The sequence below is a fragment of the Perna viridis genome, chromosome 1 (assembly GCF_037379345.1).
Source record: "Perna viridis isolate PV_CMFRI_1.1 ecotype Kerala chromosome 1, ASM3737934v1, whole genome shotgun sequence".
NCBI lineage: Eukaryota > Metazoa > Mollusca > Bivalvia > Mytilida > Mytilidae > Perna > Perna viridis.
In genome coordinates this window covers 62,489,389-62,611,284 of record NC_142445.1, presented here as the reverse complement: position 1 = coordinate 62,611,284, position 121,896 = coordinate 62,489,389, and the positions used below count along the sequence as shown (strand labels likewise).

At 32.9% G+C, this 121,896-nt stretch overlaps 7 protein-coding genes, 2 long non-coding RNA genes and 1 pseudogene across 12 annotated transcripts; 6 read left to right on the top strand and 4 right to left on the bottom strand.

Moving 5' to 3' along the window:
* Window positions 1-591: 591 nt before the first annotated feature.
* LOC148629769 (uncharacterized) lies at window positions 592-9,945 on the bottom strand. The gene is made up of 8 exons (XM_088556954.1): window positions 9,616-9,945; window positions 6,015-6,249; window positions 5,414-5,697; window positions 5,029-5,175; window positions 4,488-4,819; window positions 2,819-4,207; window positions 2,347-2,575; window positions 592-1,373 (listed from the first exon to the last, which is right to left on the bottom strand). Exons 1-8 carry the CDS (start codon window positions 9,796-9,798, stop codon window positions 900-902), a joined length of 3,273 nt encoding a protein of 1,090 aa, XP_088413080.1. The 5' UTR covers window positions 9,799-9,945; the 3' UTR covers window positions 592-899.
* A 66-nt stretch (window positions 9,946-10,011) lies between these two features.
* On the top strand, window positions 10,012-19,174 carry LOC148629768 (uncharacterized). The gene is made up of 10 exons (XM_088556957.1): window positions 10,012-10,317; window positions 11,169-11,376; window positions 12,070-12,350; window positions 12,784-12,921; window positions 13,284-13,481; window positions 13,770-13,885; window positions 14,359-14,807; window positions 15,298-15,991; window positions 16,250-16,544; window positions 18,649-19,174. The coding sequence occupies exons 1-10, from the start codon at window positions 10,132-10,134 to the stop codon at window positions 19,048-19,050; spliced, it is 2,967 nt and encodes a 988-aa protein (XP_088413083.1). The 5' UTR covers window positions 10,012-10,131; the 3' UTR covers window positions 19,051-19,174.
* Window positions 19,175-27,830: 8,656 nt separating this feature from the next.
* Window positions 27,831-38,550, top strand: LOC148629766 (uncharacterized). The gene is made up of 10 exons (XM_088556890.1): window positions 27,831-28,234; window positions 29,326-29,533; window positions 30,143-30,429; window positions 30,987-31,127; window positions 31,411-31,608; window positions 32,567-32,682; window positions 35,155-35,603; window positions 35,819-36,500; window positions 36,814-37,093; window positions 37,470-38,550. The coding sequence occupies exons 1-10, from the start codon at window positions 28,058-28,060 to the stop codon at window positions 37,875-37,877; spliced, it is 2,946 nt and encodes a 981-aa protein (XP_088413016.1). The 5' UTR covers window positions 27,831-28,057; the 3' UTR covers window positions 37,878-38,550.
* Window positions 28,900-33,452, bottom strand: LOC148629767 (uncharacterized). The gene is made up of 3 exons (XR_015917389.1): window positions 33,283-33,452; window positions 31,351-31,519; window positions 28,900-30,865 (listed from the first exon to the last, which is right to left on the bottom strand). It is a non-coding gene; the product is annotated as an uncharacterized LOC148629767 (long non-coding RNA).
* A 1,915-nt stretch (window positions 38,551-40,465) lies between the features above and the next one.
* On the top strand, window positions 40,466-49,117 carry LOC148629765 (uncharacterized). Its single transcript, XM_088556902.1, has 10 exons — window positions 40,466-41,211; window positions 43,101-43,308; window positions 43,643-43,923; window positions 44,434-44,574; window positions 45,113-45,310; window positions 45,725-45,837; window positions 46,086-46,537; window positions 46,984-47,653; window positions 47,860-48,151; window positions 48,516-49,117. Exons 1-10 carry the CDS (start codon window positions 41,023-41,025, stop codon window positions 48,906-48,908), a joined length of 2,937 nt encoding a protein of 978 aa, XP_088413028.1. The 5' UTR covers window positions 40,466-41,022; the 3' UTR covers window positions 48,909-49,117.
* Window positions 49,118-54,943: 5,826 nt separating this feature from the next.
* On the top strand, window positions 54,944-64,423 carry LOC148629763 (uncharacterized). 2 transcript variants are annotated; one of them, XM_088556867.1, is made up of 10 exons: window positions 54,949-55,433; window positions 57,461-57,668; window positions 58,054-58,340; window positions 58,594-58,734; window positions 59,128-59,322; window positions 59,733-59,845; window positions 60,879-61,330; window positions 61,861-62,563; window positions 62,974-63,274; window positions 63,876-64,423. In XM_088556867.1, exons 1-10 carry the CDS (start codon window positions 55,224-55,226, stop codon window positions 64,302-64,304), a joined length of 3,039 nt encoding a protein of 1,012 aa, XP_088412993.1. In that variant the 5' UTR covers window positions 54,949-55,223; the 3' UTR covers window positions 64,305-64,423. The 2 variants fall into 2 exon arrangements, with proteins under 2 accessions (XP_088413002.1, XP_088412993.1); XM_088556876.1 differs by lacking the exon at window positions 62,974-63,274 and having other exon boundaries at window positions 54,944-55,433; window positions 63,876-64,014.
* Window positions 55,550-63,220, bottom strand: LOC148629764 (uncharacterized). The gene is made up of 2 exons (XR_015917390.1): window positions 63,098-63,220; window positions 55,550-55,828 (listed from the first exon to the last, which is right to left on the bottom strand). It is a non-coding gene; the product is annotated as an uncharacterized LOC148629764 (long non-coding RNA).
* Window positions 64,424-73,702: 9,279 nt separating the features above from the next.
* Window positions 73,703-97,955, bottom strand: LOC148629761 (protein NEDD1-like). Its single transcript, XM_088556855.1, has 13 exons — window positions 97,574-97,955; window positions 88,835-88,929; window positions 88,254-88,370; window positions 85,390-85,530; window positions 84,041-84,270; window positions 83,477-83,669; window positions 83,046-83,142; window positions 82,392-82,469; window positions 80,543-80,641; window positions 79,170-79,318; window positions 76,892-77,111; window positions 76,008-76,444; window positions 73,703-74,534 (listed from the first exon to the last, which is right to left on the bottom strand). Exons 1-13 carry the CDS (start codon window positions 97,719-97,721, stop codon window positions 74,430-74,432), a joined length of 2,109 nt encoding a protein of 702 aa, XP_088412981.1. The 5' UTR covers window positions 97,722-97,955; the 3' UTR covers window positions 73,703-74,429.
* LOC148629762 (uncharacterized) lies at window positions 85,583-86,757 on the top strand (annotated as a pseudogene).
* A 3,212-nt stretch (window positions 97,956-101,167) lies between the features above and the next one.
* LOC148629760 (methyl-CpG-binding domain protein 4-like) lies at window positions 101,168-119,900 on the top strand. Of its 3 annotated transcripts, none has more exons than XM_088556839.1 (8): window positions 101,168-101,242; window positions 107,361-107,789; window positions 108,120-108,245; window positions 110,528-111,513; window positions 112,362-112,559; window positions 113,419-113,568; window positions 115,575-115,678; window positions 116,691-119,900. In XM_088556839.1, the coding sequence occupies exons 1-8, from the start codon at window positions 101,181-101,183 to the stop codon at window positions 116,766-116,768; spliced, it is 2,133 nt and encodes a 710-aa protein (XP_088412965.1). In that variant the 5' UTR covers window positions 101,168-101,180; the 3' UTR covers window positions 116,769-119,900. The 3 variants fall into 3 exon arrangements, with proteins under 3 accessions (XP_088412965.1, XP_088412942.1, XP_088412954.1); XM_088556816.1 differs by having other exon boundaries at window positions 110,528-111,762; XM_088556828.1 differs by lacking the exon at window positions 101,168-101,242 and adding an exon at window positions 101,303-101,499 and having other exon boundaries at window positions 110,528-111,762.
* The last annotated feature ends 1,996 nt before the right edge of the window (window positions 119,901-121,896 follow it).

Sequence of the window (121,896 nt, the reverse complement as noted above, 5' to 3'; positions counted from 1 at the left end):
CTTTACATTGCCATTTCTTACCGCTATTTTTAAGCCCTTCAATTTAATGTATTTGCTTTTAACAGTTTTATCTCGCAGAAATACACCATTGATTCCATTTCATTCTTCTTGTTTTAAATTATCTGATTTGTTCTCCCCGATTCCACTATCACAAGAGTGATCTGTGTATTATATAACACCACTATTACCATCAATATTGATATTTTAAAACATTCATTTTAAGTACTTTTGTTTCGAGGCTCAATAGGCAGCTCAATAAAAAAAAACAAAAAAAAAACGCTTAATTGTGTAGATTTTAGTTTTATGTTTTGTGAATAAAAGAGATATGCAAAATAGAAGGAAGACAATTAACAACCTCCATTGAATGACATTCTATGCCAAACTGTTATTTATATCGTTTTTGTTATTCTATATGAAATTAAATTTTATAAGCAGCCTGTATTCATTGTATTTAGTCGTCTTGTAGAAATAAAAAAAAACAACTTCAAACAACTTGTTTTTCCAACTAGGGCACTCCATACTAACAGAAAAATGAGCTAACAACCTTTATCACAAAAATGTGCTTCCCTTTGGCCAAAAGAAAAAAAGTAATTAAAAATGAACAGTGTACGTTTATTGAAAACATGATATCACAAAACTGAACACACTTTCGTGTTGATGAATTCATTTGTCACAAATATTACATCTATTCACATCTACGAAATCCTTAAGCTTCTAAAGACACCAAATTAGTCATTGATATATAATTAAAGCAAGTCTATAAAATAAAAAATTACAAAAATATAAAAAAAATAAAGAAAGACAAGTATTGCACAGTCTGAGGTAAAGGCATGATTCTATACAACAAATGTCATATAAATAGTTGGTCTTTAAGATACAGGCATGAAAGACATTGCAAATCAAACTCGACCATAATCGATTCTTTTAACGAACACAGGAGGATTATGTGAGGCTTCGATAAGATCAAAACAATGTTCCTCGTCCATTTGTGCAATCTTTTCGCGTACTTGAAACAAAGTAGGTCTTGATCCTTCCGACCGATCCAGACATGATGCAATCACTCTTTTCCCATTATCATCAAAGTTCAGTTGATCTATATCCGGTTTTATTCCTTTGTCTGAGTTGATGTTTTGAACGAACAGGTCAAGAGATGTTTGCCTCTGGCGGGCGAAGGCTGGAGCATTAGAAATCAAGTCGTAGAAGAGAAGCCCGAAAGCATAAACATCAGCACTTGCAGTGTACAGGTCTCCCTTCAATACCTCAGGGGATAGGTATACAAAATCCCCAATGATGTGCTGTTCAGGATTTTCTGGAAGGTCTGCTGTCCGAGGAAGACACCCGCCAGTAAGACTGATGCTCCCGGCTTTGTTTATCTAGTAAAAAAATAACAAGTATATTAAAGAAAAACATCACTCATGTTTCAGTTTCATATTCGGTTGCACTCGTAATTTCAGTACTTTATATTCGCATATGATGTGCATAATTATATATTACTACTTCACATTATGCTGCAGATCTGTGTTGTGTTTACCGCAATAGCGTCATAGTTCCAGCTTCATACGAGATACAAATGTACATCTTAAATATACACGCGTGTTCTACGTGTGTTTCTTGCTTGTATGTGAACGGAAAGTTTACATGAAATGATCGGTTATCACTGAACATTACCCAGTTTCCGATTCAGGCACAGGGGTTCGGTACAAGTCTATATAAGCTTTATACAGGGCCCCGATATCTATAAATAATCATTGCCAGTTGTTTAATCTGGTTCTTAATCTGGTTCCCTGGTCAAAACACTATCATAAGCGACCCAAAAAAAAATCGCTAAAATGTACCTCTTTTCAAAAATATACACATGTCTATGTGTGATTTTGCTTGTATGAGAACGGGAAGTTTACATTAAAAGATGAAATGATCGGTTAGCATTGAATGTATGTAATATTACCAAGTTTCCGATTCAAACACAGGGACTCGTTACTATTGACTCTATAGGTCATATACATTATCAGAGTCCCGATATCTATATATAGCCATTGCCACCTGTTTAATCTGGTTCCTGGTAACCAGTTATTTTGATTGAAAAAATTTGGGTCATCACGGTTACGAAAGAGTAATCATATCAAGGGAACCACGATTCTAGCGGAAGTCACCCGATTTTAGAGCATATCTCAATCGTGCCATTTCGGATGTTGAAAGTAAGCCAAAATCAGCGGCAGAGAACATTTGACGATTAGCGACTTTTAAGACTTCAGTCTTTGATTATTCCTAAGCATGGCACCTTTATATTGAATTGGACAATATTGTATTAAATCAAATGGTCGAAAAGAAAGTCAAGAGAATTCTTACCATAATTGTGTTTATATTTAATTCCATATGAACCAACCCATTACAATGAAGAAAATCGAGGGCTGAACCACATTCTTCTAGTAGACGAGGTGTGTCTATTTTCCCCGATCTCTTCAAAGAGTAAGTCCGAAGCGTGTTCAGGTGTTCCCTATATACAAGAGCTGGATAGTATGAATCGGAATTCTGGATCCCTAGAAAACTTGCGATGTTTTTGTGCTCACCAATCAACCTAAAATGTGAATAGACAGCTATTATTATACTTCTGTATTCAAAATTTACTTTATTATATCATGAAGAGTATGATGAAAACAATTGTTACATACAAGTGACAACTCTATAAAAATAAGCCATTTTTCATCCAGTAAATTGCTGCTATCACTGCTTTAAAAATTAAGATTAATATCCAAATAAGGAAAGTACGTTTACATCGTTTCAGGAAAATTTCACATAAATACCTCAATAGAATAGTTACCTCAGTTTAGCGATTTCTTTGACATGTTTTTCCATTTTACAAGATGGCAAATAGACTTTGATGGATACGGATTCATTTCTGTTTTCCCTCCGCAATAAGCCTTTCTGGTAAGCTGCCCATAGCCCTCTTGGACATGGTTGGGCTAATGAGGTTTGAGAGGATGACAGGTTAGAGAGGAAATTTGCTATTTTGAATGGCGCCGAAGAACGCCCGGCCTTGTCGGTCGGATCTAGTATGTGAAGCTCGTTTGGCTTGAAATCATCGATGAAGATGTACCCAGTACCATAGTAACCCAGAAGGCGTTTAAGCTCTTCTAAATCGTGCATTGTTCCTTCATATACGCGACGAGCTGAGATAGCATCTTTCTGAAAAGTGGAAACATGGTTGAGAACAGACATGTTCGCATCGATGGACCTGGGAATTTTCAAAATAAGTCTATCCAAAAACTCGTTTGCCCCTTCCATGAATGTTATAATAACATTCCTTAGTTGATCCTCTTCTCCTGGTTGTGGTTTTAAAAATTGTGTAAGAAGTTTGTCCGAGCGCTCTGTTGCATACTTAATTCCGTTCTCTTTATACATCTGTAACTTGTTTTTTCCAGGAAACATTTTTCTTAACTTGCGGAATGGCTTATTGATTTTGTTCTTAGCAACAACGCTTATGTGAATAGGCTGTTCATTCGTGCTACTAATCAAATTTCCGATACAAAACGATCCCCGTTTATATGCATTAGACATTTCTGGAACAATTGAAATTCTTCGACTGGTTCTGTCAGACATATTTAATTCCCCGACTGAGGTTCTGCGACTGGTTTTGTCGGACATATTTGATTCCTCAAGTGAAGTTCTATGACTGGTTTTGTCAGACATATTTGGTTCCCCGACTGAACTTCTTCGTCTGGTTTTGTCGGACATACTTGATTCAATTTCTTCGATTTCATTTTTTAAAGAACTGAGCTCTGCGTTTATTTCAGATTCTATCATGGCTTCTACATTGCTAATTCTACCAATGTCTTCTTCCCATTTATTCAATTCATCGGCAATTCTGTCATAAATCAAACCATCTAATTCGCATTTTATGGTTTCCCAATCTTTCAGTTGGCCATCTTCGTCTTTTTCTGAAGGAAGCTCAGCTGGTATCCATTGTCGTACTGTCATCTTTACCACTGGTCGGCTTAGATACTCATGGAATTCATTACATATTTCGCCTGTTTTTTCATTGATGAAGTTTCGCAGTTTTGAAATTACATCAGCGGATTTGTTTTTCAATTCGTTCAAGTTAGTATTTGCCTCGTTTAGATTTTTCCTCAATTTATATTGGTCAGTTGTCAGTTTATAAACAATTGTTCTGACGTGATGAGCTGATCGTGTAAGAATTGTTTTTATCCAACTACAATTAGAAAGTTGAAAAAAATGTTACTTCAGAATAAAATCTTTTAATGTACATGTACTAGTACTTGTTTTTTTTACCACGTCATGTTCGGAAGTTTCTATATGTTTCAAACTGTGACAAAAACCCTTAACGTGTCTGAACTGAATTAATCTTCCGTATAACGCTATCATGGTATAAATCATCGAACAGTTTTGAGCAGTTCTTTTATTATTTGTGATAGTAACAGAAGATATTTCCAATATGTAGTAACAAGACAAGGCCAGTACTAGCACCTTACCTATATGTGGTTTTGATCAGTGAGTCCAGAGCTAGGCTTTTGATGTCACGGAGATCCTTCAATACTTTCTTGTAATCTTCTATAATATAATCCGAATCTTCCTTTGTCTCCCTCAGTGCGCTTTGTGTTGAGAACGTGACAAGTTTTTCTTCATCAAACTGAGGCCAAATTTTACCAAGCCGTTTTACTATGTGATCGTAAACAATGTCTGGTTCTGTAACTTTGTCCCAAATGTTACATATAAACATTGCACATGAAGGATTGAATCTGTACGACCGTTTCTCTCCTTTGGATTTCTCCTTTTCGAGGATAATTTTCATCAATTTGATCAACTGAAATGATATGAAATACTATTGATACATGTAAGTGATGTAGCATTTAAGTAGCACAGAAAAAAAATTAAAAGTATCTTCATGGTTTATTTAACTTATTATGATTTTTTCTGTCAGGAAACATTAAAGTCTTACTTTAATTTGTTTAGATAAAGCTCATTTGAGAAATAGAGTTAGGAACTGCCAAATAAAATGATTGAATAAGTTACCCTGTCTTCATCTACACCACCGCCATTATCTGATTTTATTATATAGATAAATCCCATCACTTGATTTGTGTCTACAAATGTTTCGATCACTGTGTCCATTCCGTCATTTTCTCCAATACCAGGAGAATCTATTAAAACCAATCCATTCTGAAAGTTCAGTAAGAATGCGATAATGATAAAATGATACAAGATACAAATGCACTGTAATACACAAATTTTCGAATAACGTTTTCACTTTGGTATAGCAATTGAAATTAAATACTGACGCAGTTGTGTAAGTTTCGGCATTGAACATTATTCACTTTTGTATAATTAAGATTTATTCATTGCTGTCTTGAATGTTTCGTCTTCGTTTTAAAAACCAACAAATTTTCAAGTACTGTACCTCTAAGATCTTTGATGGAAGAAAAATTTGAACTTCTTTAATATCACTCGTCGATTCTCTCTTGCTTAAATCTTTCTCAAAGATAGATTGACGAATGTCGTCGGCGGTGACATCATTTAATATCAGTGGATCTCGTTCTGGTTCATGGTATACTATTCTGGCATGTCTTGTTTTGCCGTATTGCAGTCGTGTTATAACACTTGTGCATGGCAAGTGATGGGATGGCAATACTTCCTCACCCAAAAGTAAGTTCAGGAATAAAGATTTGCCAGCTGATGTCTCACCTAAATGCAAAGAGTGAAATTAAAGATATCGCAGCCAAATGAGCCTTTTTTTAAATTTTGGGTTAATGACTGAACTGGATTTTTACATTGACACAAAGTACCCGCATCCATTCTTCAAGTTTCTTATCACTTAAGTTGTGTACCAGGAAGCTTCTTATTGAAAGTAAAAAAAGGACTTAGTTTCTGTGGTTATCATAATACTGCGTATAATGTGAATACTCAGACACACTTGTATATATACTACATCATATCTATACAAACTGTATGTGTCGGTGTTTCTATCTTCAGTGAAACAAAATTTGGCGGGAATTACTTACCGGCAACAACAAAACAGCATTCATTCGATTGCAACCATTGTTGTCTCATGTTTATGTCTCTCAAAAGGTTTGCAACCACGTTTTCCTTTTGTAACGCCTCGTGGATAACAGCTATTTTTTCAAAGGCGTCCGGGTCTTCCTTTACAAGCTTTGATTGTGTTTTATTCAGCAGTTCAAGCAGTTTTTCTCCTTTGTTTTTATCGTCTCTTCTAATGTCTTTCATTTCACGACATATCTGTAAGAATACAGTCAAATTTCTGTGAGATTTGATACAAAGAGATTTATGTCGTCAATATTAAGATATTCACTAATCTGACATGGTTGCGTGTATATCAAGATAGAGAAGACTCTAGGAAAAATTCTTCAACGATTTCAAACTATAATTTTAAAAAGTATATCTTGGTGTTATGTGTCAATGAACATATTGTTTTTAAAATAATATAAAAAAGTTAATTGCTGAGGACTAAGGATGGCATGATTACATTGTCTATTTGGTTCTACTTCCTGGTTGAGAAATTGGACTACCGTCACAATAGCAAAGATTTTTTAAACTCTTACTTAAAAAAATGGCAAATCAAATGATTCAAGGTTTTTAAATTGGGGTTTAATTGTTTGACACGTTGGTTTAAAACCTTGCGTTCTATCTAATGCTGGAAATTTCCAAACCTTAGTAATTTCATTGGCATTTAAAAAACGATATAATTAAAACAAAATGTATGTATAATCATAGGCTTAGAAACAATTGGAAATCCCTTATTGTGAAATGGAGGAGAGTTAAGTGTCTTTCACAACATTTATAACCATTTTTATGCCACAAGTCATAACAATGTTATCGTTGCGTATTAAAAAGGACGCATTTCATCATGCTCCAAATAATTCTTGATACCAGCAGATCAAGTTTAAAGTAGCAATTAAGAGTTGAAGACAACAAATGACACTAGAACTTAATTATCAATATAAAGAAAGGATGTAGTTCTTCACTGATAGAAATGACATGGAATGAAATGAACAATGAAAATTTTGTTTTAAATATTTTTTCCGTAAGGTAAAAAAAATTAAATACATTGTATTTTAAGAAAAGTATTTCCACTGAATTTTAACAAACAAAACGAACATTACCAATTATGATCCATAAAGGGTTTTTGTAGTTATTTGGCAGGCGTGAAAATTCTTCGATGACCTGGTCATTTCAGTTTAAATCTTTAAGCTCGAGTTCTGAGAACAAGAATTTATCATGTTTAAGGTGTCCGTCAGCTGGCACACTGTTTGATATATCCTTTCTCGTTTTCTCTCGCTGACGTTCGTAAAGACGGGTATGAAATTGCCATCTATTAGAGTAATCGTATGTCTATTCAAGTCAAACCTACAAAACCCTTTTGATTTATTTTTTAGTTACGTTTTTGAGCGGATAAAAGATTCTGAAACGGAAGGGCACGTCTGGTGTTTTAGCTTGAAAATGAGAAATAAATATTGAAAAAAGGGACAGTGGACATATGTATGGCGCCCCTGCAAAAAAGTCCCTCTAGCTTTATTTGTGTTTTAAAACGATACAGAGATCTTACGAATATGCTTTTATTTAATGATATTTCGATTATTTTCCATCCAAAATGCTGTATTTTTTATATAAAAGTAAAGAAGCAAATGCTAGGGGGTGTTTACACTGTCTTAACGAGAGTCAGTGTGATAAAACGGGGAAATAATATATAAAAGTAATATACGAGCAAACTTTTACTCAGTCTTATTGTAGGTGTACAACATGCCACTAAATATATAAGTAGTAAAAGCTTCAACTTCTATGTATGCATATACAAATTATAAAATTAAAAAAAAAACTTTTGAAATGTGAAAAAAACATTGTTTACTTTCTAATTATATAAATTATGCATTCGAGAATATTTACACAAAATAAGTAAAGCTAGGCTGTCATATCCTTCATATTCGAAGTCGAAACTTTATAAGCATAAAATACATCTCATGCATTTGTTTGAGTTGTATTTCCAGATTTTAATGAGAAATGTTCTGTTTCTGACAAAAACATAATAGAAAATTAATTTCATTACATTCATCACAATATATTATGTACTGTTTGACTACTGATTTTGACACCTGTGCCCGGTGTCAACTTCGTGCTTTCTGTTTGAAACATTTAACCGTAATGGAAAGGGGGGGGGGGGTTAAGCGCGCCATAAAATTTTGCTTAATCCACCATTCCTATCGGGAATACCTGTACTTAATCGGGACACCATTCCCATCGGAAATACCTGTGCTAAATCAGGGCCATCAGGATTTTTTCCAACTTTCGGGTTTTGCCTTGATATTGCCATTTGTTATATGGATTTTCTATTATAGTATTCATATTGACGATAGCCTGACATTTTTGCCTATCAGTTCGGTAATTTCGGTATCAACAAATATTTAGACCAAGCCAAATTGCGTGTTTGTTTGTCACTCCGCCAAATGCCAACTAGACTAGAAATTAGAGAACACCATCCCGTTGACAACAATACAAAAAAAATTCCCCATTGGGTTTTGTTAGTAAATATTTCATGCTAGTGAGAAAATAAGGTGCAATATTATGTAAAAAGGGGTAATTTATGAGTCATATAACATTTATAGATACATCCTTTTATTTAAGGACAAATTGGATATAAAATAAGAAGCAATTTTTCAGCATATTTTGGCAAGACAAATCATTGTAAAAACTACACTGCACTGATCGATGATACAATATTTTCCAAAATATTATGGTGTATTTTTAAGTGTATAGATGATAAATAGCACGGTTTGTATTTGTAAAATCTGCCACAGGCATGAAATATCACCCTCCAATTGTTGCCGTTAAAATGCATGTTTCCAACGAACTACTACATAGTACAGTAAGACGTCGCCAGTACATAAAATAGTCAAGCTTTAAAATCCCTCGAATCTTTGAATAGTGGTTATATCGAATTGAATTCAATGTAATATGACTGAATTTATATTATTAAAACATTTTATTTTCACATCTTTATATAAAAAATGACCAGTGTGTACTAGCGTTATTTTGTGGACATTTATACACATCACATCGTTAAAAAAAGCCAATTGAGCTTAGTCCGTGCACCAAAAATTAACAAAGCATCGGGTTGAGCCAAAAAGCTTTATAACGGAGAAGGTTTGTGTTAATTCGCATTAAAAGTAAAGGTTTTTTTTTGTGGTGCGATAGACTCTTGTACATTTCCAACCTAAATAAGAATGGACGATGCGCATGTGGTCATACATGAAATTGTTTAATGCACAAAATGCATATTCTTATATTGGGAAATTCAAAATGTTTCAAAACACAGACCTATTCAAAATTGTTATATTTAAACAATATAAAAAATTCCATTATTAATAAATATTAATGCTTAGAGACTTTTGATTTAATCAAATGTAGCAAAAGCAGACTACTATTAGACTAGTAGTATAGGTGGAGAGTATAAACGATCGATGGTATTAGTGACACGAGATAAACAAAAAATAGGTTGAGGTAAGAATATGGTAAAGCACCAATACCAAAAACTGTATAAAGAAAGTGTAAAAGCGTGTGAAAAAAATCCGTGAACATCATCATACAGACCTTTTCTTTGTAATTTATAAAATTTGGTTGACACTTTTGGAAAGCCATAGTGAGTCGTTCTTTCATTTCTTCTACAGTATCTAATCCATCCATCCCAATCCCTAGTTTCTCTGCATAATCAAAACAATCGCTATAATCATCAATTGCCCGGATGTCATCCATTGTAATATCATCCTTTTCCATTTTATGTTCGGTTCGTTTTTTGTTGCTCCGTCCTCTATATTGAAATCATTATATTTTTTTTAAATATTTTTTGCAGTTATTTTAGATGTTAACTAAGAGGGAAGAAAGACATATTATACAGCACTGCTATCTGTAAACATGACCGGTTAAATGCCTCGAATTATATATATGACGAGATCATTAAATATGCTGAGCGACCTGCGCAAACAACAAAATAGTTAAAAATACACACTAAATACGGAACAGGGCTTTGCCTATACGTTACTTGGAAAGGGGATAATTAAAATCAGCTTTATACCTTAAACCAAACAGAAGAACTTCCTACGTTCGAATATGGCTGAAATACAAATTAATAGCACAGAAGATATTTTACAGCTAAAAGATATTCAGTCGCTAAATAAACTATTTAAACAATGGGGAATCAAAATGCCGAAGACAAAAGAAAAGAAAGTACTGCAAGAAGATCTCATTAAATTTTTCAGAGAGAACGGCGCAGTTACACCAAAGGATAGAAAAACTGTAAGTGTTTCTTATATCTAATTAAGGATGTCAAATTTACACTATTATATTACCAAGAAGATATTTCACATTGAAAGTTAACTCTTAAGGGGTGTAAATGGGACATGATTGTGAACGTTGTTAATATTATTTTTTAAACCTGTATCTGAGTCATTGACTGTGGTTGCACTGAAAGTTAAAACTTTCTGGGTTCTACTAACCTAACAGAATAAAGAAAAAAATCTTTAAACTTTGAAATATTCTGCAAAGTTTTAATTCGTCTTCATTTTAAATACAATATGTAAGGTATACGTGTAAAGTGGAAGAAATTATTTGGTTTATTCTAGAATTAAAGTTTAAAATCTAAATACTGTAAAGTCAACATGTTTAAAAGCCATTTAGTATGACCAGTGAATTGGAACCATTGTCTTCACGCATGTTTAAACGTCCTTCAGAATGTATTATTCAATGTAAGGGGAATCATTGGTATTCATTTCATCGCCACCAGTTGGGAATTCCCCGGCTATTTACACAACTATGCCTCGTCATACTAATATCAGGATCGGTTACTTCCTCCTCTGGAGTTACCTACCCTATGGAACATAAGTTCATCCATTAATGATTTGAAATTATCATTTACGCCTTTTAAATCTAATTTATAAAAAAAACAGAGGATGCCTGCCTATGTGTACCCTGCTAGCTCAAAAATTCTTTTCATTTTTGCGTTTTTATCTCCATTTTGTTGTTTGATTTTTGTCCTTTGACTTCAGATTTCTTTATTCTACTTTAAGCGAGACTGTCATCAGTTGTTTATTTTAAAGTTGGTAGAAGTAATGCTTGAAAAATTATATAAAGCGAATTCTACACTACAGGGAGGAACTGTTTTACAAGAAGCACTGCAATTTCACAGAGGCAATAGAGAAAAACTAGCTCTCATTTATGACAAAGTGTTGCGGTTTTACAAAGATTTACCGAGTAATTTTCGTCTGGACCTTAACAGTATATTTTGCGATTTAGAAACCACTGCAAAACAAAAGAGGTCGGAGCTAGCATCCCCAGAGTGTTATATACTGGTTGCAGGTAAACTTTATACGTATCCTCCATCATCCTTTAATATATGTATTCCAGTATTATATATACAAATACGACAAAAATGTTGCTTGATTAAGTCAGTCAAATTTAAAAAAAATGATAAAAATAGATTTGTTACATGATTCAAAGAATTGGCTAGCGAGTAAAAACTCTTAAGATACTAAGGTCAGTTTAACGTCTAAATTTTTTATTGAGTGTTTTGGACACCATTAGACGATTCATTTTTGAATATCGATTGTTAATGACAATTGTTTGTTCAGTGATATGATCTAAAACCAAAAATGAAAAGAAACAGTTTCTTTGCGATTAAAGACATATAATAATCAAACCCTACAAATTCGCATTAAATTGATCGAAGACAGCAAGTGAAACATGTCTCATAAATATTCATTAATTCTAGAGTTAAAATTGACTCATTATTTATACTTTAACATAACGCAACAGGTGGTCTTGCGTGTAAAAGACCAATGCACAGTCTGTGATAAAATAAACTGGTCTGTATTTATAATAACTATATAAAATTAGGTCGTAGGATAAGTAAAAAATGTGACATGTATTCTTATTTGTTAATTTACCCATGACTTACATAGCTACGTACAGATGTCTGTGTTATATAAAACTACAAAAAGTCTAACCCTTAATAAGGACCGTCATCTAACTTAAGAATAATTTTATTAAAAGGGGAAGCAACTTCCGGGAAAAGCAGCCTGATAAACCTCTTACTGGAAGCCGACATCCTACCAACAAGTAACATCAAATGTACACAGACTGTATGTGAGTTTAGAAAGAGCAGAGATGGGCGTAAAGAAGCAATTTGTTACTTGCAGGCCGGTAAAGAGAATATAGATATTGGTACAAAAGAAGGGTTAGACAAATTAGCAAGAAATATCACATTTGAAGATGATTACGGGGAAAATCCTTATGAAAAGATTGAAATTTACTGGCCTACTGATATACTAGAGGTAGGTATCGTTTACAGCGAATATCAAACACCAATTCTGTACCGACGAAGCGCACAGTTTCAAAAAATAATCTTGGAAAGTTATTTTATGACTTATTATAAAATAATATCTGGTTGCTGATGCATTAAAATGATTTTATTCGAAACACGAGAGCACAAACACAACTAAATAAGAAAGAAACGTTCAAGATGACCCTTAAAACCTGATAGTTTAATGCCCGTACCATTATTTTTGCTTATAATAGATGTTAGTGGGTAAGAATTCAATTATGAATACCCCCAAAACACTAGAATGTATAATTTGTTAAATACTTGAACATAGTTGTAAAGTTTATAGAATACCGTGCTGTAAAGCTTAAAATAGAAAAAAAAAAAAAAACTGCAATTCGAAAAGACCTATATTGTATATATATGAGTGTACATTCATATTTCAGGAAGGGTTGGTTATCATTGACACTCCAGGATTCGGTGAAAACCAGATCCACAAATCCTTAAAGAAATACCTTGCAAAGTCATGTGGTTTTATATATGTGGTCAATACTGCCAATGCAGGGGGTGTACAACGTGGAAGGGTATGTTACAGTGTTATGAAATACAAAACCTCGATCGTTAAAACTTGTTATAGATCATTAAACTAGATGCACGCCATTTAATATCTTTTAAGATATTACAGAAATTGCTTTATAATTTCAAAAAATGTCAACGTGTCAGTCCTTTTCTAATTCTCAGAGTACCGTCACTTGTGCTTCTTTATTATAAAAGTTACTATTGTAAACACAAACTTCATTAGAACATTAGTTGACATATTTACAAATTACTAAATATTTGAAATATTTCCTCATTTACAGAAGGTTACTAGTAATTAACGTATTTTGACTTAAGAGGCCTTTATATCAAGTCAAATATCATGTACGTATATATGTTTCTCGTATAGCTGAAAGACTTCCTCAGAAACATAGTTAATACACTTGACGAAGAATTCAGTCCCTCCTCTACGTTGTTTGTATGCAATAAATGGGACGTTGTACCTGAGAAAGACAGGGAAGAAATAAAAAGGGGGATCATGTACAGACTGGAACAAATTTACCAGGGTCTACGACAGGATCAAATATTCTACTTCTCTACTACAGAGGTATAGACAAATAAGACAACAAATCATGAAAATAAAAGAAAAAAACAATAACTACAAACTTAACAATCAAGATCGCAACAGAAATCAAACAAGAAAAATTAAGATAATTGAACAGTATTAATTAAGGCCCTCCGCCAATCAAAACCCACTGCAGAAGAAAAAAAGGCAATTTGTATAGTAAAAATATTTTAAATAATTTCTTCCATATCAGTAAAAAAAACTTTTAATGTCATCTCTTGACCGGTTCTAAAATGTTAATATACAATGTCATTGTGAATAATTGAGCAGGCAAGAACATCACGTGGTTTTGGAAGTATAAGTCGAGGTCATGAAGAATTAATATCCAATGGTTTACAACGGCTGTTTCCTGCCAGTTTACGCCAACAACTGAATTCTCATTATAGGTATTTTTTATAGTCAAAATTTATGAAAAGCTTTAAATATTACGAGTACACAAAATGTGACAGGGATACATTCTGTATATGACAAATTTTATAATGATAAATGAACACGAAATTGTACAAGTAATGAGAACCGCCCCATCCAGAGGCAATTTAAGTCATCACTCTCTCTAATATGACGTATACTTGGCGGAGAAGTCTTTGGTGTAACTCGGCCGGGATCTAATCCCTTAATCTCCCATGTTTTGGGCGAGCACGACAGAAAGGAAAGGGCTAAATCAAAATGCAATATAAATGCAAGGATAAAATTCATGATTTAGACGAGGGGTATACTTGAAATAGTCGATATTACATAGGCTTTTCATGTGTTTGATCGGCCAAAAGCGCCACCTCATCTAAAAGTATCCATGAGTTGCAAGACATACAAGAAATTAGAAACAAGCAAGAATTAATTTTCCTTTCATGTCCTTTTCTAGATGGCTATCCCAAGTAGTGAAACGAGCAAACTACACTTTAAAAGTATCTAAAACCATGGATGCAGTGGACAAAGATGAAATGGTGAAAAAGATGGAAGACATTAAAAGAAATATGCATGCATTGGAAGTCAAATCCAGGCAAACAATTGAAGATTTGAGGAAAGGGCTTCAGTTAGAAATAGGTGATATTCATAAAGCAACCGCGGACATCTTAAGGTCACAGAACATGCGTAATACCCTTACTACCTGGGACCAAGTTGAATGCCCCCCTCCTGACGACACTAAAAAGTTAGCAAAGGAGGCTGCAGAGAGAATTTCTAGTAAAGTGGCCGCCGAAATAAACAGATGGGAAAAAGAAAAGGGTATTATCCGAAACCTTAAAGATAAAATGATCAGAAAGTTTAAAAGAGATTGCGAGCTTCTGGAGGATCAAATTGCAGAAATCGAGGGTAAATTTTGCATTTTTTAAGTATAAATGACTCTTCTTTTCATGCTAAGACATATTTCAGATGATTGTACTTTATCAGAAAAATTCTGAAAATCGCTCTTTTAAATATAATTTATTTTAGAAACCTTTTCCCCAATTAAGAAAAAAAATTATCTTGGAATGAACCAAATTTTTTTTATAGTTTTGATTTTGGGTACTGCTGGTATACAATTCTTTTGGATTTAGATCTTCCTATATATATGATTCGAATGCTGCTAATGAGAGGTCACTTCTTGAAACACGTCTACAGCGTATCGAAATTTACAATATTGTGCTTTTTCATTTGTAAACAGTCGTCCCTTAAACACCTCTGCCATTGGTGTTTGTTCTCTTTCAATTTTAATGAATTTCCTAATTAAGTTATAAGACTTAATTGTTTAAAAGTAGGATTTCTATTTTTCAGACAGTAACTGATAAATGTGTTCTGCAGTTTTCGTTGTATTTTGTTTTAGGTACTCTGGTAGGAGAGCAGGATAAAAAGATTATTAATGATCTACATAAATCCATGAAAAAGCAAGCTCCAGTGAAAACGCTATGGAAAAAGGCAAATAAGGGTGCTGCGGATGATGACATCAGAGGTTTAGGCGGTGCAATAGGCTCTTTAGGTGCCGTTATTTCAAGCAATAAGAAGTTCAAGGACATATTCAGAGGTTATAAGAAGGATAGTAATGCCAAAAGAATGTCAGAAGCTACGGTGTTGTTTGTAGAATCATTGTTTCAAGGCAATGATATGTCGGATAAAATAGCATACTACCTTGGTAAGCTGGTTAAAGGAGTGGACGAAATAGCAAAGAAAATACCAGAATTCGTTAAAGCAGACAGCCAGCTGCTGGAACAAATGACTCACAGTGTGAAGGAAACAGATGAACATTTGAGAAAAATATACCCTCAATTGATTCACCAAGGCCACACTGTTCAAGGTGAATTGGACTTGTTTTATGTAAAGAATATTATGGATGTAGACTATAGGTTGAGTGACCTTGACTGGAATAGAGATAATTTACTCGGTACTGGAAGCTTTGCGGATGTGTATAAAGGGCATCTTAAAGTTGCAGGTAAAACACTAGAGGTTGCCTTAAAGCACTGCAAAGACCCATTGTCAGAAAAGGTGGTGTCTGACATCTTATTAGAGGACAGAACACTCAGGTATTTAAGATTTTAGCTTTAACACTAGGCAATGACTTCCTTGTTAATTTGGCTTCATTTAAAATAATTTTATTGGTGCATTGATTATGGAAAATAGATAGGCTGTGTCTGTTGTTCGAATACTTTTAATTACTAAATGTCGTATTCACTGAAAGTCACAAAACACTGTTTTAAATTTCAATAACAAGCTGGGTAATGAAGGTTATTTGTACTCAAACTCTGAAGTCTTCTCTAATAACCTTTCACTTTGCATCTCAGGGATATACAGCACAAAAATATTATCACATATTTTGGCTGTACACTGCAAGAAAGTGGACCTAAAGGCAAACGAAGAGTAAACTGGATCATGATAATGGAGTACTGCGATGCCACTCTAAAGGACAAGTTCATCAATGCTGACTACGATAACGCTGGTAAAACTGGCGATTTGTACTCTGTACAAATCGAGCAGATGGAAGAACTGGCCAGATACGCCATCCAGATCTGTGAAGGACTTGAATATCTTCACATGAAAAAGATGGTTCATCGTGATATGAAATTAGAAAACATACTGGTAACGCTATAACTAATAAGTTTGTTTTGAATAAAATGTTTCTACCTTTTGCCCACTTTTTGCAAGTCCCTTTTTTGTCATGGTATATTTAAAATTGAAAAAAAAATGTGTGTCTTGCACACCTAGGTTTTGGAATACAAGACATAAGAATATAAAATTACAGTAAAGTTATTTTATCCATGAACCATTGAAGAAAGCAATGATATTTCTAATACACCTTTTGACAGACGGACAAACGGACAGTATAACAATTTCTCTCAAGAAATGGAAACTCGAAAATGGTTGTTGCATTTGTACTAGGATATTCAGTGTATTGATTGTTTCACTAAATTGATGTTTGAAATTTACCAAGATTTTTAAACTATTATACATTTTCTAGAATCAATATTAGTTGCATAATTTAGCGGAATTGTGAAAACTTCTCGATAATCAGACCATTCACTTAACGGTTGACAAAGCGACAACATGTATTAAGACGTAACGTAAATCCGGTATATTATAACGTTGCGCACGCTATTGCGGCTGTGTTGAAAAACACACCTATCTAAATTATAAATGACTATTGTAAACAATCAAAACTGTAATTATGTGAAAGCTGTATAATGTTGGAATCAGGACAAATAACAAGTTTTGAATATTTGTCACTATTGGTACTTCTAATTCTTTATAATCCATTAAACTTCCCAAAAACCCATAAAAAACGTCAAAATTCCGCATGTTAGGTGTAACACAGTGTAGGTTCAAAAAAGCTAAAATAGTTAATTGCGCTATTGCAGAGGGTACGAAATTTGCCAAACTTTGCATGGAAGAATAATATCATATGTTCCTTTTGAGATAATTATCGAAATTGTGTTAATTTTAGGCAAAAAATATTCAATGCAAAAATAAAAGTGTTGGTAAATGGTCAGATTCCTAAAAGTGTTCAGTAATCAAATTTTGTTATTAAAGTAAGGACTTATTTACACAATATTTTTTTCCGATTAATATTTCTTAAAAATGTACATACTTTCAGCAATTCTACGTCGACATTTGATAATATTTTCATTACAAACAAAAAAGTTACGTCTTTTTGAAAGGTCTGGCGAAATGTCAGATGTCAATATTTTCCGGGTTCGTTGAGAATATGCCATGCTCCAACGCAATTCTACAATCAATTGGCAATCTATTCTATGAAATAATAATACTTTGTAATTGTACATACACTTAGGAATACAAATATTTCATTTTTATGGTTTAAACCGTTTAAAACGGATAAAATTCGAACAAAACAAATGTCTAGCGATTTGTCAAACTTTAACTTTTTGAACGTTTGGAGCGTTTTTCGTCGATCGGGAAATGGGGAAATGAAACGGAAATAATTTTCGTTTTAGATAACAAGAACTAGACACTTATACTTGTATCTGCAATTACAAGTATAGAAAATATGCAACTGAAAGAGACAAAAAAAATCGAAATCAAAGGGATATAAAAAGACCAAGAGTATCTGTATTTTGTGTTATTATCAAACGAAAGAATAAACCAAAAAGAGAATAGAATAAATTCTTATAGTTTATAGGAATTCGATCGGAGTAGAGTGACTGAAACGCAAAACAGTGTTGACAGAACTTTAAAAATGTATAGAAAAGCAGAATGCTAATAGATAAAATGAATGCAGAAAAGGGAGTCATATTTTCTTTTTTGGAAAACGCAAATGAGCAAATGAAAAGAAAATCAATCAACTATCTAATGGGTGTTGATGAAAGCCCGCTTTTCAGATGGATAGAAAGCTCTTTCAATGCTAAGTTGTGAAAGGTGCAAATTCTTCTATTGGTACTTGTAAGATAAAATCATACATGTATATCAAAATGCACATTTTAACTTATCGCAGGACAGGCATAGTGTGCATACATCTGGCGGTTGCATTCCACGCATTTGCAAATTTAATTTACCGGGAGTACTGATAATCAATCTTTTCGATTTTTTAAGAAATGTTCAAGATGTTTTAAATAATTGCTACCAATAAAAAATTATTGTATATTTTGCTTTACTGTACACGTGTTTCAATAAACAAGCAAGCAAGAAACGAAAAGTTATCATATTTCGTAAACTCTAATAAAAATTTCAGACCGTGAAGAAGGATGGGGAAGATATAGTAAAGCTAACAGACGTAGGACTTACCAAAAGAGAGGACCACATTGGTGGCTCCATATTAGGGTCGCCTGTGTACATGGCACCAGAAGTGCTGGTTCCTAAGGGAATCTATGACAGGAAAGCTGACATCTATGCTTTAGGGGTAATGATTTGGGAAATGTGGTACGGTATCGATGCAGCTGAACACATACAGCAACAGCTTTATACGTCTTTGGAAAAAGCTGTTTGTGACGAAGGGTTAAGGCCAGCACTCTCACTTAATTTCAAACCAGACGAAAATTGGCAGAAACTTATTACAGCATGCTGGGATAAAGACCCAGTTCGCCGTCCCGAGGCATCAGAAATAAAAACATTCTTTCAAAAGTTTCTAAGATAAGGAATGTCTGTATGTGTGTATTTGAATTTTATTTGTTTCGAGTAGAATATTGCCACACAGGGCATTATAAGAGATTGATGATGTAATTAATGTCATATATTTACCAATAAATAAAGTTTTTTTTTAATATAATTGAAATTGCATTTTTGAAAACACTACCCTCTTCAGAAAATGCACACAATTAATAGCTTATTTTAACTAGATTGATCTCCAGAAGAAAAAAGATGAGAAAAAACACCAGAACATATTTCTAAATTTCCTTGATTGTTAATTCATTGTTAGAACAAGCCATTTTAATGTTGAATTAATTCAAACAATTATTTAGGAACAAAATACAAGAAATAAACTGGACTGATCATGTCTACTGTTACATCATCTTGGGACAAAATAAATTTTAGGTATACATATAGTTGTAACAAGAATAACATGTAACTTAAGTAACTTGTACACAACATAGAATGTACATTCCTGTATCGATTTTAAAGCTTATCACATAGATGATTTATTCCAAAAGGCGAACAATAACATACAAAGAAAAAAACCTGAGGAACGAAATCAAAATAAACATAAAAATAAAACAAAAACAAAGGCCAAGCAAAACAAAATGATAATAATAACGAAGTAAACAACGATAAGTATTACCACGTCTAACAACAACTAAAGTGATCCTTTATTTGGAATTTTACAAAAAAGACTTCTTGTCATATCTGATATTTTTTAACATACCAATCATTGTTCATTCATCTGAGTAGAAGTTCACATATCTAATCTCCCCATACTTCTAAGCCTCTGATGGAATTCAGTCAGTATTTACTGCATGTTTTTTTTTTTTCATGTTTTAATGTTTTAATCTCCTATATGTTGATGTTGTATATCCCTTTGTTCAGTTTTGTTCCTGAATCTAAGTCAAAAATTAGTCCTTTAAAAAAACTGTTCGGGCGGAGCTACAAAGAGATATTATGACTCACAACGGTCCAAACATATTTTCTCCATTGCAATCGAATTGTTTTTAATCATTTGAATCTCAACCATCGCATTAAGGTGTTTTTATGCGACAGATTTTCAGTTCAGGTAAATTTTCGCACAATTTATCAACACGGAATTATCAAGTTCAAGATCAACAGCTAGCGCTCATAAGTTAAATTATCTTATATATAAGCTTTCTAAGTGATTTTTGATCTCAGCCATTTAATTATTATTCAAAGGGGATAAGAAGGATAGTAATGACAAAAGAATGTCAGAGGATACGGTGTTGTTTGTGGAATCATTGTTTCAAGGCAATGATATGTCGGATAAAATAGCATACTACCTTGATAAGATGGTTAAGGGAGTGGAGGAAATAGCAAAGAAAATACCAGAATTCGTTAAAGCAGACAGCCAGCTGCTGGAACAAATGACTCACAGTGTGAAGGAAACAGATGAACATTTGAGAAAAATATACCCACAATTGATTCGTCAATTTCATACTGTTCAAGGTGAACTTGGTAGACTTGTTTTGATTTAAAAGTGTTTCATATTAATCATAATAATAGCGGAGTCATTTTATTCATGAACCTTTGGTGAAAAAAAGTTTATTTCGAATACACCTTTTGACAGACGGACAGAATAACAATTTCTACCACGAAATGGAGGCGAAGAAATGGTTGTTACAGTAATACCAGCAGCTAATTTGGTGTATTAATTGTCCCTCTTAGTTGATGTGGTTGTAAATTTTCGAAGAAATTTAAACTATTATGCATTTTCTAGAATAAATATTGGTTACATAACTTAGAAATACTATGAGAACTTTCCTGAAATCAGACCGCTCACAAATAGGCTTCCGGAACAGGGTTATATTGCTACAAGATTGAAGTCATCACTACAGAAGTTTTATGGTCGTCATTATGAACTCGTGGATCGTTATGGTGTATCCATCTGCACCATGAAAACTGATTTATTCAACGGGTCACAGTTTTCCTTTCCTCGTTTGTTCTCCCACTACTTGACTTTTTATGAGCAACACGGCGGATGTTTCTAGAAAAGCAGAGGACGCTTACCCTACCGGTTCACCTGGTCCATGCTTCCAGTTTTTAGTGGAGTCCAAAATGCTCATTTGCTTTTGTGACTTTGTATGTATGATTTTAGTTACTTTATGTTCTTTGTTGTGTATGTCTGTTTTCCATGTCTGGTCTTTGTCCCTTGATTGCATTTTTTTGATTACCGCTATAACCTTGGTTCCCTTGATTATTCTTTCACACCACCGGGTCGATACCTCTGCTTGTGGATTTTGTCCACGGCGGTATCATCAACCCAGTGATACAATTTTTAAAAATTAATGGTATTAACAAGAGGAATGAAAGGAAAACTGGCCAGGACGTCGCCCAGTATAAAAAGGTCCAAACCTGACAGCAGACCGGACACTCTGTTGCCTTGTAAGAATGTGATGTCCCCGGATGGGAATCTTAACACACTCACATCTAGTATGGAAAGTGCCCCGACCAATTCAACAAAAAGTACCCAATCACACGTTCAGTGTGCAGACCATCTATTCTAGTACAAAAATTCTGACTATTTCAAGATTATCAAACCATGCTCCATCACTTTAAATGATATATTTGACTACAACGATAATGAACCACATTGTACCATATCAAAATGTGGTATTAAAAATTGCAAAACATGCAACATTCTTATAACCGACTCTTACTTCTCCAGTTCCTTTACAAACAAAACCTTCCATACAAGAAGTCACGATGACTTAAGTTGCAAAGTAACAAACTTAATATATGGATTAGAATGCAACTTATGTGGTTTAGTATATGTCGGAGAAACGCAAGAACAATTAAACAAAGGAATGTGTGGTCATCGTTCGGGAATTTACACCACCAAATTCCCGACAGTTTATCAACACTTTAATCAACAATATCATTCAATCCTCTCTATGAAAGTTCGTATTTTAGGAAAAAATTACCATCCTACGAACAGTCCTGTTCAAGTAAAAACTATCGTAGGGAAAGAGAGGAGTACTGGATACGCAGACTAGGTACTGCAATGCCTTAAGGATGCAATGACAACATCAAAAGTATAGGAAACCTTTCAAGCCAATATAACAATAGCATAAATGTGATGCATTTATTTGACAAAAATCCTAGACGGGAAAGAGTCATGGCCATCGACACTATACGTCACCTAAGTTACATGATGTCTCCATAGATTGTCTTCTTCCTTTAATCCAAATTCTTGGTCTTCATCACATTAGAACCAAACTTTATTCTATACCTCTCACTCTACTACACTCCCTTTACAAAACAAGTCTTGACACTCCTGTTTCTGACCCCACCTCATCATTATACCGACATGTTGCCATCATTTTGGATATTGGTTTCCACAGACTCTTTCAGCCAGTTTGTGTGAAAAGTCAAGATGAAGAAAAAAGATCATTTCTTCCACTGCCGTTTGTTAACAAAGGTATAGATGCAATTAATTTGGCTAACATGCTCCATCACAAAAACGTTACCAACAAAATTCCCCATATTTCAAAGACAAATCCATACCAATTATTGCATATTCCTATACTTCACCCATTGCATTCAAGATTTTCAATTATAAAATGCTATTGCAGAACCTCGAGATTCTTTACTTCAAGGCCAAACCACCTGACTGTTCTTGCAAAAAGTCTCCATTCAAATAAGGTCCTTGTGGTCACGTCGTTACGGGAGATTTAACCATTATCGAAAACGAATCTCTGCGTAATATCCTTTTTTAAAGGTCCCAAGTACCGTGAACCACGCTCCGTAAATTGGAATTATAACTTTAAAGTTCTTATGGATGCCGTCGAGGACTATGCAAGAAAATAGATAAAACGAGAACAAGAAGACATTGATTCTCTGTCAGAGTGGTTAAAGGCCCTGAGGTCTTTAATTTTGAAACGAATGAAAGTTTTAAGTAGGTCGATGAGTGCCAAGGCTACATCGGTTTTCAAAAATCATTGTCTACTATACATGACAAGTATGTTGTCGTACCAGCAGACAAAGCACAAAACAACACTGTTTTTGTCTGCAAAACGTTTTACATCCAATTTTTATTATCAGATGTAGACTTAGAAAATAATAGCAGTGATAAGACCTATACTGCCACCACACTCTTCAAAGAAGAGATTGTGGAAAACCATAAATTTGTTCTATCCTCTTTTGGTCTCTCTACTATGGATGATGATTGTGAATTACCGTCTATGTACTGGATTCCTAAACTCCACAAGAATCCATACAAACAACGTTTCAAATATATAGTTCTTGGTAGAGATTCCTCATACTTTGTAAGAAATAATTCCAAATCATCTTCCAAATATACAGAGGAAGATATTTACAAAATGCTGGAATTTTCAATCGACAACATATTTGTCCAGTGTGGTGGACGTGTTTTTCAACAAACGGTCGGCATTCCAATGGGAACTAAAATTGTGCTCCTTTACTTGCTGACCTATTCCTTCACTCTTGTGAGGCTGACTTTATAGCTGATCTGATCCGAAAGAAAGAATATCGTTTGGCTAGATCCTTTAATCTCAGTTTCCGCTATAAAGATGACGTATTATCTTTAAACAATCCTAATTTCGAGGATTTGATACATTTCATCTACCCCCAAAGAACTTGAGATAAAGGATACTACAGACACTGTGAAGTCAGCCTCATATCTTGACCTACACTTAGAAATCGATGGTAAAGGAAAACTATTGACCAAACTTTACGACAAACGTGATGACTTTTCATTCAAATTGTCAACTTTCCTTTCATCTGTGGCAACATCTCTTCAGCACCTGCGTATGGAGTGCTCATATCACACAACTCATACGTTATGCCAGAGCTTGCCGAAACTACGCAGAATTTTTGCATCGCGCTAGAACTCTAACAAATAGGTTTCTGGAACAGGGTTATGTTGCTACAAGATTGAAGTCATCACTACAGGTTTTATGGTCGTCATCATGAACTCGTGGATCGTTATGGTGTATCCATTTGCACCATGAAAACTGATTTATTCAACGGGTCATAGTTTTCCTGTCCTCGTTTGTCTACCCGGGACTTGACTTTTTATGAGCAACACGGCGGATGTTTCTAGAAAAGCAGAGGACGCTTACCCTACCGGTGCACCTGGTCCATGCTCCCAGTTTTTAGTGGAGTCCGAAATTCTCATTTGCTTTTGTGACTTTGTATGTATGATTTTAGTTACTTTATGTTCTTTGTTGTGTATGTCTGTTTTCCATGTCTGGTCTTTGTCCCTGAATTGCATTATTTAATTACCGCTATAACCTTGCTTCCCTTGATTACTCTTCCATATGTTATCTTTTCTTCCTATGACTTTTTTATACGTCCTTCTGATAATATCAATGTTCTGTTCTTATTTGCTACGAAACTATTTTTGAATATGATTTAGCGTTGGTTATTTCCAGTTTGGCAACACTGTAGACAATTCTTTTAAACTCAGTTTAACTACCCTTTGCAATTATAATTTTGACAATTTTTGGTCTTAGTTAACATCCTGCATGAGCTATATGCATATTTGGCTATTATTATATGATCAATTTTGTTATATGATCAGGGAATTGCCATCTTACATGGTTGATATTTTTATGACAGTTTTTTTTTATTCTTGCTTATACTATACATCCCCGTATTTTTTTTATTTTGTATATTCGTATCAGCTATTACAATTTCAACGTCTATTCTGGGTATTTCCATTTTCATGTCTGTTGACACTTTCATAAAAAAAAACCCATCCCTTTCTACCTTCCCAGCACAGTTTGTAAATGCGTAACACTGTGATTTTTTTTCGGAATTCAACCAAGTCTAGCCAACGGTAGTCATTCAATAACATAGATTGTTAGTGACACCTTTTGCTTGGCAGACATTTTCGCAGTCGTCGCCATAGAAACATATTTCTCATCTGTATTTAATGTCAGATGTTATTCGTGATTTCATCCTGTCTCACAGATGACTGGAATGCTTAGTTTTAACATATTTTATTAAGTGAATAATGGGTACAACACAGCAACTACATTAATATTTGCAAATGACTAGATTCGGTAACAAGCTCGGTTGGGCGTTTTTTTTTCAAGACCATCTCTAGAAAGCTTATGTCATAATATCTCCTTTTCTTAGTTACTAGTGCGCATAAAAATTTGCATGTATAGCGTACGCATTGCAGAATCGACTTTTGTTACTTTTTCGGGGTCAAAACAGTGGTATCTACTATCAGTTTGTAAAACATCATTCTTTGTTTCGCATGACAGCCAAAAGCTGCAGTTTTAAGAATATCTACTTCAGCTCTAGAACGGCAAACATGTTACACATCTGTAATAGTTTTGTTGTCATGGTCTTTATTTCTTAAAGACTATCAAACTGGTACAAACCCCCTGCCAGGAACAGGGATCTATAATTTAAGTGTTCGTTAGTAGGTTAGTTGATATCCAAGGCTAACGACTGCAATCCAGCTTGTGGTTTTTGGTTTCTGTTTGTATTAACATTGCATTAGATGGCTCTGATTCTATTTAATCCATAACTTTCGATTGAAAATGCGAAACGAAGTATTGGCCTTTTGGCGGATGCGTAAATTCATGTTTCGCATATCAGTATCCCATAATAAATGGAAATAGACATTGCTAAAGTTCTGAAGCTGAACGAAAATTTAGCAACAGGTGAATCAAAACCTGATTCCTGGTTTTGTAAATGTTTTGATATGTAAGATTTTTATCCTTTTCATCACTACAATAATGTAAATATTGATGTATTGATACTTCGCTTTTGTGCTTAATTGATTAATTGTCACTCGGTAATGTTTGCTTTATGTCTGAAATACATGCTATTCAAATGAACTGATTATTTACATGGATACGGTTTTTATTTATTGATAGGTGTCAATGGTCGTTTTTACTCATAACCTTTCAAGATTTTCTGTCAGAGGGGTTGGCTGATAGCTAGGCTCTGACCTTTTTTTTTTACAATAACAAACATAGTGAATTTCCGAGTGTACTTGTTGGATTTTGTGTTGTTGCTTTTTTTCCACTTTCAGAAACTACCAATGCATTCCATATCTTCTTCATTTCCAAATCACATCATACCTATTCGATACCTCTATTCATATATCCTATCTTAAATAAACGGGCGTAGGATCTTTATCAGGACAATATTGCTTCAAACGATCTGCCAACAATAGCTGGCTCTAACCAAGAAATTAATATTGAATGTGTCATTGGCTGATACTGTGTGGGCTAACATCATTCCTTTCAGATATTTTATGTTGACAACAGATTTTAAGTCGGTATGTATCGGAAAAGCGATTTCTGGTATAACAAGTACGCTTATCGAAATTTTCCCGTCATTACGTCTGTAGACTTGTTGATTCTGTTCAACGAATCCAGATAGATGTATAACTTTGGTCCCTCTTACCTTTAATCTGAGTACATTGGCAAAATCCTTTGATAATAAAAATCGCTGCAAACCTTCGTCTTATAGGATGTTGGCGTTGATGAAATGCACATCTGAACTAACGCAAGCCACGGCAGTTTTAATGGTTACTGTTGAGGTGTTTTGTTGGGAAAAATGAATGTAATAGTGTGTTTCTTTTTGTTGGTTTGGGTGTCTCGGCTTTTCTGTATCTTTTGTTTTCTTGCATTGGCTAGCGTAATGACTTTTATCACACTTTCTATATTTTCACTGATTTTATTGCATATTTAAACAGTTAACACACATTTTTCTTCTTTACAATCGTCATCCGTGCATAGGCACTGGTGTACAATTCATTGCCAAATGTTCAGAGTCACCACAAAAGATACATAATTCTGGGCTCCTCTTTTGATCATATTGAGTACTCTCCGGTTGTCTTCGCGCGTGCATCGATCTTCGTTTTGTGTGATTAGGAAGGTAGTGGTCGTTAAATGGTTGTCAAATCGAAGTGTCGGGTTTTACACCTGCGTCTTATACATTTACTTTGTCATAAACTATCTAATGATCAATTTATCGATTTTTGTATTCTAGCTAGAGCTAGATTTTATCGTATTTTCGACGTCATTTTTTATCACAACAGATACAAATACAAAATATAAATAAAAAATATGCCAAGTTACGAGATGATGTACACGTGTTCTCATCATCAGCATGATTATCATTTTTAAAGGAAGATCCAAAATTTAATTGTAAACCAAATGTACTCAAAACCAGAACTATCGAAATTGGAAGCCAATTCAATCACAAAGAGGGTCTTCTTTGCGCAATACAAGGACATTTGTAAAATGTTGACATTTTATTTGACAATAAGTGTTGCCAAAATGATAAAACTGTGATTCCCAGTTTGACGGACAGACCACTCAGTAAATGTTTTCTCCTTATGACCATCGTAACATTTTGATTGAAATACAGCCTAGTCAAAAAAGGTTTAGTGCTGTTTGTCCATCTTTTGAGTTTAATATGTTAGTTTGCCCTTTTTCGAGATTGATGTTTGTTTGCCCACTTTTTGGTCTATTTGTTTCACCTTAAAAATAGCAGGATCAACCACTACACAATTGGATACAAATAAGATAAGTTACCTATGAAACCATAAAACATTAATGGGTTTTATAAAGGCATATTTATCAAGAATTGTATTATTGGGGCAACCAATTACGTAATGGTTAAGTTAAGGTGACACTTTGTTGTCTATTGTTCTCAAGTGAAGAAAAGGTACAAGAAAACAGATATTTGATAAACGATCCTCCTTGACTATACCATATAGGCTTCAATTTTAAATAGAAAATAGAATTTTATGTATTCAATATAGTACATCCGTATTACTCAAAATAACCATACAGAACTGTGGAAAACAATGGACCTTAAGGTATTCAAATGTGTTATTTAAAATATTGTTTAAATGCTTTAAAAGGATATTGAACACACTTGTCTAATTCATTAATTGAGTTAAATCAGAGTTGTTATCAGTCAATTTAAATTAAATATGTAAGTTGTCAGTTGTAACATTATTTCTGCGAATCTGACGGTAAGAAATGGCGACCACGTACGAAGTGAAGAGTCGTGAAGATATTATTACAATCCCCGACGTGAAGACGTGCCATACCTTAGCAAGAACATGGGGACTAAGCGTTAAGGGATTAAAGACTAAAAATGACATTATTAAAGTCTTGCTTGACGATTGGGACGAAAAACATTCGCCAGTAACGACAGTGAGTATAAGTTTTTTTTGCTTACGATTTTAAATGAAACCAAAAGTAACCACAGCAAAACGAAACAAAGAGTAATCAAGGGACCAAGGTTATAGCGGTAATCTAAAGAATGTAATCCAGGCACAAAAAGTCTGCGTAAAACAGTTTTTAAAGAGTTAAATACGAAGCCAGGGGAATAACTGTGATGAATTACAGTTGATTCAAGTTCTGAAAATAAATTTAAAACTTATTTCAAACGTTTCGTACAAAAACCAGGAGAAATATTGTTGACCGTTAATGTAACTGTATAGGAGATTATAAATTAGTTTCAAAAACTATTTTTTTAAACTAAAGAACTCGTTGACATGGAAGAATAATTCAAGGCTATTTCAGTATTATATGGAAATAGGAATTCCAAGCTTCCAAGTAAAGTCGTGAAAGGGTCAAAGAAGCATTTCGCAGAAATGCAATACAGATTTAATCTTATGGGAAGTTTTAATTAAATGCGTTAATTACTGTTGTGTATTGTTCAATATTAAGCTAACTATTAGAACATTAACACTTTGTATAGTATGTGATCCTTTTGTTTGTTTAAACGCTTTAAACCTTTAAATATATACTTGTTGGACAAATATAAACAATGTGAATGGATCAAATTTACTTACTATAATATGAGAATAATTGTGTTTTTGACATATTTGAACGTTTATTAATTAATCAAGAATTTACACTAAGACCAGATTTGACAGGCAATGAAAATAGACAAAAAAAAAACATTAACAAACATACTGGATAAAACGAAGTGAACTTAAAATAATATTATGGTATTCAAATTTTGATTACTAAATTAAAAAAAGAAATAAATACTTGATTTTTATCTTTCACATTTTAAAATCTTTATTTTGTCCATACCTATAATTGTTGCAATCTTAAATATTATTTTCTGACATTTCCTAACACACAATAGCTCTGTTTCATAGGAATATTCGACAACATCTCTGAGGAAATTTGCAACATACAAAATCACATTGCATTCATTTTAATGAATTCAAATAAAAATAATTATTCATACGAACGCCGCCGACGATAATAGTTATATTCATTTTTTGTAGAATGTACATACCATTGAAGACGTTATTGAAGCAAATCGGGAAAGGACAAACTTGTTGTTACAGAAATATGACGAAATGAAGTCCTTTTACGAGAAACTCAATGACGTTCTTCGTGAAGACATCAATAGTGTGTTCCAGAACTTCACTGATGAGCTAGAAAGCCGGAAACAACAGGTCATGACGCAGGACTGTGTCGTGTTGGTAGTCGGTAAATTACAATTTTCATTTACCTTTGTCCATATAAATATTGTCAATATTTTCGCAAAAATGCCATTCAGCCATCAATGTCATTATTTCAGTCTCGAAGAGTTTGAAAAGGTGATAGCTAAGACATTGTTTCACAAAATACTTTAAATCTAATTTAGTCAATATAGTCCTTCTCCGGTTATGAGAAATAAGAAAGAGGCGGAAAATAAACAAAACAAAGAAAGTTATTCAAAGAATAATCAAGGGAACCAAGGTTATAGCAGTAATCAAAAGAATGTAATCCAGGGACAAAGGCCAGATACAGAAAACAAACATACACAACAAAGAACATAAAGTAACTAAAAATATACATACAAAGTAACAAAAGCAAATGAGCAACTCGGACTCCACTAAAAACTGGGAGCATGGACCAGGTGCACAGAAGGTATCACTCTTTTGGAAAATAATTTGAAAGTCCAACCCACAAAACTGGTAACAGGATAAAAGCAATATTATAGTTTGTAATATGACATCTGAAGATTGCCAAAATACCATCAATAAATGTTCAATGCTTGTTTCACTCCTGAAACCCATTGCTGGCATAAAAATTTCAATTTGCTTCACGTTCAAGGTGACAAAGTCTCTGGAAAAAGCAGTTTCATCAATTTGTTATTGAGCAAAGACATATTGCCTACGAAACAGTTAGCATGTACAGCAACTATATGCGAACTAAAGCACAGCAACAAGGGAGAAACGAACTTTGCAATTTTGTACACTAAAGATGACACTACACGAATTGATCTTAATGAAGATGAAAAGCAACAGTTTAAAACTTTAAAAAGCCATATACAAGAGTTGATTGAAGACGAAAGTCCATTTCTGAAGATAGAAATTTTCTGGCCTTTTGAAATACTTAAGGTATGGAAAGTAATAGCCATAATGACGTATCATTGTCGCATTTCAGTGTGTTTAATATTGGAATTTACTGCAAATGTAGTGATATGATGTAGTTTTGTCTTGTAAAACAACAACTACATACAAAAAGGGGTTGATCAAAAGAAATATATTTATAGAAATGGATTTAAAAATATCTTTTACATGAAACAAAAAAAAAACAATGTTAAAAAAAGAATTCAAGAGCGTTTTTGTAAAAAAACAACAACAAACTCCCTTCTACCCCTATTACGAGAAAAACCCCATTTACCCTCATTTATGCACAATACAAGTGTGTCCTCAACATCTTCACAAATATTGTAGTGGATAGAGTCCCACTCTATAAATTACTACGTATAATGGTGGTACTAATGTTGGAACAACGTTACAGTCAGACAGACATTCAATGGAAACATAACCCCTGAAATAGAAATAGAAGACGATATAATAACTAAAAGAAGTAGCATGAGTATAGGATTTACAAAGCATGAGTATAGGATTAAACATATCAGACTTAAATGTTTGTTCTTACTGTTTTACAGAATGGCATTATTCTTGTTGACACACCAGGTATTAGTGAGAACAGAATGATCATTCAAAAATTAAAAGAATATATGAAGCAGTCTTTTGGTTTTATCTATATAATCGATTCTGCTCAAGCGACTGGCTTACAGAAAGGAAGGGTATGCTATTTCTTTTCATAAATGACCATACTGCTTTTAATAGTAGGTATATTGTACATTATTATACAATAACTTCCTAAAGATTGAAGTAAACGTCTCTGGACATCCAATTTTCTGAAAGGCGATAAAAAGACAATGGTTCAAGATCATGTTTTGTTACTTCAAACGGTAAAAACTCATTTTACAGTAAAATGTGACCAAATATAATTTATATGAAAAATACCATTAATTACGAAGACTTTTTTCCTCACGCCATTTCTGCAGACTGTCTTTTTATTTGTAGCTTTCCGATTTTTTACGTCTTGTTGTCAACGCTTCAGACGACATGTTCGACCCACGTGCAACTATTTTTGTCTGCAATAAATGGGACGTAGTACCAGTCACAGACCAACCTGGAATTAAGTCAATAACGCTGCAAAAACTCGTGAAAGTTTTTCCTGGCCTGATGAATAATCAAGTGTTCACCTTTTCTACTTTAGAGGTGAAGTATATATTTTTTCATAACTGTCTTCTACGCACGATTAAACCGCTCTGGCCATCGAATGTCTTACAATTTCAGTTTCAGTAACAATTGTTACTTTTGACATTAAATACGGCTAATATATGTTATCATTATCTCAAAACAATGAATTGTGACAACCAACTGTCCACACAACAAATCATACTTACACAGATTGTAATATTAATATCCAGTATCTATTACAAGCGATTGCAGAGAAAATTTGAAGAGCTGAAATACTATGCTTTCCCGCCATATTTCTGGTTCCCTGCCAATTCAATACTGTATGTGGTAAGTCTCATATTAATTACCAGTTGTAATATATTCATTCGGATCTTCGGGTTTTTTTTCTTTCACTTAAGGTAAAGAACAGAAATATCGCGGGAAATCATGGTATTTCATCTCTTCAATTGTGAGGGCATAGGGAACATCTCAAAATATCCATAGAAACAAGATGGCGGATAAACAATACGTTCAGTGCAAAATTCTCGTATAAAAAATTAATATGGAAATATTTCGATCTCGGAGGTAAGAACGAGATATAATTGTATGAGAGTTGTAGTACAGAACGATATAATAAAATGGCAAATTTTTTAAAGGAACTTATGAGTAATTTAAAAGATGATTTTAAAAAACTGAAAACAAGCTGAGGTGAATTCGAGTGCAGTTCATATATTTATTATGCATCATATTTGAACTAGTGCAATAAAACACATACAACGTTGTCAAATGCATTATATCCAACAAGTTAGTATAATGTTAACTAAAATATTTATTACTATATAATAAAAGGGTTATTGCATGAATAATGGTGAATATTGTCCCTTGCAGAATATTATGTTGCACGAGCTTGCGACTGTATTCATGCAATAACCCTATATTATCATTTTTCCTACAAATAGGTAAATGTGATTGATAAATACTTTAAATGCATTTTTAGGCAACTCGTAGTGCCGCTTTCAATTCAACTCATCCCGAATTTGAGAAGATGTTTGAAAGGGGATTTAAAAAACTTATACCAGCAGCTATTCAAAATAAATTGTTGCATAATTACAGGTAACATAAACACAAACCACATTAACAAATATGTACCTAGAACAAATTGTAGTCATGACTGAACATTTTCTGGAAATTTTGACACACCCCTCATTCTTACAACCGACATTAAAATGTTAACCTCTGAGGCAATATCAGAAACAGGTCAATAACTTAATACGCTCCCGAAGGAAGCGTAAATGGCTGTATTATCAATTGGGTCATGTATACGTATGGGCAGAAAAGGCATCAATATCCGGTTTGTGCATGTAAATTCAGGTACTTAAACACAGTATAATGGCAGCTTCATTTTCGTACACTTCGAAAAATGTGATTGAGAACAGAACCAGTCTCAGTAGCGTTTTTGATTAAGTTCAAAACATATAATATTTTTCTGAGATATGGATTGTCAAAACAGTCAACGGAAGGCGCTCCAATGTTTACGAAAGTACTATTACCCATAATTCCGTGCTATTGCCCAAACGATCCAAAGACATTTCGGACCACGACTATAGAACCAATAACCATGACTCGCAAAATAACGTATATATATATCCGTTTTTGAGTTAGTTTATACGCTCCCGCTTATGGCAAGAAAAAACATCGATATCCAGTTTTCACCTGCATTTTCAGTAGCTGAAAAACAGCATAATGACAGCTTCATTTGCGTTTATTTGTATGTGTGCGATAGAGAACCAAACCAGTTTCGGAAAATATTTGCTAGTTTCGATAATTAAATACAAATCGAATTATAGCTTTTCCAAGATAGGGTTGACCTTATAGTCTGCAGTATGGCGCCCAAATGTTTACGAAAATTACGTAATCAATATTACCCATAATTCTCGGGTAAAAAAATTGCTTAAGGAAAATGAACCAAAACGAAACGAAAATAATCGATAAAAGAAAGAATCGATTAAATAAAATGAATCAAATCTTTATAAAAACATAATTTAAGTGTACAATGAAACAGAATGAAGCGAAACTAAATGAAATAAATCTTTTAAGTCGTTTCGCAAATGTTAACCATAATGTTAACCGGTGCCGGACGATTCGTACAAAAGACATTTCGGACCATGACAACCAATAATTCCTTATGAATGCCCGAGATTTCGGCCAATAGACCTATCACACCATGACAATTAGCGTAATGCTTTAGGACAATTATATATCATTACAAAATTTAACATACTTGAAGGTTATGAGTTTAATATATCAAATCAGAGCTCGAGAAATGAAGCAAGCAATCTTAATCAACATTTGTTTCTTCATCACTTGACTGATAACTAAAACTGTCCGCACTGTAGGGACCACGTTGAAGATAATCATCATTTCTTGTTATCTTGCAATTACTATGCTCACCACAGGAGCTTAGACCTTAACATTATATTGCTGACAGACATTTAATTTTTCATAAAATATTGATTTTATAAAAACAAATACTAATTTTTTGACCTATTCATCAACATTATAAATGATATATTTATTATGCACTTTAATTTAATTATTGCTAGATAATAAAAATCATTTCAAACCAATTCCATCTTCCTTAATGAAGGGATCGGTATATGATGTCTAGTAAACATGAAATATGCAGAAAATACCTCTTTTGTCAAGATCGAGTTAATAACTTTCAATCTTTGAACTTGATCCATCAATGTTTACAAAGAGTAATCAAGGAAACCAAAGTTATAGCGGTAATCAAAAGAATGCAATCTAGGGACAAAGTCCATAAATGGAAAACAGACACACACAACAAAGAACATAAAGTAACTAAAATCATGCATACAAAGTAACAAAAGTAAATGAGCAACTTGGACTCCAGTAAAAAAAATGTATATTGATAATATTCTAAAATATAAAAAATAATTTAATTTGAAGATAATGGAAAAGTTATGCATTATAATTTAAATTGCACAGAGAATTACCATTATTGTTTTAGAGTAAAATGTGAATTTAAATACAATTTTAAAGTGCATGAATATAATCATTATCAATCAATATACTCTTTTATATATATGTACGTGCTTTTTCAAGTCATGTGAATATCTTCTATCTGCCAGTGCATGTTGTATATGTTGCCTTGTATGGAGAGGATATTTATAGGCCTTGCCTGCAATCCAATCCTATTCAATTTATTTATTAAATAAATTATGTTTAAATCATCAAATCAGACAAAAATTATCAAACTAAGTTGTTTTTTTACTAATGTTTCTTCGGGAGCGTTAAAAGGTTTCACCTTCATCATATTATAGAATTTATGGTATAAAACATGTATAACAACTGTTGAAAAAACATCTGTTCTTCACCAATTCTCTGATCTGACATCTCTTAATGGCGATGATGTCTAATATCTGACAAGAACTATTAAGACAGGTTTAACAGTGAATTTGTAGAATTAAATGTAATGTACAAAATGTTCGCAATTGTTCAAATTCGTGTCACAGCAAACTGCAATTGTGATTCTCCACTAATACATTTCTTTTATATCTTGAGATGGCTGAAGCAAGTCTTGCAACGAGTTTGTTATTCATTGAAGATGACACAAATAATAGGAGCTCAGCAAATACAAGCCGATAGTGAAAAAGTCGAGAAACTAAAAGAGCAAATTTCAGTTCTACAAAGTGACGCTAAAGACGTTGTAGAATCTGCAAGAGAATTTGTGGAAATGCAAACTGACAACCTTCACAAAAAAATAGCAGATTTTTTAAGATCTCGGGACGCTCGGGATAAAATTTGTACATGGAAATCTAAGAGTTGTCCACAACAGGCTGATTACAAAAAAGTTTACAAAGAGGCAACAGAGATGGTAGCCGATCGTATAATGCAGGTAGTTGATGCCTGGGAAACCAAACATCAGTTTGTACAAGGATTACAAGAATCTGTCTTACATAAGTTTGAGGAAGAATGCAAATTAATGGACAATCAATTGGAAGAGGTCGAAGGTAGGTTTCATGTAGACTGGACTATTTTAGTGTATTGGTTGTTTTGTGCTATAAAGAAATTTAATCTTTTGCAAATTTTTTTTAGTTGTTTAAGCAAACATAATCTGCTCTCTGCTAATACCAGGGATTTCAAAAGTATCAGTTTAGATTTCCTTAAGTCGCATTCACATATTGTCTTAAAATAACGCAAAAAATAAATTTGGATGATCTTTCAGGCATTTTACGTGTAAACTATAAATCTCGACACAACGATATTAAAAGTGTTGCATCAGCGATGATGTTGTTCTTTCCATCCGGAAACAAGGTGGGTGGAGTTGACGGAATAGGATCAGCCGTCAGCTGTGCAGGAAATCTGAGTTTGTCTGATAAAAAAGTAAAAGAACTGTTTAAAAAATACAAACTTGACATAAACGGCGAAGGACAAATGATGCAAGCGTCAGTTTTTTACATTGAAGACATATTCGTTGGTAACCAATTGCGAGAAAGTCTGTCGAAATTCCTGAGACGTTTCATTAAGGGTATAGACGTAGTTGCTGAGAAAATTCCACAGTTCATAAAAGCAGATAACGCACTAATTTGGAAATTAGAACTAAATTTAAACGAGTGCACAGGAGCTCTTAAATCAGTTTATCCTGCGCTTGCTAGAAGGGCAAACACACTGCATGGTCAGTTGGATTTGTTCTACGTTACAAAATGTATGAAACAGGACTACTCATTAGAGTCGATTAAATGGAGTGCTAATGACCTTCTTGGTGTTGGTAGTTTTTCTAATGTATATAAAGCAACGTTGAAAGTTGGACTTGACAGTGTGAAAGTAGCCGTTAAAATTACTAACGATCACTACAGTGTAAAAGAATCAACAGTGACGGACATCTTAAGAGAAGAAGGAACACTGAGGTTTGTAGGCAATACACTTAAGAACTTGGTTTTAGACTGTTCTGGAGACACAAACTAAGGTTATTATACAACAAAACGTTCATCGTCAATATATCAACATGGTAAACTTAGCGTCACGTTAAATATTTATGTTTAAAGAATAATACACGTGATTTTATCGTAGTTTAAACAAAAAAATATATAAAACGCCAAAAAAAAAAACATATACAAAAGAAAACAATGAACTAATAACACAATATTCAAGCCAACAAACGAACAATGAAAAATTGAATGGAAAAGCATACATATACTACTCTTATATTTTTTTTTTCAGAAGTTTGAAACATCAAAACATCGTGAAATATCACGGATCTGTTTTGTATGAAACAGAAAGGAAAGTACTTAAATGGGTAATGATACTTGAGTATTGCTATGACACTATGAAGAATAAGTTAGTAAATGGTTCCTTCAAAAATCCAGGATGTGTTTCTCGGGAGAGGCGTTTGGCTCAAATACAGGAGATGGCGGAATATGTGACGCAGTTGTGTTCAGGGCTGCAATATCTCCATGACAAAAACCTGGTTCATAGGGATCTCAAGACTGAAAATGTTTTGGTAATATTTACATTGTCATTTACACTTAACTGTATTATAACTGAATAGATATTATTGATAACCTCATTCTCAAAATAATTTGATAAAATAAAGTGATCACCGTAAAAATTATAATGAAAAACTATTTTCATCACATATTTTTCACCTAGTATACTGGGCATTACATATTACCTTGTGCACTGGGCATTACATGAGCGGCATAATAGGTATTTCAAGCGTGCACTACCAAAGTACCATATCCATGACATAGCAAGTTCATCCATATTGCCGTGTCATATTGTTAGTGTGTGAAAATATGCAACATCATACAATTTAGAAAATTTCACATTTCTAGGAAATTGATTTAAAACTATTGTTCTTCATGTTCGTTTTGCAGTTGACACGTGAAAATGACAAAGACGTTGTAAAGCTGACAGACGTTGGTCTGACAAAAAGCGAAGAACTTATTTCAGGAACTTACGTTGGGACCCCTGTTTACATGGCACCAGAAGTTATTTGTAGATCAGGTACATACGATAGGAAAGCGGATATATATAGTCTTTCTGTAATCCTATGGGAACTATGGTACGGCCAAGATGCTTCCGAGCACATTGGACAAATTCTCCTAGAACGCAACCTAACACTTAATGAAGCCATAGAAAAACACAAACTTAGACCTTCTCTAGAAATAGAGAGCTGTCCTTCCTTGGAAATAGAAGATGTCATAGCTAAATGTTGGGATGATCTTCCAAAAAAACGTCTTGATGCCAGAGATGTGGAGTACTTTTTCGGAACTTATTTGTGACCAAACTATGAAGGATATCCTTTATACAAAGAAGACTTATGTTGCCTTACCCGTATATTTATTCAAACAAGACAAAAACGCGTCCACATATAACTAAAACATTATGACAATACCAGAAATCGAGAAAAACTGTAACATAGCGAGCCTAATAGGGCATTTACCAAATTTCGTAAGGTAAAAGAATATTCGTGTTACACTGCTACAACATACAAATTGAATGACGATGTTCAGGAGATGAAATTGTATTCCTTGTTTGATTAAATGACAATCACTTGATTGCTTACCATCAATACAGTTATCTATGCGATTAAGAAAAGTAATTTTAAAAGTTTTATGTATTGCCCTTTGACCTGTCTGACATGCATGGAGTGTCAGTTTGCAATATTGAGGAGCGACCTTAAACTGTCATAGATATATGTATGTTAGATGAATTCAATGTTATCACGATTTGAAAAGCATATTTTATCCAAACTTGACAATAAAATTTTGACAAATGCAAGATAATAGGTGGAGAATGTTAGAAACATTCTACACATCTCTAGTAATCCGGGAATATTTGAACAGGAAATGTTAATCAAATTTTAAAGTCGCCATGTCAAAGGCTATGCGGTCGTCACAATGACCTAAATGGCCGAATTGAAGCGTTCTTTTTAATATGATCAGCGACCTCAAATTTCATTGATGTTTTACTCTTCCCCGTATTCATACATGTAGCACGACTGTTGTCTTCAAAGATGCTCATACTTCTGCCCCACCCAAATTTATCCCCCGGGTTTTGGTAGGATTCGTGCTGTTCATTTCTGTGTGAACTTTTTTTTTATTCTTTTGAGTTTTGTCCTTCTTGTGTTGTTATTTGGTTTTCCGCTGTTGTCTTGTCAAAGGATTTTCCTATTTTGAAACTCCGGTATTATAATTTCTTTCTTTTGAGGTATTAAACCTTGTAGTGCAATTGCACAGATCCACACACTTTTTCTCACGTTATTGTGCGCAAACAAATTGAAAAGTTTTTTTGCACCTCATCTCCAAAAATATATACGGTCATAACCCAAAATAATATTCACAACCGTCTCTAATGGCATGGAACCTCGTGGTACATTTTAATAAAGATCCATACACTTTTACTCTTGTTATCGTTCAGAACAGAAAAATGTTTGTCTGTTTTTGGTCCCTGATTCACAAATGGTTAAGATCATAACCCAAATGATAATCCCAACCTTCTTTTCTTGTGTGTAATGGAACTTTTGTGGTACAATAATAATAGAATAGAACAATAGAATAAATGATGCTTGCTCCTAACTCCTTGTTTGCCCCTTATTCATAAACGATGAACCTCTCAGTCCGAAAAACCGATTCTAGTCTGATTTTTTGATATGAAACTCTTTTACTCAAGATGTTGTCCTAAACAAGAAAATTGCTGTTTGTTATCTTTTTGGCAAACAGTTAGATAATACCCCTAAACTCAATCCTAGCCTGACCTTTGTCGTATAAAAACCTTCCTGTTCAATGTCTAAAGATTCATACACGTGTACCCAAGTTGTTGGCGGAAACCAGAAAAATGCATTGTTCCCTTTTGGGCTCTGAATTATACAATGGTTAAAGTCAGTACAAACTTCTGTCCACTTTCTAAGCAAGTTTAAACAGAATACGGACTTTCAAAATCCAATAATTCAAGAGTAAGGTCAAGACAGAATATTGGACGATTTGTTTTTGAAGATTTATTTTTAAATAATTGAAAAAAAAAAATTAAAGATGTCGGCTATAAACAGATTAACATTTTGTTGTTTCAGATACGAAACTAGTCAAGATCCTGACCCGTTATTGCAGGTTTACTTCCCTCTAGGCTGAAATCGGACTCTTATTGCTTCTAAGCGCAGAGAATCTTCTATCTTAATATGTTTGTTTCATGTGATGCATAAATATCAATGTGATTAAATGAAATCGCAAATGTACCAATATTAACCAGCGTCTCACTGCCAGTCGGTGATTGAGCATTGATATTGTAATCGTAAAAAGCAGTATTTCTGTATTCATTGCAACATGATATTAATGTGATAGAAAAAAAATAACATCTTGTCAATTTTCTCAAAATGTGCTTATGACGTGACGCACGGTACTCATACCACGCAACTTTGGAGTCGATGAAGTACTGTATATAATTTTTTTCCCACTTATTTAATAATTGCTGCAAGTAAACGTATTCGAAGTGCAAAAATTCGATGAAACAATTTTCAAGATGTTACTTGTTTAATCAACTATTAATAATAACAAAATTACCAAACTGATAGCGTTGTGCAATTCAATGAAACACAACTTAGTTTTGGGTTTTCAAGTTCCAATAAAAAAAAAAGAAATCATAATCACATGCATTGTAACTGTCCTGGTTTATTAAAGACTACTTTTTCTTCTACGAGACATGGCTAATCGATCAAACTGACAATCGCTCACCTATCGAATGTTTATTAATTGATTAGCTCTGTTAATCGTACACTTTTTTACAATCCGGAAGGAATTTGTTTTATGGATTTGATTAGAAATTTCATATCGAAATTTGATTGATAAGGAACCGGTTAAAAAAACTTCGACATAAATTAATCTGTTGTTGGCTAAATTGCATTGAATTTTGACTACGCTTTATGACAGACATTCATAGATCTGAGGATAACAACGGATGATCGATAAAAAAAAAGTCATTATATGTGACGCCTTTCGATGAGAAAAGAACAAAAGCGTTCTTCAATTGCAGAAAACAGGAGTGGATGCAATACGATGTAATTCAAGTGCACTTATGCAAAAAAAAAAAAAAAAATAAAATGTATAATTTAGAAAGGTTTGGGTGAAAATGGTTGTCTTTCTTGAAGTCTACAAGGATACAGAAAGTTAGTAGTAGATTTATATGTAGGAAACGACGAGTTATCTATATTTAAATGGTCACGCTCTGTGATACTATTGTATTAAAGTACAAAATATTTTTAACTTCATGTTAATGCCTATATTGGCTATCGATTGTGTGAAAACGATTTAAACTGCATTTGAATAAAACGTTTCGTCAATTGGGAGGTAATCTGGTTTAAAACGAGGATTTGGGGTCAATTGGCAACTAAGAGGATGTACTACTAGCAGTTTCTTAGAGGGCTATAGTCACATCATGTCGGGTTTATTCAGTATTCTGTCTGTGGATGACATATTCAAACTACCAGATGTTCCCACTGGCATAAGAATATTGAAAGAATGGGGAATTTCAACCAAAGGACTCAAAGACAAGAAATCAGTACAGGAAGCATTGCTACAAGAATGGAAAACCAAGGAAGAAGTGCAAGGAGAGGCATCAGATGAGGTTATCATACTTGTATTAGTTGTTCCTCATTTACATGTTTTTTTTCTCTCTCTCACAAAAGTAGCTTAGCTTTAATGTTGATTTTGTTCGTCTTTTCTTATAAATAAATGCTTTTAAGGTTATGCTGCCAAGGAAGTTAATAAAGCGAAACAAACATGTTTATTATGGCTTAGGTTTGACCAGGAACTGTTTTCATACTAAATGTATACCTTTAAACTTCATATGCCGGTTGTGTAATTATAATTTTGTAATTAAGAATTTAAATACCACTACGAAGTAAAAAAAAATTCCCATTTATTCTATTTGTATATGGAAAAATTGTATGCACTGTTCAACATACAAGTTTATATACAATATGGATCTCTGAAAATGTTCTATGTGAATTTATCAAGGAAGTTACCGATGAACAAATAATACGAAAGAATGTACATAGTTTATGCATCAACACGCCCAGCTATGATGTAGATTTAAAAAAAGAATAAAACACATGAAACATGAATCCCTACTTGTAACTAATATAACTATCTTTGTTCCTTATCAGATGGTTGTGTATTGTTGTATTATATTCTACAATTTCAATCATGTCGCTTTGTATAATTTATGTTCGGTCAACGTGAGTATAAGCATACCAAGCAGACGCTTTCAAAGAAATAGGGCTCGTTTTTTGGCTCACCTGACCGTAAGCCATGTGAGATATTGGCATCACATGGTGTCCGTCGTCGTCATCATTATTTTTTTCAAACATCTCCTCTGAAACTACCGAATGGATTTAGATGAAACTAAGCTTGATTGTTCCTTAGATTACCTGCACAAGAATATACCTCCATTTTTTATCTGTCGAAAAACATGGCCGCCGTTGCTAAATATAGAACATAGGGTTAAACAACAATTTTTCGCAAATGTCAAAAATCATTATGTTTAGGCAAATTCTGATAGGGTAAAAGTGTGATGAGAACCTGTGTGTCACTTTCCGTGAAAATCTGTCAATTGATGTTTAAGCTATTGCCCTTTTCGAAATTTTGGCTATTTTTGATGTTAGTATTTTAAAATCTTCTCCTCTGAAACTACTATTGGTAAGATTGTTCCTTAGAGTATCTTGCAAAATGTCAGTGCTTGGATTTTTGATTGGTCGAAAAACGTGGCCACCGTTACTAAAAATAGAACACAGGGGTCAAAATGCTGTTTTTGATATTTTTTCCTGAATAATAGAAAGAAAATGAAGATGATAGCTATACTTTAAATTAAACATAGTATCCCCAGTTGGACGGTAATTACGAAAATTTGTTTTGGACGGCCATTTTCTCGCCACGTTTTACATTTGCTTGGAATTCAATGATATTTAATTTATATCGTAAATATTGTATCCTGAGTTGGATGGTGGTAACGAAAATTTGTTCAGGACAACCATTTTCAAAGATTTTTTATTTTTGCTCGGATTTTAACAATACTTGCTTTTTATAGTAAACATGGTATTCTGGGTAAAATGGTATTGATGAGAATGTTGTATTACCATGATTGAGCTAATGCCAACACTTGGCGTCCGTCGTCGTCGTTGTTAACATTTTTTTTCAAATATCTTCCCCTCCGTTGTGAGTACAATAAGTCATGAAAGATTAAATCCTCTAAGACTTTTGTAAAACGTTCTCGTCACGTAGTGCATGGAATATCATGGAATATCATGGAATATCTGGTATAAGACGATAAACTACAGTCGAACAAATAATCTCTAAGACTGTTCATGTTTATTATGTTAATTTCATTTTTAAAATTATAGGTTTTTTTTAACTTCACCGAAAATTTATATTTTGCATGTATAACAATTTAATCTTTCATGACTTATTGTACTCACATCATATCAATATTATATTAAAAAAACTTATTCTTTATAGATAACATACGGTTTAAAAAATGCCATTGCAAGGAGCAAAAGAAATCGTGATGAACTCATCGGCTACTATGAGCAGATGCTAAAATTATATAGACAATTGCCACAGAACCACCAGGCAAGTCTCAATAAAGTTTTCCCACATCTAGAGGACATAACATATAGAAAAATTCAAGATTTGAAGTCGAATGAGTGTGCTATATTAGTCGCAGGTTAGTTCAGTAAAAAATAGTTTATTTAATTACTTTTCATGAATAATAACCATATGAGCTATCATTGATTTCCTCTTATTTAGGTAATATATTCGTAATAGTCAAAGGCAAAACTATTCAGTGTTTTATTATAATGATACGTTTGTATTTTCTGAAATTCAATAACAACAAAATGCGTCTTTCAAAAAAAAAATGTAGAAAACGTATAGAATTACTATAGGGTTTCCAATTTTTAACAATCTTTTTTATTATTATTATTAGGGTTATGGTTCTTAAGTCATTGACAACTATTTTATCATTTTGTACTTTGCTAAGCAACATTTTCCGTTCTTAGGCGAATCGGTGGCCGGTAAAAGTAGCTTTATCAACTTGCTCACTGGAGTTGATGTTTTGCCTACAAGCCAACTTGCCTGTACAGCAACGTTCTGTGAACTAAGGTATGGGAAGTACAAAGAGGCGGTGTGCTTTGCAAAAGATGGAAGAAAACGGAAAATTGACCTCACTCGCCAAGACGGACTTGAAGATCTAAAACAGAGCATGACATATGTAACCGATGAGGTGGACGACAATGAGTATGAAAGGATTGAAGTGTATTGGCCATTCGAAATACTGGAGGTATGAGAATAAATATGCAAATTCATGGAGGTTAATATCATAATATCATAAATTGCTAAGTTATTAAAGCAATCAATCAATCTAATGACATAGAACTATTGCTATATTGACAAAACACATAACCATTGTGTAATAAAAAATATATATGCTTCTAAGTTATGTAGTAAAATTGTGTATGAAAACAATTCATATGAAAGTGCTAATCCGAGAGAAATCAACAGAATTAACAACAATGAAAATGAGACCACATAACATGAAAGAACTAAGAAGTATATACAGAAACCAGCAATACTAACATCTCAAAATAAATCTGTGGTGAACTCTGGTGCACCAGAATAATAATCAGCTCATACATTTTGCATGACAGCTGATATGTCATTCCTCGAAGGTCATGACCTGTGAAGAAAGAAAATATCTTCTATTTTTATATTGTTAGATGATATCAAGCTTAAAATCCAAAAACCACATTTTAAGATTTTAAACTAACAATTGAATATATTTTAATTATAGGATGGCATTGTAATCATCGATACCCCTGGAATAGGAACAAGTAAAGACATGACAGAAAAAATACAAAAATACATGACTAAAGCTTTTGGTTGTATCTACATCATAAACAGTTCATCAGCAGGTGGAATACAGAAAGGAAGGGTAATAAGCCATATTGAGCAGGGCATTGTTTATCGCCAACAGGAGATAATCCACGTACACAATGTAGCCAACAGGACACTATCTACATACACGATGTAGCAAGCAGGAGATTATCCACGTACACAATGTAGCCAACAGTAGACTTACCACAAACATAATGTGTAGCAAACAGAAGATTATCCCCTTACTCAATGTAGACAATAGAACAGAATATAATTACACATAAACTCAAGATAAGAAAAAAAAATAGACATACAAAAAAACCCAAAGGAATACGGGTTGACTTCAGATGCAAGAAGACTTAAAGTGAAGTTGGTTTTGACTGGTTTTAAGTATACCGTTAAACAATAAACGTTTTTAAAATATCACCGAACCAGTTCTAGATAAACGTTGTTTCACATTTGTTAGCAACAAAAGTCACAAACTTTTCGTACATTGAAAAGTAGTAGTGTTTCTATATATTGGTTTTGCAGAATAGTTATATACTGTTTTTCACCGATACGCGTTTTTAATAAAGGAATGTTAAACCTATTTTCAGATCATGGAGTTTCTGCGAACAGTTATGAATTTGTCAGAAGACCAATTCAACCCCAATACAACAATGTTTGTATGTAACAAATGGGAACAAGTCCCAGCTAAGGATCAAGAGGAGGTCATGAGAGGAAATCATTTCAAACTTAGACAGTGTTATCCTGAATTGAGAAAAGATCAAATTTACTATCTATCGACGGATAGGGTAAGCATGTTACTAGTATACAGATAAGATGTATTTTAACAATCAAAACAAAATTTGAAAATATTGATAACATAAAGAAAAAAATATAGTAGTAGACGGCATTCCAATATCTACTACTGGCACTATGTATTGTGTTATACTAAATAAATTATGAATCAATTTCAAATAAATACAAAGCGATATATCGGAGTGATATGTGGGTGATTCGTCGTTCACCTATGACAATGTAGGGTAGGAATAAGTAAGGAATGGACCAAAATAACACATGATGATTTTCCAATAGAAATTCAAGGCTGTATAACAATTGAGTATACTCCGAGAAAGTGACTTTTAGAAAATCTTAATTTATAAAAATATTGCCCAAAATTTATAATTTAGCTGCAATTAAAAAAAAATGACAAATGATATTTTCAGGCAAAACAGGCAGTTATCAAAGGGGTAATTTTAGACGATTATAATATAATACTGAGAGGAATAAACAAGTTGTTACCAGCAAGTCTAGAAAATAAACACGAGACATATTACAGGTATGCATCAAAATATTTCTAATAACACGAATTATCCTGGTATCATATATTGACAAAACTGAGATATGTAGGTCTATCACTTCTTGAAAAAAATCATGTCTTCTAAAATTCGACTTGCTTGTTTTTTTTCAATAAAGTCTGGGATGACTTTTTTCACATTTATTTAACTAACATCACTCTATAAAACCGTTAATAATGCAATGGTATAGAGTTTTGTTATATATTATTATCATCCGTCCATTCAACAGGTGGTTATCCACTGTTCTGAAAAGAACGCAGTTTCTCTTGAAAGTGTCCAAATTCTCGAGCAGAGAAAACATCGCCAAGGTTAAAGCCCAGATAGAAGCAATAGAGAAACAAATGTACAATCTACAACAAAATGCTGAGGATGGTATACGACAGCTTCAGGTAGAGGTAAAGAAGGAGGCTGACAGTTTACAGTTTAAAGTAATAAACCTCTTATCCTCTGAAGAATTCCTAAACCGTACCAGACACTGGGAAGTAGCTGATTGTCCAAAGAGTGATAGTAAATGGAAAAAAGTATCTGGTTCTGCCAGTGAGTTGATTGCCCAGAGACTTACCCGTCAAATCAATGAGTGGGAGAGAGGCAATGGTATAAAAGCAGGAATCAAAGGCAAAATCATTGGTAGATTTAAAAGAGACTTTGAGTTGATGGAAGACCAAATAAATGATATTGAAGGTATGAATCTGACAGAACATAACCATACCTTTAGAAATGTTTTATTGAACGAGTTGTTCATGTTTCCAATGACATGATATATATATATAGAGAAAATATTGAACTATTACTTTCATTTCAATGTAACTTGAATAAATCGACCGAATTTCAAATGACTCGGATTTGAGTTCCATGGGCTAGCAGACAGATCCATTTAAAACGTATTAAAATTGGTATTTACAAACAGTGAAACACACAGGAACAAACCAGATGTTCGAGACAAATTTTAAAAAGAGGTGTCAAACTTACATGTTGTATAAAATCTGAACGAAGATATAACCTGGGTATAATGAGGGGGATGCCCGGTTCAGATATTTTTGAAAGCAGATTGAATAAATTAAAAAAAAAAGAATTTAAGCATATTGTATTTTCTGTGCCCTCCTATATTTGTTTTTATATCATTGCAGGTATGTTTCTAGGTGATGAAACAAGAATTCTTGCAGATTTACAGAAAACAATAAAGCGTAATAACAAAAAAGATAAAAAGAGCAAGACAAAAGATAATCAACAGAATATGGTTGGAATTGGAGGAGCTGTTGCCGTTCTAGGGACACTTGGAAAAGAATCTAAAGATATTTTCAAAAAGTACAAAAAAGATAAGTCTCAAACCAAAATGGCAGATGCTACCGATCTGTTCATACAAAACATTTTACGAAACAGCAAAGATCTAAAGGAAAATCTATCTAGATTTGTGCAAAAATATGCAAAGGGAATAGACAAAATAGCAGAGCTGATTCCCGACTTTTTGGCAGCTGATCGACAAATGATACAAACTCTTCGGGAAGAAGCAGAACAAACTGTATCGAACGCTAGTCAGGCTGACTTAGCAAATTTTGTTAATCTTCAGAGAAAGTTAGATTTGTTCTACGTTGATTGTATGATGCATGTTGACTACCAAATGTCCGATATTAAGTGGAATTCAAAAGATATGCTTGGACAGGGATCATTTGCTGAAGTTTACTTCGGAGTGTTGAAGTTAGCAGATGGAAGTTCTGTAAATGTTGCTCTGAAAAAGAGCAGAGACAAAATAGAGGCGAAGACCATTACAGATATTCTCCTCGAAGATAGAACAATGAGGTAACGATCAAATTACACGACGTTTTACTTTGTTTTGTTTAGACTTGACAGAGATGTAGCGGTTAACACGGCCGCTGTTTCAATAGCTTTCGTAGTATGTGGTAGCATATAATTTTAATGTCAATGTTAGGATGTTTCAATAATGAGCTTCATGCAAAGCAATAAAATAACAAGTGTCAAAATGATTTTTTAAAAATATTTTTCAGGGAAGTTAAACACGAAAACTTTATAGAATACTACGGCAATGCATTATTGCAAATAAAAAATAGGCAAACCTACTGGATAATGATTATGGAATGTTGTGTTGGAAGTTTGAAAGACGTGTTTGTAGATAAATCTCAATACAAGATAGACAACCCAGCAAATGGTAAGACGTTTGGTGAAAGGGAAAAGGCAATAAGAAACATGGCAGAATATGCTGTACAACTGTGTAATGGGATTAGCTTTCTTCATTCTAAGAAAATGGTTCATAGAGATCTTAAACTTGAAAATGTTTTGGTAAGTATTTATTATCAAATGTTGCATGCATGTGACCGATGGTGTTCTGGTTTGTTGACTTTTGCTTATAAAAGCAGAAATAAATCGTTTACTTCATGAATTGTTTGACAGGAAATTACTTACGCAGCATTGAAAATATAGTTGCACATAAGAATCAAACTAAAACTCTTATTTATTCCACCAACTTTTTGTTTTATTTTTCAATTTTTCAAAATTAGTTGAACCACTTTGACGATTGATCTGCACATAATTAAAAAGACATTCCAAGTCTATTTAAAATGAGTAAATCCAATACAAGATATCGCAGTCGATTTTCATATAACATTTGAAAAGCATAAAGTCATTTTTTTCATTACCATCACAGATTTCATCCAAGAATGTCGTCAAGCTTACAGATGTCGGTTTGACAAAGCCAGAGGTTGATATTGCAGGGACAATTACAGGCTCTCCGGTGTATATGGCACCAGAAGTATTAATTCCCACAGGGGTATACAACAGATCCGCGGATATCTACAGCTTAGGAATAATGATCTGGGAAATGTGGTATGGCACGGATGCGGCAGATCACGTTAGTCCCAGATTACACAATGAATCGATCGAAACATTTGTTGAACGTGGAGATCGTCCATCACTATCTAAAAATGAGAGGCCCGATTCCGATTGGATTAAACTAATTGAAAATTGTTGGAGTAAGGATCCAAAGCGCCGTCCTTCTGCAAAGGACGTTTTAGTTTTCTTCCAAAGATTCCTAAAATAAGAAGTGGGATTTATTATTCGATCAGTCATGATAACGCTGCTTTAAATTCCGATGAGGATAAAATGTTTTATTGGGCAAACACTCGCTTCAAATGCAAAATGCAAAATTTTGTTTACAAAATAGACTTGCTACCCTTACTATATTATTAGTTATGGTGCTTTTGTTGTTAGTCTTACCTTCATTCACAATTAAAGTATCACCAAAATAAATACTTCTTATTTCTCGGAATAAAAATCACAAAAACATACCAGCCCAACATCACAACCACTGATTCATGAGTTTTTAATGCAGATTAAGCATGGCAGATCATTACAATATACTTAAAGTTCAAGAAATAATGGTCTTTCATTCGGGTAACATGGATATTGGTTCCAGAGAACTCAAAAGTCATTTTTTTAATGTTCACTGTATACGCCACAAAAGGCTAGTACGTAGTGCCGTCTAATAAAAGATATTAGAATTCAGGACAAATGACCTCTGATGTAACATTTTTTTATTTAGAGAACTTCAATTAATTTAATAAAAGGAGGAACAAGATTATCTTACCTGAATTAAATAAAAACAACATTCAAGCTTGACACAGTTAAGAGTTTGGATTAAGATTTAATGTTTGACACAGAATAAGATTCTTGTACAGAATGAAACAGTAAAAAACTTGAAAATTTCCACTTAAACGAGCCCATTTCTAGAACTAAAAAGTAAACAATAGGTTGCATGCTATGTCGTACTAAGAATACCCTCACTCAACCTGGAAATGAAGACACTGAGGCGATCGGTAAAGAGGATGTAGGTAAGGGAGGAACCTGAAATGAGGATACATTGTACAAGTCATCATGCAAAAACAATATACCTAATGTCTATGCTTTACCTCCAATAGAAGCTGAGAAACCTGTTACAAAAAGTGTAACGGATGGACAGATGAAGAAGGTGATTGCAATATAGCCCAAAACAATTTAAAGGATACCCATAGTTTATTCATGTAAGACCACATGTGATAAATCTTTCATATTATGATCATATATGTGAATACCTGACAATGTTAATAATACAATTAAATGGAGAAATTTATTTATTTATACACTTCCTTTCTGAGAATTTTTTTCAGGTTTTGACATAAAATATTTAACACTTCAAAATTTTCTCCATTTCATTAAAAGCAGGCTAATGTCACCTACCTCTTCCCCTCCCTCTTACTGTACGGCACCTTGCAGTTTGATTTCAAAGAGATCTCAAATAGCTGTCTGGATATCAGGAAAATGTGTGTTTCTGGTCCCATTTTGGGCTCCTCATTCCTAATGGTTCAAGTCACAAGTCACTCCGGGAATTCTTTCTGGCCTTCCTTTGGTGGTGTGGCACCTCATGGTACAGTTTCAAGGAGATCCAACCAATTTGACTAAAGTCTTTGTCTAAACTTGAAAATGTTTAGTTTCTGGTCCCTTTTAGGCCACTCATTCTTTAACAACTCACAACTGTCACAATTCACAACCGAGCTGCAATATTTCAGCTATATTAAGGCGATGAACATGAAATGGATGATAAAATGAACATGAAATGATGATGAAATAAAAAAAATGAGATGGGACACAAGGATAATGGGGTCGACAAATTTTTATTGCCACTGGAAATAGGGAGAAGGTAGGGTCGGGCAATTTAGCCTCATGTGGCGTAGCGAGAGAATACCACTGAAGGGATCTTTAAAGTGCAAGAAACGCGGCGTCTTTCCCCAGACGATGCACCACTATAGTTTGCGGTCAGGTTTTCCGTATTATGGCCTGACGACCCCAGCATGTAACATGCCGAGTAATCCCATTCCACCACCTGGGGCACAAAAACCAGTTGCTCTCTGGGCAGAGCGCCCTAGCCCCCGGCCAGGGTTCTGAGCAGTATGAAGTCGCCTTTTACGACAAGCTTAGCGCTGCCGCGGGCCTATTCTCTTGACACTCGAAGCAGTCCAAAAAATTCCAAAGTCATTCCAGGCTTCTTTTTGTGGTATGGTACCTTGTGGTATAATTTCATACAGATCTTTACACTAATACTCAAATTATTGAATGCATATCATGAAAATACCTCTTTCTGTTCCCTAATTCCGAAACGGTTAAAACCCGCAAAATCAATCTCAGACTTCCTGTTGTGGTATGGCACCTTGTATAATATCATAACGATATATAAAGTTATACCCAAGTTATTAAGTGGACGAGGAAGTGTCTACGGACGACGACGACAGCATGATACCATTATACGTCTGCAAAATGTTTGCGGTCGTATAAAAAGCACTATGTAAATTGTAACATTTCAACAAGTTTAGAGAGTAAAATCAAAGAAATTAAGTTGCAAGAAGCGTAACCACATAACTCATCGATTTATGATTAATTTCTATGTGTGTGTATGTATGTGGGGCGGGGAAAGGGTTCTTAGTGATTAACTCCAGATCTGTCGTAATATCAGGCATGGCCACCTATATCCCCTCCAAACAACAGCTTCTTTGCAAGCCATATAGCAAGCAGTTTCAATCAGAAATGTTTTAGTGAGAAACAAACCAAAGAATACAAATTCAAATATAGCGTCACAATGGACGTAAAGGCTTTTCGATTCAAAAATATTAAAGGACGAGTAAAGGACAAGAAAACAGAGACAACGATGATAAATAGCAATTATGACCTCTTAAAATTGGAAGACAACGACCTCAATTTGTTTGTGTTACGAAACGAAAGAACGATAGAAAAAAATCAAGCGATAACTATGTCTTGTCAATGATCGTAGTCGTGGACCTGGGATGACACAGTCGTGTGGAACTGACGTACAAGAAGACTACTAAGTCTTAAAAGGAAGTTGATACCTTGCACTAAGGGTGTATAATGTAAGAAGTTTGGTATAGCAGAAAATGATGAATAATCTTTTGGAAATCTCGTCAGTTTGGTTATGAAATTTTGAAAATAAAAAGTACAAGTAATCCTTCTTCTAAGGTTTTCGTGCCCATTTATTGTCATATTATTGAGGTGTCCAAGACTCGAAACAAGGAAAACAATGTCAGGAACGGACCGTCACAATTATACAAAATACAATCAGCTCAATTCATTTCAGCACTCGTGCAATAAAGATTCGGAGAGGTGTTATTATAACCACAATTTCACAGAGCAAAACTATAACTTTTGCCATGAATTAACTTTTAATCCGCCATGTATCCTTTCATATACACTCACAAACGACAACAGTAAAAAATCCTCAGAAGTTTAATTGATTAAGTTTTATGACTCATGAATTTCGGGGCAAGAACGGTTGATCAATCGCATAAAACCTGCTTTGTACATGTACTAGTCCGACACGTTGAGTCGGAATTTCACTGTGCTCCTAACTTGATAAGATGTTTCGGTTCGTTCAACTAAACAACGGAAGGACAGAAATGAAGGATAATAACAAAATTACCAAACTGACAAACTGTTAAAAAAAAAACAGTCAAAAGTAAAAGTCAATAAGGAGAGTCCGTATAACGAATGGAAATATCCAAATAAAATACCGGAAAGAGGGAAACAACCACAATTGTCCTGACATGTATTTCTGATGGAAATGGTTGGTAAAACCAGGTTTTATAGCGCAAAGCCACCCGCTTCCATTACGGAAGAACGTTGATACGTAGAAATACAGAACTTTTACGACCGAAGCCTTAATGTATTCTCACATCACGATTTTGTAAGAAGGTTTCTCACTGGACATAGTAACCGCAGGTTTCCGATTACCTCGAGCAAAGCAGGACGGTTAAGGCCGTTTTAAGCGAAATTACAAAAAAAATCTTTTAAGTTGCATTCTACAGTAAAACTGTTTTGTCATGACTAAAATTGCTACTATACGTTTCCTATGAAATTTGTTTGTTAAAATAGGTTTAAAAGTGCGCGATTTTTCTACTTTCGATTTATTGGGTTTGCTCCTGGTGAATCACGTGATCATTTCCTGACATTTTTCAACTCAACAAAAAAAAAAAAATGATTTGCCCGACCTGTTTTTGTTAAAATTTGACAAGATAATTTGTATTAATGTATTTGCTGGAAAAAGAAATGAAATTAAGATTAGCCCAGAAAATCATATTAGAAATGTGTTGTGCGGTGAAATTTGTTACTCTGTCTAAGCCGGCGAAAGATTATTTTCACTCATGATTTTTTGCCAGGTACAGATAGATTCCTTATTTCATTTCAATTTTATTGGTGTATGCCACAAGAAATTCGGTTGAGTGGAACAGGTCGGGCGAGATGAAAAATCGACTTAGTCCAACTTTCGTTTCCCTTATGTTAACAAACGCCCAAATAATCTTTCTTTAGATTCAAGATTAAGTGACACAGTGGGTTATACGATTACGATATCCGATATTTCTTTCACTTATGTGCTTTATTATAACCGTGCGCATTCGAACCTTATCTACTGCATTGCAGTGAATGCTTTAAGTTTCAAATACACGCGGTACATGATGCTGCACATTATGAATTAATTTGCATATCCAAAGGATTCTGTAAACTAATTTGCATACAAAATTGACTTTTGTGACACAAAATATACTTTTCTCACACAAAAGTGATTTTTGTGGCACAAAATTGATTTTGATTTACAAAAATATCAAGTCCAATTCGGCGCTCAGTAGCGTGCACCATTTTTCTCTTACATGCAGTTGGAGTTGTTGATTTTATCCCAAAAGTATTTTGCAGGGTCATAGATCCAGTAAATGCTGTATGCTGTACAAATATAGCGTAGATTAGTAATTGGAACACTAGGTCATGGATCGACACTAAATCACGTGATAATGCATTTATTGAATTTAATGAATGAACTTGGTCACATGACAACTAATTTCCCCGAATGCACCATGACCAACATTCACGGGTATGACTATGCTCGGGGACTGTGCAAACGCATCAATGCTTTACACAGTCCGCGAGAGACCCCAAATGATAGCCAAGGGCGGTAAGAAACCCCTCTGCTCGTCATGTATTACAAATATCACATATGAGTGCAAACCGGGTCCAACAGTATTGAGTATATATATTAGCACGAAAACGAAAATTAAACCAAGTATAGGAACAGTCAGCTGATGGTCGACGTCACTAACGTCGTGCAAATGATTGGCTAACACTGTGTTGCGAAAAGATTTTTTGCGGGGATTTTAGTGGTTTATTTCCACAAAGACAGTCGAATTATCAGCTCAAAGCATTGATGTCCTAGCTTTATAATGCACGAAATGAAGGGTGTTACGGATATACGGAAAGTGCTATCGTTTTGCACTTTATTGTTAAAGTGCTATTTAACTACACAAAATGTACACGCACATTTAATAAAACCTCGATCAAGTCGGTTTTGTCTGGCCTCTGTCACTATTGCGTGGCAGAAGTCTAGAATTTAACACTGCTTTTGTTCCGGTTTTGAAAGACGCTATAATTTTTCTACTCGAAAAATACGATCTATTTAAAGACTATAGACCGTGAGGTATTTAAACAAAGAACTTCTTTGTGTGCAACAGAGCGTTTTGAACGCTGTAATTTTTAAAAATACACCGTAATAATAGCACTTAAAATGGAAGTACCAAATGATAACACTTTCGGTTTTTCTGCAATTAAACTTGATTTGTTTACACACACACATTAAGTACCAGTCCACATAAAATTCAGACACTGCTAATGGTAAATTGATTCATGGCGTAGAAAAATCCACAGAATGATTCAGTCTACATATGCTATATATTTACACAGTAATAATCATTTCTGTATTCAGACCTGCACTTCCGAGAAAATCATACATTCATCTCACACTATAATCTACCAAAATGGAACCAAATCAAGAATGATAACAAAGTGCCAATTTCGTGCACAGTATATAATTTTTTTTCCTCAAAAGTACAACAATCAAATGAAAAAAAACTAAGACTGTTTATGTGATCAGTAACTCTTTCTGAACAAGAGTAATGCTGAATTTGGCGGGTTTTCGACATGCATGAATCACCTTATGTCTGATTTTTAGAAAGACTGCTACTTACGTCGCGAAACCTCATTTCAATTACTTGTATCTAACCATTGTGATATACGGGGTAAATATTTACCTGAAAATTCTTACAGGAATCGAATTAAAGCACCAAAACATTCTAAGTAAAATATTGTTCATATACGCCTAACTAAGGTGTGTTTAAAGTTTCGAACGTGTATCATTTAAATCTAGTCTACACAGTCGTGTTGTATATATACGATTTAAAACCCGGAAGCTATTCGTTCCAGCTATTGTCTAACAAGTATTGAAATGGATGAAAATATATTACCGTTAGCGGATTGAAATTCAAACTAAATGGCGAATAGTTTTGTAAAGCGAGCAAGCTACCATGTTGCTAGCGCGGAGGACATAATGAAGATCCCCGATGTTAAAACTGCGGTGATGTTGCTGAAAGCTTGGGGTCTGCAAACAAAAGGGCTAAAAACGAAAGATCAAGCTCTTCAAAGATTGGTGGATCACTACACTGAAAAGGTTGATGACGAAGAGCAACAGTCTACGGACAAGGTAAGATATATCATAAATTTTCAGCACTTTCAATTAATTACTTTTCTTTAAACGGATCCGATTTTATACGAGCATATTGATCGACAATAATATAATTAAAGGTACAACGTATCAACTTTCGATGTTTACAACTTTTATTACCTAGGAGAATTTAACATCGTGGGCAGCGATCGAAGCAATACAGTAATTTAAGAACAAACATTAGTAAATATTTGGGAGATTAACAAAAGCAAAAAATCAAAATACTGTAGAATTATCCATCCTGTAGCATCGGTTCATTCACTTGACTGAAACTGATTAAATATTCAGCAATGCAGAATATATATATCAAGCAATATCAGTGGCTAGTCCAAAGGTTTACAGTGGAAGGACAAACCAATGGTCAAACTGTTTTCCTAAAAAAGAAAACGAGATATTTGTGACTAAAATATTCTCGATCATTCCATTTTGTAAAACGGTGCAAAGTAGCACAAAACAGAAAGTTGTTATCGGACAGCAACTAAAAATCGCTGACGGTGTATATCCCATCAACATGCAAAATGTAAAAGAATAATCAAGGGAACCAAGGTTATAGCGGTAATCAAAAGAATGTAATCCAGATACAAAGACCAGACATGGAAAACAGACATACACAACAAAGAACATACAGTAACTAAAATCATACATACAAAGTAACAAATGCGAATGAGCAACTCGGACTCCACTAAAAAGTGGGAGCATGGACCAGGTGCACCGGTAGGGTAAGCGTCCTCTGCTTTTCCAGAAACACCTACCGAGTTGCTCATAAAAAGTCAAGTCCGGGGTAGACAAACGAGGAAAGGAAAACTATGACACGTTGAATAAAATCAGTTTTCATGGTGCAGATGGGTACACCATAACGATCCACAAGTTCATGATAACGACCATAAAACTTCTGTAGTGGAATGATCCATCCATTGGGATCTGAGTTAATTTGACTAAATTCGGACGGACAGACAAACATACTCGAGTGAGGGTATAAAATAATCACATTCACTTGTGGTAACAATGAAATACTAACTAGACCCACTAAAGAGCCTGAGGAGGTCCCTACTTATATCTTTTAATTTCGATGAAGAATTGTCAATGATACACTGTATGCAAAATGGGTTTTCCATTAGGTTCCAATGACAACTTCGAGCTACCACAGTCACCCACAGAGAGATAATTTCCTCAAATCGAATTTTGAGTAGAGGAAGCTTTTGAGATTTTTCAATGAAACTGGGTTCTGAGCCACTAGTTGAATCATTTGTTGGGGCACCGATATTAACAACCCTGTTATTTTTAAACAAACGGAACCAGTTGTTTCAGAGGAGCTAATCTTTGGTTATAGTTAGCCTCTAGTGGTGATCGTAGTGAATTAAGAGGGAACAAACTTTACGGTCGATTGTTTGAAGAAGCTCTCATTACAGAATCATCACAGAATCATGCATGCCTAGTTTGCTAAACCTTGCTAAACATTTGCACAGAAATAGGCAAAAATGTGTTAATCAATAGTGAAGCAAATGCAACTTTGGCTGAAGCCATGCTTGTTTGTAGAAAGCATCATGGTCAACAACACTAACAAGTTTTCAAATAAAAACACCTGTGGTTTCAAGAGTTGGCAAATCAGATATCCTCTTGTGGCAATCATGTTCAATCAAGTGTAACTAAAATTAAATCATAATATAGAAGTCAACCTTTTATCACGTCTGCAAGTTTGATCATCATTGGTTCAGTAATGACAGAGATAAATATACAGGTCTCACTATGGGCCCCTGTGGTTTCAGAGATATTGGCTCATTCAACTTAAGTTTAAATAGTCTCTGGTGGCCATCTTGTCTGAGCAAGCTAAAGCAGAAATGCATAAGCTATCCATAAGTGATAACCAAAAAAAAAAATAAATGCGTAGACAACTTTTCCGACACAATATGGTGTATCTTTGCCACAAGTTTGACATCTAATCGACGCTATGCAAGAAGTAATATGTCGTAAAGATATACGACATAATTAAGTCCTTTTTCTTGCAGATAGAAAGAGTTGTAAATGAAACTTCAGAGAGACTAAAAGTTATCACCGATAAGTTATTGGAGAAGTTTGAAAGCATGATCGCTTTCTACAATAAGCTACCGCTTATTCATCAGAAAAGCATCTGCGAATCATACGAAAATTTGGAAAGTACTGCAAGAACAAAGATTCAAGATTTGAAAACCTGCGAGAGTGTACTGGCGATAGCAGGTAAACATCTATATATTAGGTATGAATTGTTTAAAGAAATTCTTGATAAAAAATAAAGTATAAATTTGTTTGCGACTTTTGGGGGCCTTTCGATTTTGTTTACTCTCAGCTCATTTATTTTTAATAAATCTACTTTTAGCCACGGTTTCTAGAGCCTTGTGATATTTCAGCGATTAATTACCCAATAAATTAGAAGTATGAGTAAAACCGTTCATAATGATTCATCCCCGAAAAAAAATCCATGCAAGTCGAATTCAAAAACAGGTTCCATTACGTCACAATTTATTAGATTTGGTTTCTCTACTAACGAAAAGTTCATGGCATTTAGAAACCAATGACCATGAAACTAATTTCATTGCATTGGTTGATATCCATCTAATTTTAGGAGAGGTTGGTTCAGGTCAGACAAGTATGATAAACCTTTTGTTGAAATCTGATCTCTTACCAGTCTGTGAAAAAGGTTGTACAAAAGTGTATTGTCAATTAAAAACTGGAGAGACCAGAAGAGCAACAATATACAGCAGAAATTCTAAGACAAAGGAAGCTACTATCAAAAACTTAGATCTCAGAAAAGACACTGATAAGGATGAGATGCGCCAGTTCATTGTTTCTGGGGACGAACTGAACGTACATGAAAGAGTTGTCATAGAATTCCCATTCGAATTTTTAGAGGTAAGTATGTCTTTATAAATCAAAACAGGTATTACGTTGTAATTGTTTTTAAAATTGATGTTATAGTCGTCAGCTTTCGATTAAAAGAATTATTCTTATGGAAACCTTATTTCTTTCGTAAGAACAGGAACTAGTTATAATATAGAAAATACCAAAGACTCACCCCCCCCCAAAAAAAAAAAAAATCGTACTGAATTTCTTGAAGGACAACAGTTGCATGCGTCAGATTAGAATAATTGAATCGTCTTTTCAGAATGGTGTATATTTGCTGGACATCCCAGACAGCATTGATGTACTAATGCCATTAGAACAAATAATATCAGAACTGCCAACCAACGTTGTTTTTCTCTACGTTCTTGATGTCACTTCAGCAAACCAGACTAAATTCGGACAGGTAAAGTATCGCCAACAGTTAAGTCATAAACATCTTGCATGTTACATGTACACAGGGTAAACTGGTGTTTATACCACTCAGACGGAGTGAACTATTATTAGTGAATGTGGTTTTCAACTTCAAACTGTGATATGCTTATCAAATAAAATAATAAACAAGTCCTTTTCGTGGTGAATATAATACGAAAATTCTGTCGCTTTTCACAGTGTATTATCTCATTTTTCGACAGTTTCTTGCACCCTGTCTACGTTCGAATGTACATTGTTATATTGACTGTTTAAATAATGACTGATTGTTGGCTTAATGAAATTGTCATTGGGTATATACCACAGTTATTCTTGGATGTGGAAATCTCTTGAAAAATATCGCATAAAAAATAAGAAATTTTTGTAGATAGAGGAATTCATTCAAAGAATTAAACGCACTGCAAAACATAGCATTACAGATAACGTGTTAATAATATGCAACAAATGTGACTTAATTCCTGGAGACCAACTGGACTCAGTCAAGACTCTTGTTAAGAAAAGCTTGATGAAAGCCGATTGCAGTTTATCAGAGAACCGAATAGTATTCATCTCTGTAGCTGAGGTAATCATGGCTTTTAATTTTGCCGCCTTCATGATAAAAAGGAAACAAAAGATAAACAACTGAAACAACAGTAGTGTCGTTATTAAAACAAAACGAAACCAAAACATCAGTTGAAACTTAATTTTGTAAATAACTATCAAGCTGCGACAGTGTTAAATGCCACATGAATACAATACCTCAAAGACAATTTGGCATCAAAATCGTACTTGACTTTGCCTTTATAAAGCAGATCTGCAAAATTAATTTACAATCTTCTACTTCAAATATCCTAGCTATTTTCTATATGTGATAAGAGTGATGCACGCATTAGTTCAAATCGAACGTAACACATATTACATAATCCATGCATAAAGATGTTTTCGTACAAAAAATGATAAATTCGTGACAATTAATATTTCTTCTTGTCATAGGAGGAAAACTTAGACCCAAGCGGTTTACACAGTCCTTATTTCCAAGACTTGTGCAAAACAATCGACAGCATGTTTGCTGGAAACATGGAAAACATATTAACAAGGGAATATAGGTAAATAACTTTATGTGACTCCTTGTAACATTAACGTTTCTTAGAGAGAAATCCATAATAAATTATATCCCACCTTAATAATCAAGATAACAATTACTCTTACATTGCCTGGGTCTAAATCAAGTTAGTTACGTAGTTTTCTTTTATTTTTGTGTAATCTCTACACTTGGTAAATTGTGCACATGAGCATAAACGATAGTTTTTTTGGTGATTTAAGTAGCAGTCTTTCTAAAAATCAGACACAGGGTGAATCATACATGTCAAAAACCCACCGAATTCAGTTTTATTTCTTGTTCAGAAACAGTTACTGATCACATTACCAGTCTTAATTATTCATTTGGTTGTTGCGCTTTTTGAGATAAAACTTGTATAGATTGTACATCAAATTTGCACTATGCACGAGTTATCGTTCTTGATTTGGTTCCATTTGGTTGATTTCAGTGTATGATTTTCTAAAAAGTGCAAATCTGAATGCAGCAATGATTATCATTATATGAAAGTATAATATAAATTATGTAAACTGAAAAAGCATCATTTGTTTGGTGGGTTTGTCTTCGCGATGAATCACTTTACCATTCACAGCGTCTGAATTTTATGTGGACTGGTACTTAAGTAACAATTTTAATTGGCTACTGTGCCAACTGCATAAAATATCAGTGGTTTCCAAGATAGCCATTTCAAGTCATGTTGTGCGCTTTAACAAGGTGATCAGTTAAGCGTTTTAGCACATAAAACAACAGTTATGAAAAAAGTTCGTGATGAAACCGGTAAACGGAGCCATTTAAGAGAAAAGGTTACGGAAAGTGCTATCTTCTTTCAGCTTTATTGTTATTGTGTTATTTAATTAAAAATATAAGGAACTTCGTTTGATTTTTTGTTAAAAAAAAGGATGTTGTCATAAATGTCATACAGTACATGTGTACTCTCCTTCTCCTTCTTCTCCAAGGAATCATTTATCATAACATTTGTTAAGCGTACTTATTTGAAATAATCAAAGAATGTTGTGTGAGAAACACCTGCATGTTAATTACAGGTGGTTGTCAAAAGTAATGAAAAGGGCTCTGTATACACTGAAAGTCAGCAAACTGAACAGCAGTAAGTCTCTTGAGGAAAGACGAGTAATGATGGCTAAGTTACTGGAAAGAATTGAAAAATTTGAAAAAGATTCAAAGCTAATAATTGAAAGACTACACGGCGAAATCGACAATGAGATTGGTAGTTTGTTTAAGAAGCTTGTAGAATATATGAACTCTAGCGATTTGAAAGCATCTATGTTTTGTTGGGTTGAAGGCGAGTGCCCAAAACCACAAAAGAAATGGAAGAATATTAAATCTTCTGCTGAAAGCTCTATTACAGAAAAGCTCAAGGGGAAATTAAATGAATGGGAGAACAAACAACAGATAGGAACAGTCATTAAAAAGCAGATAATTAACAAGTTTGGGCAAGAGGTCGAGTTAATGGAGGAACAGATGAAAAAAATTGGGGGTAAGGTTTAGAAAACACTACTGTAAGAACCAGACAGTCTTATACAACCACTACACAAACTTTTAATGACAGTAAAACCTGTTTTAAAGGATTTAAGAAGGAATGACTTACTAGATCTACTACTTAGTCTGCTTCACTTTGACAGTTGGATATTGTGGATTCAGCCCATCAGAGCTTGCTGACCTCCTGGCTGGTATCCACTGTTTGGAGTAATAAGGTAGTACTGTAGGAAAGGACTTCAGTATGCTTATTTTAAATATTCAGTCTTACAAGTAATTTCAGTTTCTTGAGTCGACAAATATACTAGTGATCATGGTGTCCGTCTACAACTACTAATCGCAGCCACATGATATTTGAAAGGAGCTATATATAAGTATAACATATCGTGGGTTTTGATTTTAGATTGAAGTGATATTAACTTCTTCTTTGACGATTTTGTTTATATTTTAACCATATTGTGGCTGAGGTGGGTAGCGGGGGTATCCTTTAGTAAGCATCAAGCATTTTTAGTTTATAATGTTTTGTTTCAGCAATGTTGGTCGGAGGTGATTCTAATGCGGTTTTAAAACTACATCGATCGTTTAGACAAGATAGTCCTGGATATCTCAGAAGGTCGCCACCTACAGGTGATTCACAAGAAAGTACTGTTAAGGATAAATATAAACTCAGTGATTTTGTGTGTAGCATAGGGGGCTATGACAAAGCTGTAAAGAATGAAATCAAACCGATATTCAAAAAGTATAAAAAAGACACATGTACACAAACAATGGCTAAAGCAACTGATATTTACATAAAGTGTCTGACGAATAATCCACACATCAAGGAGATGGTGGCAAGGTATGTTAAAAGATTTTCTAAAGATATAAATAAAATTGCCAAAATGATACCAGATTTAATATCAATGGATAAAAGACTCATGGAAACACTACAATTAGAGGTTATGGAAACCAAAGAAACAATTTTCCATATCCCTGAAAATCTAAGTAGGTGTACAAAACTTCAAGGCGAAGTAGACCTTTTTTATGTGTATGAAATGATGCAATTAGACTATCAGAGTGAGGATCTCATTTGGAATGATAGAAAGAAACTGGGAACTGGCAGTTTTGCGGATGTCTATCCAGGATCGCTGAAAACAAGAGAGGGAAAGAAAATCGAAATGGCGGTAAAGATTTTCAGGGATCCATTACAAACGAACAATGCCTCAGAGATGCTATTGGAAGACGAGACATTAAGGTAATCATATAACCAAACTTCATTTTTTTTTATAAATCCTGGATATCTTCATTGTCAGTACTCGTATACCAGCATTACATATAATCTCTGCAGGCTTAATCAAACAACAGTGTAAGTCGAGATAATACAAACGCGCATGTTTAGTTCAGTATCTCAAGATGTACTCCAGAAGTGCTAGAGGTTGTATGGTAAGCTATTTCCTGACTTGGTGTCATCCTATGGAGAAACGGAATTCCAACTTCTCACTTTGTAGGAGTACTGAAGATGGAAAGGCAAGCCACGGTTTTGCAAATCACGTATTCATTTCTAGGTAAAATACATATTTAGCACGATTTTATACTCACGTGCAAGACCGACTTTTCACTTTTTAGTAAGGTTTTGATTTTCTGTATAATTTTATTTCGTAATAGGGAACTAAACCACAAGAATATCATTGATTACTATGGCGTCACAATCATAAAGAAAGGAAGGCCACAGAGAACTCACTGGGTGATGTTAATGGCAAGCTGTGTAACAAATCTGAAAGATATTTACCTCGATAAAACTTCATCTATTAAAGAAGACTGCCCTGGAAGGCATCCTATAGAAAATATTAAACATATGACTGCAAAAACATCGCTAGTTCAATACACTATACAAATCTGCTCAGGATTAGAATATCTTCACAGTAAAAAACTTGTTCATCGAGATCTGAAACTAGAAAATATACTTGTAAGTTATGTAGTTTTTGTATCCTCCAAAAAGAATTAGGAAATTTAACTTCACCAAGAAATTAAAATTTATAAATACATTGTCAAAAAAAATTAGACAATACCTTTTATTTCATTGTATGAATGAATTACTAAGCTAGATTAAACAAGACCCGAAAATAGAGAATATATATTATGTAGTTCTCAACTTTACATTTTAACGAACTGCCAAAATTTTCAATTAGTTTGCTATCGTTAAGTTGGACCAATTACTCATGTTTCGGACTTCCGGAGGATTATCCCAAGGACCCTATTGGGGTTTAGCCTAGGACACCTTGCTTGCACTTGCAAACGCCCCTTGAAAACGAAATTGTCGTCGATACATCTAAATATTCTGACCAATATGATTAGTATCTCCAATCACATACCCCATAAAAACACACAGGCAAGGATTATTTTGTTATAGAACATCACTTTTTAACATTGATAGTATGATTCTGGGAGCATTCGATACAAATATTATGAAAACATGTAAAAGTAACATTCATAGCTACCGAATTTATTTAATTGAACGCCTTATTTGTTTTCTATAAACTTTATATAATGAGGTATCGCTATTACAGGTAACAAAAAATAAAGAAATCAAACTTACGGATGTTGGACTGACAAAACCAGAGGAAGACATATCAGGTACATACGTAGGATCACCTGCTTACATGGCACCTGAAGTCCACGAACAGAGGATGATTTACAATAGGAAAGCGGACATATACAGTTTAGCCATGGTTCTCTGGGAAATATGGTATGGAGAATCTATAACAGATGCATTCGACACTGGCAGGGTGAGAGGAAGAATTTCTATTGAAATCAGGAAAGGTGCAAGACCAGAGTTTAAAGTTGACAAAGCTCATATACCACCACCAACAAATTGGATACAACTTATAGAGAAATGCTGGAGTGCAACACCAAAATTTCGACCAAAAGCAAGAGTGGTAAAGGAATTTTTCCAGGATCAACTAAGTTTTATCATGAAAACTGAAGTCCATGTGTGATCTTTGTGAACAATATTCTGCTGGTAAAAAATGAACAAAGCGTTGAAATTTGAAGCTTCTTAAAAATCTGCCAAGTTTTCTTTTCTGGTAAAAGGTGTTCAATAAAGAAGGTTATAATATCTCGAACTTTATTCACCATGCTCCTATAAATTTCAACACTAAAAAGTACTCCCTTACTGTTGCTTTGTGTTTCAATACAAGTTTCATTACAGCACATTTTGTTACTCCTTTCTTCATTGTGCAAGAAATATATCACAGAAAAAAAACTCACAGGAAATATAAAATAGGCAGATAAAGAAGCCTTACTTTATAACATTAACAATACATTGTTCTAGCAAAAATATACGCATTTTGTAAGAAACGGTCATAGATTTAATATAAGAAACTTTATAAAGAGAGAAGTTCATGTTTTAAAAAATAGAAATCTTTTATGCAGTAAGTTAATGAAAAAAATCATTACTTCTATTCTAAAGCATGTGTTAATTATCAAACTTTCTGTTAATGTAGTTTTATTCAGAACCAAATATCATTTGGAAATAAATAGGCTATAATTGGAAGAGCTTCAGAATTACACTGAAGACTATATGTAAAAAAGTCCTGACTAGAAGGACATAACTAATATAGTGTGTAAAAGATAAATACAACAAAATTTTGCCTTTCATAGGAATATTGATTAAATTCCTATTAAAGTCCTGACTAAAAGGACATAACTAATATAGTGTGTAAAAGATAAATACAACAAAATTTTACCTTTCATAGGAATTTTTATCAAATTATGCATTTTAAAGCTATTTTGTAACAATAAAGTAACAAATTATATATATTTAAAAACAAATATAAAATATCAAGTCAATACCTTCAACCATTTCTACAAAAAAGTCAAACCATGAAACAATTGAAGTCGAAGGGCCATAACTCTACCAAATATCATAAGACTGACCTTAAATTCTAGCACAGCTAGTTATTTGCCTAAATCTGAATACAACCAAATAAGAAGTCAATTCACAAGCTATTTCCAAAAATAGCCAAGACAACTAAATGATGTGGAGACAATAAAGAAGAATCAGATTTAATTCTACAACAAGACTTAAATCACGTTATTGGGTAAAACTGGTTTTTCCCATTTCATAAGTTCAGGCATGCTGGATATATAATATATCTATACCTATATAATTACAGGCTCTACAGTATACCTCATGCCTCTGGGAGAATTTTCAGAACCACTATATTACCAGAAGAATTAAAGTAATTCAAACCTTCATTGACCTAATTGTTAACAAGGCTATACTTTATCAAGCCCATAATACCTGGGCAGTGTTATCTTGCAAGTTAATTCAATTCTAAGAGCATATAATAAGTAAAATGTAAGGCACAAATGAACTTTTATCAATAATGGAATATTTGGAGAAATACACGCATTAAATTTTTGTATTCAAACCTCAAGTCAAGTTCCTCCTATCTTTAGTCACAATACTGAGTAGTGTAGAAAAAATTGAGCGCTATATCAGAGACTAGGCCTATGTGCAGATTCTCATAAAAATTTGCATTTGATATCTTAGTCTCTCTTTTTTTCAGTTTTATAAGTTTAATTGTTTTGAAATGAAAATATTGGAAAATAACGAAAAGCAAAAGAGGACTTCTCGCCATGATGACTAATAGTACGTGGGCTGAGGTAACCCCCCCCCCCCCCGTGCATCCCCCACCCCACTCATCAACCAAAATATGATTTTCAGATACCCTTATACCTCTCATTTACAAATCTTTTTGTCGCAAAAAAATAAACTGAAGCATTTTTGTATTTTTTGACTACTTTTTATACCTCGTTGAGGCAAAAATTCATTTTTTAAATTTTTTGATTCCACGAACTTCTTCTTTCTACAAATCGAATAAAACTGAAATGATATATTTGTATCATCATGTAGCCCAATACCTCAGCTTTAAAATGTTACCAAAAAATGTTGTGGTAACATTTGGGGTTTTGCGGTTAAAATGAAAAAATGTACCCTTACCCCGCCGAAAAATCGCTTAAATTGGCATATTTTTCAATGTCAAAACCACCAGAGTATTTATGCCTCAGTAGAAAATGGCTTATATGGCATTTTCTGTTTAGTACTATCACAATTTACACTTCTGGGGTCCTTTTGATGATTTTTGGCGATTTTAGTAGTCAGAATTTATCAAAAAAAGCCAAAAAATGGTACTTTCGATTTTTAGGTCAAAAGTCACATAAATTCGAATCCACATGTTATTACTCAACTCAAACGTCTCGAATTTGGTATCATTCGATAGATAATTTAATTTTCTACATAAATGAACCACGACAAGAGGCCCCCAGGAGCCTGAATCGCTCATCTTTTTAAATTTTGCCTTTCAAAGGCAATAAATTAAACAAGAAGTTGTCCAACAATTTTGACTAAAGAAGTAGGACTATCACAAGATCTTTTCAACAATTGAAAGTTTCATTTAATCTATCATAGTTTTCAAGATATTGACTGAAATCTATTAAATAAAGTCATTTTTCCCCTTTCAAGGGCATTAACTCTTACATGGAATCTGAAGACTTTTTAGTCCTAATAATATGGATCATTTCAGCTATTGAAAGAATTTGGATAAACCTAACGGTTTAGGAGATATATGTGAAAATCTACTGTCTGACCCTTATGTTCTAGTTTTAGTAACGGCGGCCATGTTTTTTGACGAATCAAAAATCCCCACGAAAGTTCTATGCAGTATACCCCAAGGAACATTCATACCAAGTTTGCTTCTAATTAGTCTAAGTAGTTTTAGAGGAGAAGAGTTTTGTATGATTGTTAATGACGACGACGGACGCCAAGTGATGGCAATGGCTCACATGGCCTTTGGCCAGGTGAGCTAAAAAACTATTTTTCAAAAAAGAATTTTCAAAAACATGTTAAAAATATTACCCCTACCCTAGAAAACTGGTTTCAACATCAAACAGAATTCTCATTCACAGCATACTGACATTGTATAACTCATATTTTAGGCATTTATAATTAAGATAATGGTGTTCCTAACATATCTGATCAATGAAGGCGCTTAGATTTTCCTTTTTGGGTGACAATTACTATAAAATTGGAAAAACGGGAATTCTCAGAATTTCAGAATTTTCTACTATATCACCCAATATTGTCTTTTTTCGGATTACCGTGGTTTAAACAAGTTTTTGTGCGGTAATATAGTATCTTGGCTTCAAAATGAACCCAAGCAATAAATATTTGTAATTCTCAAAGTCAAGTTAGGTAAAAATTTGCCACCCCTACCCATGAAAAAAAATGCCTCAACATGAACTAAAATGTTAATTTTTGGCAGATAAACGGTTTACAATAGACATGTTGGGTACTATTGTTTTAATTGTCGAAGTTTTCAACATATCTTGTCATTTCAGGAGCGTATTTTTCAGTTTCAATGTGATAATAATGAGTTTTTCATAAAAAGGGGAATTTTCTGACATTCATTTTTCCTTCCATTTTACCTATAATTGGCATTTTTTTCATACTTCCATACTTCCAATGAGCTTTGGTATATTCAAATACAACTATGTAGTGTCTTAGCTTTGTAATGAGCCCGAGTAATAAATATTTCGAACTTTTCCGAGCCCAGTTATGTGAAACATTGCCACCCCCACCCATGAAAAGAATACCTAAACATGAACTCAAATGTTATTTTTTAGCACATAATCGATGTAAAAAAGACATTATTATTTAAATTATTGATGTACTTAACAGTTTTCTAGGGGTAGGGGTAATATTTTTGATATTTTTTGAAAATTCCTTCTTGAAAAGTAGTTTTTCGTGGTTCATTTATATAGAAAATTTAAATTATCTATCGAATGATATCAAATTTGAGACGTTTTAGACCCATTCCTGTAAGAATTAAATTCCCTAAATGCAAATCTAAATGCCAAAAAGGAGTCCCCAAAATTTCAAGGATGTTTATAGTCGACTTTAAAAATCCTTGATTTATTTGAAGACTACTTGCAGAAATAATAGAAATAACAGAGTGTTTTGAGGTTTGAAACCATAAACATATTCACCGATAATAAAAGAGGTACTGAATGATAAGCAAGATGCTCCCCGGAGCCTGAATCGCTCACCTGTTAGAGTTTGTCTTTCAAGGGCAATAAATTTAACAAAAGTAGTCCAACAATTTTTACTCAAGACTTTGGTAGGACTATCATAAGGATCATTTCAGCGGTTGAAAGTTTCTTTCTATCTATTATATATTGGCTGAAAACTGTAAAAAAAAAAGTCATTTTTCATCTTTCAAGGGCAAAAACTCTTACAGGGAGTCGCCTGACAACTTTGATCCCTGAAGACTTTTGAAGGCCTTATAATAAGGGTCATTTCAGCAATTGAAATAATTTTGCTTAACCTAACAGTTTTGGAGATATATAAACAAAAAATTACTGTCTGACCCCATTGTTCTTTTTTTAACTAATGGTGGCTATGTTCGTCAACGGATCAAAAATCCCCACAACAGTCCTATGAAGGATACCCAAAGGAACATTCATACCAAGTTTGGTACCAATTGGTCAAGTAGTGACAAAGGAGAAGATTTTTGAAAGAAATAACACTCAAAAAAGCCAAAAAAAAAATGTTGAAAAAGGGCAATAACTCTAACATGGCATAACAGATTACAATGAAAATTTGACCACAGATAGATCTCATCATACTGAACACTTTAACCCATGTCAGAATTTGACTAAACTTAACGGTTTTTGACATATATGAGAGAAACTACTGTCTGACCCTTATGTTTTATGTTACATGGTCTTTGGCCAGGTGAGCTACAAAGGAACTATATTTTCATTTTTTCTCCTTGGATGAACTGGAGACACAAGGTATTTTTATCTTGAAGGGTCAAAAATCCAAAAATGCTTACATCATTTTTGAGCTACTACCCTAAAGAAAAACTCCTTTTTAACAATGAAGTCTCATACTGGAAAAGTCAAACTGGAAATTGTATGAGAAAAAAAACACAGTAAGAAAGGTTAATTGAATAGATATACAATGTAAACCAAAGTGCCATGGAAATTGCTGATAGCTTTTTTGAATAATTGGTTGAAAAAAAACTACAACCCTTTTTTCAATAAGACTTTTGAAAAGTTAGATTTCTTTAGAATCAAAAGAAAACTTACTTCAATCGATACATGTTCAATAAGGGGTATAAGCTCAGTGTGTTGTATGAGTTACTTTTTAATATATTTTTGGTAAAAAGAGTTATATGGTAATTTCATTGAAATGCACTGCAAATGAACAGTTCAGGAACTAACAGGAAATACTTAAAGCAAGCTCCAAGAGAAGAACCCCCTCCTTCCCTATATTCAAATGAACTTAAATGTAAAAAAACTTGTTGAGTTATCTCCATAAAAGTCATCAACAGTAATTATATTCCTTGATTCACATCTATTTATGATACCCAATACATCAAATCCCTTGAATGGTTTAGAAGGAGTTGCACTTACATGGTTTTAACATGTCAAACCCTTAATTTGGATTGTCTCCCTTTTGAGTCCTCCAACAGTAACTATATTCCTTCATGCACATCTACATATGATATCCAACCTTCCTATGAAATAACGTCATATTCCCTTCATTGGTTTAGGAGGAGTTGCACTTACTTTTTGATATCCCCCTTTTGAGTCCTCGGACAGTAATTATATTTCTTCATGCACATTTACATATGATACCCAAACTTCCTATGAAATAACATCCAAATCCCTTAATTTGGTTTAGGAGGAGTTGCACTTAATTTTTTTTATTTTCTCCCTTTTGAGTCCTCCAACAGTAATTATATTCCTTCATATATAACCTAGGTTTCCTTAATTATTCTTTCATGCACCTCAACATATGATACACAACCTTCCTACAAAATTTCATTAAAATACCTTACGTATTTTAGGAGGAGTTGTGCTTACAAAAAATGAGGATAGACAGACAGATGTGGTGGTTCTTATATACTCCAAACTTTGAATGTGTGGGGTGTAATAACTATCAAAAACCTCCATTTTCAAACATTCAAATGAAAATATTCCAAACATACCCACTGATGAAGGGATCAAACAGTGATTATTTAAAATACAGAAAACTGCTTTGTTTGGAAGCATTTTGTTAGATTAGTGTGGTTTTGACGGTGTTTTCCACCTATTCCCACTTTGAATAATCATAATATATAAGGGCCCTTCCGTAGATCTTTATGGTATATTACATTAAACAAACAAAAAAATGAAAATCATGGTTCATATTCCAAACCAATTAAGGTAGATATGAATACTACAAGCAGAGGAAACAAGATAGTTTCAAACATGGAGAACAACATTCATCAAATCATATGCACAGAAAATGTCCGTCTCTTTATTTATCCATATATTAAATTGACTGAAATTATACCTAAAACATTATTTACAGCATTACAACTTAACTGAAACAGTGTACAACATAAATATTTTACTGTTTTTCCCAAACTCATGGAAAATAAAATTTTTATAGAGAGAAATTCCATAAGTAATTCAAATATCACTTTTACAAGACCACAATAAAACGGGCATTAATTTTAATTAAATCAAATTATTAAGAAAAAATCCTTTGTTCACACAATTATTTCACCTATTTTCACTTTAAACTGTCTCTCCCATACATGATCTTAAAAAGTGGGAACATGAGGAATGAACTGATTTTTTTTATTTTATTTTTTTTCACTTTTTTCCAACTGCCTGATTCTTACTAAGACTTGTACTTAATTTAAAGACAGGGTCAAGGTAACATTCATTCAACTGTTTGAATTCACATAAAACTGTAAAACAATATTTAAATATCAGCTAACAAAAGTAACCTTGGTTCACTTTAAAATTTAAAATGTAATCTTTAATCTACACCTTTTATGTGTGAAACAAAGGTTAAATTTCTTGATAAAAGAATCTAGAGCTGAAAATTTTATTTTGTAACTATAACTGTATTAATGTGTTTTTAATTATTGCCTTTTGGAATTATACCCTTAACTTACCAGGCTTAACAAAAAAAATCTTCGCAACAGACATGCTAGCTCTATTTTTGAAAAGAGTACAGTTACACAATAAATACTGTGAAGTGTTTTAAAAAATTAAGTAACTTCTAAAAAGTAAAATGAAAGAATTTTGAGCATGCTGACATTCCTGACACATCCTCTAACTAGACATTCAGACCCAGAAAGAAACCCTTTTCTGTGAAAATCAATCCTATCAAAGATTATTTACAGTTACAATCAATTTTTAATCCAAAAATAAAATCAAGTTAAACAATAATGAAATACTGTATACAGTCAACAATAGATTTTCCAAGTTACCCCACCTCAACAGATTTTTGAGAAAAACAATTCCATTCAAGCTTTAAGATTACTAACACTTCAACACATCCAAGTTTAAAAATATTTCGGAAAGAAAATGAAAGCCTTTCCAAGCAACAAGCATAAATTTAAGAATTTTTTATGCTCAAGAAAAGGTAGTCCCCTTCCAGAGGACCTGAGTAAAAAAACAACCTCATCTAGACTAATATGATGACCAACACTTCATGCAAATTTGAAGGAAACTAAAGCATAAATAAATGTTTTAAGTCCACTGATGTCCCTTAACTGATTCTGACAGGTAAAGTCTGTATTTGCTTTTTAATTACCTACACTTTATACCAGTGAAATCAGTCAACAAATGAAGGAGCTATCCACACAATACACATGTGAAATCAGCCAACAAATGAAGGAGCTATCCACACAATACACATGTGAAATCAGCCAACAAATGAAGGAGCTATCCACACAATACACATGTGAAATCAGTCAACAAATGAAGGAGCTATCCACACAATACACATGTGAAATCAGTCAACAAATGAAGGAGCTATCCACACAATACACATGTGAAATCAGTCAACAAATGAAGGAGCTATCCACACAATACACATGTGAAATCAGCCAACAAATGAAGAGCTATCCACACAATACACATGTGAAATCAGCCAACAAAGGTGATATCAATACAATAAACACTTAAAATCAGTGAACAAATGAAGGTGCTATCCATACAATACACGTGAAATCAGCGAACAAATAAAGGTGCTATCCATACAATAAACATAAAGATATGTACCCAAGTCCTCAAATACGAAAAAAATTCAATCAACTGATTTTAGTAAAAACATATTTGTTGTTTTGGGTACGAGTCAATAATTAAAAGAGAGACAAATCTTTTTTCCTTGTATTTTACATACTTAGCATCTACAAATACTTTCACCTTATTTCAACCAAAATTGAATGAGTCAACATAATACAAGAGAGTGGATATGCATTAAGAAAGGTTAACAAGATTGATACACATTGATGGATGTCTCCAGCTGTTGATTAAGTTGTCTATGTCCTATTACTCCTATAAAACGTGTTGAATAAAGATGGTGGTGTAGTATGCACTTTACACTTCATTACAATCAGTATCTGTTTCCCATAAGGTCAATTGGTATAAGCCCTAGCAATTTTGGAGTAACTACATGGACCAAGAAATGTTGAATAACTCAACTTTCTTGCACTGAAATACTAATGTAGAATTCAAATCTAAAATTCATGACAATACATCCTTATATGGAAGTAATCTGCTAAGCAATTTCAGGGAAAGCGTGTCCAAAGTGTTGCTAACAGACAGACAATTAATCATGTCATTCTGTTGCAGGGGACAAAAATTATTAAGATAGCTTACTGGATTTCAAGTATTATCATTACTGCAACTTAAGTATGTTTTATATATTAAGGGTTCATACATTGTTTTTTGCTCCAGTTTTCCAGGACTTTTCAAGGATACCCAAAACCACAAACAATTGCGCATCTTTTTATAAGTTTTTCAATTGGAGGCCCATTACTGTAACATGAAGTTTCAGGGACTCTACATTATACATATAGACATTATGTATACGTAAAAGTACAGTGTACATGTAAGTATGTTCCCGAGGAGCTCCAACAATTTTTAGTTTTGCTAAAAATTAGTTTCCTGGCATTTTGTTTTATAAGGTCATGATGTTTTGACATCGGTTAAATCTGGTTCCCTGTATGACATTCACAAACGGAAACCAGACCCTGAACACTTATAGATTACTCCCCCTTGACTTACCTTCCCGAACGTGAGATAAAGAAGACTGTAGATTGCTTAATTCAACACTAAATAAAACAATATGTCATTTGAATAAAATTCAATGACTCTTCAAGGACTTTTGGCAAAAATACAGGATTCAATGACTTTTCAAGGCCTTTACTTTTCAAAATGAAATTCCATGACTTTTCAAGGATTCAAGGACCCGTACGAACCCTGTATATTACTAAATCACATTTAATTGTATACAAAACAATGAAACAAAACAACAATAAACCATAATAATAACACTAACTTTATTTTTTTACTCATGGCAGTAAAAAATTATTATATCATAAATACTAGCTCTCATTTTTTTACACTACAAAAAAAAACCCAAACCATTTCTGTAGTTTATCTTGAAACATTGTTTTTTTTTTGGATTTAAACTAATATCAACACACCAGTCTTTGTTTCACCAAAAATCATATCAAGAAACTTTCAATTTACAAAAGACTTCATGCATCTCCTTAAAGTACGGTATTATCTTTTTTTTTTAAATATAAAATGTGTAAATACCTGTCCACCTAAGAATTATACAGGGGATGATGGCATACTTTATTATGAATATATTGTTTTTTAATGCTTCAGAGTACTAATATTCACTCATGACTTTTTATTTCATTTCTTCTAGTAGCAGGAAAAATCAATGGAATTTTACTGACATAAGATAGCACTCTTATTTGTTAGGGCATTATACATCATTTTCACCTTTTACTAAAAGGCTTCAAATAAAATTCTAAGAACAAACTGCCTTAACATACATAAAAAAAAAACTAAATTTCATTGTTGAGGCGATGAATTACTTAAAACTAATTGTGTATAATTCTTATGCTTACAGCTTTTACATACTTAAAGAACTATCACTGTATTTTAGAAACAAAGCATTTAACTTTTGTAGATGTGAGCTAACAAATGAAGAAATTTCAACAAATATATTTACATGTATTACGAAAGCAAAGCTAAAAATTCTTTTTCAGTCTTCTATTTTCTTCCTTCAATCTTTCAATTTCTTTAATAAGTTCCTGGTTCACTGAGTACTGTTGCATTAGCTGGGTCATTTCATTCTGCAAAATAAAACTTAGCTATAAGTAGAGATATGTCTATATTTACATGTATAACATTTTGAAAGTGGACAGAACCACAGTTTCTGTTGGTTTCTATTTGTGCATTTTACGAAAAATGTATTATTTTTGGTGATGTAACTCCAATCCCATAGCATGTTTACAAACTTGGATCAATGCTGATAATTTTACTACTGCAACTTAAAGAACTGACAGCTGTTTTAAGATAATCACACTGCTGTCTACATTAATGATTATGCACAGTCAAAATATTACTGATAAAAATATACTATATCACATTAAATGATCATTTAATTAGCTCTGTCATACTTCGACCAGGGTTTGACACTATTTTACACTATTTCCACAGGACTAGTTAGTCTTAAATGTTGTAATTCTGTTTGCTGCATGGTAGTCCTGATCACAGCAAAGCTGCCTAAACTAACTAGAGGGTTTGGGGGCATGCCCCCAAGATTTAAAAAAAAAATTAGATGCAAAATCCTGGAATTTGAGCACTTTGGGAGGCTATACAATGAGCTTTTTGGAATGGATATTTTCACCAGGATAATGAAAAAAAAATAGGAAAGAGTTGAATGAATCTCAATTTATTTTTTACTATTGCATAAGGTCAAGAAAGTCTGTACGACTTCATCTGAAGAGAAGTTATCTCTCTGTTGCTGTAATACAGCTCATCATCCTCATTTTCTAATTTCTCTGCACACATATACACATTTTAGTTTTTTTAGCTGGTGGGGGGGGTTTATCCCCATAAATCTGTACATCTTTGTTTACAATTGGTGCTGATAAAAGATCATGACTTTATATCATTATTTTCGTTGAATAAAGCGTTTGAATGATGCAGTTAAGAAGCAAGAGGCATTTAGTCGCCACAAGAGCGTGTTGACCTGAAAAGTACGATAAATGGAAGTAAAAACCTGAGGATTATCTAAAAAAATGGCTGGAATGTAACTCAATACTCAATTAGGGATGAGTTCAGAGTGGCGAAAAGTGCATAGAACTGCCAGAATAAAGTACGAAACTAATCATTTGCCGATGTTTTCAAAGAGACATAATTTTTCAGCTAAAATTAAAACTTTTTCCCCAACTTATTCAGTAACTACTAACACAATTTCAGGTAGTCCAAAGGACTATTTATTACGGATTCTCGGGTGGTCCTCCTTATACATTATATATGAAATATTAAACATGAAGATGATAATAGACAACATCCAAAATCACTTTCAGGTTATACACAATCTATATAAAGCCACTCATCAAATTCTATCTCATTTGTTGGGATATAATTGAAATGAAATGGACGCAGACAAGGTGATTATTCCAATATACCATCCACTCACTGAATGAGGTATAAAAATATACAAAAACTGTGACATATTTTTAGGAATAATCTCAATCCTGGAATGGCATTTTTTGTTATGTGTGAATCTATACATAACTTTGATTATGCCCCCTTACCTGCTGAATTTGAAACTGCCGAATCATTTCAAGATGTAAATTCAAATACTGGTTATGAATACGCTCCTCAAAATCTGCCATAGCATCCTCAATCATATTGCGAAAAAACTGAGTTTGAAAATTTTGTGGTAAAGGTCCATCTGAAGCACTCACTTCCTGAGAACGTTTTAAAGCACCACTGGAAGTCAGAGAAACAGCATGGGCACCTTCTGGAGTACCAGAAGTTCGCACAGGAGAATGTCCTTGTCCACCTGAGCTACCACTAGGTGAATCATCCAACTTCCGAGTCAAAGAAACACTTTGTGATGCATTTATTGAAATGTCTGGTGAAAAGCCTTGAGATGAAGATCTATTATTTTTTTGTATAGACTGAGGTCTAGGACTTGTTGAATGTCTATGGTTTATTTCTGACCTTGGAGGGGATTGATGTGTTGAAGCTAAAATAATATAAAATGCTGCTGTTAAATCTCTAAAATGAAAGAACATATTTATTCCATAATTATGGCAATGTCATATGAATATTGGATGGCATATAAATGTGCAGTATAAGGGAGATAATCCTCAAAATTATTTGCCAAATCATATCTAACAAGCTCCACGAAGAATACACTAGCATAGTTCACTTTATCAAATTACTTCACTTTTTTTTTTAAATATAAGTGAAAAGTAAGTCAACATACAAAAAATGGATTGAAAAATTGTGACATGCTTTGAACAATTTACAAGTACACTAGACAGTATTTTTCTCAAGATTTGAGTATGATATAATTCGTATTTCATTTGCAGATATCCAAGCATTCATTTTCATATTAACTACATGTTTTGCAATTTTAAAGATCTTACTCTAATACAAGAAAATTGATAAAAATCTAGCCACTACTCACACTCATAAGAAGTACTAGCACCAGCAGATAACTGATTAGGTCCACTATTGTTATAGTTTCTGTAACCAGAGCGACCTTTTTCCCTTTGTGGTTCATCACAAAAATGAGAACTCTCTCTGGTCAGCATATCTCTATGATGTGACGGTTGTCCATCATCTTCTGGTCTATGGTAAGTTTCATACTGTAAATTCTGTCGTAAAACTCCATCCATGTGACTGCTCTAGAATACAGAAATAAGAGATTCATTTGCAATGGATATTTTATTTTGAAGAATTTCTTCACTTAAAAAATGAGGATTTACATTTTTTTATATGTAATAAACAAATACTGATGGTATTTTTTTTTACTTTTGGCTGGAACTATAAAATGCTGCTTGTTATAAATAAAAGTTCCCAGAAAGAAAAACATATGTGCTTAGTTTCTAGATGATAAAATCTCAATAATATAGAGGAAAGCAAATATAAAAAAGAGACAAACTCCATGTAGCTGAAAGAAGCACATATTATTACATTGTACATAAGTCTGATGTTTTTTAACTTAAATGGTGTTGCGTGAAAAAAAGGGGTGGGGTTGGGTGGTTCATTGCCATTTGCAAATGTAAAAAAGGGGTAACAGCTACATGATCTTAGCTTTACTACTGCTGCCAGTTCAAGTGAGAAAACGTATAATTATTTGTCGAAACTAGCTACAGTTATTGATATCTTCAATCTATGGACTCAAGGAACATATAGCTATCAAATTACCTTTTTTCAAAAAAAGTCTTAGGTATTGAACTTCCCTGGAAACATTTGTGGAATGTGTGAATTTAAGTGTAAAACAGGAAGTTCAAAATCAAACAAATTGCTAGAAAAAAGTCTGCTTTTCATTTCAACATACTGACATCCATTGAACTGTGGATGGGGGTGCATATGTCACCTGATTATATTTAATAAATTTGATATTTTTGGAAAGTAGAAAAAAAGCACCAGATTTTTTGGCCAGTAGGGAAAACTGATTGGTTGGTTGATTATTGTTTAATGTTTATTGTCCAATGGAAGATATTTCATGTGTTTCAGAAAGAGAATGACTGACCAAACAAACAAACCCTGCTATGTACAGTACCTGAACCAATCCTTGCAACTATAATCGTGATCGTTCATCTATCACCAATCAGTTTCTGATCAGTCATCAATCCATCAAACCAATAAGTAAAACCAGTATCACATCAAATGACCACTGAGTGGAAAATGCATTTTACAGATTCTATTGTTTCATTTATTAATTTTTAAACATATTTTCACGATGCAATAGATTTAAACAGCAGTTAATTACTTTTATTTTTAACAAAATACCATATGTGGATTTAAATTTAAATAAGATTTATTATGGTATTATATTAGAGACGTTTCAATGGAAATTCTAAAATTTACATGAACTGATCATTCTTAATTTAATACAACAAAGCTGATCAGATTGTTCACTGGTCATTGATCTGTCAGTGATCATTCAGTCAACAGCCAGAAATTTGTCAAAAAGTTGTAGAGATTGATTCAGGGGCTGAACTAGTCAGATACAGAGTCAAGCTTTCATTGTGCTAGCCCAAAGAAGCAACAGCCCGCATGTTGGTATTCAACCCCTCTTGGACACATCATTCTGACTCCAAGCCACCAGTCGTCACTCAATCTCCTTAAATGCCACGTGCTTGGAATAGAAGCAGTGACTTCTAATACCATGGATGATTTTACAAGGTCGAAAGGCAAAGCAGAAATTGGCAAATTGTAAGTAGATATACAGTAAAAAAAAAATGAATGGTAATGGTAAAATTCAGAAATTAAAATAGCAGAAATTCACAAAAAGGCAGAAAAAAAACATCCCTGCAGTACTAAAAATATTTGGTGTGACTCAGCTGGGGAACAAACCCATGACCTTCTGCACTCAAGGCAAGCACAATATGGGCTAGTGGGGGAAAAGATGACACATCTCTTTGTATTTTCATGTTACAATTCATTACCGGGATACCGGGAACCAGGAATACATGATCATTTGAACTTATTGTATATGTTAATAACGTTTTCATTAATTTTATAAAATAACTTGTTAGTATTAACTCAAATATAACTGAACAACAATACAACTAGGGTTTAGTTTCATGGATATTTCCTTCAAATAGTTTCTCAACTAAAATTTGACCAATCCAAGCAATTTCAATTGAAGATTTGAGGAAAATCTCAGTCTAGGATTATTATTTTTTATGAAACCCAGGCTGGGATGCTCTGTAAAATATCACAAAAGTATTTACTCCATTTATATGGCTGTAACTATCAGTAGATAATTCAGTTTGTCGAGGAAAAGCAGGTGAAGAATTTGTAACTAATGGGGAGACTTTCACCCTGTCTGCAAACTTTCTACTAATACTGTCTCCATCAGCCAAAGGGGAAAACACACCACCTGAAAAACAAATAGTTTCTTTGATCAACTAAATATTTGTATAAAGACCAATGTCACGAAGAGATAATACACTACCCTAAATATGCATATTTCATATTTTAATATTTCTTGACATGTTATACTGAGATATGAGAACTAGAAAATATACCCCCTGCTCCCAGTTACTCCAGTATGGTAAATCTTACCCCACAGTATGGCATACCAATATAAATCTTCTGACTAAATATCAAATATCTAACTGATGTTTAGGCTGGAATTATGATGTTGGAACATTTTTAATAATCAGCTGAGCTTAACCAAAACATACACCCCACTTTGTTCCAGGTGTCTAAAACTCATTTCCATTGAAATCCAAAACAACAAATAAAAAGCAATACATATTTATAAGGAACAGTCACAACAAAAGAAAAAGGACTATATATCATTGAGATGGGAGCCATCTCTGTGGGCCCTGCTGTCAATAACATGTGGTAAATAAGCTGATATGAAGCTTTATTAGAAGTTATTACATAGTCTCGTTATGTGCGATTTTATTTTAAGATTTTTAGTGAAAACTGATAAATATCCAGAACTTACTTTCATCAACGTAACTATGAATAATAACGGTTCTCAAGAAATAGAGCGGACACAATTTGTTAAGAATGGATGGATGGACAGTACGACGGACAGACGGACCTTTGACCTAGGAAGTTGTACAAACATATGATACACCCTCTGGTGTTGGTTAACATACATGTCAAGTATAAACTCTGAAATCATAACGGTTCTCCAGATATAGAGTGGACACTATCTTTACCACAGGACATGGGGTTGTCAACTGAAAGCAAAGTTTTTGACCTTGACCTTTGACCTAGGAAGTTGTACAAACATATGACATACCCTCTGGTGTTGGTTAATATACATGTCAAGTATAAACTCTGAAATCATAACGGTTCTCCAGATATAGAGTGGACACTACCACAGGACATGGGGTTGTCAACTGAAACCAAAGTTTTTGACCTTGCCCTTTGACCTAGGAAGTTGTACATACATTATGACACACCCTCTGGTGTTGCTTAATCTACGTGTCAAGTATAAACTTTTAATAAATCAAATGTGTCTGTAAGATACTAATGATGCCCCAGCTTGCTAGATTTGCCAAAATCCTAGACCTGTTATCATGTAAGGATGAATGATTGGACAGGTAAATCCTTACACTAAATACAATGAAAATAATAAAGTTACCAGAACTGTCATTGCTGAGGTTGCTGTGATATCCTGCATTAAACAAGGAATCAGTCTTCACCATCTCTGAATTATAATCTGTTGAACTACTTCCAAAGTCTAAAATTCAAACCAATCAATGCTTTAATTATCAAGAATGTAAGACCTTATAATATATTAAAATTTTCACTTCACTAGTTTGTTTATACCCTTTCACAATCTAAATCAAAGTGCTGAACCACAAAAAGCTCAAGGTATTTACTTTTTAAGACACCAATGATTTAAAATCACCTTTTATGTGTGAAATTAGATTTCTATGCTAATTTTGAAATGAATTTTACACTACTGTGCCAATATAAATGTTTATATCCTGTAACAAGAAACAGGCAACTTAACATGATGATGTGAGAAACTACCTAAACTGAACTGATGGTAATTTGTTCTTCCTGTATAGATTAATCATTTACCATGGGGATCAGCATTTTTACCACTACAAAATCCACACATCCACACAATACTGATGATTCAAAATAACATTTAAATTTCGTTTCCATTTTTTTTGGTTTCCTTACATTTCCTTTTTATTTTGTGTAATCTTAATAACCTATTTTTATGTTTTAATGTAGTCAATCACATGGAATCAATATATGGATATCAAAGGCATTGATAAAATATAGTTCAATTGTCTATAAATGTATTTGAAAATTGTTTGTGGAAGTATAATTTCAACGGTATACTGTAAAAACGGACAGTGTATCTATATGAAATTATCAATACATTTTAATATTCATCCACCAGATCTCATTCGTGGTGAAAGTAGTTTTTAAATGGGTTATCAACAGGATGTCACATGACTTCTAAGTTAAATGATGATACAAATTCCTTAATAGTTAGGCTACTAATATGGACCAGATAATTTTTTAAAACAGTTAAATCATCATTAAGCATATTTTTCTATGTATAATGATTTAAATTACAAATAAACAATTATCATAGATGTATGTCTCATCTGTCACAAATGGTTACTGTTATTCAATATTTGATACAGTCTGTGGGGGCATATGCATGAAACATATTTGTATTCAAATTGTAATGTAGTGATAATGATGCAACTAAACACTATATGCCATTGACCTAGCATGAGTAGTACATGTAAAACTGATTAATAAGAAAACTTAACATTGGAACCTTTAGAAAAATCCAAGTCTATACATAGTAAATAGTCCATGATCTATGGCTGCATATGCATAAAATGGAAATGGAACTGTGATGTAGCTATGCAGCTGAATACCAAATACAATTGACATAACACAAGTGGTTCATAATAAACTGAACTTATCAGAAAATTTAATAAGAGGGAAATGATTCACTGTATGTACCGAAATCTAGGTATTTTTTTTTTACAATTTGGTTCATGGTATGTTGTGGCTGCCACAATACTAACGATAAGATGCTATTTTGTAAATAAATTTATTGGTATTAGTGTTATAGCTAGAATTATTTCAATGACCCAGAGAAAAAAATAAAATATTGCTAAAATGTTTTATTTAAAATGGAATGATGGATCAAATCCTTACTTTTTATTTCCTGCCGAACATGAGTGGCTTTGTTTTGTAATACATGGCGGCACCCATGGAGGATACACATATCTTAAAATTTATTGTGAAACAAACCGTCAAACATATCCAATATCACAATATATATCATTTGGAAAAAAATGTATCGCTACACCCCTAAATTTTAACAATAAATCTTTAGGTGGACACAGACCACAATGCAGACACTGGAAAAGCAATACCTTAGTCTTGCCTTCTATCACAGGCAAGACAAAAATTTAGTGTTTTCTCAATAAACCACACAGAATCCTAACCATTTCGAACAGGAGAGAATACATCTTCTTCAGCAGGTCCATCTGAATGGTTGTTTCTGTTATAAGGGTCAGGAAAATCTAAAATTATGTTTGTTTGTAAATTTACAAATTGATGTTTAATTGAAGAATATATATCAACTATAAGAAAAGGAAGCTTTTTACATAATGCAACATATATATCTTAATTAGAGTTTTGTTTTTGTTTAACAGGGAACAATGAGATGGAATGAAAACATAATAGCAGTATTAATTTTATTTATGACAATTATGTACAATATTTTATGATGGAAATGAACTTTGTATTCGAAATGAAACTGGTTTCAACACAACAAAAATATGAATACCAAAGCACAGTATATACTAATCTCCCTCATTTGGTTTGTCTTTAAAATCTATAAACACAATGATTATTTAAAAGAGGTACCCTTTAATGAAATAAAAATAAAATAAAAATCATTTCAGAGCTATCAGAAGATGATGTTAGATGAAAGGACAGACAGTATAATGTGATTTGAATGTAAAATTGCAATATTCAACTTTGCATTTTGTAGTCATTTACAAAACTGAACAAAAACAAAAATATTTTTATGACAATCATGACAATAACACAATAATAAATGCACAAATTAATTCCTGAATTTACAGTATTATTACCTTTGTTAGGAACAGATCTGCCAGCAGGTGCTGAAGGTAACTGTCTCCTATTAGGGGATACTGCTGAACAGGAGGATTTAGCACTGGAAGGTTCACGCTGCAAGAAACACGTAAAAAATCATTGTTTATTCACAAGTTAGAAATACTCAAAAAGGTGTTTCATCAAAATACTAAAAAAATAAAGCCAGTTGATACAAAATGAATTTTTATTCAGTGATATCTGAGTTGTAGAATTTCCAGAAGTAAATATAAAAATAATGTTGGAAGAGTCTCCACCAGTGTGAAAAAAAAAAAAGTTTTTTTTTAAACTTGTCTTATTTCTATAACATAGATTGGTCTACGAATAGGAAACAACATAATTTCTCTCAAGGATTCTGTTGATAACAATATAAATGGTAAAAATCAGATTTCTCTTACAAGGAAATACTAACCACAATTCCATGTTGAAATTTAAGACACTGCACGGAAGATTTATGAGCATTTATAACTTTGACAGGAACATTGCCATGTCTTAAATCATAAATGTAAATTTTCCCCCTTGTTGACCCAACGGCTACTGTGGCTCCATCTGCCATGACATCAATGGAAGTGAGTGGATTATCACATGTCATAGTCTTTACAGGTCTGCAAAAAAGAATGTGTAGGAACCTGAATGGTATTGGAGCTGACTAATGATGAATTTAATGAATCATTGAACCAATCACACTTTTCTTACGTATTTCTATCACTAATAAGCCCCAGGAAATTTTTACATAGCAGTTCCCTTCATTTTTCTAATATAAAGTGAAAGGTTTTTTTTTATTTGCTGACAATGAGTTTAAAATTTAACAAGCATTTTCAAGAAGCTTTGACATAAATTTTTTATCAAAATTGAATATCACATCCTACATGCTTATTGAATAATGATATGCTACATTTTCAGAACATTCAGATTTTTCAGGATTACTCATGCATATATTTTTCACAGTTTTTAAAAGATTCTTTATAAATCTTACTTCTTTCCCTGTGTGTCATAACATACAATTCTTTTGTCAAGTCCAACAGACATCAAAAGAATATCATTAATAGGTGAAAAGTTTAGACCAGTGGCTGGAGCAATGTGTGAGCCTGCAAAGTTATGCAGAAGTCTCCTTGTATTAACATCCCATAGGTTGACAGCTCCATCATCTGATACAGACCCTAACAAAGATTTTCTGAATCTGCTATACTGGACCTGTCTTATTGTCTGTAAAGAAAATACATCATGTACAATTGTAATAAAGATTAGAATAAAAAAGTATTCTATACAAATTTTAGAATCTTAGAATCACTGAGGTTCTAATATCAGTCAGACAAGAAGCAATCTGCTGTGCAACTATGGAGCAACTAAGCTCACAGAAAATTTGTTCCAATTCTACAAGATCCTAGGATGACACCTGATTTTAGATACTGTAAGTGACACATTTATAAATAAAGCCTTTATAGCTTAAATTTGGTTCTCTTACATGATAAACCTACCTCATATTAATTTGTTCCAATAAAAAAAGAAGGAACAACAATTATGTTATTAATTTGACCTAAAAAAACCAAGATGAAAAGTCAAAACACAAATATCAACTTGATCACCTATAGATACTAGTTAATGAAGGAAAAATGTGTCTGTTGGACTTATATTACTACAGTCAACTAAAAAGTCAAACAGAAGATGTATTTAGTGTTCGAAACTAGACTTAATTTATTATAGACCATGTCAAACTTTCATCAAATTTTTTGTTGAATTTATATAAAATTAATGGATTATTTTGTAGACCTGCATAATTTTTCATCAACAATGACTATAACTAATTTCAAACACAGTATTTAAGAAAAAATTATCACTCATCATACAAAACACAAACCATTCTGTAGGTTCATACCAAATGTCAGTTACACTCACGATGTATTTCACAAGGTTAAACTGACAGAAATTTATTGAGAAGATTTACAGACAGCTATAAAACCCAATTACCTAAAAACTTGACATAAAAAGAATCACTTGAATCTACAAATGTATGCAGGACTCGGTGTGAGAGGATAGTACTTCAACCATAATTTTTATACCCATCATCACTAACAAATTGAAAATATATTCTGCAAATGAAAAAAAAAAACAAAACAAAACAAAAATACCACCAAGACTTGAAACTTTGCTGTAACCCAATAAAGTTCATTGCAGCATTTTCTTGGTTCACAATTTCAACAATTTAAGTAAATTTCCTTCTTATAAATAAAGCACAATGTTATGCTTCAGGGGAAATAATTAATATAGAATTGAACAACTTCAAAAAGGAAGAAATAAAGTTGTTCATTGTTCCAACAACCATACCTGAATCTTAGGAGCAACCATGGGGCTACAGCCTTGGCCAGTTACAACATTGTACAAAATTATCTCCCCAGTCTCTGAGCCAGATGCAATATAGGTGTCACTGCAGTTAAACTGTGCACATGTTACAGGTCCTTTATGATCCTGAAGAAAAAAAACATAATAAGTGAAAATCAACATTTTAGAAGGAAAACATTAAAAAAACACAAAGCAAGCTACTAGATTTTCCATCAATATATTCCACCAGTATTGCATGGCCAGACATGGGTATCAACTGATGAATGCCATTGATACTCTCCAGTCAGAAACTTTGGACAGACTCCTGGAGTCTTTTTATATTGAGGCACGAAACAAGAAGGGGCAGAAATACTCATGTAGTGGTCTAAAATCTATAAGAGCAGGGATTAACAGGTAGGGTTATCGAATATATACATAAAAAATGTCAATCTGCCCATTCCCCACTTTTCCCATTTTGTTTTGTTTCCTTTGTCTTGACTTGGTGGCTTTACTTATTTAATATTTAATATTATTTGTTAATTATTTAGTACTAACTTGTCTTATTTTTTGATATAGTGCTTCGAACACTACAATTGGTCTTATTCTCATCGACTTTAAACTTATACTGTTCATGTATTACAACGAACTTCCTTTAAGAAGAGCTTTAAACATAAAAACAGGTCCCGACTTAAACTGCAGTCAGACAATAATTGATGCTGTTATTGTTGATTTGTTGACTTAAGAAAAGTGGAAAGGGCATAAATCTATCATTAACAAGGCAGACATGTCACTGTTAAAAAATTATTTCAGTAGATGGGAAAATGATTCAGTTATTCTACAGCATAAAGTATGGTTTGATTTGATGATTTATTGCTACAGGTGTGGACATGAGGGATTACGGGAATTAACAAAAACCTTGGATGTTATAAAAAATGATGGTACCGAGGGTCACTACATCATCAAACAGGGATCAGAGGTTACAAAAAACCACAGGACTGACCAGGAGGACAAGTTAGGGGGAATTATTTATGAGGACCCTGATTCACAGACATGCCCAGTAAAATCCTATGAGTTTTATCTTGCATAGTTAAACCCTTAAGTTGATGCATTGTTTCAAACACCATATCGATCAAAGTCGTTTTTTTTAAATTTTTTTTTACCTCAGATGACATTTGATATGAAGCTCGGCCATTGGAAAAGAATTCACAAGGAGAGTTAATGCCCTGTATTTCTAGGGCCGCTGGACTTTCTAACGTTAACTCGAACCATTCAATACAGGCAACTTCAATCACAACTTTAAACACAAATTTTTACAGTCCATTGAAAGTTATACAAGTGACACAACAATTTCTAAAAAAAAAAATGATGTTTTAAGCTTTAGCAAATTCACTGCATGAATATACAGAACAAAACAAAAAGAATATGGCTGTTGCCATTCCTGCACAGAAAGGAGTTATGATTCCACAGTCGAAGCCAGTTACCAAATAAGGTTCTCTTTTGCCTTTGGAATCTTACAACAGTGATACAGATTTTTTGGATGATGTGATTATACTCAGTCAGGAAGTAGTCTAAATTTAAGAGATATAAATTCATCACAAGTAATTGTGTGGAAAAACTTTTCTGAGACGATTCGTTCTGTCAGCCCAAACAATATCAAATGTGTCAGGGGGTGTGACCAATTTCTATGTTAACAAATAAATAAGTAATGGATATTCATCTGTAATTTCTGAAGAAAAAAAAAAACAAAAACAAGAAATATTTTATGTCATTGTTTTGTTTATCATGTGAAGTGTTAAAATTCTATTGATTTTGTTAAATTGTTGAATACTGATTTTTGATGAAATGTTGACTATTAAATGTTTTGAATTCTAAAACAAAATAAATCTTGCCTTTATAGATGCCATTTCTGAAAATATTTACATCGAATAGGAGAATGAAAATATAAAGGATAAGTTTCAGAGACTGCACTTCGTCCACTGGTAAAGCTGAGGGAATGTATAACAATAGCCTATTTCTTGGTAAATTTTTCAATGAAATAAATGTATTATTAACTTGTGTATGGGGCTGTATCAGTTTTATGGACTGCTTCAAGACCCATACACGAACCTGTATCTTGTTACAGCACTCGCCTGCAGCCTAAATAGGGACAGAACGTCAGCAATGTACATGTAGTTGCTCTGAAACATGTATGGCTCCAAATCATTCTGTCAGATGTATAATGGAAATGACCAACATGTATGCAGGTAGGATGTGATCGTTTCAACTTCATTGCTGATCCAAGGGTCATAAATCAGCAAAAAATCAACTGGCCAAAACAAAATCTGTACTTATCATTGTAAAGCAATGCACTAAATACCAAATGTACATGTACATGTATATCAGCAGGCATGTAAAAAATTTGCAAAAGTAATTTGCCAGTCTTACTGACTGAATGACGGATGGCAACCATAAAATGCACTTAAGCAAAAGTTGCTACTAGGGGACTAATTCAGTTTGTCTTCACATTACACCTCATAAATGTACACTGTGGTTAAGTAGCTAGGGAAATACTTGTTTTCTATTTAATAATGTAGAATCGCGCTTGGTTTTAAAATAAGTAATTCAGGTGATTAATATCTTTTCATTTTTGTTTTTGTTTTTGCTGAAAGATATGAATGTAGTTTTTTTGGTAATGTAGAGCTATTGTTTTACCTGGATAGGTACAAATAACAAATGTAGGGAAAAGGTAACAAATATTATTTGAATTGGAACACAAAGGTAACATTTCTACTATTGCACTCAGCAGCATCAGTTTAAAATTAAAATGGTTAAAATTCCTAGAACATCACTTGAAGTCTTTGACAGATATAATATTTTTCTGTGGTCTATACCTTATATTGTTTCTTGATCTTCCTTGTTTTAAGATCCCAAACATTTATACCACCATCTGTTCCACCAATCAACAGGTAGGATGAAGTAGAATTAAAATCAACACATAAACTACCAGACTGAAATGTAAAAGACATAAATCAATACCTACATGTAAACTACCAGACTGAAATGTAAAAGACTTCAGCTAATTTGGTTACATAATATTATTTGTTTAAACAATTAGACAAGCCATGTCTCGCACAGCTCGAAGCATTCATTTTCAATATTTCAAAATTTTGTCATATCTCGTGAGTGTGGCTTCTCAAACTTGATGGAAATGAAAACAAGTATGCAGTATATTTTATAATATTTAGGCAAGGAAAAAACTGAGGGAACCAATAATTTAAATAAATACAAACAGATAATAGTTATTTCCATTTGTACCTGTACATGTATATGAACTATAGATAATAAAATAACACTATTATAAAAATTACATGTAAAATTACACTATGATAGTACAGATATTTACTGTACTAATGAATAATACAATGTGTATACATTTTTAATAAATACCTACGTTTTAGTTCTTGACACTTACACTACATTCAAACTCAGAGAGTGTGACAGCAGTTTCTTTCACACTAGTAAAACATATTTTATCACTGTTGGCAGCTGCACTGCACAATAAAACATCTGTTTAAAGATAAGGAATCACTCAATGTGCTCGACATATTTTTATCTTCTTAATAATGCACACTGAAACGTCTGAAGTTTTTTACTACTTATATGAGATTACTTTGTTTTTTTTTTCTTTTTTTTTTTTAAGTTGATGCATTTTTTTAACAATATAAACGTAGGTATCTTATATCTGTATATTAATAAGTTCTATATTAAGTTTACAGTGTCTCATAAGCCATGTATGGTTGGGTATTTGTCCTTTCTTAACTACATATTTTATTAGTTGTACAAAATGTGTTTTATTCTATGTAGACAGACACCTGACACTTTAATGAAATATATTAATATTTATTTTATAAATTTTGTGGTACCACAAGTAAAAACAATTATATAATTAAGTTATACTTTTGTTTAATCAAAATGTCATTTACCTCCCTCATGTTCACATTTTCTTCATTTGCCCATTTTTTGCACTAGTTACAGGAAATACCACAACTTTAAAGTAATGATTTTGAAAATTCGGCAGCAGCATTCTTGAATATTTGTAACATTTGACCTAATGGTATGCAATAACTGTAAAGCAGCACTTTCCCACTAAACATTGTAAACTGTAAGATGCTTTTAATTGTGATCAAATTACCTACAAATGTATGCTTAGCTAACTTTACAGTATACCTTACCGGTGTACAAAAAATGTCCTTCAAATATTAAAGGGTTTCATCCATACATTAACACAGCAAAACACATACAGTTTGAACTAGACATTGCCCCTAACAGGACATGCCCCTGCAGCCTGTTGAACCCTTAAAAGATTTGGGGACCGATGTGGAAATTTGATTCATATGGGACACAATTTATGGTGGATAGGCTAAGTACTTCTGACACAAAATTCGCTGTCATTCTGAAACACCTAACTCCAAACAGCAATCAATACTATATTTTTGTTGTTGTTGAGAATACATTAACAGAATTCCTGCACATCTCCATATGGTAATCTACATGTAACACTCCAATGAGTTGCATAACAATTGTTCAAGTTGTTAAAGAGTAGTTATAGACAATGCATGAGACCAAGTTTTGCTGAAAAATGTTCCAACTGTCATCATTTCTGCAACTTTAGATAAAATAAAAATAAAATATATACTTCCTTGGCAAAAGTTACTAAAAAGTACAAAACATTCCCATTGGGGTTTTTAGATGGAACAACATTGGAACGGACAATTTCGCAACATACAAATAACTTGGAAAAATTATAGTTTCACTCTAATAATTAATGATTGACACCACTAAATCACCCCTCTTGCTTAAAGGGCCCTTTTCCAGTTTATTTTTTTTAAGACAATATAATACAAGCATGTAATAAATTACATAGAATTTAGTAAACTCCCTTTTGTGGTGGTTTCCTCTAAGCCTAATTGAAATTCTTAAATTTACATGCTCTAAATGACAAGAGGCTCTCAAGAGCCTGAACCACTCCTCTGGTTTAATACAAAATGCGGCTTTAAAATTTGCACAGAAGCTATTTGTCATGGAACTGTACATTTTTTTTTTCTAAAAAAAAAAAAATCATTCTACTAATGTTAACCTAATGATAGACTGAAAATGCAAAAAAAAAAAAAATCAACAAAAAATGCAATGAACAGATTTTTCTCAAATTTGCACCAATCAAAGATCTTTTTACACTTAATATTTTTTTACAATTTACATTAATCATCAATCTGCTACAGTTCAATGTAATTACCAACAGGCCAAAACTTAAAAAATGGTCAAAATGACACTTTCTGGCACCAATGCAACAATAATTCAGATTTTTCAGAAATTTGCACCAAAAATAGATACGGAAACACTGGACATTTTATCAAATTACATTAATCATCAATCAGTTTTTGTTCTCTGACATGTCATAGGCAAAAACTGACAAAAACTTCAAAAATGATACTTTCAAAGGCTATAACTCCATGAAGTGTCAACAAATTTTTCTTAAATATGCACATAAAATAGAATTAAAATAATGAACATTTTATCAATTTACATTTATTATTATCAATTTACTTTTGTTCTCTAAATAAAAGACAAAAACTTATAAAAACTTCAAAAATTGTACTTTTAAGGGCCATAATTCCAAGAAGTGTCAACAGATTTTTCTGAAATTTGCACCAAAAATAGATATTAAGTACTAAACAGTTTATCAATCAAATTAATCATCTATCTGCTTTTTTTTATTAATTGGAAAAAAACTGATAAAAAACTTCAAATTGACACTTTCAAGTGCCATAACTCCAAGAAGGGTCAACAATTTTTTCTGAAATTTGCACTAAAAGTAGTTATTGAAATACTGAACATTTTATCAATTTACATTAATCTTAAATCTGCTTTCCTTTCCCAAATGATACACATAAACTGCCAAAAAAATCTGTTAATCCATTATCTTGAAATTTTCAGGGAAGATACTTGATAGATTTTTTCAACCTAATAGCCTAAGATGTCTCATTTTTCTTTTATCTGTTATGATTTTTAAGATATTGTAGGGGGAGATCAGCCAGTAATTAATTTTTTTGGGGGATTAGAAATTGCTGATATTATTGCCAGCACTGAATGACATGTAGTTTTTCCAGGTTGTTAAGGCTAAATGCACATTAGTTCTCACTGTTTTTTTTACCATTCACTGAATGAAAATGCCTCAATGTTGGTTACTCTGTTGAGTATTTTCGTGTGTCATAAATCACAATTAGTTTCAGCTTTCAAGTGAAACAGACAGCTAACTTACATGTACTAGATACCTGGAATTAACTTTTCAATGTTTATATTACTGAATTATTTTCATGAATACAATTATAGACTTGTCCACACTACTGGATGATTATAGTTAGCCGCCATATTTTGTAAATAATTATTTGCTGCGCAATTGTTCATTGTTGGATAGTTTAAGTAAAACTGCATGTTCATAGAATTGTTCAATATTTCTTGTAAAATGATATGATAAATTTACAAATTGTTATTTGTAATCATGTATGTATGTATGTATGTATGTATATTTTTAGAATTGGCACTAACGCGCACAAACGGGGATTTTCCATTTTATGGCGACGCTCTGATTGGTTGATTTCTCATGTACCGCACAACTGCACAATTGTGCATTTGTGCAACGTCTTGAGTATATAAACAAGCGTCAACACTGAAATGACGTCAATTTTAGGCCTTTTCTTGAAAGGTGTCACCACGCTCTTGTAGCTTAACAAAGTCAGAGATGTTTGGCCTTATACTCATACTCTTATTATTTAATCATTTAATAATAAATTCTTAAAGGAATTTATAATTTTAGAAGTATTTCAAAGTATTTGATATGGCAAAAAAAATAAATTGTTAATGTAAAACCTTTGAGGATTTATCAGAAAAGTTATCATTCAGAAATTTTCATTTTCAAACATCAGACTGTAACATTATTGTGTTACTGTTTTTTTTATATTATTTGTAAAGGTATATCAGAGAAATAAAGGTGACTGTGAGATTAGCTGAGGTTAGCGGTTCACAGTTACATAAAAATTATTTCACTGAAAGATGACATAGTGATTTTAGCCGAGGTTATGATTCACAGGTACATATATATTATTTTAAAACTATTAAGTAAAGATTATATAGTGATCTTAGCAGAGGTTAGCGGTTCACTATTTCTATAAAAGTTTAAGGGGCTTGTGATCTTCGCTGAGGTTAGCGGTTCTCAGTCATTTAAATATTACCTTAAAGTGCTCTTTGCACATATTATTGGTCCATTGATTTATTAGAAATAAGGGAAACCTGTACATTTCCGAAAAAAATCTTAATTTCAAAAATGGAATCAAATAAACTAAATACAAGTAATCAGTATGACTTTATGTTGTTTTAACTAGTGGGTCTTCATAGTTAAGCGTTGCATTTTTAACTAGTTCGAAATTAAGTTTTGGACATTTAGGATAATCTCAGATATACCCTACTCTACATACATTATCGTTTGGTCTACATGATATTGATCATACTATGGTATCTGGATGTTTAATTATGAGCCAAAATAGACTTTGAAATAAATTACTTTTAATTCAGAATTCACTTAATTTTAAAGAGTTCAATTCTTATTTCATATAGCCAGGCCATTTGTCATGCAATTTATAATCTATATATAGTTCAAAGAAATGTTGTTAATAAATTGATCATAACATTGACAGACTTTTAATCGGTAGTCAGTACGCATACCCATACATTTTACTATATAATTTACTGTGGTTAGTGAGTGTTATTTCCACCACTGTCCTCTCCTCCGCTACAATACACAAGTAAAGATAAACAAAAATATATAGTGATACCCCTTTGTTCAATTTTTGGTAACAGCGGCCATGCTTTTTGGTAAGGGACCATAATGGATACTATTTTGTGAGTAGACATGCCAAGGACGACTGTCACCAAGTTTTATCTAATTCTGTTCAGTGGTTTCTGAGCAGAAATTTTTTTAAAAAGTTAACGATGGACAACAGAAAGCGACAGATACCAAGTGATGACGAAAGCTCACATGGCCTTTTAGGCAAGGTGAGATAAAAATTTGAAAAACATATTCAAATATTACTACTGCTTTAAATCTACATGTACATAGCGAACATTTCCTCCAACTTCATATATTTTAGTCATTTGAAAAGAGGATATAGCTAAGATTTTTATGGAAAGATATATACGATTGGAAAGTTCATCTCTCAAAAGAACATTATTTTTTTTATATTTATAAGAAGCATGAATTGATCCTCCATATTGACATATAAGTACAAAATAACGGCTAAACATGGCCAAGTGTTTATTTACATTTCTGCATACCTTAAGGTACAAAGTTTCAGGCTACCAAAATTCCAAAAACATCACTGATTTATAGGAATATCTTTTCCTATAAGGTCGAATAAAAAATATGAACGGTCAGCTCTCTGAATAAAATAGGGTCAGTACGTCAGAAAATTTTATTTTAATCTCTTTTTTTTAAATAACTCAAAAGGTCAGTTTAAAATGTCACTACATCCTGCCAGATGAATGCCTACATTTTTTGTAAGTGTTTGATGACAACATTAATTACAACAATTGATCCTACACAATCATCACCATCAACAGTCTGCGAATTCATGGTGTTGTATTTTCTAATGGCCACTGCTGCAAGCAAGTGCATAGATACAGGTGTATTGTTGATTACTATTGTAAGTAAGTCCAGTACCTTAAACTAACAGAAAAATCTCCATAACCCTGAAGCGCAGTGCCTGAAATGACCGGTCCCCCGCAAGCCAAATGTAACCAGTTTTGTAGTAGGACAACTAAAAGTTGCCAAAAGACATGAAAGTTGATGCCCCCCCCCCAAAAAAAAAATGTTTGGATGATTGCCCTAGAAATATTAAATATCATTGTCATTTCTTGTTTTTATTTTTGGAACTTCTGTTGACAAAGGAAGATACATTGTTTGTAACTTAGGTAAGTGGTTTACTTGCCCCAGTGTGTCCACAAAATGTATGTACTAAGAATACAATGCGATCCACATTGTTAGAGCTTAATTGTCTGACAAAGTGTGGATATATAACAGTGTTTGTGATTGGTTAATAGAAATACATTTGAGCAATAGCAACATTAACAAATTAAATAGAAGGTCGCAACATTATGCATGGTCACGGAGAACCTGAAAGAGGGCTGGAACTGCTTAAAAAGAAGATGCGGAAGTAGGAACACAGCCACAATTAAATGAGTTACATATAATATATGATTTAAATGAGCCATTCAGTTACATTATTTAGGCTCATCGTGTGCAAGCTTGATGAATTCTGATGATAAATATACACTACACTCAACGACATTTGTTTCTCTAACGCTCAAGTCCGACCTGAGTAAAACTCGGTGTTACACCGACATTTTGAGTGTTTACCACCCAGATTCCACCTAGCCAACACCAACAGTTTGTATATTGCAATAGTTGTAAAATTCAATGAGGCATATCGGAGAATTCATTGTAAGATACGATATATATAATGTTGCTGTTTCTCAGTTAATTCGGAGCACTCCAGTTACAATAAAAAAATTATTCATGTCATTAAAAATTTAACATCTTTTTTCTGTACATGTAAAGTATCATTTGTTGATGTGTTGTTGTTTTATTTACAGCTATGTCCAATAAGTGGGAGATATCATGTAGAAATATTTGTATTTTTATCATGTAATAGTGCAATCTTTTGATATTTTAATTTTGCACTTGTAAATTGATAATTACTATTTATAAATACAAATAAAATACTTTGAAAGTACTGATTTTTGTAATATGATTCGAGTGACAGACTTGTAAAAACAGTCTGGTGACGCTTTTAGTTTCTCATAGTTTTAATAATTGAACGGCTTTTACAGAAATAAAAGAAACTAATTACAGGTCCTATGATAATGTGTACATAAGAATTGTTCAGTAAAAGCCCTTAATCAGGACTGGAAACATTATCAGTAATAATTATATAAGTTACAAGACATTGTCCAATCCAGGACGAGACGGCGTCCTCAGCTGGTTGTTTTCAATCGCTAAAATGATTCAAGTTAACTCTGAGAAATTTCTTATTTAAAATATGTTTCAAATAAAAACCTACATATATCTTTATCTTAATTTTAAGTTTTGTGAAACGGTTTCGAACTTCATTTCATGCCAACCGATGTTTACTCCCGTATAAAAATAATCCTGTAACGAACCTCACACATATATAGTTGTCTATTTTTAGAAATTTAAATGAACACATTGTTTACAATGTCTCTGATGTGTGTGGTCATCAAATGGATTGCAATTAATTATAATACTCAATACAGGACTGTCATGAAGTTTGTATCAACGATAAATATCTTTTTTTTTTTTTTTATTTTCATGTTATATTTGTCAATCTTTAATACCATGTGCTAATCGTCTCAACCGCTGTTTTATTGTACAGACGCCTTGGATTAAAGCTAGACAAATCAACTTGTATCGATTCTGACGATTCGATTAAGAATTTTCACATGTCCTACGGACTCCTTTGTTTTGATTTTCTGAGGTCCCAAGTGAATTTTGGAGGTCAGTGACCTGGATCTAGGAGCTCGGGTACCAAAGTCCATATTGTCGGCGAAGATCAATGAGATTAATTTCACTGTGCTGGGTGATTTTTCACCCAGGTCGGTGGTTCTCAGTACAAAATTAATAACTGGAATATATGATGTCCCAGCTGGGTGGGTGTAACACTCACATTTCACTGTGAAAAAATCTGACTGGCACCATGTTTCACTGACTAACGTGGATTTAAAACTCCGACTTGAGTGTCAGAGAAACACATTGTCACAAGTTGCTGAGTGTAGTGTAGCTCTGCAGCTGGGGTGTATAGGGTAGTGATTTTTCTAGCACGTCATTTTCGTCAATGACAAAAGGGTTTCTATAAATGACAAAAGATTTCTAGACCACTTTCTTCACTAAAAATTTCAAAAGCGTAGAAAATTCTATTGTACATTTTTCATATCAACAGGAAATCTTCAAATTGTCTAATCAGCATAATATCAGTTTTAAGATCCAAAACTAATTAACTGTTTCGGCAGGTGACTGATGATTGTACAGGTGTACACGTTTGATCCGTTAATCCAATTACATTAATTAAGACACATCAACAATAAGTAGTTAATAATCGATCAGCTCGGGTATACAGGCGAAAGTAAAGGGAACAGTTTTCGTCAATTAGGATAAAACAAAAGTCAGCATTTTTAAACAAGGTCTTGATTACTACGACGGGAAAGATGAATTGTAATAGCTTGGGTGCTCCTATGAGTAGGTTTATCAATAAATTACTCCAAACGTCACCCTTGCTCATAAAAATACCAAGAAATGACGAAACAAGCATCAATTTGCATTTGCCATGATAACAAACCATTTCTCTACAGCATATGACCCCTGGTCAAAGACCAAGGGCAAAGTTCATGCTACAAATAAAAATAAAAGAGCAGGCCGATTTCAGAAGCCAAAATTCAAACCAGAATGGTCCAAAATTTTCCCATGTATTTTTTTTACTAGGAATCTTCAGCCATGTACTGCAGATTGCAAACCTGGGCTACTTGCAGGGAAGGGCTCATGAATAAAATGTACAATTAAAATTTTCCTTCTCATTTGTTTTTTTACTTCTAGGATGTGCTTCATGACTATAATCGATTCAAATTCTTATTTGTTCCCTGTACTAATGCAATTTGCCTTTGCTTGAATTGTATTTGTAACTGGAATAATTATTTCTTAGTTTGTTTTCCCAATTTTTAACCCATACAAGTTATATTTTTGGGGGAGGGCCAGCACCCAGCAATTTGGGCTCTCAATTTTCACTGGCCCAAAAAAAATAATTCTAGGCACTGAAATGGGTAGGGTCATTTGTTTTTTTTTTTTTTATATTTTGGCAAAAAAAGGTCTAGGGCAACTGGAACCACATACATTTTTTCTGTAATTTACTACTGCAAATACAACATATAACCATATACTGTATTTATGAAAATACAGGAAATTTAAAAAAAGACTGAAACTTCTCAGTAATACACACCTAAATCGTAATGAGTTAGCAGTTATGCACACTAACCAAAATTACGATAAACGTACATGTACTACATGTACAAATTTAAAGTAAAAGGATACTCTCACTATTCCATGCTGTTTTCTTGCCATTCCATGCAATGGCACTAATGTTCTGGTCATGGGGGTTAAACTGCTTAACAATACTAAAATCTCCTGTATCCCAAATTCTTATATCATCACCTGCTGAAGCGAGTTTAAGGTGACTCATTCTGATTCTAAAATGAAATGCCAAATAATAGCAAAGCCTCAGGTCTGAAGTCTCTATCGTACCCTGACCTAACCACTTTTAAGCGATTTTCATGTTCCAGCTAAAAGTATGGGTGTATTCTTTTCCATTTTTATGATTGTAGATCAAAGAGCATATTTCCAGTTCTATTTGTAGAGCTCTTCATTGTTTTGTTTTGATTTGCTGATTTCCCGCCACAGCTCTCACTTCCGGGACATAATTACAAAATAAAACGAAAAGAAAACGGAACGAAAAGGCGCGTAGCTGTATCTAAAAAAAATGGCAGAGTAATCAAGGGAACCAAGGTTATAGCGGTAATCAAAAGAATGTAATCCAGGGACAAAGACCAGACATGGAAAACAGACATACACAACAAAGAACATAAAGTAACTAAAATCATACATACAAAGTAACAAAAGTAAATGAGCAACTCGGACGCCACTAAAAACTGGGAGCATGGACCAGGTGCACCGGTAGGGTAAGTGTCCTCTAAGTGCAGGCAAAAACTTTTTTGCCTGACGCGAAAGACCAATATATTGAGTTAATCGGCACAAATAAACATTTGAATCGGAAATTACTTGGAAGCTGGAAGCAGGCAAATTAACAACACTGTAAAAAAATCCATATAATACTATCGCCCGATAAGCTTAACTACCATCATACATGATATGTAAAACCTTGGAAAAAATATAAAAAGATTGTTTGCTTGACCACATGGAGAAAAGCAACCTGTTCACCATATGTAATCAATATGGTTTAATAAAAGATAGATCACAACTTATTTAAATTCTAAACGACTGGACAGAACAGCTAGACAACAGATACTCTATAGATACAATTATATTGATTTTCAAAAAGCCTTTGATACCGTTCCACATCCAAGGTTTTTAAACAAATTGACGAGTTGTGGTAAATGTGGCAACCGTCATAAGAAAATAACCCGATTTTCTAGTCAAAATGCAACATAAAGTAATCTTAAAAGGCATAGGTTCAGAATAGACAACAGTGACAAATGGAATCCACGGGGAAGTGTTCTTGGACCGATACTATTTACCACATACATCAATGATGTACCACATGTCGCACAAAACACAGCAAAACTATTAAAAGTCTTTGCGGATGGCACAAAAGTATATGCAGACCTGTTAACAACAAAAGATCATGTCAGCCTCCAAAATGATGTGAATAACCTAGTAAAATGGTCAATCAAATGACTCCTAAAATTTAACCAATCAGAGTGTAAACATGTTCAATTTAATTTGAACAGATATAAATTTCCAATATCACATGGACAATACTCCTATTACGCAGGTAAATGAAGAAAAGGATTTAGTATGGCAAGCCAAAGTGGACAAAAAACGAGTGTTTTCTAATATTAAAAAATGATTTTTTTTTAATGTTACAAATTCATTTTTTAATATTACAATTTGATTTCTAATATTACAAAACCGTTTTTTTAATATCAAAAAATTCATTGCAATTGAATTTCTGATATTGAAAAATCACTTTTAATATTAGAAATTGATATTAGTAAATGGATTTGTTGTATTCAATTACGATTTTTTAATATTAGAAAATGATTTTGCAATATTGCAAAGTGATTTTTTAATATCACAAATTAATTTCCTAGACAACAGTGACAAATGTTTTTTTTTTTAATATTAAAAATTGATTTTCTAATATTTGAAAAATTGATTTGTTGTATTCAATTACGATTTTTTAATACAAGAAAATCATTTTGTAATATAAAATAATGTGACTGATTTTGCAATATTGCAAAGCGATTTTTTAATATCACAAAATCAATTTGTAATATTACTAAATGCGTGATGTTTTGTAATATTACTACATCAGGAGTTTGTAATATTAGAAAATGAATTTCTAATATTAAAAAATATTTTGTAATATTAAAAAATTATTTTGTAATATTACAAAATATTGATTTTTGTCCACTTTAGTTTGCCATAGATTTGAGAAGTTACAGACAACAAGCTTAAATTCTAGCACCTTATCAACCTACAAGCAAAGAAGGCAAACCTATGATTAGGTATGATAAAAGGGAGTTTTAGTTTTATAGACAAAGACATGTTCTTGACCCTATTTAAGAGCATAGAACGCCCACACCTGGAATATGAAGTAACATGGTCAGTAATATACAAAAAGGCATACAGATAGAAAATGAACACAGACGTGCTACAAAGTTGGTCCAAAATATTAGTCAGTTGAGTTATACAGAACACCTAAAATGTCTGAGACTTTCATCATTACAATATATACGATTGAGAGCAGACATGGTGGACTAATATCAGAGGTCACGCAAATAATTGCCGACTAAATATTAGGAAATATAGCTTCTCACAAAGAATAGTGGATAGTTGGAAAAACCTACCAGCTAATGTTGTCGAAACCAAGACAGTCAATTGATTATTCTTTCAAAAGCCGATTAAAATGGCCACCCTGAAGCAAATCATTTTGGATAAAGAGGATATAGAGGCTTTCTCTGTGGTCAAATGTGTTCTTATTACTACTATAAATTTATAAAATTATATCAGCGTTTATAATTTACTGCTTAAAACGTTTAAAAGTGAATTAAGTTAAACTTAAATTGACAACACCGGAAAATCTGAATCCAATTAGGATTTATCAATTTTTTTCGATATTTAGTGGAGTCCGAGTTGCTCATTCGCTTTTGTTACTTTGTATGTATGATTTTAGTTACTTTATGATCTTTGTTGTGTCTGTTTTCCATGTCTGATCTTTGTCCCTGGATTACATTCTTTTGATTACCGCTATAACCTTGTTTCCCTTGATCAATCTTTCACAGATAAAAGACATCTTTCTGTGCTTATCGCATTCAGAATTTCGAAACGTTTTCTCCAAAAAAATTTAAGACAAGATAATAAGATAAAAAAAAGTGTTATTTGTATACAAGCATTAGCTTTTAAGAGCTTTGTACCGAAAATTCATTACTTAAAAAAAAACACCATGATAGACATTCCCTTCCTAATTCCCGTTCTACATTTCAACATAAAATATAATTTACTAGGTAAATGCTAAGATTTTGATTTATAAATTGTCTGCCAAATTTTCCAAGTACAATTTCTTATTTAGTATAATTTAATAGAGTACCACTTTTAACACCGGAAACATGTTTAGTAGATTTCGTCGCGGCTTGTATTTTTATTTTTATGTATATATATACATTTTGTTTTATCTTATTGGTTCATATTGTAACTATCTATTTATTTTTGTTTTCTTACTTAAACTTTACTATATGATTATATTATTTTTCATTATTGATACATTTTATTTCGTTTAAAACTGCGTACATTGTGCGGCGTTTTATAGTTTAAAGATACCCCTGGTAAATCAAATTTTCGAATTGTATTGGTTTTTATGTTCGTTTTGTAAATTGGTTCGTTAAATATATTTACTCAATGTATGAAAACAAACATGGAGAGCGACGAACCACATGAACAGTTGTTTATTGCAATGCGACCTGCGTTAGTTAAAATGCACTGAAAGCATTTATTTTTTTACTTTATTATATAGAAACACATTATCATTACAAAAACAAAAAGTAGTATCTTTCAATTAAAAAACATGCTGAATGGTAAGAACAGGGTTATGAAAATCCAACCAAAAACCAATACTCTTCTGAAAGATGCATAGGTCAAGATTACAATACAAGTAGATGAATACAACAATTTACACAAGGATATCAATAAAAAGCTTAGTCATGTAAACCTATCACCCTAATGTAAGTTTTCATTTGGAAGGGAAAAATGCAAATTGGTATTAAAAATAAAACTTGAAGATCACTCAGCCTATCAGTGTCACACTCACAGATGATGTTTACCTCAGTTTAGTCCTTAAAATAATGACATTTTGATGAGCTATTTTTTTCAATACAGTCGACTCTACTTAATCGCATATCCCTTTTTTGCATATTTCGGTTATTAGCATAATTTTCTCCTGCACAAAACCATTTCCTATTATTCTATTAGGGAAAAAAATCGCTTATTTGCATAGGCCTTGGAGTTGCATTTCGGTTTATTGCATAGAGAATTTTGCCTCGTCCAGGTAAAGACAGGTTTTCCCAAATTCTACTTTAAGCCTTCGGGTCATAAATATGTCAATCATATTTATTGTTGTAAAAACTAGATTATCATCAATCAGGAGGTGTTAATAATGGATTAAAAAAATCATGGACATAAAAGACAATATAAATGATTTCTAATTACATTAAAATAAACAAGCACCTAGGTGAACAATGACTTCTGACGACATGCCGAACATCACCTATGATGCGGCTTGAGGTTCGGCTTGGGGTATTTTTTTGTCCTTATTTAAATTCTTCCGACTACAAATGATTATCAATGTAAATTTAATTTTCTTTAATGAGCTGAACAGTTTTGAGTGAGCTTGGGTTACTAGGCATAAATATCATACGAAAATTAAAAGTCATTCATTCAGTACAATGTCTAATGAAATTCAACTTCCCTAAGGTGCCCCATACTATCCACACTTCATAGGAATATATCGAGGTCAATGACGCGTATAATACACAACTATCAGTGTACAATGAACAGAGGAATAAAAACACACAGACCATTTCAAAAGCCCACAAACTGCAAACATTGATGAATATTACACTGAATCCTGGCTGTAATATGAAATATGGGATTTACTTTCGTAGATAGGTCAGGAAATTACTTGACTATTTATAGATGAGAAACACGTGGTTTTACTTATAAATACACACAACGTAAAGAAGGTCAATAAACAAGACAAACACAATATATATTATTATTTATTGATAAAAGAACAATACAATGAGAAGGTCTATAACAATTAAATACCAGATCAGAAATGTTGAACAGTGATATCCCTGGTTGATCCACAGTATCATCATCTTACCTGAACTCACACTTCCGGTAAAATCGTAATTTCGGTTATAAGAATAGCCCGGTTATTTGCACAATTTTTACTGGCAAATAGGCTATGCAATTAAGCGGAATCCACTGTATAAAGTTTGTGCCTCAATAACACAGGCAGATGATCAAGCAAAATAAAAGCTATCTTCCTAAGATAGCTTACAATGTACATATACATGTAACACTGTATAATTACATGTATATTTATATTGACTAACTTCAGACTTTTCTCATTCATGATTTGCTTGCTCCTGCAGAAGAAAATGAAAATCTGATTTGCATAAATTTCCCAATTCAAATTACAACTCGGACATACATGTATCTATGCTGTCAGGACTACATATTGAACTAACTCCTTTTTGGATTCGGTGCTTGAGATATTTTTTGTGTTTTGGCCACTATCCACACCCCTTTCAATCTATTTACATCACCTTACCTTGAATCCTGGGTCCACACCTGGTATATATAGTCAAGGTAAAACTTGTGTTCATATAATTAATACATGTTTAAGCCAGCACTCCACAGATTCGTAGAACTGCCTAATTTTGGTCCTGTAATCTTATGCTTTGTAACATTTATCACTTAAAAAAAATGTCAAGCATCTATAAATCTATATATCTCGAAATAGCTCAAGCCAAGGCCTTCAGAATGCAGCAAAAATTTCTGGAAAAAATTTACCCACAACAAATAGGGTTACCATAGAAACCATGCAAAAATTTGTGAAAAAGTTGATAAAATCAGGTTTAAAAATACCAAATTTCCTGCGAAATATCGTAAATTTTTATTTCATGCCCTGAACCTGTCAAAACTTTTTCTTTGGAAAACCCCTTCCTCGTGTGGGCATCGCCTGTTAGATTTTTAGCTATTTCACTTTGTAATCCACTTATCAAATTTAGCATGGTACAAAATTGACTTACTTTCACTTTCACAACGAAGTCAAATTGTCATTGAAAAAAAAAACTTCAAATCCCCTTCAACATTGAAAATATATGAAACATTGCAAAATACTTATACAAGTTCCCTTATTCAGAAAATGTTTTATCAACAATATATTCTTCATTTTTAATCACTATAGCAATCACCAGTTTATATTAATGTCATTTTTTATCCCTAGCCAAAAGTGTGAAACTAAACTAAACTGTGGAGTGCTGGCTATGTACTTCCATGCAGAAATGAAATTGGTTATGGAGAACCAACTTAATGGTATCATGCTGTTGGCATCGTCTGTAGGCATTTCATATCCAAGCAATAACTTGAATCTAAGTGTATATTTCATTATGAAATTAATAGCACATGGATTGGGCAATTATGTTGGTTACATTATCTTAATTGTAAATACCAAAAATATGAGTTAAACAGTGTCAATATGCTGTGAATGAGCATTTTGTTTGATACTAAGACCTGTTTTCAGGGGTTAAGAGTAATATTTTAAATTTTTTGGGAAATTTTTTAATAAAAAATAGTTATACTAGGTTTTATGATGTAGGAAATTGAATTAACTATCAAATGATTTCATATTTTAGAAATTTCTTTTGTACAATAACTTTTAGATTCAAATTTATCTGATTTTTATGAAAAATTTCAAAAAATAGTATTTATAGCTATTTTAGATAAATTCTGACTATGGAAATCACATGTTATTTAAATTGTCCCAGAGGTATCAATTGTGATAGTACAAAACAGAAAATACACAATAACCTATTTTTAACTGTTACATAAATACTCTAGGGGTTTTGACATTAAAAAATGTGTCAATTTAAGAGATTTTTACGTTGGGTAGGGATACATATTTTGCAGTTTACTCAAAACTTGTAAGTGTTACTGTAATTTTTCATGGTGCCATTGGAAAGCTGAGGTATTTTACTACATGTTGATACCTATATATACATATATTTAGTTACTCCATATGTGATGTCCTAGGATGACTTAGACACTCGAACAATTTAGTTTAAAATATCTGGGCTTTTTGACCCAGTGGGGTACAAATATAGGCGTATACTAAAAATAGAATTTGGGAATATTCTTTGGGCCGCAAAGTGATTTCTGAATGGGAGGTATAACAGTACCTGAAAATCATCATGAAGTTGATCACTTGTCAATGATTTGGTTGGAATTACTCAACACACTAACTAGTTATCTATTTTTAAGTCTTACTCAATATACATCATGTAGTCAGTCTCACATAACTGTTTCTTGATTCTGAACATGTATCTCTATCATTTGAGGTAAGCATTTTCTTATATTCTTTTTGTAAAAAAGCAAGAGTGCTAATAGCTTTAAAGAGTTTCCTAAAACAAATGTGCTATACTAAAATGTATATTGTACAAAGAAATTTAATGATTTCCAGCTGAGTTACACAGCAAATTTTATTAAGACCGATTTATTTTAAGTCAATGGGGACGAACATTTATTATTTGCTTTTTATAGGACCACAAGAAAATTGCAGTGATATTATTGTACATGTACATGTATAGTGCTGTTGTCATTGTAGTCTGTGTCGTTGGGGACGTTGTCATTGTCTTTTTGTGCCATAACTTGAATATTAGTTGGTTGATCTTTATAAAATTTTATAACAAGGTTTCAAACCACAAAAGGGAGGTTGGTATTAATATTGGGGGTTATGGTCTCAACTGTTTTAGAATTAGGGGCCAAAACAACCATTTCATAAAATTTATTTATATAACTCAAGTAAAAGTATAGGAATGTCTTGATGTTATTTCGCAATATTCTATACTAGAATGGTCAGACAGGTATTGATTTTGGAGGTTAAACTTGAAAATTTTAGAAATTAGAGGTCAAAAAGGGGCCAGAATCATACATTTTTCTTATGTCCTGACAATTACTTGACTTTTAGTGAATTGATCGCTTTGAAATTGTATAATAAGATGCCATACCACCAAAAGAAGGCTTGGATCAATTTTTGGAGTTGAGACTTGAGCCTTTTTAGAATTAGGGGCCAAAAAGGGGCCTGAAACAACCATTTTCCTTATGTCCTGACAATAACATGACTCTGAGTGAATGGATCTCGTATAAATTTTACTTCAAGGTGCCAAACCACTAAAGGAAGACGGATTAATATTTGAGGTTGTGAGTAGAGTCAAATAAGAATAAGGAGCCACAAAGGTACCATATCTTCGAAGGAAAGTTGGGATTGGTTTAAGGTTTTAAATAGAACCAATGACAAATGAAGGCCAAAAAGTGGCCATTTCGATTCTGGTCTTCTGGTCAATATCTTAACCAGTGTCAAATTTCTAATCCAAATCAAAATTCAAAGCTATACAGGTTTGAATGGTGTGTCCATATTTGCCCCAACTGCTCAGGGTTCACTCTATGGTGTCATATCAAGCTGCACCCTGCGAAGCTTTTTATTGAAATATGGATATTTATTTAAATTAAAGAAATGTTTAAATGGAAATTATAAAGTTCTTTGAACAGTTTTATTATGAGTCGGAATCTTACTTCATGTTAAACATTTATTCACAATCCTTACTCTGAACTGTATTAAGCTTGAAAGTTGTTTCCATATATGCCCTAAATGTTAAGGGTTTGACCCCTGTGATTGTATCAAGCTGTGCCCTGCAAACATATTATGTTTTCAGGCTTTTCATTACTTCATTTAAAAAAAGATGTTTTACCGTATTTGCACAGTAACTAAGAAAGTGAGTTATGGGACTTCATTATTATGAAAGTGGTGATGTCAAGTTATAAGAGTGTTACTCAGAATTATCTTCCACCAATTGCCATGAAACATTGGTAAATTACTTATTTTCATTTATATAAGCTGCCATTTGATTGGTATTTATCATACCCTCCAGAAGTAAAATTTGGGATATATAGAAATCGCATTGTCCATCCATCTGTTTGTCGGTCCATGTAATAGTTTATTTATATGTCTAATTGCAACTATTTAAGTTATTCGACCAATTTTCAATTTTATTTTTTTTTAATCCCCTGTGATCCTGAGCTGTATGAAGCTGGAATGTTGTGTCTACATTTGCCCATCAGTAGTTCAACCTCTGCAAGCATACCCAGCTGAGCCCTCACAAAGAATTTGATTTGTTTTACATTTGAATGTCTATATGGAAGTCTTAGTTATGTCAAAATAGGGTCTGCCTTTATGACCTCTCAATAAATTTCAATGGTAAAATACATGTGTACATGTTATGTAGAACATATTATAGGCATTTAATGAGATTTGTTTACCAAAGTTTTTCACTCCTTCACACATAAACCCCCAGACTTGACCAATCAACACATTATAATTACCGATGGAATAGAAATAGGTAAGAGTAGTTGGGAATTACGATTTGCAGTGCATGATGCAAATTTGAATACATGGTGCTTGTTTTGAACTCATGGCAAAAGGAAAATAAAACTTGGTGTAGCGCTACAAAAATTGTAAATTAAATGGTATTGGTAAAAAAAATATAATGGAAAATAAATAAATACAAAAATACCATTCATATATACACGTATGCTGTACGCATGTTACTGATTATGTGGGATATTGTAAAAAAGTTTTCTGGTAAATCATGTCACAATAAAGTACTAGCTATAAGATTCAAACATAGAACCTATTGATCTGTAGTCAGAGCTGTAACTATGTTCAAAAAAGAAAGTGATTAAAAAAAAAGCCAAATGGCTCTTTATTAGATAAATGCATACAGTATCTTTTACTTTATAGTGGGTTTTCACCTTTGATTAATGATCCAAAATTAAAGGAGATGGATAAAGATGAAGAAGAATCAGATGAACAGGATGAAAGTATATCAGAAGAAGACACCAATATGTCAAGTGGTCAAGTCACTTTTGATGAAGACATGGAATACCAAATTGATGAGCCAGAGAGTCCAGAGAGTAAATCTAATGATGAGATACAAACTGCAGAAGCAATGCCAAGAGATTTCAGTACAAGATGGACAGCAATACCTGGTGAGGAAGCCTCTGGGTTTTCTGTCCAAGAGCGAGAAGTAGAAGAGGAGGAGGAAGTCCATGAGGCCGAAGAAGAGGGTGATGATGCTCTTGCGGATAACTCAGAACCACATGTAAATGATCATGCTTATGCTGATCCTGGTGAGGTTGTAGAGATTCAGGCACCACCTGAAGAAATTAGGTAAGTCAGCATTTCAAGTTCTACTTGATCCTTTCACTGATCAAACGGAAAGAATATGATAAATTGAAGAAAGTAAGTCATATTCCAGAAAAGATAAAGTTAATGCAAAACTTTTGCCTAAATTAAGAAATTACTTATTTTTATCCCTATATTTTGTTGTTTTAGTCAAAAACAAAAACCTTGCAGCTATACATCTGTATGTAATATACAAATGTAGTACAATATGGAAGAAAATAAGATCCTTTTATTTAAAAATATACAAGAAAAAAGCAACTTTTTATGGCAAAAACACTTATCATATTGGTTGTTGTCTTCATTGTTTCTATACAGATCAGATCATACCTATGACATTTCACCAATGTTACATGACAAAAGCCTCCCTGATGGATGGTCAAGAAGTGTTGTACAAAGACTAACAGGCAAATCTGCTGGAAAATATGATGTGTACTTATACAGGTTAGTTCATCAGTAATGTCCTTTTTCATGTTATGTAAACTTAAAAGTTGTGGTGTAGTACATCTGAATTCTGAAGTTATATGAAAGTTTTTGGAAAGAAAGTTTAAGAGGTAAATACATGTATTATCACTATTTTATATGACTTTTAACATTTTAGGGTGTTATATGGTATTGCCTTGTTGATGTCTGTAGCCATCTTGTTTTTTTTAATTTTACTGAATGGATCTCTAGGAATTTCTACCACCAGGTTCCATACCTTAAAAAGAAGGTTGGAATTGATTTCTGTGTTGTTGCTTGAATCATTTATGAAGTAGGGGCAGCAAAAAGCATTTTATAAAACTTAAATTGACCAACTTTTAAAGTGGTTGGTTTAGTATCAAAGTCCTTTGGTTCTTCATATGCTGAATTAAACCTTGTATGTAGATTGTTTGTCCTAAGTGGGCTCCAAAATTTAACTGTTTGATTAAAAAAAAAATCGAATTCTTTTAGCTCTTCAGTTTGCTGAATCTAGGCATATATTTAGGTCTTGAATTTTTGACTCTTTTTTCAGGTTAGTCCACATCAAGATTAAGAGGGTCTAAAATATAACTTGATGTCAACACAAAGTGAATTCTAAAGAGTTCTTTGATATGCTGAATCTAATAGATGAATGTTGATATTCCATTTTTTTTAAATTTCTTTGACTACATTGTAGTACATTCGTATCGTGTTAGAAACCTTTGATATGTAAAAAAAAATTTACCCCAATTAGAATTCAGCAATATTCCAAGTTAGAATTTGAATTATTGTATAGATAGCAGTGATTTACTGAATGTTCCCAGTGTAATTTTTTTGGATAATTCACACTGTGAAATAAATTCGGTAATTTCACTCTTATGCTTTCTCCCGCCAAAATGTCACAACATGAATATCAATCCACCGTTCACAAAATTTTAAATTCATGTTGAAAATAACAACGAATAATGCACAAAATCTATATAATAAATAGGATAATCAATTGGTTATCATGAATAACAAAATATCACTGGTGCTAAGAATGCCTTAAGATTTAACTCATGCATGGAACAAGTTCTGCACACTCGTTAAATCTAGGCATTCTTCGGCACTCTTGATCATATTTTGGTTATTCACTCTTTCCAATTAATTATCCTATTATTCATATTTGTCACAACTTTTAGGATTTGACTTTGTGTAGTGAAATGAACATTTGATTATGCTGTGATTTTTCTACTGTTATGAGGGTGAAAGAATGTACCATTTGTCACTTTGGGAAATAATCTATATACATGAGGGCAAGATTTTTACACAGTATTTAAAAAATAATTTTGAAGTAAAATCTTTGAGGATGATGAGGACCATTTCAGTTTCTATGAAGTCCATGAGGTGACCTCTGCATTACAATACAGCAGATTGGAGAGAGGTCTTAGAAATCTCAGTTTTAATCATTTTCTAATTTTGGAAGGTGTTTCTAGTCACAACTGGTGATTTGGATCACAATTCTCTTTGAAAATGGGACTTAAATAATGACTTTAAATCACTAGCATATGTTTTCCACAAAAACAACTTAGAAGTGACAAGATACTTAGATAGTCACTATTTCTTGTAATGATACAAGTGCATTACATTTTAAATACTTACTAGACCTAGTTTTTGGTAAATTAAAAATAAATATGAGTTGAACAGTTCTTTAAATTAGTGATTTATTATTTCTTGAGGTTTTATTAATATCCAGTGACCATTTTAAAGTGACCTATACTGTGAAAGTACTTAAATTGGTGGGTATCAATTTTCATGGTTTAGGGGAAAAACACAAGTTTGTGTATTCTTGAATTTGTGGTTTTGATGATCTTGTCATACAGTTTAAAGTAAATACCGGTAATCCTTTTTATTGGGAATCAAATCTCGTGGATTGATTACCTAACCCTCGAAATCCATGAAAATTAGTACCCCACAAACAATACTACTTTGACAGTGTTTTACACCTAGTTGTGTCATATCACTGGCCACATTGATATGTCATAATCAGCTGTTAAATGTAGATAATTTCAATTCAAACATTTAATGGGAAAACAAAGTCTAAGTGAGTACCATCTCATGCAAGATTGGGAAATCTCAGACACCCTTGGATGATAAGTAGTTCTTTTACTTGTCAGAGCCTCGTTACAGAACAACTGAATATTACCCTTGTTTGTCTTTCCCTATCTTGCACTCCCACTGGTGTTAGATTTCTTTACATATTTACTTACCATGTTTTATTTCATTTTCACGTATACTTTTTTCAGTCCTAGTGGTAAGAAATTCAGATCAAAAACAGAATTAGCGGGATATCTCAGGGACCAGAAAATCAAACTTAATTCTGAGGATTTTGATTTCACAGTTCGTGGTAAACACCATAGTGCTAATCAAGGTGGAGTTAGTCGAAAGAGAAAGTCACATGCATCTGATTTTGAAAAAAAAGCAAAATCACCTAAAATTCCCAAAAGTAAAACTCCTAAATCACAGGAAAAGAAAAAGAAAGTGAAAGAAAAAGAGAAAAAGGCAGTTACAAAGAAAAAGGTGGACAATGATAACAATGAAGAGGAAAAATCTCCCAAAAAGGGAAGTCATGTTGGCAAAACAATAGCACAAAAACTTGTAATAAAAATGGCATTTTCGGGGTCAAGAGATAAAAGTGCAGACCGATCAAAACAATCTAAAAATTTTAAGAAAGGAACTAAAGGGAAAAAACCAATAGAAAAGAAGAAAACTAATGCATTCAAAAAGACCATTAAATCTCCAAAATCTAAATCCAAGGAAACTAAAGAACAAGCTAAGGAAGGAGATAAATCAGATAGTGAAAATGATTATGAAAGTACTGCTTCAGACAATGAAAAAAGTATTTCATCGTTAGATGAACAGGTAACAAATGGTGTGGCTAAGTCACATACATCTAATGTTTTTGATATGCTGAATGGATTATCATCAGAATCTGCCACAAATGATAATAATGAATCTTCAGATACAGAACGTGTCCTCTTATCTCCCTCTGGAAGGGTAAGAAGGAGAACCACATCAAGAGACAATATATTTGGTGATGATTTCATTACTTCTCCTGCACCAAGGAGTCGGAAAAGTAGATCTAAAGAGACCCGGAAAGAAAAAGACAGTGTTTTTTCTTCAGCAACAACAACTCAAAAAATGACTGTGATAAAGGAAAAGGTAGAAGCGAAAGACCCATCAAAATCTTCACCATCAAAACAACGTAGGAGCTCTGACATAAATAGTATTGGTGAGTCTTCAACAAGAAAAACTGTCATTTTATCTAAATCTTCTAGTGCCGAAAACAAAGATAAACTTTCACCTTCAAAAGCATTAGACAGTTCATCTAAAAGTGCTACAAAAGACACTAGTGTGGATAGTATCGTAAATAAGTCACCATCTCATTCAAACATCAGATCACCTGTCAAATCTCCTGCCATTAGCAATATGAGTGCATTAATAGAAGACAAACATGTGGTTGAACAAGATACAGGTGCAGGTAAGATTTAATGATTGGAGATCAGAATTAAAATACAGGTGCAGGTAAGATTTAATGATTGGAGATCAGAATTAAATACAGGTGCAGGTAAGATTTAATTATGAGAGATCAGAATTATTCCCCCTTTACAGGTGAATTTACAGACATGACTTTTCCATTTAAAAATGGAATTTTGCTTTATTTGTTCATGAGTTTACCCTTACAAACTTGTTTTTATAGTAAAATTGACACTTCCAATTGCAAATTTCCATATTTTTTTGTCAGCTGAGAAGAATGATGTTTGTATTTGATAAAGAGGCTGGTGTGTGTAGGCTCATTTCAAGTGGTTCCCTAGACATGAGTTAGTAAGAAAAATCATAAAAAAAAAAAAAAAACAGTATTAAAGACCAAATGATCTTTTAATATAAACGTCAACAATAAAAATATATTATAAACATGAATGCTCATGATTTTCTCAGTCTACAGAAAAACAAAATTAGTTCCACAAAAACCACTACTACATGTTTTAACATATGTCATGTTGATGTAACACACTAGTTAGTTGAAGTGAATCAGGTTGAATAATGTATTTTAGACAATGCATCTTCACCTCATTTCAGAACAAGAATTTAAGCCTACAGAAGACCCAGAAGTTTTAAGTAAATATTTCATCAATGGCAGATTTATGCCGAGACCAGAGCTGCATCGAGATGTGAAATGGACTCCACCAAAATCTCCACACAATCTTGTACAGGAAAGTTTGTACCATGATCCATGGAAACTTCTGATAGGAACCATATTCTTAAACAGAACTACAGGTATGTGAATTTTAGATGGTATTTTTTACATATACATGTCCATGTATAATTATGTCAAATTATCAAGAAATCAGATACAAGAAACATGAATACATGTACAAGGTCATCCTCCCAAGTCAGGGTTTTGAGTCCACCCTCTCTTCCTCAAACCCCTGACATCACTCATTCATATTTACTTAAATTAACCCGGATCCAAAATCCAATCAAATCACTCGTAATAGAAACTCTTCGATATGACCTACAAAATGGATACACATAACGGCAATTTTTTTTCAGCAAAGACTCTGAACAGAATCTACAGTTATCATTTTTGCTCATATTGCATTATTTGTGACATCATATAACTTCCAGTTTCTTTATCAGATCATCCATTACCTCGTAATATTTTTTACCTTTCCGCAGACATTTTATGTTAAATCGATTTTCATTGGTGCTTCGCACCCGTAGAAGCAACCAATCAGAATTGGCTGGATGATACCCACTAAATATGAATGAGTGATGTCAGGGGTTTGAGGGAGCGAGGGTGGACTCAAAACCCTGACTTGGGAGGATGGTATACATGTAGTTTTGGTTAGAAGCTCACTAGTTGAAATATTAGTTTTGTTTAGGTACATAAGGTTACATTTTCTTGTTTGATTTGGCCTGTGTTGAGACAATATAATACTGTGGTATATTACTACTAGTCTTTTCAATCTACAATTGTGACTTCAAATACCAAAAACTATCATTATTTATTAAGCAACCTATGTAAGTTGATGTTTATAGATTTAATATCTTTTTTTTATGATAGGTTAATGTCAAAATTACTCCCACCAATATTAAAGCCTTTCTTTATTTCTGTATAAATGTTTTTTTTCAGGTAAGGCAGCAATACCACTGTTATGGAAGTTCTTCAATAAATGGCCCAACCCAGATGAGGCAAGGAGGGCCGACCCTGCAGCAGTGGCTAAGCTTCTTAGACCCCTCGGTCTACACGAGAAGAGGGCTAGTATTATTATCAGATTCTCAGGTATAGGAATATTTTATCATTGGTTATCTTGTACTCCTTGTATGTCTTTACAGATTGGCTATATACATAAGCATCACCTGAAGTGGCAAACAATGTAATTCTTGTAAAGAAGAAAAGTGTGTAAAATAGGAAATCAATTCAATGTACAAAATGTACAAGTTACATGCATGAAATACTGGTACACATGTTTTAGACCAAAGTGGTGTTTTGCCTGTATACAGAGATTGGTCTATATACATATTTGTTAACATACCCATATTAATCTAATGTAAATATTTTTAAATCAGTTTAGCATCTAGACCCTGACTAAGTATACTAAAGGTATGGACTTGTGGTTTATACAGTTCAAATACCTATATGGTCTGAGACATACAACCCTGGAGAGTTAGAACAATATGTTAATGATACCAAAAACTTTCACTGTTTATTGAGATCTGGAAGATGTAATCAATTTACTATAATTCTTATAATATTATTTGGTATTTTCTGACTTTGACAGCCGAAAAAAATTTCTCTCATTTTCCGAACAAAGTGTATATCAGTGGAGTATGCTGAAAGAAAATCTATTTTTCTCTAGGTTTGTTGTGTTATCTTCCTGTCTCTATGGATAGTTAAAGATTTATAATCCGAAATCTTAACAAAGTACTCAAATTTCCATCAAAATATATAATTAATGTTCAAATTCAAGCTTCATCCTTTTTTTGAGGTGTTTGCAGAATTTCTTTTAAAGAGTTTCAGTTCCTTTGAAGTTGGTCAAAAAGTTATTGTTTGAATCAACCAGTCTTATTTTATAATATGTATGACAAACCACATGCTGACACTATCAAGATTTTTCAAAAATTTAGTCTTTTTTTTAATATTGACTTTTATCAGCATATTTTGTTAAAGCAAAATTGTATAAATTCATGTTTACTAGGGGTTAGTTTTGCCATAAATTTTACCTCTCTCTTGAGATATTTCCAATTTACAGCAAATATGTATATACATTTACTGAAATATGATCCTTTTATACCAGTGCAAAATATTGGTATGGCGCTATTGTTGTTGTCATTGTTGTAAGTAGACACATGGTATTTGTGCCATAACTTGAATATTTGTTGGTTGATCTTTATGAAATTTTATAACAAGATTACAAACCACAAAAGGAATGAATGTACTGATTTTGGGGTTATAGCCCATACCGTTTTAGAATTAGGGGCCAGAAAGGGGCTGAAAACAAGCATTTTATAGAATTCAACGAAACAACTTTAGTGAAAGCTTAGAAATGTCTATGATATTGTTCCACAATATTCTATACTTCAGACTTTGATCGAATTTTGGGGAAAAGGCTTGATTTTAAGAAATTAGAGGCCAAAAAGGGGGTCCAGAAACATGCATTTTCCTGATGTCCAGACAATAACTTGACCAATATTTATTTTTGGTCCCATTTAAAAATTATTTTATTGGATACCTTATGAAAATCCCTGCCTGCATTTTTTTAAACAAATTTCAGATACATCTTACAGTTTTTGAGTTACAAGGGGTCAAATGGGCCACGCCCCAGACAACTTCTTTATTTTTGGTTTGATTGACATTTTTTTATTGGATTCCTATTGAAAAGTTCTGAATGAGATTTCAGATATCCTTAAAGTTTTTTTAATTATACTGGGTCAAAGGAGCCATACTTTAACAAAATGACCTATTATATTTTGGGTCTGGTTTTTTTAAATTATAATTAAATTCTAAGTGTTGTGCTATATAGTATCCAAACTAGTTGTTGTGTCCACAATGAATTGTAAGTCCTATGCTTAAGTGTGTCAAAAACAAATATTGTGTCCACACTTTTCCCAACTGTTCAGGGTTTGACCACAGCTGTCATATCATGCTGCACTCTGTGAAGTTTTTTTATTTCTTTTATATTTGCTAAAAGTTTTAATACTGAAATTCATGAAATATTTGCCAATTTTATAACATTAACCTTAAAATGTCCAATAAACCGGAATTTTGACATTACCTGTATTTTTTAGATGAATATCTTTGTAAGGATTGGAAGTATCCTGAAGAGTTACATGGGATAGGAAAGTATGGCAATGATTCCTATAGGATCTTTTGTGTTAATGAATGGAAACAGGTAAATACATTGGCAACATGGATTACCTACTTATATTAAATGATTCTTTTTTATTTTATTTTAACTAGAGTTAGACCTACTAATTCAGTCACTGCATGTAAGATCAAATATGACTTCATTCTTCTTTCTGTTCAGATGACTTCTTCAGATTCCTCTGGCTTTTCCCTTTTCATGTCATCTTAATGGAAAGTAGAATGAAGGGATGTTAATCCTACGTGCCATGACTTAATGGAAAGTAGAATGAAGGGATGTTAATCCTACGTGCCATGACTTAATGGAAAGTAGAATGAAGGGATGTTAATCCTACGTGCCATAACTTAATGGAACAATTAGTAGATCTAATTGTAAACAGATTGAGTTTATTTGAAACAATCCATTTAAACTTTTGACCATACATACATTTATTTTTGTTTTTTTTTTGTATTTACATTCAATACAAGCAGCAGAATTAAAAAAAAAATTATTTCATCAAATCCAAAAACTGTGAAACTGATTTATTTTTGTGGTAGCCAGTGTTAAAATTACTGCAACCTTTTCAAAGGATTTATTTATTATTTTGTTCAAATTAAAATATTCATTTACGTGAATTTGCAATTTGAAATATTCATTTATGTGAATTTGCAATTTAAAATATTCATTTATGTAAATTTGGAATGTGAACAATGGATAGGTGGTTAAAACTGTTCCTTTTAAATTACTGATGCAATAATAGTGAATTGCAAGATCATGTAATGTGAGTGATTTTATATTGTGGAAGTTTTATGTATTGTACAAAACAGTTTACTAGAACCTTAGTATTGTTATCTTTTCAGCTTATCAAATATTGGTTCTAAGATAAATTAACTGATTTTGAAATAGAAGTTACAATGTTTTGAGAATAAATTTTGAAAGTGTTTTTTTTTTCTAAAACATTTTTGAAGATTCTAGAAAAGGTCTTATTTGTAGGAAATTCTATTTGAAAGAATTTTATGAGGTAGAAAGAAACATTTGAAAATATTTTTGATATTTTTAGGTTCAGCCTAGAGACCACAAGTTAAATGACTATCACAACTGGTTGTGGAAAAATCACAAAGCACTTGGAATAAAGTGAAATTAGAAATATGTATATTGGTGCCAGATATAGATAGAAATGACCTATCCAGATTGCCTACTAACATATTCCTTCTATAGAGCAGTACTTGGTTTCAGTTGTACAGAGGCAGCAAGACATTCTATGTGTTAGATTAGTAGTAGATAACTTACCACTTTGATAGTGTAATTTTACTTGTTTTACCATCAGAATTTATGAACAAAGAGAAGATTTTCCATATTTTGTAAATTAAATTAAAATTTCATTGAAATGAACATTTCAGGGGTTAGTACAATGTAGCTCTGTCAAATATTTCATTTATATCACATTCTGTGAAAATTTTTCAAACATCTCCAGTAATGCAGAGATCTCCATGAGTGGCAGTGTATTGGCTAATTGATTGGTTTTTATATGCGCATTTCAGATTTTTCCTATTTTGACTGATTCTTATAAAGACTTGTACTCACTACTAAAATATATTTGTTCTGAATAATTGGAACATTGTATGTATCAAGTTTTTTAATGGACAAAATGTTAAGGAATTGTTATTTTTAGTTTATTATTTAAGCCTTTTTCAGTTAAATCTTGAGGTTATATCATCAAATATCTAAATTGTTTGTTAGAATACTCCATACATATATGGTCATATTAAAACAATTCAAATACTGAATCTTTTGAATGTCACCAAATCACAGATAGCCACAGGTAAAAGAATTTTAGTATTTTATTTTGAAATAAGAGTTGTACACCTTTCAAAGTTCTATAACTGTTTATTTTATAACTATTAAGAACAAGAATAGTGTTGGACCTTCATGATAAAAATTACATCATCCAGATAGAACTTACGCTGTTTTTGTTAAAAGTACTACCTTGAATTTCCAGCCCTGCAATTCTGTCTATGAAATTTTGGAAGTTTGTTGTTGAAAAACATAGATGGTCAAATTTTAATCTGTTATTAAATTACATTTTATATACCTTTTGTTTCCTTGGATATTTGAATTCATTCAACACAGTTTGAATTAATTTTTATTTCTTTTTAAATAAGACATTTTTATTTTAGACATGTAGTTTTCTTATCTTTTTATAGTTTTCTTGATCAACATCTCATAAAACCAATGTTGAATCCTTAAATATTTCAAAAAAGGAAAAAAATTGTGTGGTACATGATTGTTGAATATTTTAATCTCTCAATATGTACCACAATATAAATAAGGTAACAGCTGATATAAAAGTTCTTATGTAAGCATTTCCTTGATGCAGTTATTTACCCTCATATGTGGATTTTGCAATTGGTATTGTGAAAGAGCCATTAGTTTTAAAGTCATTACCATATTGAATCAGGCCAGTCATTGTCTTAGGTGTCCATAATAAGCTGAGTCTTTGTTACTATGAAAAAGAATTGTATCCTGTACTATAAGTGCCATGTGTACACAGTGTTGTACTGGAATTAACACTATAGGTCATGAGTTAATAGGACCATATTATCAATTAATTTTAGTCATAGTTGGAACAATTACTGTTTTATAAATATTTCATTAATTTAATGAATATATATTTATTCTGTGTGAATAGAATTTAAAGCAGCAATTTATCATTAAATGTAAATAAGTTTGTAGCATATGTATGATAATGTAGAAAAATATCCTTTTTACTGAGGACTGATGTTTTTATTCCTACGTTGTGTCTTAAGTAATGTTTAGTTGTGTGTTGTCATATTAACTAATTTTAGAATGTACATGTATCTTCTGTCCCACCGTTTATCCTTCTTTTAAAAACAAAAACTTCACAACAGTAATTGTTTTGATTAATATTGGTAGAATGTTTGATTGATGGTAGGATGTTCCATTTGAAGGAGGGGTACACTATTTATCCTTGATACTCACTTTTAACTGTTTGTCGAGGGTTAAGTTGTTTGATTTTATTTATCAAAATAAGGAAGATGGATATACACATCGCTTTAGCTCATCTGTTCTGATCATTTATGATGTTTTTTTTTCTAAGATCCTCATTTATCAATAGCAGGAGAATGTTCTTTGTTCATAATGCATTTGGTGGTCAGTCATAAAAGGACCTGGTCTATTGTTTGGGACACTCCAAAGATAGGGAACAAAATGATGTGTCTATTTATGAAAGATTTTTTTGGCAAATGTTTTAAGTTCTACCTGTCTGCCTGTCCATTCTTCTGTCCACCAATTTGTCAATTTCATCAACCTTCTTCATTCAGCTGTCCTAACTTTCTATATATAACATTGTGTAGTTAAATAATGTTTAAAAATGGTGCATTATGAAGTGATTGTTTTTATGTAGTACTGGTACATGATAGAGTTGAGCTTAAGTTGTGTGTTAAAATTTAGTGAAACCAACAAGTGACACTACAGTCCGATAGTCCAAATTGCTGGTGTATGTGCATATTACACAACAATAATACAGTGCTGTAGTCATGAATTAAATGTAAAAAAATATTTGTATTGGTACATTTATGGTACTGTCCAGTTAATAGCTTTTGTATGTACATAGGCCACTCCAATTTAGATAAGTGTTGAAACATTTATATTTTAAAAAATGATTGGATTGAAAACATCACGTTGGGGAAATGTCCTATTGCAAATTCATACTTGCCTTAACTGTTCTGTGGTTTTATCAAGCTACGCCCTGAGAAATATTTTATTTTGATTTTTAAAATAAAGTTTTTGTGGATATGAATTTTCTGGTGTGAAAAACAAATATAGTGTAATTTTCTGGTGTGATTGGTCTGAAAAACAAATAGAGTAGTGTAATTTACAAAGTCATGGTAAATATAGAAAGGCTAATTTTCATTGCAGCCAAAATCAATGAAATCAATATACATGTATGTGGTATTAAATTTTTAGTTGTGTAATAACTCATACAGAAGCCTTAATGATTGTTATTCTAAAGAGATTAGTTTTATGACTTAGTGAATTTTTGTTTACCTTACATTTATTGAATTTTACAATTTTAGCATTGTTCTGGTTGATTTTCATTGTTTCATGTAGAATTTTATCATTCTTTGTAAATAAGTAAAGTTAATATCATTTTGAACATGAAGTATCCATACCCATTATGATATTTTATTATTTTATCATTTGTGTACATACCCCACAGAATTATAATCCAATAAACATGACAGCAGTAGTCTCTTTCTCTTTTTTTTATAACTGTCATTTTTATAACCATTGAACAGCCTATTGTTCCAGAAATAGATAGTGATTAGCTATTTTACAACTGTAAGAGATGGAGTTATTAGAGGTAAAATGCAATTGCATCTTTACACTTTCTCTGTAAGATAGTATGAATAGTCAGTGATGTTAAAAGAAACCTCAGGACTAGGCCAGTCTATATAGGGAAAAATTTCTAGCCCTATGTTTGCAGTATTGCGTAAGCCATTAAATATGTTTCCCTTTTATTTTCAGTTCAGTTATTTAAAGATCGAATAGATAAAAGGCATAAGCCTCTTTAATCAGCTTTAAATAGAAACATATTTAAATCAACATAGCCTAATCGTTATATTTCATGTATATATATGAGTCAGTAAGAGTCTTTTCGGACGTGGTCCAAGACAAACTGTATCATCAATCATGATCTTACTAAACTTTTATGAAAAGTAGATGGTAATAGATAATGCTATAACTGAATGAAAAATGGTTTGCATCAAATTTGTTTTATTTTATCTTTATAATATAAGTGTAAAGGTTTCGGTATGATTGTGTTGTAATTGTCCTATTAATTTTTAAAATTTGGTGATTTTCACTGTTGTGCGTATATCTCCGACACTTAAATAAATGATGGAGCAAAACTTTAAACAGATAATTTTGCAGAATCTTAGAGGTATACTGTATTTAACTCTGCCAAAGTCATCTGATTGCTCGTTGTTTTCCTACATAGAGACGGTAATCAAGGGAACCAAGGTTCTAGCGGAAATCAATAGAAAGTAATCCAGGGACAATGACCAAACATGGAAAACAGACAAAAACAACAAAGAACATCAAGTAACTAAAATCATACATACAAAGTAACAAAGGAAATGAGCCACTCGGACTCCACTTAAACTGGGAGCATGGACCAGGTGCACCTGTAGGGAAAACGTCCCCTGCTTTTCTAGAAACACCTGCCGAGTCGTTCATGAAAAGTCAAGCCGACTTAAAGGAAAGAGGAAAGGAAAACTATGACACGATGAACAGATCAGTTTTTATGGTGCAAATGGATACACCATAATGATCCACGAGTTCATGATGACGACCATAAAACTTCTGTAGTGATGACTTCAATCATGAAGCAACATAACCCTGTTCCAGAAGCCTAACTGTAAGGGTCCCAATGAGATACAAAAAGTCTGCGTAGTTTCGGCAAACTCTGGCATATCGTATGAGTTGTGATATGAAAACTCCATACACAGGTGTTTAAGGGATGTTGCCACAGATGAAAGGAAAGTTGACAATTCTGAATGAAAAGTCATCAGTTTGTCGTAAAGTTTGGTCAATAGTTTTCCTTTACCATTGATATCTAAGTGTAGGTCAAGATATGTAGCTGACTTCACATGTCTGTAATATCCTTTATCTCAAGTTATACGAGGTAGATGCTATGTATCAAGTCCCGCAACTAGGATTGTTTAACAATAGTACGTAATCTATATAGCAGAAACAAAGATTAAAGGATCTAGCCAAACGCTATTCTTTCTTTCGGATCAGATCAGCTATAAAGTCAGCCGCATAAGAATGTAGGAATAGGTCAGTAAGTAGAGGAGCACAATTTGTTCCCATTGGAATACCGACCATTTGTTGAAAACCGCGTCCACCACACTCAATCTGATTAAAATCAGCTGTTAGGGTACGCTACACTGCCTTAAGCTCCCTAGTGATTTTAATCAGATTGCACCACACTGGACATATTATGTGAATAAAAAATTCCAGCATTTTGAAAACATCTTCTGTACATTTGGAAGATGATTTGGAATTATCTTTTTTATAAATTATGAGGAATCTCTACCAAGAACTATATAATTATATCTAGGTGTAAGAAAGGTAATGTGCAAGTTAAATGTGCAAATATCATAGCTACAAATGTATCATTAAATCAAAAATAAACGATTATTACTTAAAGATTCTTTTTTAATTTTTTATGGGTAAAGTAA

What these genes read in the sequence shown, in the direction of transcription:
- LOC148629769 (XM_088556954.1), bottom strand. Translation starts at nt 9,798, where the DNA reads ATGGAAAAGGATGATATTACAATGGATGACATCCGGGCAATTGATGAT. An exon ending in ATGCTGTTTTGTTGTTGCCG is followed by an intron (nt 5,698 to 6,014) that starts GTAAGTAATTCC and finishes CTTTGCATTTAG; the next exon opens with GTGAGACATCAGCTGGCAAA. An exon ending in TTCCATCAAAGATCTTAGAG is followed by an intron (nt 5,176 to 5,413) that starts GTACAGTACTTG and finishes CTGAACTTTCAG; the next exon opens with AATGGATTGGTTTTAATAGA.
- LOC148629768 (XM_088556957.1), top strand. Translation starts at nt 10,132, where the DNA reads ATGGCTGAAATACAAATTAATAGCACAGAAGATATTTTACAGCTAAAA. An exon ending in GTGTTATATACTGGTTGCAG is followed by an intron (nt 11,377 to 12,069) that starts GTAAACTTTATA and finishes TTTTATTAAAAG; the next exon opens with GGGAAGCAACTTCCGGGAAA. An exon ending in TTAGAGGACAGAACACTCAG is followed by an intron (nt 15,992 to 16,249) that starts GTATTTAAGATT and finishes TTTGCATCTCAG; the next exon opens with GGATATACAGCACAAAAATA.
- LOC148629766 (XM_088556890.1), top strand. Translation starts at nt 28,058, where the DNA reads ATGGCGACCACGTACGAAGTGAAGAGTCGTGAAGATATTATTACAATC. An exon ending in GGCCTTTTGAAATACTTAAG is followed by an intron (nt 30,430 to 30,986) that starts GTATGGAAAGTA and finishes ACTGTTTTACAG; the next exon opens with AATGGCATTATTCTTGTTGA. An exon ending in TCAATTGGAAGAGGTCGAAG is followed by an intron (nt 35,604 to 35,818) that starts GTAGGTTTCATG and finishes ATGATCTTTCAG; the next exon opens with GCATTTTACGTGTAAACTAT.
- LOC148629765 (XM_088556902.1), top strand. Translation starts at nt 41,023, where the DNA reads ATGTCGGGTTTATTCAGTATTCTGTCTGTGGATGACATATTCAAACTA. An exon ending in CCAAATAAATGATATTGAAG is followed by an intron (nt 46,538 to 46,983) that starts GTATGAATCTGA and finishes ATATCATTGCAG; the next exon opens with GTATGTTTCTAGGTGATGAA. An exon ending in TTAAACTTGAAAATGTTTTG is followed by an intron (nt 48,152 to 48,515) that starts GTAAGTATTTAT and finishes TTACCATCACAG; the next exon opens with ATTTCATCCAAGAATGTCGT.
- LOC148629763 (XM_088556867.1), top strand. Translation starts at nt 55,224, where the DNA reads ATGGCGAATAGTTTTGTAAAGCGAGCAAGCTACCATGTTGCTAGCGCG. An exon ending in GAGTGTACTGGCGATAGCAG is followed by an intron (nt 57,669 to 58,053) that starts GTAAACATCTAT and finishes ATCTAATTTTAG; the next exon opens with GAGAGGTTGGTTCAGGTCAG. An exon ending in ACCAGACTAAATTCGGACAG is followed by an intron (nt 58,735 to 59,127) that starts GTAAAGTATCGC and finishes AAATTTTTGTAG; the next exon opens with ATAGAGGAATTCATTCAAAG.
- LOC148629761 (XM_088556855.1), bottom strand. Translation starts at nt 97,721, where the DNA reads ATGAGTCACCTTAAACTCGCTTCAGCAGGTGATGATATAAGAATTTGG. An exon ending in AACAGCATGGAATAGTGAGA is followed by an intron (nt 88,930 to 97,573) that starts GTATCCTTTTAC and finishes ATCTTTAAACAG; the next exon opens with ATGTTTTATTGTGCAGTGCA. An exon ending in AGATCAAGAAACAATATAAG is followed by an intron (nt 85,531 to 88,253) that starts GTATAGACCACA and finishes TTTTTTCTTCAG; the next exon opens with GATCATAAAGGACCTGTAAC.
- LOC148629760 (XM_088556816.1), top strand. Translation starts at nt 101,181, where the DNA reads ATGAAAACAAACATGGAGAGCGACGAACCACATGAACAGTTGTTTATT. An exon ending in TGAACAAGATACAGGTGCAG is followed by an intron (nt 111,763 to 112,361) that starts GTAAGATTTAAT and finishes ACCTCATTTCAG; the next exon opens with AACAAGAATTTAAGCCTACA. An exon ending in ATTCTTAAACAGAACTACAG is followed by an intron (nt 112,560 to 113,418) that starts GTATGTGAATTT and finishes GTTTTTTTTCAG; the next exon opens with GTAAGGCAGCAATACCACTG.